The following is a 144,179-nucleotide window of genomic DNA, read 5'->3' on the forward strand; positions in this document are numbered from 1 at the left end:
GCCACAGGCAGAACAGTTGAAACTGGAGCAGCAGCATGACTAGGTGGACCGGGGACAGCAAGAAGTCATCTGTCCAGGTAGTCCTGAGGCATGGTCCTTGGGCTCAGGTCCTCTGAGAGAAGAAAAAGAGAGAATTAGAGGGAGCATACTTAAATTCACAGGACACTGGATAAGACAAGAGAAATACTCCAGATATAACAGACTGACCCTAGCCCCCCCCCCGACACAAACTATTGCAGCATAATTAGTGGATGCTGAGACTGGAGGGGTCGGGAGACACTGTGGCCCCGTCCGACTACACCTCCGGACAGGGCCAACCAGACAGGATATAACCCCACCCACTTTGCCAAAGCACAGCCCCCACACCACTAGAGGGATATCTTCAACCACCAACTTACTACTCTGAGACAAGGCTGAGTATAGCCCACGAAGATCTGCCCCACGGCACGAACCTGAGGGGGGCGTCAACCCGGACAGGAAGATCACGTCAGAGACTCAACCCACTCAAGTGACGCTCCCCTCCTAGAGACAGCATGGTAGAGCACCAGTAAGCCAGTGATTCAGCCCATGTAATAGGGTTAGAGGCAGAGAATCCCAGTGGAGAGAGGAACCAGCCAGGCAGAGACAGCAAGGGGGGTTCGTTGCTCCCGTGCCTTTCCGTTCACCTTCACACCCCTGGGCCAGACTACACTCGATAGGACCTACTGAAGAGATGAGTCTTCAATAAACATTTAAAAGGTCGAGACCGAATCTGCGCCTCTCACATGAATAGGCAGACCATTCCATAAAAATGGAGCTCTATAGGGGAAAGCCCTGCCTCCAGCTGTTTGCTTAGAAATTCTAGGGACAATAAGGAGGCCTGTCCCTTGCCTTGTGACTATATCGAACGTGTAGGTATGTATGGCAGGACCAAATCAGAAAGATAGGAGCAAGCCCATGTAATGCTTTGTAGGTTAGCAGTAAAACCTTAAATCAGCCCTAGCCTTTACAGGAAGCCAGTGTAGAGAGGCTAGCACTACAGTAATATGATCTAATGTTTTAGTTCTAGTCAAGATTCTAGCAGCCGTGTTTAACACTAACTGAAGTTTTATTTAGTTCTTTATCCGGGTAGCCAGAAAGTAGAGCATTGCAGTAGTCTAATCTAGAAGTGACAAAAGCATGGATACATTTTTCTGCATAATTTTTGGACAGAAAGTTTCTGATTTTTGCAATGTTAAGTAGATGGGAAAAAAAGCTGTCCTTGAAACAGTCTTGATATGTTCGTCAAAAGAGAGATCAGGGTCCAGAGTAACGCCGAGGACCTTCACAGTTTTATTTGAGACGACTGTACAACCATCAAGATGAATTGTCAGATCCAACAGAAGATCTCTTTGTTTCTTGGAACCTAGTATCAAAAATACATTTTCGATTGTGCTTATTCTCAATTAAGTTGGAAAAATATGATGATTGAGCAGCAGTGAGGGCTCTTCGATACTGCACGGTACTGTCTTTCCAGGCTAATTGGAAGATTTCCAGTGTGGTGTAGTGCCATTTCCGTTCCAATTTTCTGGCAGCTTGCTTCAGGGCTTGGGTATTTTCTGTATACCTGGAAGCTACTTTCTTATGACAAATGTTTTTGTTTTTTACGGGTGCGACTGCATCTAGGGTATTACGCAAGGTTAAATGAAGTTCCTCAGTTAGGTGGTTAACCGATTGTTGTACTCCGATATCCTTGGGTAGGTGGAGGGAGTCGGGAAGGGCATCTAGGAATCTTTGGGTTGTCCGAGATTTTATAGCACTGCTTTTGATGATCCTTGGTTGGGGTCTGAGCAGGTTATTTGTTGCAATTGCAAATGTAATAAAATGGTGGTCCGATAGTCCAGGATTATGAGGAAAAATATTAAGATCCACAATATTTATTCCACGGGACAAAACTATGTCCAGATTATGACTGTGGCAGTGAGTAGCTCCGGAGACATGTTGGACAAAACCCACTTAGTCGATGATGACTCCGAAAGCCTTTTGGAGTGGGTCTGTGAATATTAAAGTCACCAAAAATTTGAATAATATCTGCCATGACTACAAGGTCCGATAGGAATTCAGGGAACACTGTATATGGCCCAGGAGGCCTGTAAACAGTAGCTATAAAAAGTGATTGAATAGGCTGCATAGATTTCATGACTAGAAGCTACATTTTTGTAAATTGAAATTTGTTATAGTAAATGTTAGCAACACCTCTGCCTTTGCGGGATGCGCAGGGGATATGGTCACAAGTGTAACCAGGAGGAGAGGCCTCATTTAACACAGTAAATGAAATCAGGCTTAAGCCATGTTTCAGTCAGGCCAATCGCATCAAGATTATGATCAGTTCATTGACTATAATTGCCTTGGAAGTGAGGGATCTAAAATTAAGTAGCCCTTTTTTGAGATATCACAATCTCTTTCAATAATGACAGGAATGGAGGTCTTTATTCCAGTGAGATTGCTAAAGCGAACACCGCCATATTTAGTTCTGCCCAACCTAGATTGAGGCACAGACACGGTAGCAATGGGGATATGACTACAGACTGTGCTAGTGGCAGACTCCACTAAACTAACCCTATCTCATCAATCGTTCAGCCAAACGCCATAACAAAAGTAGGGAGCATATACATGCCTACATCAGATTTAAGCTTCTGGGAAAAAGCTGCATTGATTATGTAATGGACGTAGGACTGCGTATTCAAACGGTGCAACACAACGAGAAAGTAAGAAGAAACAGAGACTGTATCAAGCTGCTTATCGACACATTTTTGGGCATTGTTAGGGTTGCGTCAATCGAATCTGGTATCAGGATAAATATGACAATGAGTCACTGATTGTATACTATGTACTTTTTATTAGCTAAGCAATAAGTGGTAAATGCGATTTTCGTATATACGGGCTCTCTGTCCCACCTTGCAGGGCAAACAGAGAACTGGCCAACACCCTAAAGGTATCTTCTTTAATACTCTGACAGAAGTAGTTCCTGCTTCCGAGCTGGCCTGTCAGAGTAGAGGTCAAGTGTGGTTTAAACTTACTCAACCTATCGTTGATTGTTGGCGCACGAGCTGGTTCCAGCCCCCGGGTGCTCCAGTTGATAGATTTTACTGTTGCTGTGTAGAGTATCTATGCGCTCATACCCTAGATACTGTTATCACATATCTGGTTTCTGTTATTGCTAAGTTTGAGTTCTAACAAAAGACGATCTGTGGTTTGCTACACTACGTTCTGTATGTGTCCCCCACAACTCATTGCACAGTTCCTGTCATGTTATTCTGTATTTTTCCATCACGAGAAAGGCCCATGGCCCTGAAACTGTTAACAATGTCTCAAGTCAGCTATGTTGCATAACACATACACCCACGCAAGCCAACAGCAAATAATATTCCATCACATATTATATGGTAATGGGCTTTTAATGTGTAACACAGAACCTCACAGCATGCAATAATTGGCTGTTTAGAGAACAGGAAGAGAGGGAAAGTTCCGCTAACAAGAGAAACTACTTGCAGAGGTAATTGCACGTTACGATACTTTACCTGCTTCACATATGGAACATTCGACTGTATTTTCTGAGATGTCGTAATCCATTCAAAATATGTTGATAGCTTCCATCGCATAATACCTTAAGTGTGATTAAAGAGAGAGGTTGACGCGGCGCATTTGTTTTATGCTCGCTCAAGTAGGCTTTCCACTTTCCTTCTGTATTTATTTAGCAAAGGTGATAACACAATCACTCCGGACAGACAAGCAATAACTCATTACATAAATGTTGCAGCAGCCTAGGCTGCACCTAAACAGAGATTGGATATGCTGTATGGGATGATAGTGATGACATGCGAATTAATGTTATTAGGCCTACAGTTGCATAAGCCCTGTGAGTTCTATTGTCTATCAGTGGTTGTGTCTGTGTCTGGGTAGAGGAAATCCCCCTCTTAATCTAGTCTAAATATACACTACTGTTCAGAAATTCGGGGTGACTTAGAAATGTCCTTGTTTTTGAAAGAAGGCCAGCATCCCTGGGTCGCCTCTTCACTGTTGAGTTGAAACCGGTGTTTTGCGGGTACTATTTACTGAATCTGCCAGTTGAGGACTTGAGGCGTCTGTTTCTCAAACTAGACACTAATGTACTTGTCCTCTTAATCAGTTGTGCACCGGGGCCTCCCACTCTTTTCTATTCTGGTTAGAGCCAGTTTGCGCTGTTCTGTGAAGGGAGTAGTACCCATCACTGTTGAGATCTTCAGTTTCTTGGCAATTTCTTGCATGGAATAGCCTGCATTTCTCAGAACAAGAATAGACTGACGAGTTTCAGGAGAAAGTTATTTGTTTCTAGCCATTTTGAGCCTGTAATCGAACCCACAAATGCTGATGATCCAGATACTCAAATCAAATCAAATTTTATTTGTCACATACACATGGTTAGCAGATGTTAATGCGAGTGTAGCGAAATGCTTGTGCTTCTAGTTCCGACAATGCAGTAATAACCAACAAGTAATCTAACTAACAATTCCAAAACTACTGTCTTATACACAGTGTAAGGGGATAAAGAATATGTACATAAAGATATATGAATGAGTGATGGTACGGAGCAGCATAGGCAAGATACAGTAGATGGTATCGAGTACAGTATATACATATGAGATGAGTATGTAAACAAAGTGGCATAGTTAAAGTGGCTAGTGATACATGTATTACATAAGGATGCAGTAGATGATATAGAGTACAGTATATACGTATGCATATGAGATGAATAATGTAGGGTATGTAACATTATATAAGGTAGCATTGTTTAAAGTGGCTAGTGATATATTTTACATAATTTCCCATCAATTCCCATTATTAAAGTGGCTGGAGTTGAGTCAGTGTCAGTGTGTTGGCAGCAGCCACTCAATGTTAGTGGTGGCTGTTTAACAGTCTGATGGCCTTGAGATAGAAGCTGTTTTTCAGTCTCTCGGTCCCAGCTTTGATGCACCTGTACTGACCTCGCCTTCTGGATGATAGCGGGGTGAACAGGCAGTGGCTCGGGTGGTTGTTGTCCTTGATGATCTTTATGGCCTTCCTGTAACATCGGGTGGTGTAGGTGTCCTGGAGGGCAGGTAGTTTGCCCCCGGTGATGCGTTGTGCAGACCTCACTACCCTCTGGAGAGCCTTACGGTTGTGGGCGGAGCAGTTGCCGTACCAGGCGGTGATACAGCCCGCCAGGATGCTCTCGATTGTGCATCTGTAGAAGTTTGTGAGTGCTTTTGGTGACAAGACGAATTTCTTCAGACTCCTGAGGTTGAAGAGGCGCTGCTGCGCCTTCTTCACGATGCTGTCTGTGTGAGTGGACCAATTCAGTTTGTCTGTGATGTGTATGCCGAGAAACTTAAAACTTGCTACCCTCTCCACTACTGTTCCATCGATGTGGATAGGGGGGTGTTCCCTCAAGTCCACAATCATCTACTTAGTTTTGTTGACGTTGAGTGTGAGGTTATTTTCCTGACACCACACTCCGAGGGCCCTCACCTCCTCCTTGTAGGCCGTCTCGTCGTTGTTGGTAATCAAGCCTACCACTATTGTGTCGTCCACAAACTTGATGATTGAGTTGGAGGCGTGCGTGGCCACGCAGTCGTGGGTGAACAGGGAGTACAGGAGAGGGCCAGCTGGTCTGCGCATGCTCTGAGGGCGCGGCTGGGGATGCCGTCTGGGCCTGCAGCCTTGCGAGGGTTAACACGTTTAAATGTCTTACCTCGGCTAGTCTAAAGAAGGCCAGTTGTTGCTTTTTTAATCATTACAACAGTTTTCAGCTGTGCTAACATAGCCTTTTAAAATGATAAACTTAGATTAGCTAACAGAACGTACCATTGGAACACAGGAGTGACGTTTGCTGATAATGGGCCTCTCAACGCCTATGTAGAAATTCCATTTTTTTTATTTTTAAATCAGCCAGTTCCAGCTACAATAGTCATTTACAATATTAACAATGTCTACACTGTATTTCTGATCAATTTGATGTTATTTTCATGGACAAAAAAATGTACATTTCTTTCAAAAACAAGGCCATTTCTAAGTGGCCCTAAACTTTTGAACGGTAGTGTAATTCATATGAACAAGTACAAGGTTGCTGCAGTTTGTCATGGTTTTTAAAAGCATGTGACCTGATTAGAAAAAAATGGTCCCATCATAACCCATGAAACCTTTTTACCACGTATTAATCACTGTCATACCTTATAGGGTCCAGAGTTTTCCTGGTTAGGTTACCAGATAAGGAAAAACTCTAGGTCCCGGGGGGAAAAAATTGCAACACCCCTCTGGGACCTATGGTGCCACCAGTCTGCTTGAAGTTGTAAGGTATGTGGATGATCGGGGCTTTATTCAGGAACGTTTCTTGGGCTACTTTGATTTGTCATGTGGGCGAGATGCGCAGTCTGTGTTTGACTTTGTGAATTCTGAGATGTCTGAGTTTAACTTCATGGAGAAACTCGTTGCCCAAACCTAAGATGGTGCAGCTGTAATGGAATGTATCTGCTATTTGTATTTACATCTAAGTCCCCTCCTGTTACCTGATTTAAGAAGTGACTACCATTGTCAACTCCTGACATGAACTGAAGCCACATCTCATTCTCATCCACTGGTACATTGAATGTTTCCTCTCCAAGCACTGTGAGTACCCCTATCAATTTTCTCATTACTGTATGTAGAGTCACTCACATACGAGCACAATCCCATTATTACACATCAATGATTTTACTCCTGGCTTGGACTAACTCATTAGCTCTTTTGTTTAACTGTGTAGTGTTATTGTTTTTTGTCTTCCTCGTCAAATCCTGTCCTGCCCTCAGTGGAAGAGTTGAGCTATTCTCCAACACCATCCATCCATGATGAGCCGGTCCTGCACTGAAGCCTGTGAACATCTCAACCCCTGTCCTGCACTGAAGTCAAGCCTCTGAACACCTCAACTCATGCCTTATACCCTCTTTCAATCACTGCTGTGATTGTACTATACATTTCTTAATTACATGCTTTAGGTTTGTAAGATTCTGGGTTAAACTTGGAACATTGTTATACTCAGAAGTATAGTATCTAAGGAGTGAAAGAGACTGTTTTTTAAATCCGTGAGATATACCTGCTGGAACGTGTGCTACGGGTGGGTGTTGTTATCGTGACCAGTGAACTGAGATAAGGCGGAGCTTTACCTAGCATAGACTTATAGATGACCTGGAGCCAGTGGGTCTGTCGACGAATATGTAGCGAGGGCCAGCCGACTAGAGCATACAGGTCGCAGTGGTGGGTGGTATCAGGTGATTTGGTAACTAAACGGATGGCACTGTGATAAAGTGCATCCAGTTTGCTGAGTAGAGTGTTGGAAGCTATTTTGTAGATGACATCGCCAAAGTCGAGGATCGGTAGGATAGTCAGTTTTACTAGGGTAATTTTGGCGGCGTGAGTGAAGGAGGCTTTGTTGCGAAATAGAAATCCGATTCTAGATTTGATTTTGGATTGGAGATGTTTAATATGAGTCTGGAAGGAGAGTTTACAGTCTAGCCAGACACCTAGGTATTTATAGTTGTCCACATATTCTAGGTCGAAACCAGGGTGGTGATGCTAGTCGGGCGGGCGGGTGCGGGCAGCGAACGGTTGAAAAGCATGCATTTGGTTTTACTAGCGTTTAAGAGCAGTTGGAGACCACGGAAGGAGTGTTGTGTGGCATTGAAGCTTGTTTGGAGGTTAGTTAGCACAGTATCCAAGAAAGGGCCAGAAGTATACAGAATGGTGTCGTCTGCGTAGAGGTGGATCAGGAAATCGCCCGCAGCAAGAGCGACATCATTGATATATACAGAGAAAAGAGTCGGCCCGAGAATTGAACCCTGTGGTACCCCCATAGAGACTGCCAGGGGTCTGGACAACATGCCCTCCGATTTGACACACTGAACTCTGTCTGCAAAGTAGTTGGTGAACCAGGCGAGGCAGTCATTAGAAAAACCAAGGCTATTGAGTCTGCCGATAAGAATACGGTGATTGACTGAGTCGAAAGCCTTGGCCAGGTTGATGAAGACGGATGCACAGTACTGTCTTTTATTGATGGCGGTTATGATATCGTTTAGTACCTTGAGCGTGGCTGAGGTGCACCCATGACTGGCTCGGAAGCCGGATTGCAAAGCGGAGAAGGTACAGTGGGATTCGAAATGGTCAGTGATCTGTTTATTAACTTGTCTTTTGAAGACTTTAGATCGGCAGGGCAGGATGGATATAGGTCTGTAACAGTTTGGGTCTATGGTGTCACCGCCTTTGAAGAGGGGGATAACCGCGCGGCAGCTTTCCAATCGCTGAGATCCTGATTGAAAACAGAGGAGGTGTATTTGGAGGGCAAGGGCATATATACTTGTGGTGGTTGAAAAGGTTTTTGTCTGAATTCAGCTGAATTAACTTGGTTAAGCTTTCATAAATGTCCATTGAGTTTTTTACTCTGAGAATTAGAACATAACAGGTTAAAAGTCTGACATTTAAAAAAAAAAAAAAAATAGCTTTGATGTCTCTGTGCGTTCCACGTCTATACCGTGGTTCTCACATCCTCCTCAATTTTTCAAGTCACAAGCCTCCACCGATATGCAGGTATCTTAGCCAGCCAGCTAAAGTTGGTTATTTTAGCCAGATAACTAGCCATAGCTTGCAAACCACCACGGTCTACATAGCTAAGTAGTAAGAACAACTAGTCTAGCATAGGCAGGAACCCACATAAAAGCAAGCAGATATAAATTAGAGAGAGATTAAATTTACCGATTGACGGTTGAGTTAGCTACCAAAGAAGAGCCAAGGAGAGGCCTTTAGAGGGAGAGTCAGCTAATCCAATAGTGATATAGTGTGGTAAATCCACATTGAATAGCCGGTTTATCTCCATCACTGCTGACACTTGCGATGTACTGGTAGGTCGGTAGGAAACAGATTGCAGGCTTCACATTCACACTCGGCACAGCACCTGGTTTCTGTCTCATTCCGAATCTTGCATTCCACTGCTTAAACTAAGCCTTTGAAGTCCTCCGGGGTGAAATGAGCACCGCATACAGTAGAAGTGCTCGCTTCAACCGGACAAACCGATCCCATGTCAAAGCTAGCTTCTCGTTTTTGGGTCACAAATGACTCGTAACCCAGTCCTTGCACTAGCTACGGACGATGGAAAACTACTACAAACGCTCGACTACCACGCACAGGAGAAGAGGATATGCAGTTTTTCCGCATGAATTTATATAGTTACTTCTTTGTGGATGTACATAGTAGCTCGCCAACACTTGGTATTGAATTAAATGTTAGCCAGATTGAGCTGGCTAGGTAGTGCCGGTTCTCCATATGACGCTGACAATAGTGCATTTTGGGTTGCTCCGAAAGATATCTGAAAATAATCATAAATATTTCAAAACATAACTATTTTTGGAGTTATAAGTAACCACACCATGACTAAATCTGACCACACTACGTTGTTACTTTGAGTAAACTCATGCTTCCTACCCTTTAAAGACAAAGATTCATTTTTCATTGTTGTCAGCAGAAAAGATCCAAAGATACATTTGGAATAATGAGAGTAACAGATTTCAGTGTTGGATATTCCTGGGTAGAATATTGCATCCAGACATTTTGTCATAAGCCTAAAAAGTCTGTTTCGTACTGTGTAGGATAGAACATTTCATAAATGGGAGATGGAAGACATGGTTGTATTTTGCTCCACCTCGGGTATGGGGCATCTCAAAAACTAAAGCCCTTTTTGAGAATAGCTCGTAGACAGGGTATAGGCCAGTTTGGTCCACCATACAAACAGGCTGCTCAGAGCCCTATACTACAAATGTAGTTTGAGGAGTTAGCGAGGTAACTTTGGTCAACTCGGAATAATATGTACAACGAAAATGGCTTAGCTTTTAGCCAGGTACATTTCTATGGTAATGAATACTTCAGAACGAACCCTGGTCTGGTTTTCCAAGAGCATCTTAAGGCTAATGTTACGGAGTCTAGTTGATAGGTAATCGACTAGCCGGACTGGTCCCCGGACTCCAGTTGTAGCCATTCGTACAATGCACAAACAAGGCTATTGAACCTGACATTGGTGTCTGTCATTATTCCTTTATCTAACATATCATACTGAAACATGGTATCAGAAGTGGCTCGGAAAACACACGTTTGTTATTTTTGTAGCTAAGTACAGTATAGGCGCAGTTACGTTCCATATGCGAACACACGCCGTTTCCTACTCACAACACTGATCAACTCGTTGTTAGCTGCCTAGCTAGCATCACTACCTACGTCGATGACTGAAGGCAAAGAAATCTCATATTCCATTGCTATGGCAGCGAACATTCCGCCACCAAATCCCATGGTTCTCACAGGGGACTGGAATACTAATTGGGACAACTTCAGGGATGAATTCGAGGACTATGCGCTGGCGACCGGTCTACATGAGAAACCCAACGAGGTACAAGCGGCAACTCTGAGGAGTTTAATGGGCAGCGAATGCAGGCATATCTACCGGCACAATCTCACCCTCACAGCACGTCAACAGTGTGATGCAAAGGCTATATTGGATGCATTGGAGAATTACTTCAAACCCGTGTAGAGGACTGCTAATTCTTATGTAGGTGACATTACATTGCTATAGCTGAGACAACGTATTTTCATAGTAAAACATGTTAGGCCCCATATAGGATATCTCTCACACACACACTCACTTAAATCATCCACAACACTGTCACAACAGGATACTCCTAGCCACAGGTGCTAGCCGTCAGTTCGGCCACAACTCCCCTGAAGATAGGGACGCACACACATTACACACGGACTCTTGAGGACAGGACAGGGACGCATACGCTCTTACACACTGACCCCAGAAGACAGGGACGACGCACATACAGTACACACATAGCTGCCGAGGACACCCAGATAAGACACCCACAGATTGGCAGAAAGCCTAGACTTAGAGACAAACTAGCACACACACATAATCTCCCTCCCTGCCGAACATTGTGTGACTGAAGATAGCGCACACACCAGATCTCCTTTTCAGCTGAACATGGTGTGACGACCAAGAACAGGCATGGCAGGATTCTACGATGACGGACAGACAACTGAGCCAATGCCGGATGACTACACCCCAGCCTGATCCAATCCGAAGATCCGATCTCCTAGAAATCAACCTACTTTCTGTTCTGTATATGAAGCTTGTACTCACTGTTAGCAGGGTTCCTTCTGCTAGTCTCTGATGAGCTAGCAGAGGGGCCCGTATATACGCTGTACCAGATATCTTTACTCTGAATAAACCTGTCGCTTGTCATATAATTGACCACCTTGTCCGAATCGATCCTTGACCGACTCGCCCTATCTACATATCCCATTATCAACACCCGCCAGAAACGTAATTTATGAGCGGTTCGTTTTCGGAAGCTGTAAACAGGAAGAGGGTGAGTCAGTACACAACTTTGTAACCCGTTTGAGAGAGAAATCCGCCACTTGTGAATACGGGGGATTGAAAGATGAATTGATTCGTGACAAAATAGTGCTGGGAATTGAAAATGAGGATACACGCCGGCGTCTACTGAGAGAGAGAGAGAGACTTAACATTAGTAACTGCCATTGAAATGTGCCGCACTGCTGAAGTCACTGACATGAGAATGAGAGCAATGGAAATCGAAACCCCACGCTCCGACGTTGATACCGTTCACGCTGTTGCTAAGCAGACATTCAGACTAAACCAATCGAGGCAGAGCAATTCACCACGAACGGTGAACACAGAGAGCCCCGTAGCATGTAAATACTGTGGGAATACACACACACGTGGCAAAGAGCACTGCCCTGCCTACGGAAAACCATGCAGAGCTTGTGGAACTAATAATCATTTTGCAAAAGTGTGTCTCAAAAGCAAAAGAAGGGTGAGTGAGGGCAAGATTCACTGTGTTGATGATGTCATTCAATGTTCAGAGCTGAAAAGTGAAAGTGACATTTACATGCATGAATCCATTGGGGCTGTACACTCAAGAGGGAAGAAATGGTTTGTGACACTACGATTACACAACAAGCAACAACAATGTCAACTGGATTCTGGTGCTACATGCAACGTAATGAGCTACAAAGACTAAATCAATCTGGCACCTGACACACATCTATTGCCCAGCGATACTAGACTAAAGCTCTACTCAGGAGAGCTAATGAGCTCTATGGGCACCTTTGAGACTGAATGTGTTATTCGGGGACGCAAACACAAGCTGGAGTTTGAGATTGTAAAAACCAGTCAACATCCTCTCCTCTCAGGCTCTACATGCGAACGCCTGGGACTGATGCAGTTCACTGTACCAAATGACCTGCACATTGTGGATCATGTCCAGCATGGACCCCTGTCCAAAGAACAACTACTTAGCAGATATGACGATGTATTCAACATGCCCGTTGAATCTGTGCCTGGGGAGGTACACTTTGAAGTGGATGAGAGCATCACTCCAGTCCAGTGTGCTCCTTGCAATGTGCCCATTGCAATGAAAGTGGCTGTGAAGGCCCAGCTGGACAAGTATGAGGCCGATGGCCACATGACATCTGTGACTGAACCAACTGACTGGATCAGCAATATGGTCATAGTGAAAAAAACAGAGAAGCTGAGGGTCTGCATCGACCCAAAGCATCTGAACCAAGCACTGAAACGATCCCACTACATCATGCCGACACTAGAGGATGTCCTCTATAAGCTTCCCAAGGCCAGGATTTTCACCTTGGTGGATGCCCGAGATGCATTCCTTCAATGCAAGCTGGATGAAGAAAGCAGCCTCATGACTACCTTCTGGACCCCCTGGGGTCGGTAACGCTGGCTCAAGCTCCCGTTTGGTGTCTCGGTGGCGCCTGAGATATACCAACGTAAGCAGCACGAGTTACTGGCTGGGCTCAAGGGCATCAAACCCATTGCAGATGATGTCCTGATCGTAGGCTGTGGTGACACAGACGAAGAAGCAGTACGCGACCACGATGTGAAGCTCCTGGCACTGATGGAGCGCTGCCGATCAGTTAAGCTTCGCCTTGGCCTGAAGAAGCTGCAGTTCAAGGTGAAAGACGTCCACTTCCATTCCCACATTCTCTCGGCAAAAGGCCTGAAGCCGGACCCAGACAAGGTCAGAGCGATCCTCGACATGCCAAACCCGTCTGATGCAAAAGGAGTACAGCGTCTCATCGGCTTTGCAAACTATCTTGCAAAGTTCATGCCACACCTATCAGCAGTCTGTGAGCCTCTGCGCCGGTTGCTGGACAAAGACACACCATGGCACTGGCTACCCAAGCACGAGGCCGCAGTGCAGGAGATGAAATCTCTGGCTTCATCCATGCCAGTGTTGCGCTACTACGACGTCATGAAGCCTGTCACAATCCAGAGCGCCTCCAGCCAAAGGGGACTTGGATGCTGCCTTATGCAGGAAGGCCAGCCCGTTGCGTTTGCCTCGAGAGGCGCTCACCCCCACCGAACAAACCTATGCACAAATTGAGAAAGAGTGCCTCAGCATCGTCTTCTCCTGCCAGCGATTCCATCACTACTTATATGGGCGAGACCTGGTCATCGCTGAAACTGACCACAAACCACTCATTGCCATATTCAGTAAACCTCTCCTCAACGCGCCCAAGAGGCTTCAAAGCATGCTCCTGACTCTGCAAAACTACAGCCTGAAGGTCATTTACAAGCCAGGACCAGAGATGTACATCAGCGACACACTGAGCAGGGCAACAACACAATGTACAGGCAGAGGCACTGTCTATCAGCGGCAGGCCATCTGTTCGCTACAGCAGGAACAACAAGATGTTCAACAGATCAATCAGGCAGACTACTTAAACGTCACAGATCACCGCCTAGCCCAGATAAGGCAACACACTGACAAGGACGAACGCCTACAGTCACTGAAGTCCATGGCTCTCGCAGGTTGGCCATACCTGAAAGAGGAGACACCTTTCACAGTGAGAGAATACTGGACCTTTCGAGATGAGATCATTGTGCAAAATGGCGTCTTGTTCAGAGGTCAGAAGGTCATTATTCCCAAATCACTACGTCCAGAGATGCTTACCCGCATACACTCCAGTCACGTTGGAGGTGATGCATGCTACCGCCAGGCTCGTGAAACATTACACTGGCCAAACATGCAAGCAGAAATTAAAGACTTTGTCAGCAACTGTACCACATGCAACGAGTACGCTCATGAACAGCAAAAGGAAACCATGATGTCACACGAACTGCCCACAAGGGCCTGGCAAATCGTCAGCATGGACTTATTCAGCCACAGACAAAAGGACTATCTTCTCATCGTTGATCACTACTCTGACTTTTGGGAAATTGAACTGCTCCCTGACTTGTCTGCAGAGACGGTCATAAAGCGCTGCAAGGCGCAGTTTGCAAGGCAAGGTCAGCCTGACAAGGTAATCACGGACAATGGCCCACAATTCACTGCACAGTTCAAGCGTTTCGCCTCAGAATAGGAGTTTGACCACGTGACCTCCTCTCCAAGACACCCAAAAGCAAATGGCAAGGCAGAATCAGCTGTCAAGATTGCAAAAAGCCTGTTAAGCAGGGCCTTGCGCGACAGCAACGACCCATGGAAAGCGATCTTACAGTGGAGGAACACACCCACTGAAAACATGGACAGCAGCCCAGCACAACGCCTTCTGTCCAGACGTCTGAAGACTACCATCCCCGTAGCTAACAAGCTACTTGAGCCCTGCATCATGGTTGGCGTCACGGACAAACTGCGTCACAGAAAGCAGCTCGCTAAGTGCTTCTACGACCGGACTGCTTGGGACCTACCAGAGCTGGAGGTGGGTGAAACGATAAGGATGAAACCGCTGCCGGGAGACCACACAGGACTTTGGAGGCTGGGCACATGCCTGCAGAGAGTTGCACCACGTTCTTACCTGGTGGATGTTGGTGGCTCCCTCTATCGTCGCAATCGGGTGGATCTTCCCGTAGCAGAGCAGACAAACCAGAACACACCATACACTCACCTATATGAGCTGGATCACAGTCCAGGCCTAAGGGTAAGGGGTGCAGAATTGAGACATGGGCCAACTGAAGGTGAGGCTTCTACCCCACCAAGCTCTCCAGCTCGTGCCCCTAATCCTACCCCTGTCGGCTGTGCAAGCCACCGGACAGGCTTACTCTGTAAGCAAGGGACTGTTAACTTGCCCTCGGTTAATTAAAATCTATATTTGTTCTTAAATAATTAAATTGAAATTAAAAAAGGAAGATGACAACTGAAGTAAAAAATAAATGTAATGATTTGTCTATTGTTATGACCTGACTGTTAAGAATGTAATGTTATGCCTTTATGTTTGCACTTTCTATTGAAAAGGATGTTACAGAGTCTAGTTGATAGGTAATCGACTAGCCGGACTGTTCCCCGGACTCCAGTTGTAGCCATTCGTACAATGCACAAACAAGGCTATTGAACCTGACATTGGTGTCTGTCGTTATTCCTTTATCTAACATATCATACTGAAACAGTATGTGCATCGTTAGAACCTTCGTAGGCGACCCGGTAAATCTCTGCGCTGTTTCCAAAACCATCGTTATTAACGTTGCATTTCAAAATTATTGTAATCTAACGTCTTAGATCTTAGACCAATTTGTAACTTTAATGGATTACAGAGTTAATGTTTACACTTAATTCATTGAGCTTTATCTACAGATATTTTCGTTAGAGTTATTTACATATGTAATTGTATTAGAATTCGTGTGTTGGAGATTGAGAGAACCACATACATATTTATGTTGTATTGGTTGGTATTGGATTACGCTATTGACTACAAGTTCCAGAATGCCTTGCGACAGGAGGTAGCGAGAGAACGCGCCAGTTATGTACAAGTGATTATCCTGATTTTCGATAGCAACTTAATGTTATTGTTTTGTAGAATCTAAAGTTGTTAAATGTAACGTGAACAAGTTGTATTACTAAAATAAGCTTTAATTTCAAACCCGACGTCCTGAGTCATTACTTTGAAGGTGGCTGTTCTACGAGTGGTCTATAGAATAACTAAGTGCGTCCTTCGATGCTTTTTGCCCTCCCGCTTCACTTTATACACAGATCTCAGCTAAACATAGAATCACGTGGTGTAGCTCTGTGACAAAAGTTGACTACTATTACAAAGTTGCCAATGTCTTTGCAATTTATACAAACAAGCGACGTATACAAACGATTCAAATCAAATCCGAGATGACTGCATAAAAAAGCAGGCTATAGGACTATACATGCAATCAATTGTTCTATTTTGCTATTTGCTAACGTGCGCCAAATCGGCGATTTAATGCATTTTGATTGGGTAAGCATTAGAAAAGCAGCGTCAATATTTGCAGCCGTAGGTGGTCAAATTTCTCTAGGAGCTTATCCGTCATCAGTATTGCGAAATAGTCCTAATGTTAAAGTAAGATTTGAATTGAGAAAGCTGATCCGAGCACAGCGCTTAATTTCTTTCCGCCCAATCAGTATCGACACATGCTCCAACGATGCACTTAGTGACCATTCTCTCTGCTTGGTGTTTTGGGAAACGGATGTTACATTATTCGGAAAGATGCATCGTTAAAACACTCGTAAAGCTAAATTCCATCACTATCGGCAAAATAACTACATTTATCTTGAATGAGGTGTCTGAGCCGCGAGTTGAGGACCAATGAAATCAGAATCCCTCCCTTTCACAAAGATTTCGTCATCATCAACTTCACAGGAAAACAACGAATTTAAATATTTTATTAATCAAATGTGTTAAAATATAGTAATGTTAAAATACATAATCACATCAAATGTATTTGAAACTTCACGCACAGTAACTTTTGTATGACTTAATACAATTATTTTATCGATAGGAGTGGGGGAAAATATGCTTTTGCATTGATAAGCACACCAAATTAATAAAATAAAGACAGCACTTCTAAAAGCCTATTTCACACTCTAGCCTATTGAATTGGCAAGATAACTTTGCTTTCATTTTGATTTCGGCACTAAATGAAAATTAGGCAGAGACTTCCCCAAGGATTTGATGTTTCAGCATTGTCTAAATAAAGAGTTTAGCGTTGGAGTAGCCATGAGCAACATGCACGTGCAGTTACAAACCTGCTAGAGTTAGCGGCAGGCAGATGAGCAATATCCAATGTCATAGTATTGTAATGACCTGACTAGATCATAAATGAACAATTGTCCAGACAGAGACTTGAGTTTGCGAATTGACGGTTTATTGAACCAACTTTACACAGGCTACTGTTTGGGCCGTAGCACACGCCAAATAGATGACAGATAACCCACAAGCCAATCGTGACCTTCTCTTGTGAAGCCCAGACGTAAGAGAGAGAGAACAAAGGCTGAACCTGGTCTTAACTTCCAATGCCCAACCCCCCTCCACGCCACTCCGCCAACCACCAGGATGCCCGGCATCAGAACATTCCAGGCATTCCCGTGATTGGCAGATAGCAGGTTGATTGACATGTCGGACCCCGCGAACACCGGGTACTGGTCAGTACAACACAACCACCTCCTAGCCTAGCACATAACACACAGCTGTCTGTGCGGGTCGCTACACAGCCCCCCCACCACAAAGTCCCTCGTCCCCGAGGGAACAAACAAAGTCTCTGAAGCGACCCGGAGGTCTCCTTTGCCTGCGTGGCCGTGATGGTCGCAGAGTGCCCCTCTGGGAACCAGGGGATGAAGGCAGGGATATGGGGGACAAGGAAGCGGGAACGGGTAATACAGTCCGTGGTTCTGGGGAACCACGCGGTGACACAGGGGGGGAGACAGGAGGAGTGGGCTGTCTGGAGCCTTGTCTGCGGCACCTGAGGGTGGGTGACTGGAGAATGTCATTGCCAGAGAGGGGAATTGTGGGGGTTCCTGGGGTTTGGGGAGAAGAGGCCCCTCTGTATGGGGCTAACCTGTCCCGGTGCAGTGCCACCTTTCTCCCCCTGGGAGGAAGCTGCACCCGGTACACAACCTCCCCTACCCTCTCCAGGACACTGCAGGGTCCCACCCAGTGACTGTCCAACTTGGGGCATCTGCCTTTTTCCTTAGGGGCTGTAGACCCAGACCAGCTCCCCAGCCACAAAGTGCCTTCCCGGGTGTGCACGTCATAGTTCCTTTTCTGCCTCACACCTGCATTCACCAGCTGCTCTCTGGCGAAGGTGTGGGCTGTCTCCAGGCGGTCCTGGAGTCTCCGGGCATACTCCGGCCCCGGAGGAACATGAGGGCTATCCAGGGGCCGACCAAACGCCATCTCCGCAGGGGTGCGGATCTCTCCCCAGCATGAGGAGGGCAGGCGTGCAGGAGGTGGAGTCTTGGACAGCGGAGCGGCATGCCATGAGGACCATAGGCAGGTGCTTGTCCCAGTCACGCTGGTGTTTGGAAGAGACGATGGCCAGCTGCTGTCCAAGCGTTTTGTTGAAGCGCTCCACAAGGCCATCACTTTGAGGATGGAGAGGAGTAGTGCGGGTCTTGTGCATACCCAGCCTCTCACACATGGTGGCGAACACACGGGACTCAAAGTTTCTGCCTTGGTCGCTGTGGATGGACTCTGCAGCTCCAAACCTGCTGAACATCCCCGCTGTCAGGGCGTCGACGATGGTCTCTGCCTCCTGGTCAGGCAGAGCATAGGCCTCGGGCCATTTTGTGAAATAGTCCATGGCCGTGAGCACCCAGCGGTTTCCACTGTCTGTGGTGGGGAACGGCCCAACTACATCCACTCCCACCCTCTCCATGGGAGCCCCCACTGGGAACTGTTGGAGCTGAGCATGAGAGCGGCCTGGGGGGGCCCTTTCTCGCTGTGCAGTTGTCACAGCGGCGACAAAAGTCCTCCACATCCCTCTTGTGCTGCCCCCAGTAGAAGTCCTGACGGAGACGGCGCAGTGTTTTTGTGACCCCAAAGTGTCCAGTCCCCACCCCCCCATGAGTACTCTGGAGCACAGCCTTCCGCAATGCTTTTGGGACCACCACCTGCCACCTCTCCTCTCCCGTAGCTGACTCCTTCCATGCCCGCTGTAGCACGCCATCAGCCAGCCGCAGTCTCTCAAACTTCGACCACAACCCTTTGGTCGCGAGTGAGAGCGCTGTCACCTCTTCCCATGGTGGCCTCACCTGCGCCTCTACCCACTGTAGCACTGGCTGTAGGTCGGTGTCCCGTCCCTGCTGCTGCCTCCATTCAGCCACGTCGACAGTCTGCAGCTCACAGCAGACAGGCCCGCTCGCCCGACACACTGTGGCACAGACACCCTCCTCTGCCCGCAGCTCTCTCTCCCGTCCCTCTCTCCGTTCACAGTGGCGGCAGCAGTCTGCAGTACAGGGCCGACGGGACATGGCGTCGGCGTTGGAGTGGCGTGCCCCTGCCCTGTGCACCACCGTGAAGTCATACGGCTGAAGCTCCTCCAACCAGCGTGCCACCTGCCCCTCTGGCTCTCTGAAAGACATGAGCCACTGGAGAGCAGAGTGGTCAGTCCTTACAGTAAAGGGCAGACCACCCAGGTAGTACTTGAAGTGTTTGACGGAAGCCACAACAGCCAAGAGCTCCCGCCGGGTGACACAGTAGCGGCGCTCATGTTTGTCAAATGTTTTGCTGAAGTACGCCACCACTCTCTCTCCCCCTCTGGCCCCACCTGGGCCAGCACCCCACCCATGCCCACATTGCTCGCGTCTGTGTCCAGGATAAAGGGCAAGGTGAGGTCAGGGGCGAGCACGGGGCCTCGATCAGTGCACGTTTGAGGGTGTTGAACGCCTCCTCACACTCCACTGTCCAAGTGAAAGCCTTGTCCTTCGGCAGCAGGCGGTTCAGTGGAGCAGCAATGCTTGAGAAGCCCCGTACAAACCTCCTGTAGTACGAGGCCAGGCCCAGGAAGCTCTTCAGCTGACGCTGGTCGGTGGGGGTGGGCCAGTCTCTGACAGCCCCTACCTTGTCCTCCATGGTGCTGATCCCCTCCTTCCCCACTCGGTGGCCCAAGAAGGACACCTCTCTCCTCATGAAGTGGCACTTCTCGGGGTGGAGCATCAGACCTGCCGCAGCCACCCTCTCCAGCACACGCCGTAGCGCCCCCAGGGCTGACTGGAAGGAGCTGCCATGGGCCAGGATGTCATCGAGGTATACCAGACCCTGCAGTCGGGGGATGCCATCCAGCACCCTGTCCATCAAACGCTCAAAAGTAGCTGGAGCGTTGCACAGGCCAAAGCACAGGACCTTGAACTGCCAGTGTCCTCTGTTAGTGGAGAACGCAGTTTTGGCTCTGGCCTCTGGGGAGAGGGGCACCTGCCAGTAGCCGCTGCGGAGGTCTAGTGAGGAGAACCAGGAGGACCCCCTAACCAGGTCCAGCGACTCATCGATACGTGGTATGGGGTATGAGTCCTTCCTGGTTACCTCATTCAGCCGCCTGTAGTCCGCACAGAACCTCAGCTTGCCCCCTTCTTCGGAACCATGACGACTGGCGCGCCCAGGGGCTGTCTGAGGGCTCAATGAAGTCTGCCCGCTGCATCTCCAACACAGCCTTGTCTGCCGCCTCCTGGCGTGCCAGCGGGATACGGCGGGGACGCATCTTGATGGGTCGAGCATCACCTGTGTCGATCTCATGCTGCACCAGATGGGTCTGACCCACCTCTTCCTCACTCAACGCAAAGCTGTCTCTGAATTCAAACAGCAACTGCCACAACCGTCCCTGCTGCTCGGGGTCAAGACCAACACAGTTCCTCCCCCATATCTCCCTCACTGCAGACAGTGTCCTCTCCTCTCCCATCTGGGGTAGCTGGGCTGGGGGTGCGGCCCGGGCTCACAGAGGGCTGTGTCATGGAGGTAGCTGGGGAATGTAACACACCGCCGTAGGTGACAGGGGGACTGGGGAAAAGTCACACACAGCTGTGGGGGAGGGGCGCAGCCATGAGTCTCTGCTGCTTTAACTGTTGGAGTAAAGGGTTTGTTGGGTTGAGTGAATGTGACATTAGGGGGGCCATGGTGACTTCCGTCCCTCCCTGGAAGCTCAGTGTGCCCCTATTTAGGTCTAACTGGCAGCCTGTGCTCCTAAGAAAGTCCAACCCCAGGATACAAGGGTCCTGCACAGCCGCCATCCACACAGGATGACGCACAGTCCTGCCCCTACTGTCAGAGTCATTATTCCCTTCCCTTTCATGGGTGCCAGCTCACCTGTGACTGTGCGGAGCTGCACAGTTGTAGGCTCACACTGAGTCCAACCTGGCACAATATCTGGCCTCACCAGGGTTACTGTGGACCCAGTGTCCACCAGGGCGGAGCAGGGCACCCCTCCACAGTGACAGGGACATGACAAAAGTCCCCAACACAGGTCCGGCCCACCACAACAACAGGCTCCATCCGCTTGCCCTCGTCTGCTTCTGGGGAAGTGGAGCCTTGCTTCCCCGTCTGTGCCGGTGGGCTCCTCCTGAAGATGATGGTGGTTGGGATAGAAAGCCAGGGGTCCGCACTACCCGGTCTATGCGGACCCCGAGCCGTTCCCTGAGCTCTGGGGACATGGGGCAATCTCGGCGCAGATGGCCTGGCTGGCCACAACCCCAGCAGACCCTGGGACCAGGGCTTGTGTTTCGTGCCCCCTGTAGCGACACAGCCCGAATGAGTTCTGTCATTTCGGCCACCCAAGCAGGCTTTTCCGGCTCCGGGCTGCTCTGCCCCCCAGCTCGCACAGAGGGTGTGTCTCCCTGCACCCCCACCAAAGCCCCAGCTGAAGCCCCAGCCCACACCAGCTCCCTCTCCAAAGCCATCTCCAAGGCTGTCTGCAATGACTCAGGATGAGCCAGCTGGGTCTGTATGCGCAGCTCCGTAGGGGAGAGCGCCTGTATGAACTGGTCCCGTGCTAGCTCGCTCTGCACGGAGGGGGGCATGTGAGCATATGCCCGCCGAGAGAGGCTCTCAATGTCATTAGCTAGCACCCGTAGAGGCTCTCCAGGCTGCCTGCGTCTATTCCTCAGTTCGGAGCGCAGTAGCCCGGGCTGTACACACTGTCCATAGCGCCTCCTCAGTGCTCCCACTAGAGCACCATAATCATGCCTGTCCTCGGGCTAATCAATATCAAACAGGCCAGAGCTTCATCCGTGAGGCATAAAGCCAACTGCAGTGCCCTTTCTTCATCCGACCACCCCTAAAATGAGCTAACAGTTCAAACTGAGCATGAAAAGCTTCCCAATCCGCCTTACCGGAATACTTCGGGTCTTAACAGATACGGACGCAGCCGGGAACTGGGCGCCGCCATGTTTGTTTACATCCTGAGCCCCAGATTCCTCGTCACCCCGCGTCGACGCCGCCACTTCGGTCCGCCCACCAGAATCCGCGCGAAATACACTCGACGAAGCACTCATGCCCGCTTCAGCGGCCATCACTCTAACGTCCTCCCTCAAGCGGCCTCTGCGCTCCGACGCCCTGGCGATCTCCTCAGACAGAACCCCGACGTCCATTCACACGCACCTCCTTGGCCATAATCGTCCCCCTACCTCCACCTTCACTTTCGGATTCCCTCGAAGCATTTTCAATCCCCGTTCTCACCTACGGTAGCTAGCCACATAAGTCAGCTAGCTAGCTGGCTAACTTGTATCAACATTTTTACTTCTGACACCAATGTAATGACCTGACTAGATCATAAATGAACAATTGTCCAGACAGAGGCTTGAGTTTGCGAATTGACGGTTTATTGAACCAACTTTACACAGGCTACTGTTTGGGCCGTAGCACACGCCAAATAGATGACAGATAACCCACAAGCCAATCGTGACCTTCTCTTGTGAAGCCCAGACGTAAGAGAGAGAGAACAAAGGCTGAACCTGGTCTTAACTTCCAATGCCCAACCCCCCTCCACGCCACTCCGCCAACCACCAGGATGCCCGGCATCAGAACATTCCAGGCATTCCCGTGATTGGCAGATAGCAGGTTGATTGACATGTCGGACCCCGCGAACACCGGGTACTGGTCAGTACAACACAACCACCTCCTAGCCTAGCACATAACACACAGCTGTCTGTGCGGGTCGCTACAGTATGGATGAATGAGCTTGAATTGGATGCGAAGTGAAGCTAGCTAGCTTTAGAAAACTGAGTAGATCTAGCTTGCTTCGTAGGATACCCCTCTCGTCCTGCATCTTCTGGTGACCTATTGAAAACAGTACAAGAATGATAGAGCAAATTATGATGTATGTCTTTTTTTGTTTTGATGACAAAACAAAGTAGCCTACACACTTGTGGAAGTTTGTCGCTTTCGGGGTCCAGCTTCAGATCCAACTGACAGGCTTTCGGGGTCCAGCTTCAGCTCCAACTGACAGACTTTCGGGGTCCAGCTTCAGATCCAACTGACAGGCTTTCGGGGTCCAGCTCCAACTGACAGGCTTTCGGGGTCCAGCTCCAACTGACAGGCTTTCGGGGTCCAGATCCAACTGACAGGCTTTCGGGTTCCAGCTTCAGATCCAACTGACAGGCTTTCGGGGTCCAGCTTCAGATCCAACTGACAGGCTTTCGGGGTCCAGCTCCAACTGACAGGCTTTCGGGGTCCAGCTCCAACTGACAGGCTTTCGGGGTCCAGCTCCAACTGACAGGCTTTCGGGGTCCAGCTCCAATTGACAGGCTTTCGGGGTCCAGCTCCAACTGACAGGCTTTCGGGGTCCAGCTCCAACTGACAGGCTTTCGGGGTCCAGCTCCAACTGACAGGCTTTCAGGGTCCAGCTCCAACTGACAGGCTTTCAGGGTCCAGCTCCAACTGACAGGTTGAATACCATGTGCCTTTTTGTTGTTGTTGACGATTCTATCAGCCAATCAGGGCCTGTATCCACAAATCATCTCAGAAAAGGTCCTAGGAATCCTGTTAAACCTTGTTTTAAGAAGAAGAAGAAAAATTCACCTCAGAGTTGGTTATAGGATGATGTTAAGACACTGCTCAGACAAACTGAGCCAGGAGTAAAATCAACTCTTAAAAGTTTATATCAGCTGATAATCACGACAGTTTGAGGTAACGCAAAGGAAAGCTAGTGACGCTCATAGACATTGTTGCAAATGATGGGGAATAACCAATCGCGATGAGGCATCGCCAGCTGTGAACATTACATCATGCTTCAGACAACTACGGTGAACGTGACTATATCAAATGTTGCAATGGTAAAACTTTTGATATAATTTTCACCTGACAAGATCACTTTGCCTACTCTTAATTCTTGCCTAATATGATGACATATCTGTGATAATGCCTTAAATCATCTTTACTTGACAGGAAGTAGTGAAGCTGTGTGTAATGTAATGTTAACCCTTTTTTACCAAGTATTCTAAAATCCATTTAATCAAAGTGAGGGTATCAGATTTACAGAAAATGTAAAGTGTTACCATAGTGAGACGTTTTTCTACGTGATCATGTATTGTTTTGTGCAATAAAAGTACTGTACTTGACGTTGAGTGTATGACCATTTCGTTGAAATTGGCATGTTTTAACATCAGACCCAGCTCTGCCAGCTGAATTTAAGAACCCACCACTTATTGTATATAGGAGAGGTCGCAATTTACGTGACAGATTGGTCCATGCCAACTGCCAGCCACAATAGAAATTGAGCCAGGTTATTTTACTCCCTCTTCTGTATGGTAGTTATAAATGCAGAGGTTGCACACAGTGCAACAATATGAAGTTTGAATATTTCTGCCATCCACGTACAAAAAAACGGGTCCAAATAAATTACATTATTACGCGCTCCACCACCCATGTTATCTATAATTAAATGTCCATGTGGGCTGTGTTATGTAGGTAAAACCTCTCGTTCTCTCAAAGAGAATTAGTGAACGTAAAAGTTCTATCAGGAGTAACAACCTGGATTATCCAGTCGCAGTACATTTTAATGACATTTCTACCTTTTTAGATTTTGTGGCATAGAGAAAGTCAAGATATCATACGGGAGGTGATATACATAATACCCTGAGCAAAAAATAATGTTTTTGGATTTTCACCCTCCAGACATTATTCCCTAAAGGTCTTAATAATGAAATGCCCATGTATGTGGTTTTAAATGTGAACTTGATAGGTCATGTACTCATTGTGGTTTTAGTATTGTTTAATACATTTTATGTACACACTTTATAATACTTATGAAATGCACATTGTTATATTTGGTAACACTTGCTTATTTTCCCGACTCCAATACCCATTCGATGCATTGGTGGAGCAGTGTCTACATAAGGGTGCAGGTTGTAAACACTCAAAAAATCTCTGATGAAGGCCTTGAGGCCGATACTTAAAGCTTAATAAAGAGCAGTGATACTAGCAGGAGCAGTGTGCGGGTTTCTTCTATTTTTTTATTTATTTTTTTATCTTGAAATTAAATACAAAATGTAATATGTGCTGACTGACTTTGTTGTTTTTGTACCATTGAGTCAAGATATTTATAACAAACTCAAATGGCTCCATATTATTAGGTACTTGAATCAGTGTTAAGAGACGGGCTTGGCTGTGGTTAGCATTTTATTATAGCATGTTATGTTTGTGTGTACAGCAAATAGGTTATTTAAACCTTTATGCTTTTCTGTGCAATCTTTGTTATAAGTCTACAGTCCTTGGTGGACTGAACAACCTCAGCTTTGGTGGTCATCACCGAGACAGAGGTTCCAGTCAGGGATCCAGTCTGCAGCCCAGACCCTTCTTTTCACATTCTCAGTGCAGGGATGAAGCAGGACCTGGGGCTTAGAGATAGACCCTCCTGTTCCTATGATACAAACACCACAGTATCCACGATGAACAGACCAGGTCAACCTGGGCTGCAGCCTTCACAGAGAGTTGTGGGAGACTCCCCTGGTGGGAGTCTAACAGGAAGTCTGTCTTCTCCTTCAGGGTCTCGTCTAATGCCTGGTGACGGTTCATAGAAGACCTGGGTCTAGCCTTCCTCAGCTACCTCAGGTTTACCCCACCAATACAGACATGGTCAGGATGGGTATTCACCACAAGAGGTACCTAGCCTATAACACAACACACAATGCCAACAACACCGAAACAATGGCTAGAGGTCAAGGAGGGAGCTCAAGAACTAACCACATTGGTGGTATCTCCTGCTTCTACTTCCCAGGGGTGTCATTGGGTCACAACGTGGAAGGCCGAGCATTAGGATGGACGCTGACAAGCCGTACGCATGGAAAGCGCATTGCTGAAACAAACTATGTGAAGAAGCACTCCGTTCACACCAAGGAGAGGCCCTTCAAGTGTAAACTATATGACAAGCGCTTCTCTTTCCTGAGTAACCTTATCAGACATAGGAGTGTCCACAATGGGGAGAAATCTTAGAAGTGTGGTTTTAGATGTACACTTGGGATATCTGGGAACCATTCTTTAGCGCTGACATATTATAGTTATGTGAAGTGTCTTGAGGTAAGAGGGCAATTAACCACATACCCCTCATTAACTCTTTGTTAACTTATCATTTGAAACAGGCTTGAGTAAATACCTGTTTTTAGAGAGACAGTAAACCTTTACCTTACTGTTATGTTCTACTCTAGCCAACACACTGTTCTTTTGTAAAGAAGTCTGTTCTCAGCTTGAAATATATTGTTCATCAGGTTTGGTACGTTACTTTCTAAGTGTAATCTGTTAGTTACTTGTCCAAATTTGTATTCAGTAATGTAACTTTTGGATTATGTGGTGGATATTATAAAATAAGGATTTGCTGGATTCCAAGTCGAAGTAAGATTCTTTATTTTTCTGAGCTCAGGAGAATAACAGAGTTACACAGCGCAGTCAGTCCGAATTAGGAAGCATTGGGTGATAAGCACATATCTTAATAGTTTCCTGTTCTTGGGCAGGACTTTCAGTTCTCCTTTTATCTATACGAGGACACAGAAGCAAGCTGGTTTGTAACACAGAACTATAATCAGAACAGGAGATTATAATATGACAGTTTTACAAGGTTAGTCAAATACTCAGTTATGTGGACACAACTAATTAATATTTCCCATTACAATTACCCAAACTCAGTAACGTAATATGATTACTTTGGTAATTTTGGATTACTTTCCCCTTAACAGGCATTAGAAGAAGACAAAATGGATCAATCAAACGCGTTTGGTGTCATCAGTGGTCTCTGACTTGTGGTCAGAATCACTCAGATGGAACAAACTTAAACTTGCACCTGTTTTCAATGCTGAATTGAATTTCAATGAGAAAACAGAATGAATTCAACCACACATTTGTTTCATTACAAAAACTGTAGGGTGAAGTCACAAAAAATATTGCATGTAACAGTTACATGACCTACAGCATGGTCAAGCAAGGTAATGTTTCCGACATTTTTGGACTGATAAACAACTATTGATATAGGACCGCAGTGAGTTACCGCAAAGGAAACAGGAGCACCCTCCATTATTCCAGCACCATTTCAACATAATCTTATCACCTATGCTTAGTCTAATACAGTGACAGTGTAATACAGTGACAGTGTAATACAGTGACAACTAAACAATAATACCAACAACAATTTATGAATACACGCCACTTCACCATCCATGAATGAATACACGCCACTAAATGCGTGTGTTAGTGAGAACATGTAATTAGTTACTCCCCAACACTGCTGAACATAGGAGATGTCATGTATAATTTCATAAACTGTGCCGTATTTCAAAGAACAGCCCCCAACCCTTTCATTTAACCACACCCTTTGAGCTATGACGCCAACCAATGAGATATTTTCTTTTCCGTGTAAACGGAAGAACAATTTCCACGTTTGGGTTTTAATTTATCTAGTCGTTTATTAACACCCTAGATATCAAAATGAATCTTAACTGCACATAATCACATACTTACATCAGGTAGTATTTCATTCTCGTTGTAGACAGGACTTGGTTGATATTTTATAGTTAACGCTAACAATGGCTAACTGTATGTTTTTTCACACTCAAATAGCCTCCACCATGGAGGTGCTAGCAAATGCAGCCGTGGCAGAGATCTGTAAACTCGTAGACGACGACTATGCAGTGTTTCGTTTGGAAATAACTAAAAGCCAAAAAGAAAACAGAGCAATGCGGAGGAAACTACAGCTACTAGAACTGAAGGTGGCACGGGAGCGCTCCGAGAGGACAACGCGAAAGCGCGTCCTCGACATTCGTCCCAGTAGTGTCAAGATCCTCGACCGATACAGAGGAATGGCAAGAGGTACATTTTCCAGAATGTCGAGTTTATTTTTTACAGAGACAGTGCACATTAATCATCGTTTCAGTAAAAGTGCCGGTTTTGGTCAGACGGCTAATTATAATACAGATATGAAATTAGCAATGAGCACATGCAAAGCCACACGTAGCACAAAAAGCAACAAAACACAATAAATAAAAGCAACAAACCGTGTTTACACACCTCACAAGCTACAGACAAAAGATAATATGGAAAGCGGCAATACACAGCCAGGGATTGTGTTCACAAGTCTGATTGTCTTTTAGCCATGTCTCTATTTTTTTGTGATGGTGCAGTTATGTGTTTCTGATGGCAGTATGTTCCAGACATGGGAAGGTCTCACAGAGAAAGCAGTTTGACTAAATGTGCTTTTCCTTAAGGGAACTAACTATACTGTCACTTCTCATGGGAGACCTTGTGGCTGCTAACATGGGTTTGGGTTTTCTGTTTCACAAAAGTACTAAGTTGAGGGGGGGGCCAGGCCGGTTAGGATCTTGAATACAAGACATGCGTTGGTGTGTTGCACAAGCGTTTCTCAGATCTGAGGATGTAACAGGGATGATGTCTATCAAGCACTTTGAGAGCCTGTTTGTAGACAGACTGAATGGGTTTTTAATGTTGTACAGCAAGCTTGGGCCCAACTTGTCAAGCAGTATGTTAAGTAGGGGAGTAGCATAACATTGAAGTACAGTTTTGCTGCCTCTGTAGTGAAATCATTTCTAATGTATTGGAAATTAGCTAGGTTCCACTGCGCATGTGTTTAGATATCTTGCCCAGAATCAATGGTGGAAAAATTACTCAATTGTCATACTAGAGTAAAAGTAAAGATACCTCGATAGAAAAGTATTCAAATTAAAGTGTAAAATACTGCTTGAGCAAAAGTCTAAAAGTATCTGTTTTTTTAAATGCAAAATGCATCATACCGGCTGTGTTTGAAATCAAGTTTGAAATCTTGATTTCTGACAGTCCCAAAATGTTTTGCATATATCAACAATGGACTAATGAAACAAATACCAAAATATAGTTTTGGTTGGAGTTTTCCATGAAGTACAGTAATGGAAAAAGGTACTCAATATTCATACTTAAATACTATACATGAAATTCCTTATATTAAGCAAACCAGAGAGCATGATTTGTATTTTTTTTACAGACAGATAGGGCAAACTACAACACTCAGACATAATTTACAAACTCAGTATTTGGGTTTAGTGAGTCCGCCAGATCAGAAGCAGTAGGAATGACATTGCGTTATATTGATAGGTGCGTGAATTGTACCATAATTCTGTCTGCCTGAGTATTTTTACTTAAGTACTTCACACCACTGCCCAGAATTGGTTCTTGGTCAGTTTTTGGATAGTGTGCCATACTTCCCCTAATTACTTAGCTATCTTGAAAAACATTTTTATTTTACCAGGCAGGTCAATGAATAACAAATTATTCTTGCATACACAATATCATATTCTAACCAGATTCTGGATTTACTTAATTTCCTATTGTCATACTCAATTAAAATAATGTGATGCATGGAACATGATATGCTATCGATTGATTGATTGATGAGAATTATTACCTGATATCCAGTGCCGGATTACCGAACGGGCATGCACAAGCTCTATTTTCATGTAATCTGACCAAAGCACCGGTTCCAATCCAAGTGCCAGTGCCATTTAGCAAACTCCAGGCGTTTACATATGTTGGATGACATGAAAATAGAGCTCTTTGGCCAGGCACACCAGTGGTGGGCTTGGTGTTGAAATGAGGATGCATGGAGCAGAAAATAACCCCATACCTACTGTAATATATGGTGGTGGGTCTTTGATGTTATGGGGTAATTTTGCTTCCACTGGTCCTGGGGCCCTTGTTAAGGTCAATGGCATCATGAACTTTACCCATAACCAGGACTTTTTAGCCAAAAACCTGGTTGCCTCGAACATGGCCGCAAGTGAATCTTCCAGCAAGACTATAACCCAAAGAACACATCAAAATCCACAAAGAAATCACAAAGAATTATAAAATTAATATTTTGCATTTTCCATCACAGTCTCCGGACTTGAAACCCATTGAAAACCTTTGGTTTGAATTTAAGTTGGCAGTCCATAAGCGCAGACAAAGGATATCATGGATCTGGAAGTATTCTGTATGGAGGAATGGTCTATGATCCCTCTCAATGTGTTCTCCAATTCATAAAACATTTTAGAAAAAGGCTATGCGCCGTTATCCTCGCAAGGTAGGGTATTGAAAGGAATTGAAAACGGGTGTACATTTTGTTATGACTTGTTAAACAAAACCTCTCTCTGAGCAATTGTAAGAAAATTATAAAATTTCCCCCTTTATTAAATTGCTCAGTATTTATCAAGTCCAGCCCTGCTTACATCCTTGCCAATTGTAGACAGTGTCAATAGTGTACAATATATCATTGCGCATTGACAGTAGCTAACTTAACCACCCCTTTCCCCCCAATCACTCTCTTAGATGGAGGACATCTCACTGGAGGCCACAGGAGCTTTGTGAAGCCAGCAGAACATGTCTCGTGGAGAGATGACCAACCCATAGCTGTAGATGAGGGGAGTGGAACCTCAACCCAGCATGTTATTGTGATAGAGGTTAGTGTCATAGTGTAACATAAGAAATTACACTACATCAAATGTGGCCTGTTTATTTCAGAAAGGCTCCCCTCAGCTATTCACTTGCTTACATGTACATTCTTATTTATCTGCCAAAGGGGAGCTTGTGACGACAACATTGTTAACCAACTCATGTACTGATAATAACCTCCTCTCTTCTTGTCAGTCTGCAGATGCAAAGGCTGCAGGTTATGGAGGATCATCTCTGGTCAAGCAGGAGAGGACTGAAGGAGAGGAGGACCCACGACACAGCAGAGACATCCAGACTGGAGAAGAGGCTGGCGTAGTGCCCCCTGTAGCCACAAAGATAATCGCCACCTCACCCCAGCCCAGGACCCGATGCAGCATCACGGAGTTCAGTGGAAAACCAAACGCCATCCTCAAGTCAGAGACAGACACAGAGACTTTAACACACAGGCTTTTACACACAGGATCTGACCACAGATTAGACACAGAGAGACTGCAGCTGGGACCCCTGGGCCGTCCTCCTGCTCCCGGCTCAGAGTATTTACTTTATGGTAATCCAAACCCAAGGACAGTTCATGCCCATCGGGACGCAGGTGACGTGTTAGAGACTGGCAATGATCCGTCTTGTTCTTACACTATAGAGATGGACCCTGGCAACATGCCCTTGGGTTTAGAGACACAGACTGATCTGTCTAGAGGGGACTGGAACCAGTACAGTAGTAGTGTGTACTCTGAAGGGTGCCTAGATAAGAAAGGGGAGGTTATAGTCGTAGATGAGGTGACTGTGAAAGTGGAGGGTGACGCTCCTCTGACATGGAATGTAGACACGACTCACTTAGGAGAAGGACACTCACAAGGCAGAGATTTATTAGATTACAGGGAAAGTTTAGAGACAAATCCTTATGTTTCGACCCACTCCCCTTTACAGAAGCTCAGGCGTCGCGACCCAGTGTCCATGTCGATGGGGCTTTCCGATCAGGTATTAAACTCAAACAACAGGGCTAGAGCCGAGACTCAGGGAGGGGGAGCCACATCAGGCAATAGTAAAGATAAACCTTTCCTCTGCAAGCTCTGTAACAAAAGCTTCAGCTGCCTCCAGAAGGTGGAGATCCACCAGAGGGTCCACACAGGGGTGAAACCCTTCAGCTGTACCCAGTGTCACATGTGCTTCGCCCAGGCTGGTGACCTGAAGAGGCATCACAGGGTCCACACAGGGGAGAAACCGTTCAGCTGCCACCTGTGCCCGGCCAGTTTCTCACACTCGTCGAACCTGAAGAGGCACCTGAAGGTCCACACAGGAGAGAGGCCGTTTGCCTGTACGCACTGCGGGAAGAGGTTCTCAGAGAGGAGATACCTCAGGATACACCAGCAGAAAAAACATTCCACTGTATAGCATAGAAAGTAACCATTCCACTTGATAGCTTCTGATGTTTAGATCAAACCCTGCATTAAAGACAATATTCATTTTCATTGTTGTCAGCGGAAAAGATCCACAGATGCATGTGGAATAACGAGAGTAAATGATTTCAGATTGTTTAATATTCCTGGGTAGAATATTGCATCCAGACATTGTGTGATATATATTGTGTTTGTACTGTGTAGGCTATTTGATGTTCACAAATGCCTGTTTCATTACTTCCATTCAACTACTTAATTATATTCAAGACTTTTAATGAGAAAATTAATGCAGTTTATCAAGTTCATGCAGATGTTTTGCTGAGACGTGTATGTGTGGTTTTCATATGGTGTATTTGAAACGTGTTTTATTTAGTTAACACAAAATGGGACTTCATTCTGACTTTCTTCATTCTGACTTTCATTGAATCTCTTTTTAGTATACATCACATTTGATCTCACCCTTTTCTGCATACACCAGAGAGCGCTTTATAACCAATACAGGGACAGAAAGTAGCCTATGAATGGGAGGCTAGGAGCCATTTACAGTGCCTTCAGAAAGTATTCACACCCCTTGACTTTTTCCACATTTTGTTCTGTTACTGCCTGAATTTAAAATATATATTTTTGTCACTGGCCTACACACAATACCCCATAATGTCAAAGAGGATTTATATTTTTGTGGAAATGTAATAAATGAATGTAATAGAAAATATGTCTTGAGTCAATAATATTCAACCCCTTTGTAATGGCAAGCCTACATAAGTTCAGGAGTAAAAATGTGCATACTAAGTCACATAATGGGTTGCATGGACTCACTCTGTGTGCAATAGTTGTCTTTAACATTATTTTTCAATGACTACCTCATCTCTGTATCACACACATACAGATAATATGGTCCCTCAGTCGAGCAGTAAATTTTCAACCAGAAAAAACAGGGAGGTTTTCCAATGCCTCGCAAAGATTGCATATTGGTAGATAACAAAAAAAAATGGATAAATAAAAAAGCAGACATTGAATATCCCTTTGAACATGGTGATGTTATTAATTACACTTTGGATGGTGTAGAAATACACCCAGTCACTAAAAATATACATGCATGGATTTCACCATGAGGCCAATAGTGACTTTAAAACAGTTACAGAATTTAATGGCTGTGATAGGAGGTGTGGAAACCTCAAAGACTCGCTGCCAACAGGTGCTTCTACAAAGTGTTGACTCAGGGGGGTGAATACTTATGTAAATGAGATATTTCTGTATTTCATTTTCAATAAATTAGAGAGCAATTCTAAGAACATGCTTTGACTTTGTCATTATGGGGTATTTTGTGTAGATTGGTGAGAAACATTATTTTTTAACCATTTTGAATTCAGGCTGTAACACAACAGCATGTGGAATAAGTCATGGGGTATAAATACTTTCTTAAGGCACTGTACATATTTTGAGTCCTCCACCAATACGGCGGTCGTGGACATATTTTAGGACTTCCAGAGGACCATCAACCTTTTGAGTTTGCTGACTTTTCATACACTGACTGTGTATTGAGTGAGCGACAGGGAGAATAAGCAAGAGAGAAGGGGGAGAAACTTTACATGACTCACCAAGGGAGTTCTGTTGAATCAGGACACAAGGGCTTTGCATCTGAAAAAAAGGCTAGTTAAAAGGATTTTATTTTCTTTACAAGCGTATATTATATTATTAGAAGCAGTACTATATCAATTGGATCGACTTACACTAAGATAATGCAATCATGGGCAGATGAATAGCCACCGTGCTTCTACACCTGCATTGCTTGCTGTTTGGGGTTTTAGGCTGGGTTTCTGTACAGCACTTTGAGATATCAGTTGATGTAAGAAGGGCTTTATAAATACATTTGATTTGAATAGCATGTCTCTTTGGGAATCCAATCTCAGTGAGACCTGATGCAGAGAAAACACGTTAATGGTCATCAGCACAAGCCTAGCTCTTACCAAGCTGGTTAGTAGGGATCAATACACATTGAAGATCAGGGATTCAAAGTGGGGGAAAAAAAACATTTTGCACACAACTTGCCAATCCCTAACCTAGATAGACTGTCCAAACAGGAAATCCTTTGTTATTCCTATTACCCCCATAATGTCAAGCTTGATTAACAACCCCTCCTTCCACATCATATCATATGCCTTCTCCACATCAAAAAAAGACAGCTACAACAGTCTCCTTGTTCACATGAGCCATCCTGACATCTGCTTTTAAGCAGAGTACTGGGTCCATAGTTTCCCTTCCCTTCTTGAACCCACTCTGATGTGGCGATATGATAGCTTGTTGGCCTCGTTGGATCCTTCCCTGGCTTCCGGATTGGTAACACTACTGCTTCCTTCCAACTACCTGGTAGTTTCCCCTCCTCTCACACTGTGTTGTACAACACCAAAACCTTACCCAGTGCCTCATCATTAAGATGGGACAACATAACATAGCACACCTCATCTTTCCCAGGTGAAGTCAACCCAGCCTTACCTACTGCCCTTTTCACCTCTGCTATGGTAAATGGTTCATTCAACGCATCATTTACATCCTCCCTCCTATCCAGCACTCCAGGATGCTCCTCTCTCCCTCCTCCTCTGCTAAATTTGCCACGCTAAGTGGAAACTCCTCCCACTACAACTCGGGAACGCATGCAGTTTATTTGGCTACAGATTAAATAAATGATGATGAACTTCACAGGGTGGTGAATGTGCAAGATGCTCCTTTCCAATAAATATCGAGGGTCTTATTCTGGTGACATGATGATTGATTCCTGGCCGCCGTTTGACAAGATTATATCGCTCTTATCCATAATAATCTCATGATGTAGATAGCCTACCTCCACTGTATGTGCGAGCTGTGCTAAAAGCAGTGGGCACATTTGCTATATAACGCAGCAGTTGTGACAAAACCATCAATAGAGTTGAAAATGTGATGGAAACCCATTTAACTTTTATACATTTTTATTAGGTACATGGGAATTTAACAGCAAAAGTGATTTGTATGTGCACTACGTCATCATGCACAGACTTTTATCTGCAAAAAGTCTGTTTGATGGAAACATATCTGCAGCGGGGAAATGCGCGTATTGTTTTGTGCAGATTTTGGAATATTCGTAATGAAAATCTGTCGGAAATTGAATGGAAACCTACCTAATGTCTAGGAGTGTGCAGTGATACATAACATATTTTGGAATGCTGTTCCTTTCATTCAAGTTGTACAAACGATATCATCTCATTTCCACTTCAATCTTCCTATTCCTATCCATTATTTAAACGTACAGGCTGCAAGTAAAATAAGGACTTTCTGGTCTCATGTCTTGTAGACTGGTGTTGGGAGGACCACTGGCAGAAGTCTTAAAGTGAGATCACCCTGTGTATCAGGAGAGACGAATGTTTAGTGAATAACTTGATTGTTTCAGGCAAACGATGAATGAGCATCTGACGCACCACCAGCAAGGTCTTTTCAAACTAGACTTGCACTTCAAAGAAGATCTTGGGCCTGCTTCTATCGGTTGGCGAAGCAAAGTTTTTGGGCCTTGAAGATCGCTACTACTTATGAATACCGAGGTAAAATCAAGTTGGATATTCGCGCTTTCAAACCTCAATAGCTTTTAAGCCATTTGAGCCACAGACTCCAAATACTTGTCATGATGTTGGAAAAATTGCGCACAACATTGCACAGGTCTTATTTTCACGATTTGGACATTGATTCGCTTTCCAAAGCTACTAATCTTGTGGAAATGTGAGCAAAATGTTGTATTCCTAGTTGAATTAGTTAGGGAGCATAAACAAAGTACAAACTTTTGTTTACATTCGAATTTCAATAGCTCCTTGGTCATGTGACCTACTTGACTCAAACAAGGTTCATAGTGTCCACTGACTTACCTTTTGATATTGCACACCCTTTGGTTTGTTCATTTTCATCTCAGACGTTTTTACATTCATTTTTCAAACTTTCTAATTTCAGTAGCTCCTTGGTCATGGGACCTACTGACTTCAAACAAGGATCAGAATGTCCACTCAGTGGGCCTACACATTGCACACCCTTTGGTTTGTTAATTTTCATCTCGCACGTTTTTACATGAACCATAAAGGTAAAGGGCAAACTACAAGAGTCATGTTATAAATTGTCCAAAGCAGGGATGGAGAGTAAGCTAGTGAGGTAGGCTGCAGTGGGTTTGCTGGTCAATACATGTACTGAACATGTAACCACAGCAATGGTGGCCAGAAAATCAATGAATAAAAATGGAATATTGACAAATTAAAAATAAATTGTAGACATTTAATATTTTCCAACATGTCAACAGACACTTTACTTCAAATAAGTACGAAACATTTCACAGTATTAACTTTCTCTTTATCCCTGGTTGATGTACATTTCAGAGCCTCTTCAGTGTGGATGGGGTATAGCATACATTTTCAACAACAAAGACAGCACTTCCTATTTGTGTTGTTCACTTTTGTCTTCATTCCTAGGCACAGCACATGGAACCACTGTTTGCATGCAAAACATTCAATCTAAAGCAAAACAAAGCCTAACACGTTATAAATAATATCAAATATCAATGCAGTATGACAAATGAGTCATCCATTGTGTTATATCATAAAGTGTCTTACATGCCATCACTGTTGTCAAAAGATTATAAACATGTTAAATAAAGTTACTAGTCCATCTTTGGGCCACATCTAGGTTCTTTATCAGTGGCACACGTGAAGCAGTTGGCTTTGTTGAACTCTGAAATCATAGGCATGAACTGAACATATGGCTGTCCCACCCAACCACAGAAAAATAAAGAATTTACATTTACTTTGAATTAAATGTCATTACATACCAGACATTCTAAGTATATCATCAGCCATTTCTTTTCGCAGTTGCTCCTTGTGTTTTTGTGAAGGTTCTATATCGATTTGGGATGTTGGGGAAGTTCTGTGCATCTTCCTTGGCCATCTACACCAAAAAATAAAATAGAGTTTTTGACCTAATTGTCACATAACGTTATTTCCCCTCCTTTCCACTTTATGTCCACCCAGTCGTCTTTTCCATGGCAAGATCTTCTAATTTTGAAGTATTCTCTTTTTTATGTAAACATAATGGAATTATGATTAGTTATAGGCAAATGAATACACAGGCCAAAACTGTATGCTGATTTCCTTATCACTATGATCTAGTAGAGGTAATTTCCTTTATGCCCCATTCTACACACAGCCTAAATGATAGGGACTGAACCATTTACAGGAGAACAATAAAAGTAGCATGTAGGATCCAACCCTATCACAGTGAATAAATGTAGAGTGTTTGTAGACTTTAAGAAAAAATATTAAGTGACAGTTTCATCAGTACATGCTTAAAGAAAGTCATATCACAAAGATCACAGATGACAGTAGCCTCCAACACTCTACTCAACAAATTGGATGCAGTCTATCACAGTGCCATACGATTTGTCACCAAAAGCCCCATATACTACCCACCACTGCGACCTGCACCCTCTTGTTGGCTGGCCCTCGCTTCATACTCGTCGCCAAACCCACTGGCTCCAGGTCATCTACAAGTCTCTGCTAGGTAAAGCCTCGTCTTATCTCAGCTCACTGGTCACCATAGCAGCACCCACCCGTAGCACGCACTCCAGCAGGTATATCTCACTGGTCACCCCCAAAGCCAATTCTCCCTTTGGCCGCCTCTCCTTCCAGTTCTCTGCTGCCAATGACTGGAACGAACTGCAAAAATCACTGAAGCTGGAGACTCATATCTCCCTCACTTGCTTTAAGCACCAGCTGTCAGAGCAGCTCACAGATCACTGCGCCTGTACATAGCCCATCTGTAAATAGCCCATCCAACTACCTCATCACCATACTGTATTTATTTATTTATCTTGCTCCTTTGCACCCCAGTATCTCTACTTGCACATTCATCTTCTGCACATCTACCATTCCAGTCTTTAATTGCTATATTGTAATTACTTTGCCACCATGGCCTATTTATTGCCTTATACCTCCCTTGTCCTACCTAAATTGCACATACTGTATATAGACTTTTTCTACTGTATTATTGACTGTATGTTTGTTTATTCCATGTGCAACTCTGTGTTGTTGTATGTGTTGAACTGCTTTACTTTATCTTGGCCAGGTCGCAGTTGCAAATGAGAACTTGTTCTCAACTAGCCTACCTGGTTAAATAAAGGTTCAATTAAATTTTAAAAATCAATAAAACAGTGCCCATCAAGTCTGACAATAGAGAATTAATTTTAAGCACCAACGTGTCTTAAAGTGTGTTTGTCAAAATAATATCTGAAAATGTCAGTTGTTGAACATAATGCTTCTATTTGCAATAGCAATTTATGATATGTGCAGTTTATTCCATGTATCAACACTACATGTAGGATGGACATAAGACATTCCCACATACAGTATACACATACATACAGGCATTTTTCAGCTATGATTTTACCACTCAGAATCCAGAATGGATATGACAATGGGGCCATCACAGGATGTAATACACCCTTACAACAATCTACTTTTTGATCTTCTTGACTTCTTATCTGGTAAACTGCTACCGTGTGTCAAGAAAAGAGACCCAATTTGGGGTTAGTGTACTCCAGTAAAAAAGGTCTGGTTTAGATTAAAACTATTCCCCTGTGTCCCCATAGGGGCTTGAGAGACTAGTCAGTGGTAGAATTGAGTTGGCACTTTATTGGCCCAAACACCCACAGACCCACAAGGTTGAGGTTACTCAAGGACAGTAATTAGTAACTATTTATTTTGTTTGCATTGACGCATTGTGTCTTCTGATTGTCCAAGAATAGAATCCAAAGTGTTAGGAAATATTTGTTCCCATAAATACAAAGGAGGATGTCTGTCCTCATACCTCTGGCACTTTAGTCAGACTGCCAGAGCGTGTAAAAACTTTATGATGGGGCCGGCAACAGAGTTCCCATTGACTAAGCACTACGGAGACCAATCAGGAGAGAATACATACAGGTCAAGGGTGCCAATTGAAAGTCAAGGGGTGTGTCTATGCCTTTTGGATTACTCTCTCTTTACAGAGAACCCCTGTGGTTCAAGTCAAGAGCTTTCAGTCTGCTCTGTGCATGCCTGAAAGTGACAGAGCCAGCAGCTAAGAGAGTTTTTCACAGTATGTCATAAAAAATTATTACACGTATGAATGTATGTAAAATGCGAATATGTATTAGATCCAGTACAGTGGAATAACTATAGTCCACTGACTATATAAGGGTAGTCAGTGGACATTCTGAACCTTGTTTGAAGTTAGTAGGTCACATGACCAAGGAGCTATTGAAATTTGAAAGTTTGCAAAATTAATGTAAAAACGTGTGAGATGAAAATGGACAAACTAAAGGGTGTGCAATGTGTAGGCCCACTGAGTGAACATTGTGAGCCCTGTTTGAAGTCAATAGGTCATATGACCAAAGAGTTATTGACATTCAAAAATGTCGGCAAAAAAAGTGTGGGCTTTTAGTGGTGTATACCTTTTGTGGGTTAGATGGTGGTGCAATTTATTTTCTCAATTTCCCCTTATTTTTCTTGACAAAATGTGCAATTCACACTCCGACCTGTGAAAGGCAACAATAACCAACACAGCGTCCAGTCTACCGGAAACTCACACGAAGAAGAAGTAAAGAGAAAGTGAACAGTGACTAAGAACAATTTCCATTTTAGCGTTTTCATTGTTATTTGGACGTTTAATACCACCCTGGAACTCAATAGATGACTCATTTAATTGCACAGCACCACATACTTGCAGCGTGTAGTGTTTAATACGCGCTGGAGACTGGACTTGTTTGATAGATGTTTTCTAGGTAACGCTAACAATGGCTAACTGTATGGTTTTTCACACTCAAATGGCCTCCATCATGGAGGTGCTAGCGAATGCAGCTGTAGCAGAGATCTGTAAACTCGTAGACGACGACTATGCAGTGTTTCGTTTGGAAATAACTCAAAGCCAGAAAGAAAACAGGGGATTGCGGAGGAAACTACAGCTACTGGAAATCAAAGTGGCACGGGAGCGCGCAGAGAGGACAATGAGAGAGCGCGTCCTCGCCAGTCGTCCCAGTAGTGTCAAGATCCTCGACCGACACAGAGGAATGGCAAGAGGTACATTTTTGCAGTGTGTTGTGAACATTATTATATTGCACACTGCATTATTATATTGCAGTGTACATACAGCCTTTACCCATGGATCTTGGGTCCATGAAAGGAGGTATCAGCCTACTCAGTGACACCCACAAATTACAATTCTGAAGAGTTTGTAGACATATTTGCGTCGTAGTTCTTATTGTGGAACTGTGGGAAATCACCTCATCTTTCAGCGTGGCGCACAATTGGCCCAGCGTCATCCGGGTTAGAGTTTAGCCGGGGTAGGCTGTCATTGTAAATAAGAATTTGTTCTTAACTGACTTGACCTAGTTAAATAAAGGTTAAATAAATATTGTGCCTATTTAATATTCACATTGCAATGTACATCCTTACTTATGGATCTTGGGTTCATAAAATGGGGTATTAGCCTACTCAATGACACCTACAGAACACAACTGTGAATAGTTTAAACAAATATTAGCATTGTGGAACTTATAACTGTGGGAAATCACCTCATTATACAGCCTATTCCGTACCAAGATCATAGGTATAAGGGTGCACATTGCAAAATGCTTTTCAATACAATAGACTGAATAGCGATGTGATTTCCCACAGTTAAACACAATAAGAGCTACGCCGCTAATATTTGTGTAAACGTTTCAGAATTGTAATCTGTGGTTGTCACTGAGTAGGCTGATACCTATGGATCTTGAGTCCATGAAATGGGGTAAGGCTGTACAGTGCATATAAGTACGCCTTCAATGCAATTATGAAGTCTACATCCACAGTGCGATTAACATATTTTGTTGCGTTAAACTAAATTGTCTTTTGTTGAATTTATAATACATTCCAACCTTGTTTAGAATGATCTAGTCCAATTGTGGCATGATTCCACTATTTATATCCTTTTGCATCAATGGGGGACTTTCAGTTTGAAGGCGAACAACCACTATTGTTGCTAATGTTGTTCATGATACACACACATTTTTCAGAAGGCCAAGGCTGTGCAGCCTGTCGCCATTCATATATAGCGCACTGCCTCTTCCCTGTTCCCTTCTGCATGTGTTACCTAGAATTGGGTCTTGGTCACTTTTTGGATAGTATGCAATAAATCCCCTGATTACTTAACTATCTTGCAATGACACAATATCATATTCTAACCAGATTCTTGATTACTGCATTTCCTATTATTTCCTCAATGAAAACAATGTGATGCAAGTAACAATACATTGATCAATACAATGCATATAAAAAAGTTATGAAAAGTGTTACCTTGCCAATTTTAGACAGTATCAATAGAGAACAATATATCGTTGATCATTGACAGTTCCTAACCACCTCTTTCCCCCCCAATCACTCTCTCTCAGGTGAAGGACATCTCACTGGAGGCTACAGGAGCTCTGTGAAGCCAGCAGGACACAATACATGGAGAGATGACCAACCAATCACTGTTGATGAGGGGAGTGGAACCTCAACCCAGCACGTTATCATGCTAGAGGTTTGTGTAATAGTGGTGCATTAAAAATTACGGTTAATTTGACTAACATTTGGCAAGTTTATTTCATAAAGGCTCCCCTTAGCTATTCACTTGCTTACATGTACATACTTATTTATCTGCCATAGGGGAGCTTGTGAGACTTCCCTATGACATTGTTATTCAATTCAACCCATGTACCGGTAATAACCTCCTCTCTTCTTGTGTCAGTCTGCAGAGGCTGCAGGTCCTGGAGTCAAGCAGGAGAGGTCTGAAGGAGAGGAGGACACACAGCACAGCAGAGACATCCAGGCTGGAGCGCCCCCTGTAAGCACAGAGGAACCCACCACTGTCCCAGCACAGCCCAAAACCCGACGCAGCATCACGGAGGTCAGTGGAGCGCAGAACGCCGTCCTCAAGTCAGAGATCGACACCAAGACTTTAACTGTGACACACAGGCTCTTACACACAGGTTCTGACCACATATCAGACCCAGAGAGACTTGGGCGGGGGAGACTGGGCTGTCCTCCTGCTCCCGGTTCTGACTACTTACCGGTATTTCACCAGAGGATGGTTCATTGCCGTGGGGATGGGGATGGTGATGATGACGCGATAGACACTGGTGGTGATGATCCGTCTTGTTCTTACACGGAGATGGACCCTGGCAACATGCCCTTGGGTTTAGAGACACAGACTGATCTGTCTAGAGGGGACTGGAACCAGTACAGTAGTAGTGTATACTCTGAAGGGTGCCTAGATGAGAAAGAGGAGGTTATAGTGGTAGATGAGGTGGCTGTGAAAGTAGAGGGCGTCATTCCTCCCACATGGAATGCAGATAGTTCCATAGGAAACAGACACTCACAAGGCAGAGATTTCTTAGATTACAGGGAAAGCTTAGAGACAAATCCAAATGTTGAGACCCACTCCCCTTCACACGCATTCAGGGATCGCGACCCAGTATCCACGTCGATGGGACCTTCCGATTCACACGCCCGCGTCCCTTTTGATCAGGTATTGAACTCAAAGGACCAAAGGGCCAAGGCTCGGGGAGGGGGAGCAACATCAGGCAATAGTAAAGAGAAACGGTTCCTCTGCATGTTCTGTAATAAAGGCTTCAGCTGCTCCCAGAATGTGGAGATCCACCAGAGAGTCCACACGGGTGAGAAACCTTACAGCTGCCCCCAGTGTCACATGCGCTTCGCCCAGTCTGGCAGCCTGAAGCGGCACCAAAGGGTCCACACAGGGGAGAAACCCTACAGCTGCCCCCAGTGTGAGAAGAGGTTCTCTCGCCAACACCTGCTGAAGACGCACCTGAAGGTTCACACAGGAGAGAGGCCGTACGCCTGTACGCACTGCGGGAAGAGGTTCTCAGAGAGGAGCTCCCTCCGGATACACCAGCAGAAAAATCATTCCACTCTATAACATAGAAAGTTTGTTTAGATCAAACCCTGCAATAAATATAGACTCAGCGACATGACTTAGATGCACAAAGTAAACAGCGGTAGTGGGTCAATTTCTACAACAACTAAGAGCGTTGATGCACAAGGCTAAACTTCTCTGATGTTTTGGTCCTGCACCTTGTAGCAGCGTGAAGCGAACCCGTGTACATGTGCAGATACTCTTTGTGACTGTGTGAGACCATCACGCTCATCACAATATCTGTGGTTCTGCTCGTGGCAACCACATAACAAGTCTTCCTTTTAAAGACAGCTTAATTTTCATTGTTGTCAGAATAACAGATTTCAGTGTTGAATATTCCTGGGTAGAATATTGCAGTCAGGCATTGTGTGATACACATATAATTACAGTGACTTCAGAAAGTATTAACACCACTTTACTTTTTCCACATTTTGTTGTGTCACTGGCCTACACACAATACCCCATAATGTGAAAGTGGAATTATGTTTTTAGACATTTTTACAAATGAATAAAAAATTCAAAGCTGAAATGTATTGAGTCAATAAGCATTCAACCCCTTTGTTATGGATAGCCTAAATAAGTTCAGTAGTAAAAATGTGTCACATAAGTTGCATAGTCTTTAACATGAATTTGAATGACTTCCTCGTCTCTGTCACATACAGATAATTGTCAGGTCCCTCAGTCGAGCAGTGAATTTCAAACACAGATTCAACCACAAAGACCAGGAAGGTTTTCCAATGCCTCACAAAGAAGGGCACATATTGGTAAATGGGTCAAATAAAAATAAAAGCAGGCATTGAATATCCCTTTGAGCATGGGGAAGTTATAAATTACACTTTGGATGGTGTATCAATACACCCAGTCACTAAAAATATACAGGCATCCTTCCTCACTCAGTTGCCGGAGAGGAATGAAACCACTCGGCGTCTTCACCATGAGGCCAATGGTGACTTTGAAACAGTTACAGCGTTTAATGGCTATAGGAGAAAACTGAGGATGGATGAAAGGCATTGTATTTACTCCACAATACTAACCTAATTGACAGAGTGAAAAGAAGGAAGCCTGTACATACAAATATTCCCAAACATGCATCATGTTTGCAAATGGGCACTAAAGTAAAACTGCAAGAAATGTGGCTAAGAAATTAACTTTGTCCTGAATACAAAGCGTTATGTTTGGGGCAAATACAAAACAACCCATAACTGAGTACCACACTACATATTTTCAAGCATGGTGGTGGCTGCATCATGTTATGGGTGTGCTTGTCATCGGCAAGGAATTAGTTTTTTATCATAAAAAGAAACAGAATAGAGCTAAGAAAAGGCAAAATCCTAGAGGAAAACCTGGGTCAGTCTGCAACAGACACTGGGAAATTAATTCACCTTGCAGCAGGATAACAACCTTAAACACAAGGCCAAATATATGCGGGCGTTGCATACCAAGACGACATTGAATGTTCCTGAGTGGCCTAGTTACAGTTTTGACTTCAATCTGCTAGAAAATCGATGGTAAGACTTGAAAATGTCTCTGTCTAATGATCAACAACCAATTGGACAGAGCATGAAGAGCATGTTTTAAGGATAATGTGAAAATATTGTACAATCCAGGTGTGCAATGCTCTCAGTGACATACCCAGAAAGAATCAAAGCTGTAATCATTGCCAAAGGTGATTCTAAAATGTTTTGACTCGGGTTGAATACTTATCTAATCAAGATATATTTGTGTTTTTTTTATTTGAAAACATTCCTGAGACACTTTTAATGAGAAAATGAATACAGTTCATCAAGTTCATGCAGATTTGTTGTTGACTTGTGTGTGTGGTTTTCATATGGTGTATTTAACTTGTTTCTGTTTAATAAACACAAAATGGGACTTTTCATTCTAAGACTTTCATTGAGACTCGCTTTAGTATATATTACATCTGATCTCACCTTATTCTGCATACACCCACCAGTGCTTTATAACCAATATACACTTACTAAATATACCTACACATACCCACACACTAACAAACACCTACTGTCCACGTCATTATAGTTTAGACAGGTTTGTCTGATGATGACTTTTGACTTATCATAGCTGACTAATTTTTACCCACAACATCATATTTATGTCCACCATGATGGGTTTAACAATAATGAAGTCATTCTGTAACTACAGCAAAGCACTCAAATGTAGTGGGGATGGGTAAACACTCCATGTTGAAAGTGTATATGTGTGTACGTACCTGAGGGAGTGTATGTCTGTGTAATCTGTTTCACCTGTCACTTCCAGGAGGAGGAGGGTCCAGAGGTGCTGCTGGTGAAGGAGGAGGGTTGGGGGAACCCTGAGGGGACCATGGTCATAGAGGACAACCAGACTACACCACCTTCTGAAACCACAGAGGAACCAGCTGAGCAGCACAGGACCACACACAGTCTCCCTGAGGTGAGCCCACAGTGAACTACTGTCTCTCAGAGTAGGAGTACTGATCTAGGATCAGTTTAGCCTTTTAGATTATATGGAAAGATCCTAGATCAGCACTCCTACTCTGAGATTCTTTTGTGGATACGGGCCCAGATATTGATTAATGTCTTAATTGTCTTAAGTGTGGGACCATGCATTTAAATTATCTAAGCATTTTTATTTATTTTTATATAAAATTTATTTGGCTAGGGAAGTTAGTTAAGAACAAATTCTTATTTTACAATGACAGCCTACCCCAGCCAAACCCTCCCCTAACGATGCTGGGCCAATTGTGCGCCACTCTATGGGACTTCTGATCACGGCCAGTTAGTTGTGATACAGCCTGGGATCGAACCAGGGTCTGTAGTGACACCTCTAACACTGCATCTCAGTGCCTTAGACTGCTGCGCCACTCGGAAACCATTAGAGTGTCAAGTAATCAAATCAACTAACACTTTTGCATAGTATCAAATTAACTTGCATAGTACTCATAGCAATCCCTCATTACCCAATCAGAAGATGCTCCATAGCAGGGTGCTCATATCAGATTTCTTGATCCAACATCCTCTCACTGTATCTTACAGCCAGTAGACATGGAGGATGGGAAGCCTGATCTGCTGCTGGTCAAAGAGGAGACAATAGAGGACGGACGAGAGAGCACTGACCTGCTGAGTGGACTAAAGATGGGGGAGCAAGGTAAGGGAGAAATACATATAGCCTACATACAGTAATAGATCTTCAATGGGAATGAATAGTGATGCACCTGGCTATAGTGTTTTCTTCATTCATAAAATTAAATCAATACAACTTATGTTTACATACAAAAACGCATAATGTCTTAACTTTACCAGGTGATTGACCAGGTAAAGACACTCCATACGTAGAGATCTCTCTGTCATGCTTTGTAAACCCTCTTCCTACAGGTGGTTGGCTGGAGGCTAACAGAGGAGACTGGGCAGCCATCATGGATACCCAGACGGGTGCAGCCAAGGGCACAGGGGACAACATCACTGATCAGGCCAGGACCAGAGATGACATATTGGAGGTCAGTGGATGTGACACTGTCCTCAATTCTGGGCTGGGGAACAACACTGTTAACCACAACCAGAAACATACAGTCGAACAAAAAACAACGACCAAACTTAGTCGACAAGACAGGCTGAGACCAGGGCGAGGTGTAGATTTGTTCTGCGGGGACATGTCCATATACGGCTGGAGAGAACAGACAGACTCTGCTCGCGATGCTGTTTCATGCTCCTATAGTTGTGATTCAGTGAGACTGAGAATTACTGTCAGGTTAACCCCCTAACAGGTGCTGCCTTCGGCCTGCCTTCTATAGGATCTAGCAACTGGAACATGGACCCTGCTACAACACAGACACTCCCTGGCCTTCGTCCTCCTCACACTCTCCTTATGTTAAACCAGACCTCAGACAATGCCAATGCCTCAACACTAAATGGCTACACAAGCCCATTGACAGTAGTAGCAATGCTATCAGTAGATCCGGTGGCAAAGAGAAGCGCTTCCCTGGTTCGTTCTGTGGGAAAGCCTTCAGTTTCCCCAAACAGGTGGAGATCCACCAGAGGATGCACACAGGGGAGAAAGAATTTGGCTGCCAGCTGTGTGAGAAAAGGTTCTCCTACTAGCACCACCTGAAGAGGCATCTGAAGGTCCACACAGGAGAGAGGCCATTCACCTGTACGCACTGCAGGAAGAGGTTCTCAGAGAGGAGCTCATTCTGGATTTGTCAGCAGAAAATGTGTAGAGTATAGTGACATGTAATATTAGTTAGTTTTTAGTTAATTCTGTTGGTTTTAGATGTACAGTTGAAGTCAGAAGTTTACATACATCTTAGCCAAATACATTTAAACTCAGTTTTTTCACAATTCCTGACATTTAATCCTACATTACCTGTCTTAGGTCAATTAGGATCACCACTTTATTTTAAGAATGTGAAATGTCAGAATAATAGTAGAGAATTTTTTTCTTTCATCACATTCCCAGTGGGTCAGAAGTTTACATACACTCAATTAGTATTTGGTAGCATTGCCTTTAAATTGTTTAACTTGTTCAAACGTTTCGGGTAGTCTTCCACAAGCTTCCCACAATAAGTTGGGTGAATTTTGGCCCATTCCTCCTGACAGAGCTGGTGTAACTGAGTCAGGTTTGTAGGCCTCCTTGCTCGCACACGCTTTTTCAGTTCTGCCCACACATTTTCTATGGGGTTGAGGTCAGGGCTTTGTGATGGCCATTCCAATACCTTGACTTTGTTGTCCTTAAGCCATTTTGCCACCTTTGGAAGTATGCATGGGGTCATTGTCAATTTGGAAGACCCATTGACGACCAAGCTTTAACTTCCTGACTGATGTCTTGAGATGTTGCTTCAAAATATCCACATAATTTTCCTTCCACATAAAGCCATCTATTTTGTGAAGTGAATATTTGTTTCATCAGACCAGAGGACATTTCTCCAAAAAGTACAATCTTCATCCCCATGTGCAGTTGCAAACTGTAGTCTGGCTTTTTTAGGGTGGTTTTGGAGCAGTGGCTTCTTCCTTGCTGAGCGGCCTTTCAGGTTATTTCGATATAGGACTCGTTTTACAGTGGATATAGATACTTTTGTACCTGTTTCCTCCAGCATCTTCACAAGGTCCTTTGCTGTTGTTCTGGGATTGATTTGCACTTTTCGCACCAAAGTACGTTCATCTCTAGGAGACAGAACACGTCTCCTTCCTGAGCGGTATGACGGCTGCGTGGTCCCATGGTGTTTATACTTGCGTACTATTGTTTGTACAGATGAACGTGGTACCTTCAGGTGTTTGGAAATTGCTCCCAAGAATGAAACAGACTTGTGGTTGTGGAGGTCTTGCCTGATTTCTTTAGATTTTCCCATAATGTTAAGCAAAGAGGCACTGAGTTTGAAGGTAGTCCTTGAAATACATCCACAGTTACACCTCCAATTGACTCAAATGATGTCAATTAGCCTGTCAGAAACTTCTAAAGCCGTGACATCATTTTCTGGAATTTTCCAAGCTGTTTAAAGGCAGTCAACTTAGTGTATGTAAACTTCTGACCCACTGGAATTGTGATACAGTGAATTATAAGTGAAATAATCTGTCTGTAAACAATTGTTGGAAAAATGACTTGTGTCATGCACCAAGTAGATGTCCTATCCGACTTGCCAAAACTATAGTTTGTTAACAAGAAATTTATGGAGTGGTTGAAAAACAAGTTTTAATGACTCCAACCTAAGTGTATGTAAACTTCCAACTTCAACTGTATATTCTTCACTGATGAAGAGTGACAACTTTGTCCCTTTTTAGGTTGATACTGGTGTTTTAAAGTGAGATAAGGATGGTGCCGTAATTCATGTTTACTTGACAAGTAGTGAAGCTGTATGAAATGTAAATGTTGAACCTTTTCCAAAGTATCTTAACATTAAATCGAGGGTACCATATTTACAGAAAAGGTCAAGTGTTACCATAGTGAGAAAAGTTATTGTACCTGTCACATGTATTGTTTGTGCAATAAAATGACTGAAATTCATGTTTTGTGATTGTATGACCATTTTGTTTAAATTAAATACAAAATTGACTCTCTGCTGACTGACCTGGTTATTTTTGTATCATTGCAGGGACTGAGTTGCTCTTATCTCAGTCGAACCAAAACATTATACTTAATTCTTTAACTAACACACAAGGACATTTTTTATAATAAACTCCAATGGCTCCATATTGTTAGGTACTTGAATCACAGTGTTTTATAATATCATGTCATGTTTCTATATGTACAGCAAAGAGTTTCTTACATGCTTTTCTGTACAATCTTTGTTTGCAGTCTGCAGTCCATGAAGACCTGCTTATATCCAGTGTTACTGGTGGGAGAGAGTGGACCTCTGAAGCAACTGATCACATACCCTGGCCCCGGATCAGAACCATGGATCAGGAGCCTTCAGTCTTCCTTCCCGAGTTGGAACAAGGACCCAACCAAGAAGGACAGAGACTCCTCCACCACCACACAGAACACAACCAGTGGACAAGTGGATTAAACAACCTCAGTCCTGGAGGTCATCAGAGAGACCGAGGCTCCAGTCAGGGATCCAGTCTGCAGCCCAGACCCTTTTCTTCACAGTCTCAGTGCGGGGATGAAACCGGGCCTTGGGCTGATAGAGATAGACCCTCCTGTTCCTATGATACAAACACCACAGTATCCATGATGAACAGAGCAGGTTACCCTGGGTTTCAGCCTTCACAGAGAGTGACAGGAGACCAGAGTCTAACAGGAAGTCTGTCTTCTCCTTCAGGGTCTTATCTAATGCCTCGTGACTGGGTTCATAGAAGGCCTGAACCTGTGTCTAGTCTTCCTCAGTTACCTCCTGGTTATCCCACCAATACAGACAGGGTCAGGATGGGCGTTCACAACAAGAGGTACCTAGCCTATACCACAGAACACAATTCCAACAACACCCCAACAATGGCTAGAGGTCAAGGAAGGAGTTCAAAGATTAACCACCTGAGGGTGGTGGCTCCTGCTTCTACCTCCTCTGGTGTCATTGGGTCACAACGTGGGAGGCCGAGCATTAAGGCGGACGCCGACAAGCTGTACATCTGCCCAACGTGTGGGAAGCGCTTTGCTAAAGCAAACTATGTGAAGGAGCACCAGACCATTCACACCAAGGAGAGGCCCTTCAAGTGTAAGCTGTGTTACAAGAGCTTCTCCTTCCTGAGTAACCTTATCAGACATAGGAGTGTCCACAATGGAGAGAAGCCCTTCAGCTGTACCCAGTGTCACATGCGCTTTGCCCATGCTGGCAACCTGAAGAGGCACCAGAAGGTCCACACGGTAGAAAGTCAACAGCTGACCCCAGTGTGAGAAGAGGTTCTCTCACCAGCACCAGCTGAAGATGCACTTGAAGGTCCACACAGGAGAAAGGCCATTCACATGTACACACTGCAAGATGTTCTCAGAGAGGAGCTACCTCAGGATACACCACTTACAGGAGCAATTAGGGTTAAGTGCCTTGATCAAGGTCTCATCAACAGATTTCTCACCTAGTCGTCATGGAGACTTGAACCAGTGACTTTTGTTCTTAACTGCTAGGCTACCTGCTACTTGACATATAGTAGGGAAGATATGGACCAAACTTGTTTTTGCGTGGATTCCGAGACGCAGTTAGCTTTTAACAGCTAGGAAACACCGCTAACCAAACAACAGTGCTAGGTGGCTGTACTACAAAAACACCGGTCGTCGTCGTGGGAAAGACGCATTGTTAAAAACTTTTTGTAAACAACTGGTTCTGAGGGGAATCGACGAGTATCAACAGCTTTACGCTATGGAGGAACAACATACTCCATGGAAAGATCCAGCTACCTCACAAAATCCCCCCCCCCCCCCCAAAAGACATTAATCTACAGACCGACGATTTTACTTACCGTTTAAGTAGAGGCTAGTGCTCTGGCTGGAATCCATGCAACACTGGAAAAGTTGTATGAGGAAGTAGCAGGGCTGAGGGGGAGTTTGGAGTTTAGCCAGAGTAAAATGTTGATGCTCCAAGGAGAGAACAAGACACTCACAGCCAAGGTAAAAATCCACAATTCCAACATGGATTGTCAATTTAGGAAAATCAGAGTGATGAGGGAGTCGCTCCTAGACCTACAAAGTCATAGCATGCGTGAAAATCTAATATTTTCTCGGATTCCTGAGGACGCATCCAATAATCCAGAGGGCGTGATCAGATAATTCATGCAGTCCGCCTTGAAACTTCCTCTAGAGACTGTAAACAAGGTGTCTTTCCACCGAGTACACAGACTTGGTGCTCAGAGTGACAAGACCAAGGGTCCCTGACAGATCATCGGAAAATGTGAACACTACCAACAAAAGGAGCTGATCAAAAGCAGAGGGAGGGAGGTTAAAGGGACCAAATTCGGTCTTATTGACCAATTTCCATGTGAGACAAACGAACGTCGCAAGAGGCTGTATCCTGTACAGAGGCAACAGAGGGAGAGGGGTAAGCGTGCCTTTCTCATTGTGGACAATCTCTTTATAGATGGACAGCTATTCGAGACAGCTCTTCGAGACAGCTCCATAACACCATGGCTGTATTAAATTCTACAGGGACTTCAGGTTACAAAAAAAAGAAAGTATGGGAACTGTAAAAATATCTTAGCACTGTAAAGTGGATATGAACACACGTGCTCACTTACACATACGGACTTATACATACACACTTGATCTCGCTCTCTTCTCTCACTCTTCTCTTTTCTCCCACTCTCCCTCTATTGTCAAACTGTTCTATAATTTAATGCTTCTTGTTTGGCTATCTTTTCTATATCTTTGTCTACACGTTTACAACAAGCAAGGGGAAGATATCAGAATAGGATCATTGGGGAATAATAACATATTGTACGGGATACATTTGTACTGTAGTGAAGCTGTCTATAGTAATGCAAGGTCTCTTTCAAAATCATGTGAAACGTCAATTGCTATGGAAATGCTGGGATGTGTTTTCAATGATGTTAAAGGTAATTATGATACAATATGGATTGCAATTATCATCATGAATATTGTTAGGTTCTAATTCTCAGAGTAAAAAACTCAATGGACATTTATGAAAGCTTAACCAAGTTTATTCTGCTCAAAGGGTCAGTACAGCTGCATCAGACAAAAACATTTTCCACCACCACAAGTATATATACTCCAATTTAGGCACTCCCCCCTTCTCACCAATCCTTACATATTTTATGGTTAGACAGGAAGACGAAGTGATAGGATAACAAACCATTGTTTCTCCCTTAAGGGAATCTGACCTGACCTCAACCTCCTTGACACCTTATCCAAAGATCTCTACCCTTCTCCCCTAACACATTCCAAAGCCATCTGGCTCCTACAGATGACAATTAACTTCTGATGTAAAAATCAGTCTCTTTCAATCCTTAAGATACTATACTTCTGAGTATAACAATGTTCCAAGTTTAACCCAGAATCAAACAATATTAAGGCTATACGCACTACATGTTACACACATAGACAACCATGCAAATTGGCAGGGTTATTTATTTGGACATCACACATTATAGTTTTAATCTTATACAGACATTGTACACACACTCACTAAATCACATCAAATATTATACATCAACCTACTCAGATTTACTACACACATAATAACTTGTCTCAATTTTCTAACATCTGTGGCATTGGCTCACAGGCAAACAGGCAACTGAATAAAACACATTTCTAGAACCTGATTCTTGAATTCTAAATATCAGACTTGAAAGCTCTAATTTTGACCGTCATAATAACTCTGATGGCAGTAACTTTACAAGCACTAATTATGGTAAATTTAGACTGAGTATAATATATAGTTATGGTAAGGGGTGAAATAAGTATAGCCAGTTATAATTGTAACAGATAATAAAAAAAGATCAGTCTTTACATGGCTAAAAAAAGGAATATAACATATACTATTTACAGGAAACTCACTCTACATCCTTAGATGAAGTTGCGTGGAAAAAGGAATGTGGTGGTGAAATAATATTCTGTCATTGACAAAGGAACTCAAAAGGTGTGATGATATTAATTAACAAATTAATCAGGAATGATTCTCAAGGAAGGTGGATCTTTTTGAATATGAAAGTGGACAAAAAAGAGATTTGGCTCATTAATCTATATAGTCCAAATCAGGATGATCCATACTTCTTTGAAAATATTTATACCAATTTATTTAATTTACAGGCAACAAATGATCAAATCATTATGGCGGGAGCCTATAATACAGTATTAAGTACCTCAATGGACCGTAAAGGAAATCACTCTACAAACTATCATCACCGTGCCCTTAAAGAAATGACAAATATTATGGACACATTAGAAATGGTGGATATTTGGAGACTAAAAAATCCCGACCTAGTGAGATATACATGGAGGAGACTTAATCAAGCTAGTCGTCAAGACTACTTTCTTGTCTCTTTCACTCTTGCATCAAAGGTTAAAAAAGTTTTAACAGGAGACGATCGGATCATCATCTAATTGGCCTTCACATAACTCTTATAGAATTTCCACGTGGATGGGGATATTGTTTACTGGAGGACAACTTCTTTTTAACTAAGACAAAATCATTTCTAACTTAATTTTTCCAGTCAAAGGTAAGTGAAGCAAATCCCCTTACTGTTTGGGATACCTTTAAAATGTACCTTCAGAGGTCATTCAATATTCATCAATAATAAAAAGGCAGTTTCAACAAGGACTAACAAGGGAAATACATGAACTAATAGTACAGGTAGATAGCAATAAAAACGATACTACAGAGATACAAAATAAGTTAAGAGAAAAAACAAAGAGATCTAGAGGGACTTATTCAAGAACGATCTAATGTAATCTATTACAAAAATAAGAAGTTAAACAAGGGTGTCTGCTGTCACCATATCTATTCGTTATGGCCATCGAAATGCTAGCTATTAACTTAATACTGCCCCCAGCCATAACGAGTAGCTTGGATGAATAAGGTGGCCAGAGTAAACTGTCTGCTACTCAGGCCCAGTTGCTAATATATGCATATTATTAGGTAGATTTGGATAGAAAACACTCTGAAGTTTCTAAAACTGTTTGAATGATGTCTGTGAGTATAACAGAACTCATATGGCAGGCAAAAACCTGAGAAAGAAATCCAACCAGGAAGTGGGAAATCTGAGGTTTTTAGTTTTTCAACTCATTCCCTATTGAATGCACAGTGTCTATGGAGTCAAATTGCACATCCTAAGGCTTCCACTAGATGTCAACAGTCTTTAGAACCTTGTTTAATGCTTCTACTGTGAAGTGGGGGCGAATGAGAGGGGAATGAGTCAGAGGTCTGGCAGAGAGCCACGAGCTGGCCACGCGCTTTCACGTGAGAGTTAGCTTGAGTTCCATTGCATTTCTGAAGACAAAAGAATTCTCATGTTGGAACATTATTGAAGATTTATGTTAAAAACATCCTAAAGATTGATTCTATACATCGTTTGACATGTTTCTACGGACTGTAACGGAACTTTTTGACTTTTCGTCTGCTCCTAGTGATCGCGCGTCATGAATTTGGATTACTGTGCTAAACTAACAAAAAGGAGGTATTTTGACAGAAATGATGGACATTATCGAACAAAACTAACATTTATTGTGGAACCGGGATTCCTGGGAGTGCATTCTGATGAAGATCATCAAAGGTAAGTTAATATTTATAATGCTATTTCTGACTTCTGTTGACTACACAACATGGCGGATATCTGTTTGGGATTGTTTTGGTCTCTGAGCGCTGTACTCAGATTATAGCATGGTGTGCTTTTTCGGTAAAGGTTTTTGAAATCTGACACAGCGGTTGCATTAAGGAGAAGTGTATCTATAATTCCGTGCATAATAGTTGTATGTTTATTATGAGTATTTCTGTAAATTTGTGACTCTCTGCAAAATGACCGGATGTTTTGGAACTACTGAACATAACGCGCCAATGTATACTGAGATTTTTTAAATATAAATATGAATTTTATTGAACAAAACATACATGTATTGTGTAACATGAAGTCCTATGAGTGTCATCTGATGAAGATCATCAAAGGTTCGTGATTAATCTCTCTATTTCTGTTTTTGTGACTCCTCTCTTTGGCTGGAAAAATGGCTGTGTTTTTCTGTGACTTGGCTCTGACCTAACATAATCGTTTGGTTTGCTTTCACTGTAAAGACTTTTTGAAATCGGGCACTGTGGTGGGATTAACAAGAAGTGTATCTTTAAAATGGTGTAAAATACTTGTATGTTTGAGGAATTTTAATTACGGGATTTCTGTTGTTTTGAATTTGGCGCCCTGCACTTTCACTGGCTGTTGTCCTATCAATCCTGTTAGCGGGATCTCAGCCCAAAGAGGTAATCATACACAATAACAACAGAGGATCAGAAATCCAAGGCTTAAAAACATGTATGCCGATGACTGAAGTTTTATATTAAGTCCACAAGCTAGATCCCTGCAATGTTTAATTGAAGATCTAGATAACTTTTCTGGACTCTCTGGACTAAAATTTAATTAAGATAAGTGAACAATATTACTTTTTGGATATTTAAAAAATACAACTTTTACATTACCCTGCAGTTCACCTATAAAATGGGCTGATGTTTGTAGTGGAAATATATTGAGTCAAATATTTGCACAGATACAGGAACTTGTAGATTCAGTTAGACTTTATTACAAAGTAACAAAGCCGAGCAATTCCATGGAAAAAGCTCAATTCTCATATCATAGAGCCCTGCCTTTATAGTATTTAGTCTTTGCATAACGTATATAATCACCTCCCTCTATATGAAAATAGCTTCCCTTGACCTTTCTCAACCATTATCTTTCCATCTGAGTTATTGCTTGTTAACGCCCACATCGGATAGCTGTATAGGTGATAATGCTCTTCAAAGTGGACAGCCTAGATGCTGCTAATATTGGAAATGTAATCATAGTCATGAGTTTAGCCCACCCGTCGAAGTAGACATACTTGGTATTCATATCACAAAAGATATAAATAAGCTCTCCACAATGAATTTCAATAGAAAACTTGTAAAAATAGACAAGATCCTGCAACCATGGAAAAATTGCCCTGATTTAACTTCTTAGTCATCTCAGCTTACTCGCTTACTTATGGCGCTGCCTACTCCTGATGATTTGTTTTTCAAATCATATAAGCAAAACATATTTAGCTTTATCTGGGATGCTAAACCAGACAAAATAAAGCGTACCTATCTATATAATGAATATGAATTGGGTGAGTTGAGATTATTAAATATAAAAGCACTAAACCTCTCTCTAAAAGCTTCACTTATTCACAAGTTGTATTTGAACCCTAAGTGGTTCGCAAGTAGATTACTAAGAAAAGCTCATTCATTGTTTAAAAATGGCCTTTGCCGATTGACATTCAAAGTATCTCTTTTTCAAACAAGCATTGCAGAGCTAGCTACAATTTCATCCCCTGAAACGATAGAACAAATATTATGGCTTAACTAAAATGTGCTGGTTGACAAAATACCTCTATTTATGGGAAAGATGTTTGAAAATTGTATTTTGTTCTTAAATTATATTGTAAATTGGAATGGTAGAGTTGTGTCTTTCATGGAGTTATCAGAATTGTATGGGAAGGTCTGCTCAATCCAAAAGTACAACCAATTGATTACAGCATTACCCCAAAAATGGAGGAGGCAGGTGGCAGCGGGAGGAGGTAGGGAACTGGTCTGTCTGCCCAATATAAAGGATCAAAAGTATACCAGTTTAATATGAGAACCAGTATGTTGACAACTGTGCCATACAGATTGCAAAATAGTTCCATGGTACAGGGTTTATGAGTTGATATATAAAACAACGCAAGATTCAAGACTTCGTGCTTTTCAGCTAAAATTATTATATAGAATTCTCGCCACCAACAAAAATGTTGAATATTTGGGGAATAAAATCATTGAAGCTCTGCAGATTTTGTTGTGATGATACAGAATCAATAGACTATTAATTTTGGCATTGCCACTCAGGTAGCCTGTTTCTGATCTCAGGTTCAGGAATGGCTAAAAATGCATAGCATTGATCAAAATTTACCCTAGAAATAGTACTGTTAATAGGTCTGGAGAGACCGGGTCAATCAATTATTAATACTCCTAGTAAAAGTATTTATCTTCAACTCACAATCTGTGGATTCTATTTGATTAGATAGATTGAAATTGGACGGTAAACATCACAGCATAGTTGAAAGATTTACAGTGGGGAGAACAAGTATTTGATACACTGCCGATTTGGCAGGTTTTCCTACTTACAAAGCATGTAGAGGTCTGTAAACCTGAAGGATCTGGAGAAGGTCTGTATGGAGGAGTGGGCCAAAATCCCTGCTGCAGTGTGTGCAAACCTGGTCAAGAACTACAGGAAACGTATGATCTCTGTAATTTCAAACAGTTTCTGTACCAAATATTAAGTTCTGCTTTTCTGATGTATCAAATACTTATGTCATGCAATAAAATGCAAATGAATTACTTAAAAATCATACAATGTGATTTTCTGGATTTTTGTTTTAGATTCCGTCTCTCACAGTTGAAGTGTACCTATGATAAAAATTACAGACCTCTACATGCTTTGTAAGTAGGAAAACCTGCAAAATCGGCAGTGTATCAAAAACTTGTTCTCCCCACTGTATGTTGCGTAGAAATCCGAAGAGTGTGGCCAGCAGAGATAGGTGGGATGGGCTGAGGTAAGTTGAGGGTTGGGATGTGGAATTGGGGACAAGTGGGAGTGGAGTTGCTGGGCGGGAGATAGTTTTTATACTTCCTCTTTGACCATCATTCTAAGCTTGAATGACACTGAGGGGCAGTGTTTTTACAGCTAATGCCGGTTTGCCTGAGGCTGATGCCGTGCAGGTATTTGTACACATCCACACTCTTATTCAAATACACACACACTATTTACACACAAGTAAATAGTGCCAGACATGCACTCAAACATATACAGTTGTCCTTGATGTTCTTTTATTTTTTTGCATTGTTGTTTTCTGTTCTCTTTTTTTTCTCATGAGTTCATTTTCTTGGTTGTTGATGCATATATATAGGTTGGGGAATGGAATTATTATTATTTTATTATTTTCCTTTTCCTTCTTTTTTTTCCTGGAGGGTTGACTGTGGGAGGGGTCTCGGACGGTTGAGGGACAGCTATGGGCAACTGTGGGGGGGATCTTGGAGGGTTCGAGTCGCCGTTTTTTTTTGGCCTTGAGGGAGATCTGTCGAAATGCCCTTGAGCAGGGCGTGACCCTGGATGCTTCTGTGTGTCGCTCTGAATGGGAGTCTGTTGGATGACTGGTGTGGTGTAGTTGTTGAGCGGCTTCACTGCAAGTATATTGGATATTCAAAAAAAAAAAAAGAGAAAAATTGAATATATAAATATTTGGACGAGCAAAGTCAGAGCGACAGACAAAGATATAGTAGAATGTGATATAATACAGTAATGCAAAATATGCAAACATTATTATAGTAACTTGTGTTCCATTATTAAAGTGGCCAGTGATTTCAAATCTATGTATATAGGGCAGCAGCCTCTCTGTGCTAGTGATGGCTATTTAACTGTCTAAAGGCCTTGAGATAGAAGCTGTTTTTCAGTCTCTCGGTCCCAGCTTTGATGCAGCTGTACTGACCTCGCCTTCTGGGATGGTAGCAGGGTGAACAGGCAGTGGTTCGGGTGTTTGTTGTCCTTGATGATCTTTTTGGCCTTCCTGTGACATTGGGTGCTGTAGGTGTCCTGGAGGGCAAGTAGTTGACCACCGGGGATGCTTTGTGCAGACCGCACCAACCTCTGGAGAACACTGCAGTTGTGGGCGGTGCGGTTTCCGTACCAGGCGGTGATACAGCCCGACAGGATGCTCTCAATTGTGCATCTGTAAAAGTTTGCGCTGTTGCGCCTTCTTCACCACACTGTCTATGTGGGTGGACCATTTGACAGTTTGTCAGTGATGTGTACGATGAGGAACTTTCCACCTTCTCCACTGCGGTCCCGTTGATGTGGATAGGGGGGTGCTCTCTCCGCTGTTTCCTGAAGTTCACAATCGGCTTCTTTGTTTTATTGACGTTGAGTGAGAGGTGATTTTCCTGGCACCACACTCCCATTGCCCTCACATCCTCCCTGTAGGCTGTTTCGGCATTGTTGGTAATCAGGCCTACTTCTGTTGTGTCGTCTGCAAACTTGATTGAGTTGGAGGCGTGCATGGCCATGCAATCATGGGTGAACAGGGAGTATAGGAGGGGGCTGAGCACGCATCCTTGTGGGGCCCCAGTGTTGAGTATCAGCGAAGTGGAGGTGTTATTTCCTACCTTCACCACCTGGTGGGCGGCCCGGTAGGGAGTCCAGGACCCAATTGCACAGGGTGGGGTTCAGACCCAGGGCCTTGAGCTTAATGATGAGCTTGGAGGGTACTATGGTGTTGAATGCTGAGCTATAGTCAATGAACAGCATTCTTACATAGGTATTCCTTTTGCCCAGATGAAATGGGGCAGTGTGCAGTGTGAAGGCGATTGCATCATCTGTGGATCTATTGGGGCGGTAAGCAAGTTGAAGTGGATCTAGGGTGTCTGGTAAGGTGGAGGTGATATGATCCTTGACTTGTTTCCCAAAGCACTTTATGATGATAGAAGTGAGTGCCAAGGGGCGATAGTCATTTAGTTCAGTTACCTTTGCTTTCTTGGGTACAGGAACAATGGTAGACATTTGGGGACAACAGACTGAGATGGGGAGAGATTGAATATGTCCGTAAACACTGCAGCCAGCTGGTCTGTGCATGCTCTGAGGACGCGGCTAGGGATGCTGTCTGGGCCGGCAGCCTTGCGAGGGTTAACACGCTTAAATGTCTTACTCACGTTGGCCACGAAGGAGAGCCCACTGTCCTTGGTAGCGGGCTGCGTCAGTGGCACTGTGTTATCCTCAAAGCGGGCGAGGTGTTTAGCTTGTCCGGATGCAAGACGTCTGTGACCGCGACGTGGCTGGTTTTTCTTTTGTAGTCCGTGATTGTCTGTAGACCCTGCCACATACGTCTCGTGTCTGAGCTGTTGAATGGTGACTCCACTTTGTCTCTGTACTGACGTTTTGCCAGTTTGAATGTCTTACGGAGGGAATAACTACATTTTTTTGTATTTGGCCATATTCCCAGTCACCTTGCCATGGCTAAATGCAATGGTTCACGCTTTCAGTTTTACGCAAATGCTGCCATCTATCCACAGTTTCTGGTTAGGGTAGGTTTTAATAGTCACAGTGGGTCCAACATTTCCTATACACTTCCTGAGAATCGGCTTCCTATTTCGCAACAAAGCATCCTTCACACATGCTGCCAAACATACCCTCGTAAAACTGACCATCCTACCGATCCTCGACTTCAGCGATGTCATTTACAAATTAGCCTCCAACACTCTACTCAGCAAATTGGATGCAGTCTATCACAGTGCCATCCGTTTTGTCACCAAAGCCCCATATACTACCCACCACTGCTACCTGTATGCTCTCGTTCGCTGGCCCTTGCTTCATACTTGTCACCAAACCCACAGGCTCCAGGTCATCTATAAGTCTTTGCTAGGTAAGGCCCCGTCTAATCTCAGCTCACTGGTCACCATAGCAGCACCCACCCGTAGCACGCGCTCCAGCAGGTATATCTCACTGGTCACCCCCAAAGCCAATTCTTCCTTTGGCCGCCTCTCCTTCCAGTTCTCTGCTGCCAATGACTGGAATGAACTGAAAAAATCTCTGAAGCTGGAGACTCATATCTCCCTCACTAGCTTCCTGTTTGAGTTTCTGCCTATAGGAAGGGAGGAGCAAAATTGAGTTTATTAGATTTGCCGAGGGCCTTGTAGGTATCCTGGAAGTTGGAGTTGCAGTGGTTGAGTGTTTTAGCAGCGCGAGTACTACAGTCAATGTGTTGATAGAACTTCAGTAACATTTTGCTACAATAAATGTGGCCTCAGGATATGTTGTTTCCAGTTTCCATTAAGTCCAGTGAAGTTCTTTGAGGGCCGTTGTGGTATCGGCTTGAGAGGGAATATACACGGCTGTGAATATAACCGAAGATAATTGTCTTGGGAGGTAATACGGTTGGCATTTGATTTAGGTATTCTAGGTTGATGAACAAAAGGACTTGAGTTCCTGTATGTTATCACAATCACACCATGAGTCATGAAACATACACCCCCACCCTTCTTCCCAAAGAGATATTTATTCCTGTCTGCGTGATGAACTGAGAACCCAACTGGCTTTACGGACTCGGATAGTATATCCCGAGAGAGCCTTGTTTCTGTGAAACAGGGTATGTTACAATCCCTGATGTCTCTCTGGAATGAAATCCTCACCCTGAGCTCATCAACTTTATTATCCAGAGACTGAACATTAGCGAGTAACATACTCAGAAGTGGTGGGTGGTGTATGCGCCTCCTGAGTCGGACCAGAAGTCCACTCCGAGCACCTCTTTTCTGCCTGGCGGTGTTTTGGATCAGCCTCTGGAATCAGTTCAATCGCCTTGGGGTGTACAAACAAAGGATCCGATTCGGGAAAGTCGTATTCCTGGTCATAATTCTGATAATGCTGGTGAGTTACCGCCGCTCTGATTTCCAAAAGTTCTTCCCAGCAGTATGTAATAACAAAACATTTCCTGGGCTAATAATGTAAGAAATAACACAAACTAAATACTGCAAAGTTTTCTAAAAGCTAGAAGCACAGCAGCCCTATCCGCCAGCGACATTTTCCGCGTCATACCCCTCAGGGATCGACCCTTGTTGTGCTTTGCTCTCCAGAGCAGGGCACCGTTCAAAAGAGTGATCAATGGGGTAGCATTGAGTGTAGAGGTTGATCAAATAAATAAAAAATATTCCTGGTGTTTGATGCCCAGTTTGGTGAGACATAGACCTGGTGGCAATGGCAAGACTGAGAATAATCTGTCTTATTGAGCTTTGACACAGAGTTTCTCCCTGGTAAGGTAATATTTGTTATTTTGTGAGGGCCTAGGTTCTGAACCTGGCCTAGGTTTCGGACATGTTGCAGCAGTGTGATCCCACAATGTGATATATGTGCAGGATGGCATAGTCAGAGGGAGTTTAAAGTTGGGATAGAGAATGCCTGGGGACCAGAATTTTTTTAAATACACCGTCTGGAACAAGACAGTGTTTCATTCTGGAAATGGTCCTATACAAGCCGAAATGTTGAATAAAATTATATTTGAACTTACTCTTTCAATTTTCCGTGGTCCTTCGAGACAAAATATTCACAGGAAAGTATTATTTACCTGACTTGTTAGAGTGGTACTGAAGTAGACATTTCTATCACATTTGCAAAAACATGTAAACACCTGCAAGACTTTGGTTAGTATGCATGGTTTGCGTGTGTGCCGACGGTTATGAGAAAAACATATTGATTGCCACACACATAGACCCGTGTTTTGAAGTTGGTTTAATAATACTTTCCTGTGGACAACCGGCAGAGTAAGTTAAAATATAATTTTATTCAACACTCGTTGTCTGCATAATTTAGTGACTAGGATTGAGAAAGCACTGTGTGTCAACTATGTGGGCGCCCAAGATGTACTCTTAAAAAGTCTAAATCGATTCTCAATTGCGATGCGGTTCTAGAAACAAAGCCCTTTACTTTAATACCACATCAAAATAGTTTCACAAATGCAAATTATACACTTACTGTTTTAACTGTCTTTATTAGAGTTGCAAAATACAATATTATTCAGTTACAAGTTTCTGGCAGCCTCCTTCCGTTACACACAGGGGTTTCAAAGCATGTTAGATAGCTAATTAGCACAGGAGGTCCTTCTGTCTTCCGTAAACATGTGCTGTAACATGGAGATATGGGCTGCGTTTCAAACTCATAAAAGACTTACCCTCGCCTTATGCTCCTGGGGGAATCCCCGCAGCCATCTTTGCCGTTGGTCCAAATTATTAGTCAAGCAAGGGAAGTTGGCAACGTAAGCCCCTCAGCCCTCGTTTTTGATAGAGTTTGCGAGTGTACAACTATGTTCACTCCGGGCCTGAAACGCCCCATAATTCAATTCACGATGATTGTACACCCACTAAGAAAAGTCTGCCAAAACTTAAAACCAACATTAATATGGAGAAGTCAACATACAAGTTGTCTTGTTTTGCACACTTTGTACAAAATAATAAAATGCAGTACTACAGGATATTTCTAAACGTAGCTCTTTATTAGCTAGCTATAACTGGCATGTTCACGTATCGCCAACCAGGATCAAACTGACCATGACCTAACCATTTGGGTGGTCTTAACCAATCATAGCACAGTATGATATGGTGGTAAACTGCATCCAATTACAATTCAGTATGTTTACACATATGAATATTCCACAAGTGTAAGTAAAAAATAATGCAAATAAGTTTGAAATTGTCCTACTAATGCACTTAAGGGCTCAAATACCTATCATATCAGTAATTATGTTTTGTTTGGTTAGCTTTTGGAAACGTTAACTTGCGCACATAACTTTCCCTGAAATCACATATATTGTAATTTTCGATTTACCTGATATAACGTCTTAGGATGGCTAACATTCGATGTCTACGGATGCATTGTCTTCTAGCCAATATATGAAATGCAATCATAATTGACTTTAGCGCATATAAGGCACACACAACAGTTACCATGATGACTGAAAACACAACGGTGGGATGAATGAGTGACAAATTTCCAGGCAAGAGGGGCCCATTTAAAATTAATTAATTCTTCCCTCGCCCCTTTCCCTGCAAATGTCAACTCGTCAGACGTCACGATACAACATCAGAAGTGTCCACTTAATTTGAGGGCTGAGGGGAGAGCGTGTGTATTTGAAGTGTTTGGAATGCAGCCATTGACGTGTGGGAACACTAATCCTAACCCTATAAAGGCCTGTTTTAACCTTGTATTATTTTTGCTGATATGAAACTTGCATTCCTTATGTTTCCAAAACCGTACCGCAAGCGATACGTGTTGACGTTTAGAGCTAACATCAATTCTATCATTAATAGGCGGTAGTTAACGTCTATGAATGGGGTAGGGCACCCATACAGCTGGGGATACGAGGTGCTCTGTGAGAGAGACGAGTTTGAGTGGGGCAGAAAGTTTCCTATGCTGAGGCAGTGAAGAGAGTAGAGGATAGCCCAAGGGTAAGTGATTTGACTGGGAGCCCCCAGTGAGTAGGCCTGAAGAGAGCAATCCAGGATGAGTTTTAGTGAGGTAGTATTTATTGCTCTTATTGCTATGGTTATTAATTGTCTGCACTGATGGAGCGTAAATCCCATAAAATAGATGTGGTAGTGGCAGCAGCTGTTGGCCTGGAGTAGGATCTGGTAGGGCTGAAGTATTGGTTTATTGTTGTATATGTGTAGAGTTAGATAGTGGTGCGATTTATTTTCCACCCATCTTTTCTGTGGCATAATGTGCAATTCATACTCCGACCTGTAAAAGACAGCAAGACAGTGTCAATTCTGCCTGCCGGAAACTCACAGGAAGAAGTAAACTTATGCTAGGACAAAATTTGAATATTTACCTTACTGAGTCGTTGGAATAAAGTTATTTATTATTGTCTATTCTATTCTAACACACTGTTATTTGTAAGCAAGTCTGCTTTGAGCTTGAAAGATACTGATCAGAGGAGATTTTATGTGTAATGTAATAAGGAGTACCGTAATTCAAAGGTCAGCGCGCATTCCCTTTTCATTTAACCACACCCTTTAAGCTATGACGCCAACAAATAAGATTCCTTTCTCTTCTGTGTAAACGGAAGTGAACAGGTGACTTAGAACCATTTTCAAGCTAACGTTTTTATTGTTATTATTTGGACGTTTATTAACGCAATGGAACCTTAAAATATGATCCATTTAACTGCACAGCATCACATACTTACCTCATGTAGTCTTTAATTCGCGTTGGAGATAGGACTTGATATATGTTATCTAGGTAATGCTAGCTAGCTGCAAAAGTTAGCAAACAATGGCTAACTGTATGGTTTTTCACACTCAAATAGCCTCCATCATGGAGGTGCTAGCGAATGCAGCAGTGGCAGAGATCTGTAAAATCGTAGACGACGACTATGCAGTGATTCGTTTGGAAATTTCTCAAAGCCAGAAAGAAAACAGGGGATTGCGGAGGAAGCTACAGCTATTGGAACTAAAGGTGTCACGGGAGCGCGCAGAGAGGACAATTCGAGAGCGCGTCCTCGCCAGTCGTCCCAGTAGTGTCAAGATCCTCGACCGATACAGAGGAATGGAAAGAGGTACATTTTGCAGGGGCCTGTCGCCCCGTTTCCCTCATGTGTTCAGATGTGTTACCCAGAATTGAGTCTTGATCAGTTTTTGGATAGTATGCAACTTCCCCTGATTACTTAGAATAAAAACGTTTTTGCAAGATAGCTATCTTATTTTACCTGGCACATCAATTAAGAACAAATTCTTCTTGCACAAAGACACTATCATATTATAACCAAATTATTGAATTTCCTATTGTTATACTTAATATTTTTGGGGGGATACATTGAATATAATCCATCAATAAATTGTATATCAAAAAGTTATGAATAAGTGTTACCTTACATCCTTGCCAATTGTAGACAGTGACAATAGTGTACAATATACCGTTGAGCATTGACAGTACATAACTTAACCACCTCTTTTCCCACAATCACTCTCAGGTGAAGGACATCTTACTGGAGGCCACAGGGGCTTTGTGAAGCCAGCAGGACACAACTCGTGGAGAGATGACCAACCCATATCTATAGATGAGGGTTGTGGAACCTCAACCCAGCATGTTATCGTAATAGAGGTTGGTGTCATAGTGTAACATAAAAAATGACAGTACGTCAAATGTGACTCGTTTATTTCAGAAAGGCTCCCCTCAGCTATTCATTTGTACATCCTTATTTATCTGCCACAGGGGAGCTTGTGAGACTTCCCTACAACATTGTTATCCAATTCAACTCATGTACCGACAATAACTTCCTCTCTTCTTGTGTCAGTCTGCAGATGCAGAGGCTGCAGGTCCTGGAGAATCGTCTCTCGTCAAGCAGGAGAGGACTGAAGGAGATGACCCACGACACAGCAGAGACATCCAGACTGGCGTAGTGGCTGGAGTGGTGCCCCCTTTAGCCACGGAGGACCCTGCTGCCCCGCCCCAGCCTAAGAACCGATGCAGCATCATGGAGGTCAGTGGAACGCTGAACGCCGTCCTCGAGTCAGAGACAGAAAGCGAGAATTTAATTGTGACACACAGGCTCTTACACACAGGACCTGACCACAGATCAGACCCAGAGAGACTGGAGTTGGGACCACTGGGGTGTGCTCCTGCTCCCGGCTCAGAGTATTTGTTTTACGGTATTACGAGCCCGAGGATGGTTCATTCCCATCGGGACTCAGGTTATGTGTTAGAGACTGGCAATGATCTGTCTTGTTCTTCCACTACAGAGATGGACCCTGGCAACATGCCCTTGGGTTTAGAGACACAGACTGATCTGTCTAGAGGGGACTGGAACCAGTACAGTAGTATACACTCTGAAGGGTGCCTAGATAAGAATGGGGAGGATCTAGTGGTAGATGACGTGAAAGTGGAGGGCGACGGGCCTCTGACATGGAATATCGATGAGACTCACTTAGATGAAGGACACTCACAAGGCAGATATTTCTTAGATTACAGGGAAAGCTTAGAGACAAATCCAAATGTCGCGACCCACTCCCAGCCTTTCAGCTGCCCCCGGTGTCATATGTGCTTTGCCCAGGCTGGCAACCTGAAGATGCACCTGAAGGTCCACACGGAAGAGAGGCCGTTTTCCTGTTTGCACTGCGGGAAGAGGTTCTCAGAAAGGAGCTACCTCAAGATACACCTGCAGAAAAAAAAAACATTTCACTCGATAGCTTCTGATTTTCTTTCTTGTCAGCAGAAAAGATCCACAGATGCATTCGGAATAATGAGACTAACAGATTTCAGTGTTGAATATTACTGGGTAGAATATTGCATTCAGATATTGTGTGATATACAACGCATATATAAGCCTAAAAAGTCTGTTACATATTGTGTTTGTACTTTGTAGGCTGTTTGGTGTTCAGAAATGCCTGTTTCATTACCTCCATTCAACTACTTAATTTCTTATCATATTATAGACATTTTATGGAGAAAATTCAGGTTCCTGATGATTGTTTTGTGAAGACATTACATTTAAAATTTAGTCATTTAGCAGATGCTCTTATCCAGAGCAACTCATCATAGCATCATAGTTTACCTCAATAAAGTAGTTATCAATAATATCTGTGCAAGTAGGAAAATACTATTTGTATTTATTTATTTTAATGGGGGGGGGGGGTTGTTTTACAATCAGATGAAAACATGACGTGTTGTGTTCATGCCACATTAAAAGGTAGACTAATACATTTTTTACAGTTAAACTACATGTCATTACTATAAAACTCACAATAGAAGCTTTAAAGCAATCATATGGACTGCTCATTATTTCTTTTTTTAAAATGTATTAACATTAGTCTTCTCTGCTATTTTTTAACGTCATGCCCCCTCTGTCCTTGACTTTTCCTAAATAAGTCTATAATACACACTTTCAGAATCTTAATAGCACAAACAGAACTGGTGTTAGAATGTTTTAGGAGGGCATGTCATTTTGTTTTTCCAAGTTGCCCCTTCTCCCCACAATAGGGCCTTCTCCGATAGTTGAAGATGCCATGCCCAGTTGATAATCATGCCGATAATTCTCGAAGCTGAAACTAAACTATACCGAAACTAAATTCACACACATAATAACAGATTAAATAAATGAAGTAGGCTAAAGTATGATGGGTTGATGAGCAAGGGGAAGCAAACAATGCATAAATATGTAATCAACAATTGTTGATGAAGGACAGGGCGGGCCATTCTATTTTATTGATCTATTCTAATAAAAAACTGGTATGTACTCTTTCACTCTATTCTGGCCCACTTGGAGTACACAGTGAGAGCGTGTGTAATTTACAATGGCAAGAAGGCCAAGATGAATGGATGCACTCGTTAGCGTTGCTACAAAATCTGAATAAAAACGACTCCGATTTTGGGGAAGAATGAATCATGATCACATCTCTGATGAGTGTTCTTCTGATTCTGAGCATCAACCTGAACCTACTCCTCTGAGTCCTAAGCACAAAATAATACATAATTGTGCGCGCTGAGCAGGTGCCAGTGGCACCACCAAACGATATGGTGAGACAGGAAAGCGGATGGCACCATTCGGGATAGAACAAGCCAGTGACAATTCTACAGGCCATTATCAAAAGCAAGAAACAAATTCAGCAACGCAATCCACAGCTTTCATTGTTTAGGCTATGTGTACATGCTCCAACTGATAATTTACTTTTTGACTGTCATATCAACAATTATGTTCATTATGCCATTATTGCTATTTTGATGATTTTCACTTGACATTTAGGCTATTTTCGTCATTTGACCATGCATCTTGGCTGTTGGTGTAATTACTTTTATTTTGTTATAAATCTACCGGGTTCCAACACCTATGCTTTCTGTTTCATAGTTGTAACTAAGCAACTCCACAAATACAATTTATTGAACACTTGAATTATTATTGTTATTATTATTTACATATATCCACATAGCACGTCCCCAAAAAAACGTGCTCCCTTATGAAAAAATCAAATGCCTGTCCAACGGATTCGTTCTGGCGCTCGCCCTGGTTTACAGTGCCTTGTATTCATCCGCCTTGGCGTTTTTCATATTTTGTTGCATTACAACCTGTAATTTAAATTGATTTTTATTTGGATTTCATGTAATGGTCATACACAAAATAGTCCAAATTGGTGAAGTGAAATGAAAAAAATTACTTGTTTAAAAAAATTATACAAAGTAAACAACAGAAAGGTGGTGGTGCATATGTATTCACCCCCTTTGCTATGAAGCCCCTAAATATGATCTGGTGCAACCATTTACCTTCAGAAGTCACATAACTAGTTAAATAAAGTCCACCTGTGTGCAATCTGTCACATGATCTGTCACATGATCTCAGATCTCATATATACACCTGTTCTGTAAGGCCCCAGAGTCTGCAACACCACGAAGCAAGTGGCACCACCAAGCAAGTGACACCATAAAGACCAAGGAGCTCTCCAAACAGGTCAGGGACAAAGTTGTGGAGAAGTACAGATCAGGGTTGGGTTATAAAAAAATATCCGAAACATTGAACATACCACCATTAAATCCATTATTAAAAACTAGAAAGAATATGGCACCACAACAAACCAACCAAGAGAGGGCCGCCCACCAAAATTCACGGAGCAGGCAATGAGTGCATTAATCAGAGGCAACAAAGAGACCAAAGATAACCTTGAAGGCGCTGCAAAGCGCCACAGCGGAGATTGGAGTATCTGTCCATAGGACCACTTTAAGCCGCACACTCCACAGAGCTAGGCTTTACGGAAGTGTGGCCAGAAAAAGCCATTGCTTAAAGAAAAAATAAGCAAACACATTTGGTGTTCACCAAAAGGCATGTGGGAGACTCTCCAAACATATGGAAGAAGGTACTCGGGGTGTTGAGTGCTTTTTGGCCATCAAGGAAAACGCTATGTCTGGCGCAACCCCAACACCTCTCATCACCCCGAGAATACCATCCCAACAGTGATACATGGTGGTGGCAGCATCATGCTGTGGGGATGTTTTTCATTGGCAAGGACTGGGAAACTGGTCCGAATTGAAGAAATGATGGACACAGGGAAATTCTTGAGGGAAACCTGTTTGTCTTCCAGAGATTTGAGACTGGGACGGAGGTTCACCTTCCAGCAGGACAATGACCAGAAGCATACTGCTAAAGCAACACTTGAGTGATTTAAGGGGAAAATTTAAATGTCTTGGAATGGCCTAATCAAAGCCCAGACCTCAATCCAATTGAGAATCTGTGGTATGACTTAAAGATTGCTGTATACCAGCGGAACTCATCCAACTTGAAGGAGCTGGAGCAGTTTTGCCTTGAAGAATGGGCAAAATCCCAGTGGCTAGATGTGCCAAGCTTATAGAGACATACCCCAAGAGACTTGCAGCTTTAATTGCTGCAAAAGGTGTCTCTACAAAGTACTGACATTGGGGGGGTGAATAGTTCTTTCTTTTTTTTGTATTATTCCTTGTTTTACAAGAAAAAATATTTTGCATCTTCAAAGTGGTAGGTATGTTGTGTAAATCAAATGATACAAACCCACAAAAATCTATTTTAATTACAGGTTGTAAGGCAACAAAATAGTAAAAATGCCAAGGGGGTGAATACTTTCGCAAGCCACTGTATCTGTGTGTGCGTGTGTACATTATGTATCTGATGAAGTGTATGTCTATTTAATCAGTATCACCTCTCTTCCAGGAAGAGGGTCCAGAGGTGCTGCTGCTGAAGGAGGAGGGGTGTGAGGAGGGTCTGAGGAACCCTGAGGGGACCATGGTCATGGAGGACAACCAGACTCCACCTCCTCCTGAACCCACAGACGAACCAGCTGAGCAGCACAGGACCACACACAGTCTCACTGAGGTGAGCCCACTGAACTACTGTCTGTATGGTATTAGGTCAGGGCCCATATCCACAAAGCTTCTCCGAGTAGGAGTGCTGATCTAGGGTCAGTTTAGCCTTTTAGATCATAATGAATAAGACTATATAGACAGGTGTGGACCTAATCGTCAGCACTCTTACTCTGAGATGCGTGTGTCTAAACTGTGGGACCATGCCTTTTAATGGTCAAACCATTAGTGTCAAGTAATCAAAATAACTAACATGTTTTTTATTTAAAATGTATTTCATCAGGGAGTCATACTGAGACCAAGGTCTATTTTACAGATGAGCCCTGAATTAAACATTTAAGAAAATACACACAAAACATAAATCCAAAATGAAACCAGAATGAAAAACAGTCATAAAAAACAAACACATTAATCAGTAATAAGGTCCTCAATTAGCCTTCTGAATTGCATTAGAGGCACCAAAACATCAAATGTAACAACATTTGGAAGATTGTTCCACAAAGAAGGTGCAAGAACCTAACTTAGTAGATACCAAAGGAATTCCCTGAGTTTGCCAACCCTGACACCGGGTGTGGTAACTCATAAGTCTAAAGTTTAGCAATAATGTTAGGTACAGTGGGAGTATTTGTAAAAAGGCTTTATAAATGAAAATATAGCAATGTATCAACCTACGTGACATCAAAAAGGGCCAACCAACCTTCTGATAGTGATTGCGTTGATGAGTACTAAATCTGTCGCCCGTAATAAAGCACTATGATAACAGCATCTAACATCTTTAATGAAGTGGCAGCTGCGTTCATATAGATGATGTCGCCATAGACTGAATAATTTGCTGTCTACTATTTAGTGAGAGGCATGACCTATTTCTTTAGAAGCCTATTTTTATTCTCGGCTTCTTAAATAACTCATCCATGTCCTTTTTAAATACCAGCTTTTCAGCTATAAAGATGCCCAGACTTTTGTAGGCAGGGACACGATCAATATGGACACTGTCCAAAGTACATATGCTGTGAGTTATTTTTATGCGCTCTAGAGAACAACATATGCTTAGTTTTACCTGCATTCAATACTAATTTCAGGTCAATAAAGTTTTTCGGTAATACGATGAAGACCGACTATAGTTTAGATAAAGCCTGGTCAATCGTGGGGGCAAACAGCATAAACAACAGTATCATCTGCATGCAAGTGCAGGTTACAATCTTTTGTAACCTGCAACAATATTGTTAATGTAAAAAGTAAAATTGTACAGGGCCCAGAATTGACCCCTGTGAGATACCTTTGGTTTTTTCCAGAAAACTGGGTTTAACACCACCTGCAGATACACATAGAATTCAATCTGTCAAGTCATTTTTAAACCAGTTATACTGAACAAAAATATAAAAGCAACATGTAAAGTGTTGGTCCCATTTTTCATGAGCTAAAAGTTCCCAGAAATTCTCCATGCACACAAAAAGCTTATTTCACTCAAATGTTGTGCACAAATTTGTTTACATCCGTGTTAGTGAGAATTTCTCTTATTGCCAAGATAATCCATCCACCTGACAGGTGTGGCATATCAAGAAGCTGATTAAACAGCATGATCATTACACAGGTACAACTTGTGTTCGGGACAATAAAAGGCCACTCTAAAATGTGCAGTTTTGTCACACAACACAATGCCACAGATGTCTCAAGTTTTGAGGGAGTGTACAATTGGCATGCTGACTGCATGAATGTCCATCAGAGCTGTTGCCAGAGAATTTAATGTTAATTTCTCGACCGCCTCCAACGTCGTTATAGATTATTTGTCAGTATTCAGTACTCAGACTAGAAGTGGTAGGCCGCAAAAGCTCACAGAACAGACTGCCGAGTGCTGAAGTGCGTAACACGTAAAAATCGTCAGTCCTCGGTTGAACTACCGACGTCCAAACTACCTCTGGAAGCAACGTCATCACAATAGCTGTTCGTCGGGAGCTTCATGAAATGGGTTTCCATGGCCAAGCAGCCGCACACAAGCCTAAGATCACCATGCGCAATGCCAAGCGTTGGCGTAAAGCTCGCCTTCATTGCACTCTGGAGCAGTGGAAACGCGTTCCCTGGTGTGATTAATCACGCTTCACCATCTGGCAGTCTGACGAATCTGGGTTTTGTCGATGCCAGGAGAACGCTACCTGCCCCAATGCATAGTGCCAACTGTAAAGTCTGACGGAAGAGGAATAATAGTTTGGGGCTGTTTTTCATGGTTGGGGCTAGGCCCTTTAGTTCCAGTGAAGTGAAATCTTAATGCTACAGCTTACAATGACATTCGCCAATTCTGTTCTTCCAACTATGTAGCAACAGTTTGGAGAAGGCCCTTCCCTGTTTCAGCATGACACTGCCCCCTGGGCACAAAGCAAGTTTCATACAGAAAAGGTTTGTTGAGATCGGTGTGGAAGAACTTGACTGGTCTGCACAGAGCCCTAACCTCAACCCCATCGAACACCTTTGGGATGAATTGGAATGCCGACTGCGAATCAGGCCTAATTGCCCAACGTCGCTAATGTTCTTGTGGCTGAATGGAAGAATGTCCCCACAGCAATGCTCTAACATCTAGTGGAAATCCTTCCCAGAAGAGTGGAGGCTGTTATAGCGGCAACGGGGGGGACCAACTCCATATTAATGCCTATGATTTTGGAATGCGATGTTCGACGAGCAGGTGTTCACATGCTTTTGCTCATGTTGATGGTGTTGCTCGAGATGATGAAATGTCCCTATAAGCAAGTCATCTAGCACATAACAGGTAGTAAATTGGTGAAATTTAAACAAAGACTCACTAGAAGTTGATTGGTTAACCGTCGAGTCAGCTAGAGTCTGGCAGAGGGATGAGCAGTCGATTGACTGTCCAGTCAAAATTAAACCACAGTTTAACTCAAATAAAAAGCCTGCCGAGGTAAAATGATGATTAAAAGCATCACTTATCCCACTCTTCTCAGTTAAGATGCCAGAGTTAGACAGAACTTGCTTAGGCAGGGAAGAAGAGGAATTTCTACACTTCGGTGCATTTACCGAGCTACATTTCAGGGTCTGAATACTTATGTAAATAAGGTATTTCTGTTTTTTTAATTTTAATAAATTTGCAAAGATTTCTAAAGCCCTGTTTTTGCTTTGTCATTATGGGATATTGTGTGTAGATTGCTGAGGATTGAAAAAAAATCTATTTTAAAATAAGGCTTTAAAGTAGCAAAATGTGGAAAAGGTCAAGGGGTCTGAATACTTTCCGAAGGCTCAGTACTCTTTAACTTCATTGGGAAAGGGGGCAGCATTTTCACTTTTGGATGAAAAGCGTGCCCAGAGTAAACTGCCTCCTACTCAGTCCCAGATGCTAATATATGCATATTATTAGTAGATGTGGATAGAAAACACTCTAAAGTTTCTAAAACTGTTTGAATAATGTCTGTGAGTATAACAGAACTCATATGGCAGGCGAAAACCTGAGAATAATCCAACCAGGATGTGGGAAATTTGAGGTTTGTAGTTTTTCAAAGCTTGGCCTATCGAATACACAGTGTCTATGGGGTCAAATTGCACTTCCTAAGGCTTCCACTAGATGTCAACCGTCTTTAGAAACTTGTTTGAGGCTTCTATTATAAAGGAGGGGGGAATGAGGGCTCTTTGAGTCAGTGGTCTGACAGCGTGTCACAGGCTCATGACGCACGGTCACGAGAGAGTTAGCTCTCGTTCCATTGCTTTTCTACAGACAATGGAATTCTCCGGTTGGAACATTATTGAACATGTATGATAAAAACATCCTAAAGATTGATTCTATACATCGTTCGATATGTTTCTACGACCAGTAATCTAACTTTTTGGAATTTTCGTCCGACCTTTCCGCTGGAAGTTGCATGAGCGTTTCGATTTGTTTACCAAACGCCCTAACAAAAGGAGGTATATGGACATAAATTATTAACTTTATCGAACAAATCAAACATTTATTGTGAAACCGGGATTCCTGGGAGTGCATTCTGATGAAGATCATCAAAGGTAAATGAATATTTATAATGCTATTTCTGACTAATGTTGACTGCGCAACATGGAGGATATTTATTTTGGCTGGTTTGGACTCTGAGCTCCGAACTCAGATTATTGCATGGTATGCTTTTTCCGTAAAGTTTATTTGAAATCTGACACAGCGGTTGCATTAAGGAGAAGTTTATCTAAAGGTCCATGCATAACACTTGTATTTTCCTCAACATTTATATTGAGTATTTCTGTAAATTGATGTGGCTCTCTGCAAAATCACTGCATGTTTTGGAACTACTGAACATAACATGTCAATGTAAAATTCGATTTTTGGATAGAAATATGCACTTTATCGAACAAAACATACATGTATTGTGTAACATGAAGTCCTATGAGTGTCATCAAAGGTTAGTGATTAATTTTTATATCTATTTCTGCTTTTTGTGACTCCTCTCTTTGACTGGAAAAATGGCTGTGTTTTTCTTTGACTTGGTGGTGACCTAACATAATCGTTTGTGGAGCTTTCGCTTTAAAGCAGTTTTGAAATAAGACACTGTGGCTGAATTAATTAATGTACAACAACCAATTGGACAGAGCTTGTAGAATTTTGGAAAGAATAATGGGCAAATGTTGCACATTTCAGGTGTGGAAAGGTCTTAGAGACTTAACCAGACAGATTCAGAGCTGTACTCGATGGTGCAAAATTTTGACTCGGGTGTGAATACTTATGTAAAATAGATATTTCTGTATTTCATTTTCAATAAATGTACAAAAATATCTAAGAACAGGTTTTCACTTTGTCATTATGAGGTATTGTGTATGTGTGTGTATATGGGTGAGATAAAACATCTATTTATTCCATTTTGAATGCAGGCTTCAATGTCTTTTTCAGAGACAGACCATTTAACCATTTAACCATGTTTCCGAGAGAACCAGAATGTCAGGACACTCGTTATGTATCCAAATGACAATTGTGCCCATTTTTTATCATACTACGCACATTTAGGTGCATTACCCCCTACGAGATTTAGAGGGGGTATTCAGCTCATCCACTTAAGGGTTAACAGGCATAGGATAATCTGCAGCTATTTGCTGAGTAAACTGAGGCATTGCCAGGTCCTTGGCCATCCACGTAAGAGCAGAGTAGACTGAGCGTTCGACAGATCTCCTTCAAGTTGCTGGAGCGGGAACTGGGTGAGCAGTGTTGGCAGAGCTCAGTCCACCCGGATAAAGCTCTCATAGTATCAAATTACCTAACATGTTTGCATAGTACTTATAGCGACCCATCAGAATATGCTCCATAGCAGGGTGCTCATATCAGATTTCTTGATCCAACATCCTCTCACTCTGTGTCTCTTACAGTCAGTAGACATGGAGGATGGGAAGCCTGATCTGCTGCTGGTCAAAGAAGAGACAATGAAGGACGGACCAGAGAGCATTGACCTGCGGAGTGGACTAAAGATGGGGGAGCAAGGTAAGGAAGAAATACATATAGCCTAAATACAGTAATAGATCTTCAAATGGAATAGTAATGCATATTATTCATTCTTGATTTTCTTCATTGATAAAATGAAATCAATACAACTTATGTTTACATACTAAAGCGCACATTATAATGTATGAACTTGACCCGGTAATTGACTCAAACTCCATTGGTCTATGAGTTCTTTGCCATGTTTGTAAAGTCTATTTTGTAACCTCTTCCTGCAGGTGGTTGGCTGGAGGCAAACAGAGGAGACTGGGTGGCCATCTTGGATTCCCCAACTCTGACCGGTGCAGCAAAGGGCCCAGGGGACAACGTCACTGAACAGGCCAGGACCAGAAGCGACATAGTGGAGGTCAGTGGATTGGACAGCGTCCTTAACTCTGGGCTGGGGAACAAAACTGTTAACCAGAAACAGACAGTTGAACACAAAACAGCAACCGAACTAAGTCTCCATGACAACAGACTGGCTGAGACCAGAGTGAGGCGTAGATTTGGTCTGCGGGGACGGGGAGGTGTCTGTATGAGAACAGCCACAGACTCGGCTAGCAATGCTCCATCCTGCTCCAAAAGTTTTGATTCAGACAGACTGATGGCGCCTCAGGTTAACCCCCTAACAGGTGCTGCCTTCAGCCTGCCTTCTATAGGATCTATCAACTGGAACATGGACCCTGCGACAACACAGACACTCCCTGGCCTTCATCCTCCTCACAATCTCCTAATGTTAAACCAGACCTCAGACAATTCTAATGCCGCAACACTAAATGGCAACATAAGACCATTCACAAATGACAGTAGAAGTAATGGTATCAGTAGATCCGGTGGCAAAGAGAAGCGCTTCCCATGTTCGTTCTGTGGGAAAGCCTTCAGTTTCCCCAAACAGGTGGAGATCCACCAGAGGATGCATACGGGGGAGAAATTGTTGGGCTGCCACCTGTACTGGGCCCGTTTTTCTGACTCGTACCACATGAAGAGGCACCAGAGGGTCCACACAGGGGAGAAACCTTTCAGCTTCCCCCAATGTGAGAAGAGGTTTTCTCACCAGTTGAAGATGCACCTGATGGTCCACACGGGAGAGAGGCCGTTCGCCTTTACACACAGCTAGAAGAGGTTCTCAGAGAGGAGCTACCTCAGGATACACCAGCAGAAAATGCACACAGTCCATGTATAGTGACATGTAACGTAGTACTAGTTAGTTAGTTTGTAGTTAATTCTGTTGGTTTAGGATGTAGTAGGGAACTGGATGAGATGAACTGAGGAAAGAATGAGTATGATGAGGCAGAGTAGATGTCTATAAAAATGCTTAATTATTGAAAAGTGTTTTCATGTAATGTTGAACCTTTTCCAAAGTATCCCCCAACCCAACCCGGTTATATCCCTATACCCCCATTGACGGTGGTTAATATTTTAGAATATCTTGTCATGTTTCTGTGTGTACAGCAAAAAGTTTGTTATATAAACCATTATGATTTCTCTTCTATTTGTTTTTTCAGTCTGCAGTCAATGAGGACTTGTTGATATCCAGTGTTGCAGGTGGGAGAGACTGGACCTCTGAGGTGGCTGGTCACAAACCCTGGCCCCGGATCAGGATCATGGATCAGGAGCCGCCACTCTTCCTTCCTGAGTCGGATCCGCGACAGAGAATCCACCACCACACAGAACACAACCAGTGGACAGGTGGACTGAACAATCACAGTCCTGGTGGTCATCAGAGAGACCGAGGCTCCAGTCAGGGATCCAGTCTGCAGCCCAGACCCTTCTCTTCACAATCTCAGTGCAGGGATGAAGCAGGGCCTGGGGCTGATAGAGATGGACCCTCCTGTTCCTATGATACAAACACTGCAGTATCCATGATGAACAGAGCAGGTCACCCTGAGCTTCAGCCTTCAGAGAGAGTGGTGGGAGACTCCCCTGATGGGAATCTAACAGGACATATGTCTTCTCTTTCAGGGTCTCGTCTAATGCCTAGTGACTGGGTTCATAAAAGGCCTGGACCTGGGTCTAGTCTTCCTCAGCTACCTCATCGTTACCCTACCAACACAACACACAATTCCAACAACACCCAAACAATGGCTAGAGGTCAAGGAGAGAGCTCAAACACTAACCACATGAGGGTGGTGGCTCCTACTTCTACCTCCTCTGGTGTCATTGGGTCACAATGTGGGAGGCTGAGTATTAGGACGGATGCCGACAAGCCATACGCCTGCCCCACATGTGGGAAGCGCTTCGCTCAGGCGAATTATGTGAAGATGCATCAGACTGTTCACACCAAGGAGAAGCCCTTCAAGTGCAAACTATGTTACAAGAGCTTCTCCTTCCTGACTAACCTTACCAGACATAGGAGTGTCCACAATGGGGAGAAATCATAGCAGTGTGGTTTTAGATGTACACAGAGGATATCTGGGAACTATTCTTTAGCTGACATATTATCGCTATCTTGTGAAGTGTCTTGGGGTAAGTCCCTCAGTTCAGTGGCGACCCCAGACATTTTTCATAGGGGTGGCCAGATGGGGCCACTGAAAATATTGGGTGGCAGACCAAAACCAAAAGCCTTAACTGAATTTCAGGAATTCTATTATGCTGTTGTAGTATATAGGCAAGTTGAAAACAATGTCAAAATGAGAGTTAAAGAATCGCATACGGATATACTTTGGTTTCTTATTTTACAGTTAATGTTACTATTTATCTGATGTGCATAGACTAATACCGGTACAATTAACATTTTGAGTTCCACAACAATCCTGTTTTAATGTGTCATGTATCTGTATATACATGTGTTTAGGCGATTCATTGTTCGTCAAATAGGCTTGTTGTCCTTTTCCTTAAAAAGACAAATATAAAGCTTTAATTTGAAGGAGTACATTGATTGTAAGGAACAATACATTTACTGGGAACAAGCCTACTCGAGTTTAAAAACACCACACAGAGGCCTCCAATTATATTTAATACAGCTTTATTTGGCTGTTGCTGTGTCTTTTTGTAAACGAAAATATTATATATGTCCCAAAATGAAAAACAAAAGCATAATCACGGACAACAATATACATTTTACTATAGCCTACTCACAACCTATTCATATCCCTGCTTTATTAGGCTACATTCTTTTCAGTACAGCTTTATTCGCCTGTTGCTGTGTCTTTTGGCAAACACTTCCACAAAATCATCAAGATTTATGGCACTAGCCCTTCTTGACTCTACACTTAATCAAGACTGTCTTGAGAAATACAATGAGTGACGAGGGATTGAGCAATTTGGGGGTGTTAACTTTAGCACAGAAAAACGGCGCTCACATGCTGATTCAAGGCTTGTATCCCTTGCATTATGACCAATTGTCTTCAGAAAATCTTCTCTTCACCTCAGAGAGAAGCACATCAACAATTGGAATGAATGAACCTGCCCGAAATGACTCCTTATCTGTGTTAACCTGTCTTTGAACTATTGGAGTAGAAATGTAATACCCGTGATATGCCCAAGTTGAATTGTGGGGACTGTAAAATATCTGACAGATGTTTTATCTCACCAAAAACATTGGTGAATGTTAAGGAATAAGGAGGCCAACAAACTTTAGATATATTTGGGCTAATAGACCTCTTGCCTCTACAGCTCTGTCACCATTTCTCTCTTCAGATATTTCTTTCAGTAGACGTATGATGGCTGGCAGTCTGTCCCTCACGGTCTTGCAAGCATTGTACCTACATGCCCACCGTGTCTCTATCAACTGTTGTAACTCTCTCGGGGCCCCCTGAAACATCTCCCTTTGTACCTCTAGCCACCTTTGGTGCACATATGACCCTGACACAAGGACATACAGTTTCTGCAAAATAGAAAAGAAACAATAGGCTTCAGGGATGCATTTTACACTGTCAACTAATACTACATTTAAGCAATGTGCATTTCAGTGAACATAAAAAGCTAATGGGGCCTCTGTTTTAATGCGTGCTTGCACACCTGTGTCCTTTCCACTCATGACAGAGGCACCATCATATGCTTGCCCTACTAGGTGGTTTCTGTAGTCAAGGCCATACTTCTGCAGTATTTGTACAATTTTCTGTGAAAGTGCTGTAGCATCCTGGCGCTCTGCTGCTTCAAAGGTGAGGAAACTTTCACATATTGACCCATTGTAATAGTATCGAATTACAAAGGACATCGGTTCCTTCTTGCTAATGTCTTTGGTCTCGTCAACCATAATCCTGAAAGCCTCACTTTGTGCAACTTCACTAATTATTGAGGTGTGTACCATTTCAGCCAGGCAAGCAATTATTTCGTTTTGTGTACTATGCCCAGAGTATGTTGCATTTCTTTGACTTGTCATTTTTCTTTTGACTGTGTGATCATGCTTGGCTAGCAGTTCCATAGCAGAGAGGAAATGTCATTTTTATTCTGACCTGCCGTTTCTTTATGTGCTCTCTGTGCAACGTTTTGCGTAGCTGTGAGGAGCAGGGTTTCTCCCAACAGTTTTAATGTACTCTCTATTTCCCCTCACTAATTTATTAGATTCTGCATTTAAGGAGGCTGAGAGGGAGCGTTTGCTTGCAGTCGGCTTTTCATATTCTGCCCTTGCAGAGTATGTGATTCTAATTCAAATTTTCATCTTTGTAAGTAGCTTTTTTCAAATTTATTAACCACTCTTCAGATGTAAACACTGAATCACCTGAGGGGGAGACTGAAGTGCCGGCAAGCATAGCAGTAGGGAGAGTCTTTACTCAGAGTATTCTAGTCATTTATGCGTACTGTACCACTCTTTCATGAAGCCTCGTCTTCTATCCCCCTGAAGGGTCCGAGGGAAAAACTACAGATGTGACTGTTTGGGCCCCTCTGCTCTTGACTGGGATATATCTAGGATGAAACGAGGCAAAATCAGTTATTCTGATTTTAAAATAACAATAATAATATGAATAGCTAGCCCCTCTCCATAGTAATTGCCGTTTACATTTGTAATATCGGCCAATAGACAATTCTATTCAGACTATTCAAACTCAACTACCAATAAACATGAATCAGAAGGCTTAATGGGATTATGTCATGACTCATAACTCAACGTAAACACGCTATAACCATACATTTATCCAGCCAACGTTACTCTCTAGCCACCCATTTCATTATCAGGGGCACTGTCACACCGTCATAACTTCACCTGTTGGTCCAGGAACGGGTTGATAGCGCTAGCTGAGTCCTGCCTCGTTTGGTTGTCAACCGCTGACTGTTGTTGATGCCTGTTCCGTACTTTCGTGCCATGCTGCTGTCTGTCAATGCAAATCAAACTGTATTTGTCACATGCGCCGAATACAACAAGTGTAGACCTTACTGTAAAATGCTTACTTACAAGCCCTTAACCAACAGTGCAGTTCAAGAAGAGTTAAGAAAATATTTACGAAATACACTTTTTTTTTAATATTAAAAAAAGTAACACAATAAGAATAACAATAACGAGGCTACAGTTGAAGTTGGAAGTTTACATACACCTTAGCCAAATACATTTCAACTCAGTTTTTCACAATTTCTGACATTTAATCCTAGTAAAAATTCCCTGTCTTAGGTCAGTTAGGATCACCACTTTTTATTTTCAGAATGTGAAATGTCAGAATAATAGTAGAGAGAATTATTTATTTCAGATGTTAATTCTGTCATCACATTCCCAGTGGGTCAGAAGTTTACATACACTCAATTAGTATTTGGTAGCATTGTCTTTAAATTGTTTAACTTGGGTCAAATGTTTCGGGTAGCCTTCCACAAGCTTCCACAAGTTAGGTGAATTTTGGCCCATTCCTCCTGACAAAGCTAGTGTAACTTAGTCAGGTTTTTAGGCCTCATTGCTCACACACGCTTTTTCAGTTCTGCCCACACATTTTCTATGGGATTGAGGTCAGGGCTTTGTGATGGCCACTCCAATACCTTGACTTTGTTGTCCTTAAGCCATTTTCCCATGATGTCAAGCAAAGAGGCACTGAGTTTGAAGGTTGGCCTTGAAATACATCCACAGGTACACCTCCAATTGACTCAAATGATTAGTCAATTAGCCTATCAGAAGCCTCTAAAGCCATGACATCATTTTCTGGAATTTTCCAAGCTGTCTAAAGGCACAGTCAACTTAGTGTATGTAAACTTCTGACCCACTTGAATTGTGATACAGTGAATTAAGTGAAATAATCTGTCTGTAAACAATTGTTTGAAAAATTACTTGTGTCATGCACAAAGTAGATGTCCTAACCGACTTGCCAAAACTATAGTTTGTTAATTAACAAGACATTTGTGGAGTGGTTGAAAAACAAGTTTTAATGACTCCAACCTAAGTGTATGTAAACTTCCAACTTCAACTGTATATACAGGGGGTACTGGTACCGAGTCAGTGTGCGGGGGTACAGGGTATTTGAGGTAATTTGTACATGTAGGTAGGTGTGAAGTGACAATGTATAGATAAAACAGCGAGTAGCAGCAGTGTACAAAAGGGGGGGGGGGGGGGTCAATGTAAATAGTCCGGTGGCGATTTTATTAATTGTTCAACAGTCTTATGGCTTGGGGGTAGAAGCTGTTGAGGAGCCTTTTGGTCCTAGACTTGACGCTCCAGTACCACTTGACGTGCGGTAGCAGAGAAAGTCTATAACTTGTGGGACTGGAGTCTCTGACAATTTTATGGGCTTTCCTCTGACACCGCCTATTATATAGGTCCTGGATGGCAAGAAGCTAGGCCCCAGTGATGTACTGGGCCGTATGCACTACCCCTGTAGCGCCTTATGGTCAGAGGCTGAGCAGTTGCCATACAAGGCGGTGATGCAACCGGTCAGGATGCTCTCAATGTGCAGCTGTAGAACCTTTTGAGGATCTGGGGACCGTGCCAAATCCTTTCAGTTCTTCTGAGGGGGGAAAGGTTTTGTCAAGCCCTCTTCACAACTATCTTGGTATGTTTGGACCATGATAGTTTGTTGGTGATGTGGACACCAAGGAACTTGAAACTCTTGACCCAATCCACTACAGCCCCGTCAATGTTAATATGGGCCTATTCGGCCCACTTTTTCCTGTAGTCCACGATCAGCTCCATTGTCTTGCTCACATTGAGGGAGAGGTTGTTGTCCTGGCACCACAATGTCAGTTCTCTGACCTTGTCCCTGTAGGCCGTCACATCGTTGTCGTGATCAGGCCTACCACTGTTGTGTCGTCAGCAAACTTAATGACAATGTTGAAGTTGTGTTTGGCCACGCAGTCGTGGGTGAACAGGGAGTACTGGAGGGGACTAAGTACACACCCCTGAGGGGCCCCAATGTTAAGGATCAGCATAGCAGACGTGTTGTTGCCTACTCTTACCACCTGGGGTGGCGGCCCTTCAGGAATTCCAGGATTCAGTTGCAGAGGGAGGTTTTTAGTCCCAGAGTCCTTAGCTTTGTGGGCACTTTGGTGTTGAATGCTGAGCTGTAGTCAATGAACAGCATTCTCACATAGGTGTTCATTTTGTCCAGGTGGGAAAGGGCAGTGTGGAGTGCGATTGTGTCATCTGTGGATCTTTTGGGGCGGTATGCGAATTGGAGTGGGTCTAGGGTGTCCGGGAGGATGCTGTTGATGTGAGCCATGACCAGCCTTTCAAAGCACTTCATGGCTACCGACATGAGTGCTACGGGGTGGTAATCATTTAGGCAGGTTACATTCCCTTCCTTGGACACAGAAACTATGGTGGTCTGCTTGAAACATGTAGGTATTACAGACTGTCAGGGAAAGGTTGAAAATGTCAGTGAAGACACTTGACAGTTGGTCCGCGCATGCTTTGAGTACACGTCCTGGTAATCTGTCTGGCCCAGCGGGCTTTGTGAATGTTGACCTGTTTAAAGGATTTGTTCACATCGGCTACCATGAGCATTATCACACAGTCATCCAGAACAGTAGGTCACTGATGTTGCCTGTGCCTGTTTGTCACTGTCATGTTCTGTCATGCTCTCTCGCTGCCTCTGCCTGTTCATTGGCTTGATCAGTGATGTTATCATCATCTTCGACTTTATCCTCATTAACGTTAACCCTCTGCTGCTGCATCTCCCCTGTCCTACTTTTCTTCTTAAAGAAAGAAGAGATATCTGTGGACTTTCTCTTCATTGTCTGCAAATTGTCATAGCTACAGTGACTAACGTAAGCTAGCTAGCTATTTCGACACCATCAAAAAAACGAGCCGTTTACTGAATACGTACATGTTTTTACTCTACGTAGTATTGTATGACTTACTTACTGGTTAGCAGTCTGGTGGTCTCAACTCAACAGGCCAGCTAGGCTACCTTCCGATGATGCCACCAGAGACACGAGGCTGAGCTCAGCTGCTGCTGTCCATGAGGCAGACTGTCATCTGGCAGTGCACGGTGCAGTAGCAGGCCGGGGGAGAAGTGACGCAGTGACGGACGGTCAAAAGCGACTGACTGGCTGGCTATGCATTTGTTGTTTTCTTTCACATGAACTATTCAGAAAAATATACATTATTGATTTAAATGAATAGTATCTAATGTAAAATGTCAGAAGCATATTATGCGACTCTTCATGTTATTGAAGAGCAACACATTTCCCCTCTAAATTTGTTTTTGCTTATGTTCTATTCATAACAAATATAACGACCCTCCCAAAATTATTTGGCATAATCAGGTGGTACCTGTTCCTTTATGTACTATAATTAGGTGATCAAATCTGTTAATAAATTAGAATGAATGTTGTCCTTTTGATATGTTGATTTTGTAATTCCTTGTTCATCGTTTAGAATTCAAATTGGCCTTAGTTTCCTTGTCTTATAGTGCTTTGAGCTTGAAAGATACTTTGAATAGGAGTTTTGATGTGTAATGTAATAAGCAGTACTGTACTTTAAAGCCCCCATGCAGTCTTTTGAATTGTATTTTTAAATCATTGTGGTTGTTTATTTCATGAAATGACCTCAAAATATATGTATTATTTATTTATTTCCCTGAACCTCTCTTTGCCATTGAAATGCTCAGGAGTAAATCAATGTTTATTCAATTACTGTGACTGCATCCTTGTTGATTTAAATAAAACTTTCCATACGTTTGCCCATGGAAGAAGTGGTCAGAAAGTGACTTTTTTTTAACCTGAATGACAACAAATTGAATGTACAATCACTGCAGAACAAACTGGATGAGCTCCGTTCAAGACTATTCTATCAACGGGACCTGAAGAACTTAAATATTCTGTTTCTCGGAAACTTGGCTGAACAAGGACATGGATAATATACATCTGCCTGTTTTTTTTTCTGTGCATCAGCAGGACAGAACGGCCGTGTCGGGTAAGCTCAAGGGGGGTTGTGTGTCTTGTTAACAACAGCTGGTGGGCAACCTTTAATATTAATGAAGTCTCCAAGGTTCTGCTTGCCTGAGTTAGAATATCTCATGATAAGCTATAGACCATACTATTTACCATGCTGGCATTAAGACAGGACTCAATGAGCTGTATAGGGCCATAAGCAAAGAAGGAAATACTCATCCAGAGGTGGCGCTCCTAGTGGCCGGTGATTTAATACAAGTAAAACTAAATGCATGCTCTTCAACCGATCGCTACCTGCACCTACCCGCCTGTCCAACATCACTACTCTGGACGGCTCTGACTTAGAATACGTGGACAACTACAAATACTTAGGTGTCTGGTTAGACTGTAAACTCTCCTTCCAGACCCATATCAAACATCTCCAATCCAAAGTTAAATCTAGAATTGGCTTCCTATTTCGCAACAAAGCATCCTTCACTCATGCTGCCAAACATACCCTTGTAAAACTGACCATCCTACCAATCCTCGACTTTGGCGATGTCATTTACAAAATAGCCTCCAATACCCTACTCAACAAATTGGATGCAGTCTATCACAGTGAAATCCGTTTTGTCACCAAAGCCCCATATACTACCCACCATTGCGACCTGTACGCTCTCGTTGGCTGGCCCTCGCTTCATACTCGTCGCCAAACCCACTGGATTCATGTCATCTACAAGACCCTGCTAGGTAAAGTCCCCCCTTATCTCAGCTCGCTGGTCACCATAGCATCTCCCACCTGTAGCACACGCTCCAGCAGGTATATCTCTCTAGTCACCCCCAAAACCAATTCTTTCTTTGGCCGCCTCTCCTTCCAGTTCTCTGCTGCCAATGACTGGAACGAACTACAAAAATCTCTGAAACTGGAAACACTTATCTCCCTCACTAGCTTTAAGCATCAACTGTCAGAGCAGCTCACAGATTACTGCACCTGTACATAGCCCACCTATAATTTAGCCCAAACAACTACCTCTTTCCCAACTGTATTTAATTCATTTATTTATTTTGCTCCTTTGCACCCCATTATTTTTATTTCTACTTTGCACATTCTTCCATTGCAAAACTACCATTCCAGTGTTTTACTTGCTATATTGTATTTACTTTGCCACCATGGCCTTTTTTGCCTTTACCTCCCTTCTCACCTCATTTGCTCACATTGTATATAGACTTGTTTATACTGTATTATTGACTGTATGTTTGTTTTACTCCATGTGTAACTCTGTGTCGTTGTATCTGTTGAACTGCTTTGCTTTATCTTGGCCAGGTCGCAATTGTAAATGAGAACTTGTTCTCAACTTGCCTACCTGGTTAAATAAAGGTGAAATAAATAAATACATTTAAAAAAAATTGAGCACAGGAAAACTGAAATCCGTCTTACCTCATTTCCACCAGCATGTCACCTGTGCAAATAGAGGCAAACACTCTAGATCACTATCTCCACACACAGGCATGCATCCAAAGATCTCCCTTGTCCTTCATTTGGCAAATCTGACCATAACTCTATTCTCCTGATTCCTGCTTACAAGCAAAAACTCAAACAGGAAGTACCAGTGACACGCTCAATATGGGTCAATATGTAGACCTCCACAAGTCTGGTTCATCCTTGGGAACAATTTCCAAATGCCTGAAGGTACCACGTTCATCTGTACAAACAATAGTATGCAAGTATAAACACCCTGGGACCACGCAGCCGTCATACCGCTCAGGAAGGAGATGCGTTCTGTCTCCTAGAGAAGAACATACTAAAAAAAAGTGCAAATCAATCCCAGAACAACAGTAAAAGATCTTGTGAAGATGCTGGAGGAAACCGCTACAAAAGTATCTATATCAAAATAACCTGAAAGGCCGCTCAGCAAGGAAGAAGCCACTGCTCCAAAACCGCAATAGAAAAGCCAGACTACGGTTTGCAATTGCACATGGGGACAAAGATCGTACTTTTTGGAGAAATGTCCTCCGGTCTGATGAAACAAAAATAGAACTGTTTGGCCATAATGACCATCGTTATGTTTGTAGGAAAAAGAGGGAGGCTTGCAAGCCGAAGAACACCATCCCAACCGTGAAGCAGGGGGGTGGCAGCATCATGTAGTGGGGGTGCTTTGCTGCAGGAGGGCCTGGTGCACTTCACAAAATATATGGCATCATGAGGAAAGAAAATTATGTGGATATATTGAAGCAACATCTCAAGACATCAGTCAGGAAGTTATAGCTTGGTCGCCAATGGGTCTTCCAAATGGACAATGACCCAAATCTCTAGTCAGGTCGGCACCGAGCTCAGACAGTCTGTGTTTTAAAATACCATAAAGACATATTGTTTTACCCTAATTCTGACTAGAACTACACATTTATTGATTATGATTTTATACATTCTAATCAATTCCATACAATTATATATTTCAGGGCGGAATATTCTAATCATTCAATTAACAGATAATTCTCAACTAACAGAACCCAGTTTATAATATAATGTGCATAACTATAGATAAATCCGACAGGAGAGTTTGAGTGATGGAAGTTGGACAGTGGATCTCAAAGTCCCTGAGCAAGAAACACTTGGACAAACTTTTTAAAAAACTAATGTTAGGCTATTTTCTGGCAAATATGCCATCATTATGTGCCAGATGTTAAGACTACAAACCTTTATAAATTGCCCATTTGCGAGATTGACTTGTCATTTCAATAGGCTACAGACTAAAATCTGGATTCATGATCGTAATGACATTTTTTCATGGTTCACTTAGATAGATGCAGGTAGCCTATAGCCCCTGATAGGCCTACGACTTCAAAATGTAGGAATGATTTAGCAGCTTGCTTAGTTCAAACTAACAGACTAATTTATTCAACATGAATAGTTTGGCAATTTCGAGGTAAGAAGTGCTTTTGTTTTCCAATAGCCTTATCAAATTTAAGGTATGACCCAGATGCAGACAGTGTTGAAGAAACAAAAGTTTATTTCTAATACAGAGGCAGGCAAACGACAGGTCAAAGGCAGGCAGGGGTCAATAGTCCAGAGAGGTGGGGCAAGGTACAGAACAGCAGGCAGGCTCAGGGTCAGTGCAGGCAGAACGGTCAAAACCGGGAAGGACTAGAAAACAGGAGCAAGAAACAGGCAGGAGCAGGGGAACAAACGCTGGTAGGTTTCACGAACAAATTAACTGGCAACAGACAAACAGAACACAAGTATAAATACACAGGGGATGATGGGGAATCTGGGCGACACCTGGAGGGGGGTGGAGACAAGCACAAAGACAGATGTGACAAGCCTGCTGGAATAGGCTACTGAGGATGGGGTTGTAATTTCAATCACTAAAATAAATATGAATAATATGTCAGCAAGACAAAGGAGCTGATCGTGGACTACAGAAAATGGAGGGGCGAGCATATTGACGGGTCTTCAAGTTCCTCCTTATCCACATCACTAAGGATCTATCATGGGCATGACAACGCCTCTTCCCCCTCAGGAACCGGAAATGATTTGGCATCAAGTTTAGAGCATCTTCACTGGCTGCATCATCGCTTGGTATGGCAACTGCTTAGCATCCAAACAACAAGGCGCTACAGAGGGTATTGCGTACATAGAAATACTCCAGCCACCCAAGTCAGACTGTTCTCTCTGCAACCGCACGGCAAGCGGTACCGATGCTGGGACCAACCGGACCCTGAACAGCTTTTACCCCCAAGCCATAAGACTGCTAAATAGTCTGGGTAGCTATTTAGTTAACTATTTAACTATCTGCATTTGGCCCTTTTTGGCACTAACTTGTTTTTGCTCATCACATACGCTGCTGCTACTGTTGACTATCTGTCACTTTATTTCTACTTATGTACAGTACCAGTCCAAAAATTGGACACACCTACTCATTCAAGGGTGTTTCTTTTATTTGTACTATTTCCTAAATTGTAGAATAATAGTGAAGACATCAAAACTATGAAATAACACATAGGGAATCATGTAACCAAAAAAGCGTTAAACAAATCAAAATATTTTTTAGATTCTTCAAAGTAGACACCCTTTGTCTTGATGACAACTTTGCACACTCTTGGCATTCTCTCAAACAGCTTAATGAGGTAGTCACCTGTAATGCATTTCAATTAACAGGTGTGCCTTGTTAAAAGTTTCCTTCTTAATGGATTTGAGCCAATCAGTTGTGTTGTGACAAGGTAGGGGTGGTATACAGGAGATAGCCCTATTTGGTAAAATACCAAGTCCATATTATGGCAAGAACAGCTCAAATAAGAAAAGACAGCATCATTACATGAAGGTCAGTCAATCCAGAAAATGTCAAGAACTTTGAAAGTTTCCTCAAGTGCAGTCACAAAAACCATAAAGCGCTACGATGAAACTGACTCTCATGACAACCGCCACAGGAAAGAAAGACCCAGAGTTACCTCTGCTGCAGAGTATAAATGAATTAGATTTAACTGCACCTCAGATTGCAGCCCAAATAAATGCTTCACAGAGTTAAAGTAACAGACACAGCTCCACTGTTCAGAGGAGACTGCGTGAATCAGGCCTTCATGGTCAAATTGCTGCAAAGAAACCGCTACTAAAGGGCACCAATAATAAGAAGAGACTTTCTTGGGCAAAGAAACACGAGCAATGGACATTAAACCGCTGGAAATCTGTCCTTTGGTCTGATGAGTCTAAATTTTAGATTTTTGGTTCCAACCGCCGTGTCTGTGAGACGCAGAGTAAGTGAACAGATGACCTCCGCATGTGTGGTTCCCACCGTGAAGCATGGAGGTGGTGTTCAATTAACTTTTAACAAGGCACACCTGTTAATTGAAATGCATTCCAGGTGACTACCTCATGAACTGGTTGAGAGAATGCCAAGAGTGTGTAAAGTTGTCAAGACAAAGGATGGCTACTTTGAAGAAACCACATATTATATATTTTGATTTGTTTAATATTTTTTGGGTTACTACAAGATTCCATATGTGTTATTTCATAGTGTTGTCTTCACTATTATTCTACAATGCAGACAATAGTGCAAATGAAGGAAAAGCCTGGAATGAGTAGGTGTGTCCACACTTTTGACTGGTACTGTATGTTTAGTGGAGTCTTTGCCTATTATCTTAGTGTTCATTGCTCCATAGTGTGTATTTGAGTTACTAAACTACAAAAATCGAATCCTCATCTGATAGAGAAGCTTCAAAAACTTTATTGCTCAAGGTTTTCTACACAACTTGTACCAGTGTGATTTATCCAGTGTTTCCTGACCCTGAGTTCTCTCTGGAACATTTCTGCTCTATTTTTATTATCTTTGCTGACAACACACCCCTTTTAAAATAGCAGTGTTAAAGACAGATCAAATCATTGGTATACCCCAGAGCTTTCGGAGTTCATTCAACTGAGAAACCAGGCCTGGTCCAAAGCAAGGCAAACTGACTCTGTAGTTGATTGGCAATCTTTCAGACAATTTAGAAACATATGTACTATTTTGATTAAGAAAGCTAAATCAAGCTACTTTATAAGCCCTCTCTGACTATGGAGGTAAACCAATTATGCAAATTCCTCTCCTCTGCCTAAGCACGTTTTGTCAGACTGGCATCATTACTGAAATAATTGTAATACGTGATGCATTTTATTTCGGCAGGCTATTTATTTGCTAGAAATGGTGGTTTAAATAACTTTGGTCAGTCAGTTTGTTGCTCTTCTCACTCCTAGCCTCAAGCTGACTTCACGGTTAACCCGTCAACTACAGGTGAATCTGTATATTCATAACTACCTGTTAGTGGTGATTTTAGCATGTAAATCTTGGTGGGGTAAAAAAATATATATATTGTTTTAGATGCATGCTATCAAAGCCACTACACAACACATTAATTGCACTATAACAGTGACACACAGTGCCCACAAACTGTTAGGGCCTACAAAAAGCTATCCCAACAAGCAGAGTCCCAACAGCAGTCCCAACACCTTACTACTGCTACACCTGGCTATCAGTTGAGCCTTGTCTGGCAGCGAAACAGTTAATTCAGCCTCATTTACTGCCTTTTAGAAAAAAATACAGTGGGGAGAACAAGTATTTGACACACTGCCGATTTAGCAGGTTTTCCTACTTTATTTCACCTTTATTTAACCAGGTAGGCTAGTTGAGAACAAGTTCTCATTTGCAACTGCGACCTGGCATGCAAAGCATGTAGAGGTCTGTAATTTTTATCATAGGTACACTTCAACTGTGAGAGACGGAATCTAAAACAAAAATCCCAAAAATCACATTGTATGATTTTAAGTAATTAATTAGCATTTTATTGCATGACATAAGTATTTGATCACCTACCAACCAGTAAGAACCAGTAAGAGTTTTTCTTTAAGAAGCCCTCCTGTTCTCCACTCATTACCTGTATTAACTGCACCTGTTTGAACTCGTTACCTGAATAAAAGACACCTGTCCACACACTCAATCAAACAGACTCCAACCTCTCCACAATGGCCAAGACCAGAGAGCTGTGTAAGGATATCAGGGATAAAATTGTAGACCTGCACAAGGCTGGGATGGGCTACAGGACAATAGGCAAGCAGCTTGGTGAGAAGGCAACAACTGTTGGCGCAATTATTAGAAAATGGAAGAAGTTCAAGATGACGGTCAATCACCCTCAGTCTGGGGCTCTATGCAAGATCTCACCTCGTGGGGCATCAATGATCATGAGGAAGGTGAGGGATCAGCCCAGAACTACACGGCAGGACCTGGTCAATGACCTGAAGAGAGCTGGGACCACAGTCTCAAAGAAAACCATTAGTAACACATTACGCCGTCATGGATTAAAATCCTGCAGCGCATGCAAGGTCCCCCTGCTCAAGCCAGCGCATGTCCAGGCCCGTCTGAAGTTTGCCAATGACCACCTGGATGATCCAGAGGAGGAATGGGAGAAGGTCATGTGGTCTGATGAGACAAAAATAGAGCTTTTTGTCTAAACTCCACTCGCCGTGTTTGGAGGAAGAAGAAGGATGAGTTCAACCCCAAGAACATCATCCCAACCGTGAAGCATGGAGGTGGAAACATAAATTCTTTGGAGATGCTTTTCTGCAAAGGGGACAGGACGACTGCACCGTATTGAGGGGAGGATGGATGGGGCCATGTATCGCGAGACCTTGGCCAACAACCTCCTTCCCTCAGTAAGAGCATTGAAGATGGGTCGTGGCTGGGTCTTCCAGCATGACAACGACCCGAAACACACAGCCAGGGCAACTAAGGAGTGGCTCCGTAAGAAGCATCTCAAGGTCCTGGAGTGGCCTAGCCAGTCTCCAGACCTGAACCCAATAGAAAATCTTTGGAGGGAGCTGATAATCCGTATTGCCCAGCGACAGCCCCGAAACCTGAAGGATCTGGAGAAGGTCTGTATGGAGGAGTGGGCCAAAATCCCTGCTGCAGTGTGTGTAAACCTGGTCAAGAACTACAGTAAAGGTATGATCTTTGTATTTGCAAACAAAGGTCTCTGTACCAAATATTAAGTTATGCTTTTCTGATGTATCAAATACTTATGGCATGCAATAAAATGCAAATGAATTACTTAAAAATCATACAATGTGATTTTCTGGATTTTTGTTTTAGATTCCGTCTCTTTCAGTTGAAGTGTACCTATGATAAAAAATTACAGACCTCTACGTGCTTTGTAAGTAGGAAAACCTGCAAAATCGGCAGTGCATCAAATACTTGTTCTCCCCACTATATATAAGGTCCCACAGTTGACAGTGCATGTCAGAACAAAAACCAAGCCATGAGGTCGAAGGAATTGTCCGTAGAGCTCCGAGACAGGAATGTGTCGAGGCACAGATCTGAGATAGGGTACCAAATAATGTCTGTAGCATTGAAGGTCCCCAAGAAGACAGTGGCCTCCATCATTCTTAAATGGAAGAAGTTTGGAAGGGGTCTGAATACTTTCCGAATGCCCTGTAGGGTGTGGCAAAGTTAGCTGAAAGAGACATACCGTAATTGCTGGACTATTAAGCGCACCTGAATATAAACCGCACCCACGGAATTATTAAAAAACATGTATTTTGTACATAAATAAGCCGCACATGTCTATAAGCCGCAGATGCCTACCGGTACATTGAAATAAATGAACTTTACACAGCCTTTAAACGAAACACGGCTTGTAACAAAAATAAATAGGCTTTAACGAAACACGGCTTGTAACAAAAATTAAAACAGTAGCCTACCAAGAAAGTCATTGGTCACTATCCTCCTCCTCCTGTGCACTGAAACCACTGAAGTCATCTCCTTCGGTGTCGGAGTTGAATAGCCTCAGAATTGCTTCATCCGATGTTGGATCGTTTTCATTGTCGCTCTCGTCACTTTCATCCGGAGGCAAATACCCCGCTGAGCTCATGCTGCCCCTTCAACACGCAGCAGTCCAGCCTTTCGAAACCCGTTGATGATAGTGGATTTTTTGACAATGCTCCACGCTGTCAGGACCCACTGGCAGACTTGAACATAAGATGCTCTTCGCCTGCGGCCCGTTTTAGTGAAGGATTTCTCCCCACTTGTCATCCAAGCCTCCCACTGAACAAGGAGTGCCACCTTAAATGCACGATTTACACTGATGTCGAGTGGCTGCAAATACTTTGGGCCATCTGCTTTTCTTCCCTCTGAAAGCTTTTGTTGTCTTTCTGCACTGAGTCAGTTCCTCACGCTGCTGTTTCCAACGTCTTATCATCGACTCATTAAGGCCAAGCTCCCATGCAGCAGCTCTATTTCCTTTTCCAACAGCCAGATTTATCGCCTTCAACTTGAAAGCTGCATCATATGCATTTCTCTGTGTCTTTGCCATGATGAGGGTGACAAAATTACTACCGTAATCAGAATGATGGGAAGTTTGAGCGCGCTTTGTAAATCAAATGTATCCCATTTATTTCAGAAAGGCTCCCCTCAGCTATTCACTTGCCATAGGGGATTTTTTGAGACTTCCCTACGACATTGTTATCCAATTCTACTCATGTACCGATAATAACCTCCCCTCTTCTTGTGTCAGGATGCAGAGGCTGCAGGTCCTGGGGTCAAACTGGAGAGGTCTGAAGGAGAGGACACATGGGACAGCAGAGACATCCAGACTGGAGCTCCCCCTGTAGCCACGGAGGACCGTACTACTGTCTCAGCACAGCCCAGGACACGAGGCAGCATCACGGAGGTCAGTGGAACGCCGAACGCCGTTCTCAAGTCAGAGAGAGACACCAAGACTTTAACTGTAATACACAGGCTCTAACAAACAGGATCTGACCACATATCAGACCCAGAGAGACTGGCCCTGGGGTGACTGGGCTGTCCTCCTGCTCCTACCTCTGGGTATTTACTGGTATTTCAACAAAGCCAGAGGACAGTTTACTCCCGTGGAGATGTTGATGGTGACGCGTTAGACACTGGCGGTGATGATCCGTCTTGTTCTTACCCTTCAGAGATGGACCCTGACAACATGCCCTTGGGTTTAGACACAGACTGATCTGTCTAGAGGGGACTGGAACCGGTACATTAGTAGTGTATACTCTGAAGGGTGCCAAGACAAGAAATGGGAGGTTATGGTTGTAAATTAATTGACTGTGAAAGTGGAGGGCGACACTCCTCCCAAATGGAATGCAGATTGTCACCTAGGAGACGGACACTCACAGGGCAGAGATTTCTTAGATTACAGGGAAATCATAGAGACAAATCCAAATGTTGCGACCCACTGCCCTTTACACGCGTTCAGAGATCGCGACCCAGTGTCCACGTCGATGGGGCCTTCGGATTCACACGGCCATGTCCTTTTCGATCAGGTATTAAACTCAAATGACAGGGCAAGAGCTCAGGCTTGAGGAAAGGGATCAGAATCTGTCAATAGTAAAGAAAACCGGTTCCTCTGCATGTTCTGTAACAAAGGCTTGAGCTGCCCCCAGAAGGTGGAGATCCACCAGAGGGCCACACAGGAGAGAAACCCTACAGCTGCCCCCAGTGTGATAAGAGGTTCTACCGTCAGTACCAGCTGAAGATTCACCTGAAGGTCCACACGGGAGAAAGGCCATTCACCTGTACGCATTGTGGGAAGAGATTCTCAGAGAGGAGATACCTCAGGATACACCAGCAGAAAAAACATTCCCCTCTATAACATAGAAAGTAACCATTCCACTCAATTGCTTCTGACGTTAACATCAAACCCTGCATTAAAGGTAAACTTAGCAAGATGATGTAGATGCACAAAGTAAACAGCAGTAGTTGGTAAATTTCCACAACAACTGAGATCGTTGAAGTGCAAGGCCCAGACATTTTGGTATATCTAAGGCAAATATTAGCCTGACATTCAGAAGCTTAGCTTCAACCTCAAGTTGAGGAGTCAAAGAAATTGGACTTTGTTTGGGAAGTAATCTTATACAATGTGTGACTCGCTATCAATTGATCAATTTACTTTCTGTCAAATATAATATGTATAATTACATTTAATGTTCATATAAATTATTATGATAAAACATTTGGTAGCGGTATAACATTTGGGGAAATCGGGTCTAGACTTTATTTTCTTTTTTCATTATTATTATTATTATTATTATCATTAAATAGCCTAGCTAAAAGATGTAATGAGTCTTGTTAAACTACGTAGAATTGCAGGAAATGAGCTTCAAAACAAAATTCCTAGGTCCCTCAAATGAAACAAAATCAAGATACACCTGTTTTCGCTTTGTCATTATGGGGTATTGTGTGTAGATTGTTGAGGAAAAATATTAATTGAATCCATTTTAAAATAAGGCTGTAACATAACAAAATCTGGAAAAGGGAAGGGGTCTGAATACTTTCCGAATAGTTTTTCTGCGAAGGGATAGAATCATTAGATGACTTGTTTTGGTATTGCCCATATGTAGCTTTTGGTCGCAGGTTCAGGAATGGCTGAAGAATTGCTACATTTACCTGGTACAAACTCTGCAAATAGCACTGCTGGGTGATTTGAAAAGTCAGTCAATCAATCCAAAATACAATAATACTCTTAGCAAAAACGTTCATTATTAATTGACAATAATTGTAAAACTATGAATTTAGCGTGCTGCCTTTTCAGCGGAATGTTGTCGAGGGGTTCCCGCTAGCGGAAAGCCTGCGCTAGAAAGGTTAAGAAGTTTTAAGAAAAATAAGTGTTAAGTAAAAAATAGAAAATAAAATTAATTATTTGTTAAACAGCAGCAGTAAAATAACAATAGCGTTATGACATTCTGGCATTTCAAGTATACTCGGTTTTCGAAACGTCGCATACTATTAAACTTTCATTTTTTCGTATACTCAAACTGCTTACTATTTAGGGGACAAATATGGGTATACGGAAACGGGCCATGTCTTTCAATGATCAAACCATGAATGACTGTCAAATAATAAAATATAATCAATTAATACGTTTGCATAGTATCAAATCAACTAAAATGTTTGAATAGTACTCGTAGCGAATTTCTTAATCCAACATCCTCTCATTCTGTATCTCTTACAGACAGTAGACATGGAGGATGGGAAGCCTGATCTGCTGCTGGTCAAAGAGGAGACAATAGAAGACAAACCAGAGAGCATTGATCTGCTGAGTGGACTAAAGATGGGGGAGCAAAGTAAGGGAGAAATACATATAGCCTACATACAGTAATATCAGGATGTTGGAATGGACATAAACTTAACAACCAAATTCTATGGGGTGAAATTGGTGTGGAGGGTCCATGGGTGGAGTTTGACAGTTAATTTGGATTACTCATGTCCAAATTATTGTTAGAAAAAAGTTGGGTCCAAATCGGATGTTAGGTGTTATATTTATTGAACAATATATGAATCCTATAAATTAAAATGGCCAATTTTGGGTGCAATCAATTACCTTAATTTCTCAGAGATTAAATTATATTTCAAGCAAATAATGTTGCAGGAATGCTAATCTTATCTGTTTCAAACAACAACAAAAATTTCAGGACAATCTGAGATGGTGGGTGTCGAAATCCTCTTGAAGTGGAACAACCCTAAAGCAGCCTTACCAGGAGTCCACCCGCACATTCCGAAACTCAAATTAACTGCATCACATGCAAAAATGAGTCTGAACAATTGGCTGACAGTGCTAGTTCCTGACACTTTTCACAACTTGCGACTTAAGTTCAAATCCCCAATGGGGTCATACTTTTTCCTTTGACATGTTTACATTCATTGTGGTATTGTGTTGAAATGAAAAGTGCAGTCATCACCTTAAAAATTAAGAATTAGTTTCATAAGGAGCTAGGCCTTTCTTCAATCTTCTACACAAACGTACTGCTAGGACCTAAACATATCTTTAGTATATGAGGCTGCGTGGTTGTGTACTCTTGCCTACATGTCGGATAGGGCTACAACATTTTTTTATGTGTTTTTAGAAATATCTAGCTTACCTTGTCTCACGTGTAACAAAGTATAAATTGACTGGTCTGGGTAGGTTCACCAAGTGTCCAGTGAAGGTACAGCTTCTCCAGGAATCCACTGACGTGAAGCCTAACCTTCTTCTGGCTTCACAACTTATAGTCACTTAGACCAAAATGCTTGCTATAAAACAGGCTTAATACAGGAATATTTGTCGCTACAATTTTTATTTATACCTTTATTTAACTAGGCAAGTCAGTTAAGAACAAATTCTTATTTTCAATGAGAGCCTAGGAACAGTGGGTTTACTGCCTGTTCAGGGGCAGAACGACAGATTCGTACCTTGTCAGCTCGGGGGTTTGAACTTGCAACCTTCCAGTTACTAGTCCAACGCGCTAACCAATGAACATAGGCGAAGTTACTTACATGTACACTTGTACAAGGTTTTATATGCATTTTGATAATCGGCTATTTCACTTGATGGCCAGCAGTGGATGGTTCTCTCTTTTTAAAAATAATCTTGCCCCGAATGGGATTTGAACTCACAGCCACCATATACCAACATCTGGAGTAGATCACTTTAGTGTATGACACCACTACTCTGCTTAGACCATGGGTAACAAATTCAACCACGCAGTTGGCCAAATTGACCTATTGAGCAAATGCGAATGGATGGCGGCTCTACCGTTTAAGGTCTCTGATGGGTTGATTTGTTATTTTGTTACCGGATATAATTATATGCTCAGCTGGCCGTCCACAGCGTTGTGGCTAATTTGGCCAGGTTGCCCTATGAGAAAAGCTAGCAGCTAGCCATTTTAGACTGATGGATTAAACAATGGTCTAAGCAAACGTTCACAAGTACGTTCCCCATATGTAGAGTTGTCTCTGCTATGTTTTTAAACATCTATTTTCTAACCTCTTCCTGCAGGTGGTTGGCTGGATGCTAACAGAGGAGACTGGGCAGACATCTTGGATTCCCAGACCCAGATGGATGCAGCCAAGGCTCCGGGGGATGACATCATTGAGCAGGCCAATACCAGAGGTGACATGGCTGAGGTCAGTGGATGGGAATCCATTTGGGAGTTGTTGTTTTTTTATCAGTTGAAGATGCACCTGAAGGTCCACACGGGAGAGAGGCTGTTTTCCTGTATGCACTGCGGGAAGAGGTTCTCAGAGAGGAGCTTCTGGATGTAGTAGGAAACTGGATGAGGTGAACTGGTGAAAGAATGAGTATGAGGCAGAGAAGATGATATGGTGATGTTTGGTGTGATGGTTGTGGTAGCAGAATCAGAATTATTTAGGTAACATTGATAAATAAGATATTTTATTAATTTTCATAAGTATGCTTATGTGGAAAAAGTTACTTGGGCCCAGAGAGGGGAGAGGTCGGGTTAGTCTTATCTGTGAATGTGTCTGTAACTATTCCTAAACCATGTGAAGGGATGGTGTGATTAATGGGGAACCAGTTAGGTGGCTCCACAATGTCTATGTGCCAATCACTCTTCTCTCTGTAAGCTTGTCCAGGAGGGGTTGTAATTTTTTATGGGAGTATCTAGAAATGGATATATGCCATTGGATGAGGTAATGTTTTGTTTCTAAGTGGTACCAAGAACGAGATAAGAACTTCGGTTTGGGAGACCAAACTGAAGGATAATTTATAGCTAATGCTGGCTAGCTATAGGATACTCCTTTTTCCAAGTGAAAGGTTCTTTGTGTAATGTCCCTAAGATCTGTTATTTGTCATGTGAGTTTAGATGGGTGTGTCTTTGCTATAAAGGATTTCAGTTGCCATTATGTTGACACTCTCAGATAATTAATTTATAGACACTGAATTGATCTGAGAGTCACAGGGCTATGGTGAAGCTCATACAATTAAAGATGGACTTTATGATAACTCTGACTTGTGTGTGGTTTGCTCTCTCATGATTTGGTAATACAGGACATTTCCACGACATTGTGTCTGTAAATATGCTTCACTGATGAAGAGTGACAACCATATCATGTTGTTTTATAATGAGGAAATGATAGTGCCTTAATTCATGTTTACTTGACAGGAAGTAGCGAAAGCTGTGTGTAATGTTGAACATTCTCTAAAATATTCAAAAATTAATTTTATCGAAGCGAGGGTACCAGATTTAAAGACAAGGTAAAGTGTTACCATAGTGAGAAGTTATTATATTTGTCACATATCACTTTGTGCAATAAAAGTACTGTACTTCACATTATGTGGTAAAAATCTGTCGTTCTGCCCCTGAAGAAGGCAGTTAACCCACTGTTCTTAGGCTGTCATTGTAAATAATAATTTGTTCTTTAACTGACTTACCTAGTTAAATAAAGGTTTAAAAAAAGTGAGTGCATGACCATTTGGTTTAAATGAAATACCAAATCGATTCTGTGCTGACTGACTTTCAAAAAATGTATTTCAGGAAGAGTTTCCCTTATCTCAGTCAAATCAAAACATACTGATTTCTTTAATGAACACATAAGGACATTCTTTTTAACAATATACTCCAATGGCTCCATATTGTTACCTACTTGAATCACAGTGTTAGAGATGGGCTTGACTGTGGTTGACTGTGGTTAACATTTATAATATCATGTCATGTTTCACAGCAAAGAGTTTCTTGTATAAACTTGGTATGGTTTTCTGTACAATCGTTGTTTGCAGTCTGCAGTTCATGAGGACCTGCTGATATCCGGTGCTGCTGGCAAGGGAGAGTGGACCTCTGAAACTTCTGGTCACAAACTCTGGCCCCGGATCAGAACCTTGGATCAGGAGCCATCGCTCTTCCTTCCCGAGTCAGAACCAGGACGGAACCACGAGGGACAGAGACTCCACCACCACACAGAACACAACCAGTGGGCAGGTGGACTGAACAACCTCAGTTCTGGTGTTCATCAGAGAGACAGAGGCTCCAATCAGGGATCCAGTCTGCAGCCCAGACCCTTCTCTTCACAGTCTCAGTGCAGGGATGGAGCAGGGCCTAGGGCTGATAGGAACAGGAGGGTCTGTCTCTATGATACAAACACCACAGTATCCATGATGAACAGAGCAGGTCACCCTGGGCTTCAGCCTTCACAGAGAGTGGTGGGAGACCCACCTAGTGGGAGTCTAATGGGAAGTATTTCTCCTTCAAGATCTCCTCTAATGCCTGGTGACTGGGTTCATAGAAAGCCTGGACCTGGGTCTAGCCTTTCTCAACTTTCTCATGGTTACCCCACCAATACAGACATGGTCAGGATGGGCGTTCACCATGAGAGATACCTAGCCTATAACACTGCAGACAATCCCAACAACACCGAAACAATGGCTAGAGGCCAAGGAGGGAGCTCAAAGACTAACCACCTGAGGGTGGCTCCTGCTTCTACCTCCTCTGGTATCATTGTGTCACAACGTGGGAGGCCTAGCATTAGGTCGGACGCCGAATAGCCATACGCCTGCCCCACGTGTGGGAAGTGCTTCAGTAAGACTAAATATATCAAGCAGCACCAAACAGTTCACACCAAAGAGAGGCCCTTCAAGTGCCAACTATGTTACAAGAGCTTCTCCTTCTAGAGTAAACTTATCAAACATCGGAGTGTCCACAACAGGGAGAAGTCGTAGCAGTGGCTTGAGGTGTGTGCTGGGGATATCTGGGAACCATTCTTTAGTTTAGCTGACATATTATGGTTATCATGTGTGTCTTAGTAATCCACAAAAAAACTCTATAATTCCCTCAGTTGAGCATCTTGGTACGCTCACATTCTCACATGATACAGACTTGTTGTTTGGTGTGCTGGCACAATAAATCCATTTGAATTGACTCACTTTTTTGACAGCATCCCTTATGATTTAAACAGAACTTTCTGTACATATTTGCCCATGGAAGAAGTTGTCAGAAAGTGACACCAATGTTGCAGCCTGGACACTATTTGACATTATCTGAGTTTTGAGACACCGTCAGTTGAGACGCAACATGCTCTTGAATACAGGGTGGGTGTCATTTCAATCATAGAAATATAACTCATAGAACGGACCTATTCCTTCAGACCACGGCAATTGACATTTTTACTTCTAATTACTACCACAACTATGACCTTCGGTCCACCCACCGTTTAATGTCAATTTAAATGGTCATGTCATGTCTATTCTATTATCTATATTTCAATAGGTTTCCTATGGAGGATTGGCAGTATAATTTGAAACAACAGATATTCCCATTCACGTCAACATTCTCTGATGTGTGGACCTCCAACCATCTTTGAGGTACCATTTGAAAGTTAGCATTTTAGTACATTTATCATCCAAAACATGACACCACCCTGTATTCAAGAGCATGTTGTGTCTCAACTGACGGCGGGCACAACACAAAAACCTTAGATCATGTAAAATAGGCTAAAATGAAAATATGAAAAAGATATGATTACCGGTTTAGATAATTTACTTTTTATTAATACTTAATTTTAAAATACAAAAAATCTCAAAAAATTATAAAATAGTTTGACAACCCTGTTTGTAAGCTTTTAAATACCAATCTCAACCGTCTATCTTTTCCAGTGATGAAAATATGTAATTCTCATGGTATGATGGGGTATGCAAAATGGGTCAACTTTGAGCACCTTTATTGCTTGAATGTTTTGGTATTCAGATCCAAAAAGTTACTTGAATTCAAATGGATTTACCGATAGCTGAAACACTCATTGAAGTGTAACACCATATTTCCCCTCTGAATTTGGTTTTGGCTATGTTCTATTCATAACAAATATAATGTCCCTCTTTGGTTGACACCTTTAGCACACCTTTCCCCAACATTGCTTGGCATAATCAGGTAAAACCTTTTCCTTTATGTACAAAAAAAATTGGTGATCATATTTGTTCATAAATGAGAAATCATGTTGTTATTGGGTTACAGTGGAGAACAAGAAAGGAAACAAGAGAAGTAGTGGTTGTGGTGGAAAAGTTGTGGTGGAAAAGAAAACTCCTAGACTCGTTTTTAGTCGGAGTGAGGGTTTTGAACTAATGGATACTGGGAGATCCGTTTGAAGTCTCGATAAATGTCATGCATGAGGCGTTGGGTGAAGTGGTGTCAGTAAAGGTCTCATTTTTGTTGTTGTGTGTAAATGGAGCAGAAGAAGCGTGCATTAGGCCTCAAGATATGAGTGGAATGTTTTGTGTATGGATCTTCAAAGCAGAGCGCCTATCAAGGGGGTTATCTCTGGGGTGGCGCATAAAGTACGTGCAGATGTAATACCTGAGGAAGTAGGAGGAGTGGTTGGTGCACTTTGACCCGTATGGTAGATGGAGCGAAGAAATTCACTTCATCCATACTTTTGTTTACAGCAGAGGCATTGCAATAAATCCAGGTAAAGAATGTTTTACCCTCACAGGCCCCTGAGCCTGTTTAGTAGGGCTGTAACTTGAATTGGAATGTGGCTGAAGGAGTGCGATGGGTTTTTTCAGGGCGGACTGGGACAAAGAATTTGGGCCTGGCATTTTATCCACATCAGCCCACATCACCGAGCGCCACCAACTAATTTTCCCCTGGCGTCACTAACTTTTACAGCTGGTAGCACCAGCCCATGATATGGTCGAACCCAAATAATGAGTTATCTAATCAAGTCATTCATAGGGCAAAAAAAACAACATTTCCCCAATTCTCATTTCCAAAATCTGGTCACCTTAATTGACAATATTGCAAATATAGCACATCAAAATATCATGAAATCATACATAAAACGTCCAAGCAGGAATATATGAGTTCCTGATATGACTCGATATCACTTTTGCTATGGCAATAGCAGCTAGAAGCAGGAAAACAATGTGCAGACAGTGGCGGATTTGGGTATAGGCAACATGGGCAGGCATCTTGCCGGGGGAGGCACGGGGCACCCGCACATTTGCACGTCACGTCAATGATATCATGTCACCGTGTGGGACTATGGGTCAATTAACCTTGTCGGAGTGGGCACCCTGATTCTAGTTTGTGAGCTAGGCAGGCTACTGCCTGGGAAGGTCTCCCACTCAGAAGTACGAGATGGGGATTGGGTTGGGGAAGGTTGACCTCAGGTCTCCCCACTGGAAGCCCGAGGTAGGGGGAGCAGGTGAATCTATCAAATAGTGCACCTCTAACTTTGTACAGTACTAAGCAATTAATAAAATCAGTCACACTATGAAATGCTACCAAATAAACCACAATTCATTCATAATACTGTGAATATATAGTTTTATTTAAATTATTTTTTAATATTTTTATTTCACCTTTATTTAACCAGGTAGGCCAGTTGAGAACAAGTTCTCATTTACAACTGCGACCTGTCCAAGATAAAGCAAAGCAGTGCGACACAAACAACAACACAGAGTTACACATGGAATAAACAAACGTACAGTCAATAACACAATAGAAAAAAGTATATATACAGTGTGTGCAAATGGCATGAGGTGGTAAGGCAATAAATAGGCCATAGTAGCGAAGTAATTACAATTTAGCAAATTAACACTGGAGTGATAGATGTGCAGATGATGATGAACAAGTAGAAATACTGGTGTGCAAAAAAGTAAATAAAAACAATATGGGAATGAGGTAGGTAGATTGGATGGGCTATTTACAGATGGGCTGTGTACAGCTGCAGCGATCGGTTAGCTGCTCAGATAGCTGATGTTTAAAGTGAGTGAGGGAGATATGTCACAGACATATTGTTGAAATTTTTCCGGGTTTGTGTGAAATCGTTCATATAAAGCCAGTTTGCACACCCAAGGTGAATTGGTTTAGTCGTAACTCTTGGTTGACAGTGTTAGGGGATGGGTAATGTATTGACACTCCAGTGACAAATCAACACATTTGTTTCTATTTGTCTTTGTTACTTTTTGATATGAGTCTTATTTTTGTATATTGATATAGTTTTAAATGTTATGATTTATTTATTTGTGTTGTTCCAACTGTCTGAATAAAAATGACAGTTAGTGCAGAATGGTGGGGGGGGGGGTTCGCCCAGGGAGCCACACAAGCTAGAACGGCCACTGTGTGCAGATAACTGTTGGTCAATAGGGTGTTTATTTGAAATACCACATTTAGGCTGCATTGGCAAATTAGCTTGGTTATACTGTATCTGTGCGCTGACGATTAATTTGATACATTATAGTTTATTTCCTCAGACCTTATTTCCTTATCCTTTCCCCATTCAGTTTTCCCACAAGGCTGGCTGAAAGAACCAGAGTTAATTTATTTCCGGGTTTTAGGACTACACGCTGGCGTGCTCTTGATTTTTAATTTGAGCAAATCTAAGCGATATCCGACTCAATCACCATCATCAGTCCAAACTCTCGCGGTAAATCTCGTCCGCAGCTCCATCTAGTCACAACCGTTTCACAACGGTACCAAGTTTGACATTTATTAACACCATGGAACTGAAACATATGACTAATTTAACAGCACAGCATCAGGTACTTACACCGGGCAGTATTTAATTCGCATTGGAGACGGGACTTGGTTGATAGATGTATCTAGGTAACGCTAATTAGCTGCTAACAATGGCTAACTGTATGGGTTTTCACACTCAAATAGCCTCCATCTTGGAGGTGCTAGCGAATGCAGCAGTGGCAGAGATCTGTAAACTCGTAGACGACGACTATGCGGTGTTTCGTTTAGAAATAACTCAAAGCCAGAAAGAAAACAGGGCATTGCGGAGGAAACTACTAGAACTGAAGGTGTCACGGGAGCGCGCAGAGAGGACAATACGAGAGCGCGTTCTCGCCAGCCGTCCCAGTAGTGTCAAGATCCTTGACCGATACAGAGGAATGGCAAGAGGTACATTTTGCAGAAGTCTGAGGCTGCGCGGCCTGTCGCAGTTAACATAAAATTGTATTAGTCACATACACGTGTTTAAATGTTATTGCGGGTGCAGCGAAATGCTTGCATATAGCTCATTGTATGTCGCCCTGTTCCCCTCTGCACGTGTTCAGATGTGTTACCCAGAATTGGGTCTTAGTCAGTTTTTGGATAGTATGATTACTTAGTGTCTTTGCAATATGGCTATCATATTCTAAACAAAATCTTGATTTACTGCATTTCCTATTATTTACTCAATGAAAACAATGTGATCCATGAAATCAATAAATAGTATATCAAGAAGTTATAAGTGTTACCTTACATCCTTGCCAATTGTAGATGGTGTCAACATAACCACGGGAAGTAGGGGTGCTGCAACTCCCCCTGATATACAGAAGATAATACCCCCTAACCTAAACACCTCTTTTCCCCCAGTCACACACTCAGGTGAAGGACATCTCACTGGAGGCCACAGGAGCATTGTGAAGCCATTGGGACACGATACATGGAAAGATGAACAACCAATCACTGTTGATGAGGACAGTAAAACCTCAACCCAGAAAGTTATCGTGATAGAGGTTAGTGTAATAGTGTTGCATAAAATATGCTATTTGTAAATCAAATGTAGCCCTTTTATTTCAGAAAGGCTCCTCTCAGCTATTCACTTGCTTACATGTACATCCTTATTTATCTGCCATTGGGGACCTTGTGAGACTTCCCTACGACATTGTGTACAGTTACATGCACACAATAATGTGATTTATTAACTCTAGTGAAGTGAGTTTGGATCAACTGAATGTATGCATCTTAGAAGTAGTTTTCAAACTTTACAAGTCCCAATTCCGAATCAAATATGCTTCCCAAAAATAACATGATAGAATGTTTATTTTGATTGGCGATTTTCTACATTTATCAGAGTGCCAAAAGATGTCCATGTAAACAGAACTATTATGGAAATGTTTTTTCTTGCAAAGCATGTCAACGTTTTGATTGAACTATTATATTAATCTGACTATCCACAGAGGGAGGCTCGTTCGGCTAGTGTTAGTATATGCGCAGATCAAATACACCGCTGGAACACCGATTTTAAGGTGTTTACATGTCCTAATAATTCAAACGATTTCTCAGAAAACCAGGTATTTTAATCGGCGTATGCTTACTTCGATTTTGACCTTAAGGCGATTAAGATAAGCAGAGTAAGGTGTTTCCATAACTATTGCATAATCTGCCTACTGCCATAATCAGTTTAATATATATTTTTTACTGTGCATGTAAACATACTCTTTGTTATCCAATTTAACTCATGTACCGATAACCTCCTCTCTTGTGTCAGTCTACAGATGCAGAGGCTGCAGGTCCTGAGGTCAAGCAGGAGAGGTCTGAAGGAGAGGAGAACCCGCAGCACAGCAGAGACATCCAGACTGGAGCAACTGTAGCAACCCATGTAGCCACGGAGGACCCCACCACCACCCCAGCACAATCCAGGACTCGATGCAACATCATGGAGGTCAGTGGAACACTGAACTCCGTCCTCAATTCCGAGACAGACACCAAGACTTTAACTGTAACACACAGGCTCTTACACACAGGTTCTGACCACAGATCAGACCCAGAGAGACTTGGGCTGTGGAGACTGGGCTGTCCTGCTCCCGGCTCAGACTATGTACCGGTATTTCACCAGAACGAGAGGATGGTTCATTCCCGTGAGGATGGTGATGTGTTAGACACTGGCGGTGAGGATACGCTTTCTTCTTACTCTACAGAGATGGACCCAGGCAACATGCCCTTGGGTTTAAAGACACAGACTGATCTGTCTAGAGGGGACTGGAACCAGTACAGTAGTAGTGTATACTCTGAAGGGTGCCAAGATAAGAAGGTGGAGGGTCTGGTCGTAAATGATGTGAAAGTGGAGGGCGACGTTTCTCCCACATGGAATGCAGATAGTCACCTAGGAAACAGACACTCACAGGGAAGATATTGCTTAGATTACAGGGAAAGCTTAGGGACAAATTCAAATGTCGCGACCCACTCGCCTTTATACACGTTCGGAGACTGTGACACAGTGTCCACGATGATGGGGCCTTCCGATTCACACAGCCGCGTCCTTTTCGATCAGGTATTGCACTCAAACGACAGGGCTAGAGCCCAGGCTCCAGGAGGGGGAACAACATCAGGCAATAGTAAAGAGAAACGGTTCCTCTGCATGTTCTGTAACAAAGGTTTCAGCAGCCCTCAGAGTGTGGATATCCACCAGAGGGTCCACAGAGGGGTGAAACCCTTCAGCTGTACCCAGTGTCATATGCGCTTCACCCAGTCTAGTGACCTGAAGAGGCATCAGAGGGTCCATACAGGGGAGAAACCCTACAGCTGCCCCCAGTGTCACATGCGCTTTACCCAGGCTGGCAGCCTGAAGAGGCACCTGAAGGTCCACACGGGAGAAAGGCCTTTTGCCTGTCCGCACTGTGGGAAGAGGTTCTCAGAGAGGAGATACCTTAGGATACACCAGCAGAAAAACCATTCCACTCTATAAACTAGAAACCATTCCATGTTATAGCTTATTACGTTTAGATCAAACCCTGCATTAAAGACAAAGATTACTTTTCATTGTTGTCAGCAGAAAAGATCCACAGATTAATTTGGAGTAGCGAAAGTAATACATTTCATTGTTGAATATTCCTGGTTTGAATATTGCATCTGACAACTTGAATGAGGATGGTAACAGACTATATTGCCACTCCTATTTGCTATCTCTTCAATCTAAGCTTACAGGAAAGTAAGTGCCCTCAGGCCTGGAGGGAAGCAAAGTAATTCTGCTACCCAAGAATAGCAAAGCACCCTTTACAAACTCTAACAGCCGACCAATCAACCAGCTACCAACCCTTAGTAAACTTTTGGGAAAAAAATTGTGTTTTACCAGATACAATGCTATTTCACAATAAGCAAATTAACAACTGACTTTCAGCATGCTTATAGGGAAGGGCACTCAACATGTACTGCACTTACGCAATGATCATTGGCTGGAAGAAATTGATAATAAGAAGCTTGTGGGAGATGTTTTGTTAGACTTCAGTACAGATTTTGGCATTATCGATCATAATTTGATGCTGGAAAAATGCATGTTATGCCTTTACATGCTCTGCTAATTTGTGGATTGAGAGTTACATGTCTAAAAGAACACAGAGGGTGTTCTTGAATGGAAGCCTTCAACATAATCCAGGTAGTCGGGCATTTCTCAGGGCAGTTGTCTCTGCCCCTTTTTTTTGGTCTTTAATAATGAGCTGGAACTGAGTAAAGCCAAAAATAAAATAAAAATGTGTCTTACTGCTTTCACAGATTTATGGTATTTTGCTTGTAAATTTTATTTTAAATAGGGCAATGTTTATATGTTTATATGACCCCCTTACAAACAGGCACATTTTTACCACATTCTTGCCTGCAATCCAGGGCGGCAGGGTAGCCTAGTGGTTAGAGCGTTGGACTAGTAACCGGAAGGTTGCGAGTTCAAACCCCCGAGCTGTCGTTCTGCCCCTGAACAGGCAGTTAATTGAAAATAAGAATGTGTTCTTAACTGACTTGCCTAAAGGTAAAAAAAAAAAAAAAAAAAAAAAAACGCCTTTCATACCTCCTGTGGGCCTTTATTTGAATAAATCCATTGAATATACACGATCAAAAAATAAATACATTAGACTAATCAAATGTATTTTCAAAGGAATAGAATGGGCTTAGCAGAGTTTAATTATGTTACGTACAAATGAATTAAGTCAATAGTTCATCAAACTCACCCCATTCAGTCAACACACATTTTATAGTAAGAATAAAATACAAATAATATATTTCCTACACAACCGCTGTTGTGATATTCTGAAACAGAGCCCAAGCCCATGCTTTTTTGATCCACCTTTCATCTATTTCCTACTCTCGCTCCACTTTGTTAGGGAGCAGGAGTAGGGTCTTATCTTCATCATGATACTGATAGAAAATAAAAGTTGACTTCATATTTCACAATTTCCGCAGGCTTTTGGAGTTGCCTATACGCGATCGAGCAAAATAATAGGTCTACACTTGAATTAGACTACATTATTGAATGCTATGGGTTTCTGATTTGCTCAGCCAGAAACCAAATAGCCTGAGACAAGTCTGTAAAGTCAGTCTTTTGGTCGAGAGTAGGCGTAGGCTACTAAGCAACTGCTAGTGAAGAGCAAAATAATCCACTTGTTACACTGCATAGGCCTATATTACATGCTGCCATTTTCAAATAAATGAGCCAACTATACAACATGATCATGAGCAGCACACACCTCAACTTCGCTACCATGATCATGAGCAGCTCTCACCTCAACATAGCTAACATTTCCCCAGTCTAATTGTAGCCTAACCAATATCCAAACGGAGGTTCAATGAAAACAAAAATCTGACATTGATTTATCAAGACGAGTCCCAACGCTTGTCTCAAAGCAGCACGAGGGTGCAGTCCCAATCAAAATGGTGCTGAAATTATGATTTAGTCGATCGCGTGGGTAGGCTATTGCTTCAGATTTATTACCACCGATTGGATGACTTTGGGAGTTTCATCAAGCAACAATTTGATACGTGCCTTCAATTGCATTAGCCTACTTTATTCCATAATTTTTTTTGTCATTCAGTGATATTTATTCTCACAGCAATTCTTTATGGATCCACCCAGTTGTAGTTTAAGAAAACAGTGCACACTTAGTGGTGGGATATGCGAAGTGATGGGCGAAGTGACATGCCTCAAAGTTTAGAAACTGGTGGGATGATGGTTACAGGACTGTGCAAAGCAACCATCAAGAATTGAAGAGCGTAATGCATGTCAATCATACTACGCGGTGTCAATCATACTACGCGGTAGGCAGCGCTTTACCAAATTGATTACTAGGTAGTTAGGTAGAAATACAAGTTTAGGATTTGATACTGGCAATACCTTTTGAGATATTAAGAGAAAGGAGGAAAAAAAGTTGGCTGTATGGTGAATAAAAGATGCATGCATGCTGATGACTGAACATTATACATGTCAGCTACCACAGCAAGTGAAATCACTGCACCACTTAAAGAACTGCAGTCAGTTTTAGAATGGGTGGCAAGCAATAAGCTAGTATTAAATATTTAAAAAATAAAAGCAATGTATTTGGGACAAACCATTCACTTGGCAGCAGCTAATGGGGATCACCAATAAATACACATACATTGTGATATACATTCAGTGTAGAAAACATTAGGAACACTTTCCTACTATAGAGTTACACCCCCTTTTCCTCTCAGAACCGCTTCAATTTGTCGAGGCACGGACACGTCAAAAGCGTTCAACAGGGATGCTGACTCAAGTTGGCTGCATTTGTCTTACCATACCCCGTTTGTTCAAAGGCCCTTAAATATTTTGTCTTGCATATTCACCCTCTGAATGGCGCGCGCACACACACAAACACACAATCCATGTCTCAATTACCTCCAGGCTTAAAATCCACATCTACACTGATCTGAAGTGATTTTAACAGGTGACTTCAGTAGGGGGATCATGGCTTTCACCTGGTCAGTCTATGCCATAGACAGAGCAGGTGTTCCTAATGACTTGTACACTGTGTATAAGCCACATGCCTAAAGTCTGTTACATGTTGTTTCTACTGTATAGGCTCTATGATGTTCAAATGCCTATTTCGTTACTTTCATTTAACTACTTAATTCCCCACCAAGACACCTTTAATGAGAATTTATGCCGTTTATCGTGTGTGTGTGGTTTTCATATGGTTTATTTAAAACTTATGTTCAATAAAACACAAAATGGGACTTTTCATACTAAGACTTTCATTCACTCTTTAGTATACATCTCACCCTGTTATGCAACCGCAACCAACAGGACTTTATCACCAATATACACTTACTAAATATACCTACACATACCCACACACTAACAAACACCTACTGTACACGTCAAAATAGTTTAGTCACATTTGTCTGACTTTTGACTTATCATAACTGCCTTCTCTTTACCCACAACATCATATTTATGTCCATGATGAGTTGAACAATGAAGTCATTCTGTAACTACAGTATAGGACTCAAACGTATTGGGGATGGGTAAATGTTACGCCCCTGAAAACAGGGGAGAAATAATCACGAGAGTGATACGGTGTTGTATTCTCAAGTCAACATTTAGTTCAATGAGAAAAGACCGCGAATTTCCCCAGGAATATGGGTGGAGACCAGAGCAATCGATCTCCGGCTCATAGATTAAGAGCATTTCGTAGATCACCGATTAACACTTTTAGGCACTACAAAATAAAGTAATCAATATAACGTTTACACATTACTCTCACAATTCGTACCCTTTGACAGATTTGAACTTTAACACAATTATATGAATGTTATCAATCTCTATCAACTAACACTGAATGCATCTTTTTAGCCTTAGATGTTCTAAGATCCTCACATACTATGAATTTACTAATACTTTTTAATGTATAACAGGCTATGAATATTTCCTTTAACCTGTCACACTCTCCCCGACAAAATAAATGTTGTCCCAACATTACCAACATTGTCTTCTTCAACAGTTCGTATGCACTGGACCTAGAAAATCCTCTTCTGTAAGGTAGTACTTGAGCAGAGGTCAAGGGTCACAGTTCAAATATAACTAACAAGTTATATTCACAGTCCATATCTGTTGACCAGCTATATAACATCAGCAGTATTTTCTCATACTATTGATCAACAGTCCATCAATTTTAAATGATCTATATGCATAGTCTGCAAATTGTCTCTTTTGACAGTCTGTGAAATCAGATAGTAGTCCATGGTCAAACATGTCAACTCTGTAGCCTCATGTTTGCTGAAGCCCATACATGTAAGGTGGCTGAAAGTAACATTGCTGTAGTGATGGCAGCCATGGAACCAGTCCTGGTGCAGAGTAGACAGGGAACAACTGTGGCTGTGGCTGTATACTGTAGCAGGAAGGGATACCAAGCTGATCATAGGTGATACGTCTTGGAGGGTGTCTCTCTCTTTGTGGCAGCTGGTAGGCTGATTCCTCAGGTTCAGCAGCATCAGTATATGAAGGAAAGGCACTTGGTGGACGATCATCAGGCACATTTTCAGCAGGCAGGTCTTTAACTGTTGTTGTCTCCTCCAGCCGCTTTTCAACAAGAGGCTGTGCTGGTAGCGTATCAGGGACTTGCACTGCAACTGTCTGTTTCACTGTTGAGGGCCTGTGTTCCCACTCTCTCGCTGGTTCAGCATTCCTCTCCTCAGGTACTGTAGGAGATGTGGGAACCGGTAGCGGCTCATGATGAAGGTCATATTCATCCCCACTATCTTCATCAGAATCTAGAGTCTGTGATGCAGGCTGGTGTCTCCTCGTTTTCTGACTTTTGTCCACTTTGGTCATTTCTGGTTGTGTCTCAAAAGGTAAGTGGTCACAGGACATGAGCAGATTTCTGTGCAGGACCCTGGAGCGTCCCCTACCCTTTTCTGGTCTCAATTCATAAATCGGCAGGTCTGAACCCATTTGTCTCACCACTGTGTGAATTGTATCTTCCCAATAGTTACGGAGTTTTCCTGGTCCTCCTCTTGGTGTCAGGTTTTTAATCAGAACTCGCTCGCCAGGCTGTAGCACTGAACTCCTAACTTTAGTGTCATAGTACTTCTTACTTCTTTCAGCGGCTTTCTGAGCATTTTCATTTGCAATGGCGTATGCTTCTTCCATCCCTCGTTTCCAGTTCTCCACGTATTCTCGCTGGTTACTGGAACCTGCCTCTGTGCACAATCCAAAGAGCATATCAACTGGAAGCCTGGGTGATCTCCCAAACAGAAGATAAAATGGTGAATAGCCAGTCACTTCGCAACGGGTGCAGTTATAGGCATAAACCAGTTTGTTCAGAGACTCCTTCCAATTTGACTTTTGTGTCTCAGTTAGTGTCTTTAACATTTGCAACAATGTTCTGTTCATGCGTTCCGCTTGACCGTTTCCCATCGGGTGATAGGGTGTTGTCCTGGACCCCGCCATGCCACTGAGTTTCTTTAACTGATGGAACAACTGATTTTCAAATTCTCCCCCTTGGTCATGGTGGATGCGGGACGGGAACCCAAACTTCAGGGCAAAATCATTGAAGATGAGATTTGCAGCAGTTTTACCTGACTTTGATGTGGTGGCGTAGGCTTGAGTGAAACGTGTAAAATGATCAACAATCACGAGGATGTACTCATATCCCCCTTTGCATCTGTCGAGATGAAGGAAGTCTATACATACCAGTTCAAATGGCTGTGTTGTCACAATGTTTGTCAGAGGAGCTCTTGTTGCATGGGCTGGCCTTTTCTGCTTGACACAGCTACAAGTTTTAGTCACATAGTGCTCGATGTCAGATTGCATATATGGCCAGAAGAAGCGGTCACGTACTAGTGATACAGTGCGGTCAGTACCTTGGTGTCCCATGTTATTGTGCAACTCTTCCATCACTTTACCTTTGTACTGCTCTGGTAGAACTAACTGCTTGCGGGCTGTAGTGATTCTGTACAAAATGCCATCACTGTCTATTGTCAATTTGTCCCATTCTCTGAATAGGCATTTTGTCTTTGGACTGAATTTCTTTTGCTCTTTAACTGGCGGTTTGGAACCCGACAGTTTGAAATTGAGCACAGGATGGATGACCGGATCAGATTCTTGTCCTTCTCTTATCCCATCTTTTGGGATCGAGCTGGTTGTTGCAGTGGTTGTCTCACCTTCAGCTGATACTGACATCGATGCAGCTGAAAATGACCAAGGTACAACAGCCTCTTTCTGTACCTCAACTGCTTGTATCGTGGCGGCAATGGTGTCTGGTGGAAGCTCCTCAGAACATTCTCTCATCAGTGACTCTACATCCAGTGGCATCCTTGACAAAGCATCTGCATCACCCTTCTCTCTGCCTGGCCTGTACTTTATTGTAAAGTGGAAATCAGCCAAGTCTGCAACCCACCTGGAAGTGGTTGCGTTCAGTTTTGCAGTAGACAGAATGTAGCAGAGCGGGTTGTTATCGCTGTATACAGTGAAGGTCGGAGCATAGTACAAATAGTCATGGAACTTATCAGTGATTGCCCATTTTAGAGCTAAAAATTCTAGCTTGCTCGAGTGGTAGTGATAGTTCTTTTCAGCTGCTGTTAAGGTTCGAGAGCCATAAGCAATGACCCTAAGCTTCCCCTCTTGCTTTTGATAAAGAACTGCTCCCAAGCCTTGGTGTGACGCATCAGTGTGTACAACAAATGGCTGAGTGAAATCAGGGAAACCTAAAACTGGTGGGTGAAGCAAACACTCAATCAGCTGTTCAAGTGCCTGTTGATGCTGGTCAGTCCACAGGATTGGCTTGTTTGAGGGCACCACATGACTTACTTTCTTTGTTTTTGTTTTCCGTGGGTGGTCAGGTAATTTCTCTGAATCTGCTTTCAGGAGGTCATACAGGCAGCTGGCACTCCTAGAAAAGTCTTTGATGTACTGTCTGTAGTAAGTGAGTAAACCAAGCATTTTTCTGAGCTGGCCCACAGTCTCTGGTCTGATTTCTTTCAATGCTCTTACTGCTTCAAAATCGGCTGGGTCAACTCGGCTGCCCTCTGCAGACACTATTCTGCCCAAATAACAGACCTGGGGTTTAAAGAGATCACACTTACTTGGTTTGAGTTTAATGCCATACTCTCTGAGACGCTGCAAAACTTTTCGCACATCATTCACATGGCTGTTGAATGTTTTACTGAAAACTAGCGTGTCGTCCAGATAAGGAATGCAGATGTTATCCCGGAGCCCTTCCAAACACTCCTCCATACACCGCTGAAAAGCTGCAGGAGCGTTCATGAGGCCGAATGGCATACGTATCCACTCATAGAGTCCCCATGGTGTCACAAATGCTGTCAGTGGTCTGCTTTCTTCAGAGATGAACCCCTGGTGATACGCTTTCCCCTGATCTAAGAGGGAGAACCAGGAATTACCACCTAAACTGTCCATGATGTCTTGGACCCGAGGGATGGGCTGGCGGTCGGGATGTGTCTTTCTGTTCAGGTCTCTGTAATCTATACACAACCGGAGGGTCCCGTCCTTCTTACGAACGCACACGACAGGTGAAGAATATGAAGAGTTTGACTTCCTAACCCAGTCCTGGACTATGAGGTCATAAATGTAACCCTTCATCTCCTGATAGTGGCCTGGGCACTGACATGTATGTGTGCTTTACTGGTTCAGAGTCCTTTAGAGAAATAGTCATTTTCAATCGTTCAATGCAGCCAATGTCATTGTCTGATCTGGAGAAGGAGTGACACTCCTCTCTAAGCATTTGCCTAACAACCTCTCTCTGTTCTTCGGTTAGGTGAGTTAAATCTACTGGTGGATCCCACTGTTCAGTAGCAGTACATGGGGTTCGAACGCTGGTGTGATTCACTGTGGCTGGGGTGACAGTTTTTTCAAAGACTTGGGCAGGTAACACAGTCATAATGGTTTGTACTGTACCGATTATTGTGCGTCCTAGCAGGGCAATGTCGTGGTCAGTGGGGTTAGAGACATCAAGCAGGATAACTGGAAAAACACCTTTCCTGACTCTGACTAGTGTGTCAAAGAACTCAAGGTCGTCTGGCCACTGCGGGTTCAGGTCTGGCTGGAAAAGCATTGTCATGTCATCTTTGAAAGGCTGGGAAGCTACACGGCACTCAATCTGAATGCTACTGTGTTTTGGTACAGCAACCTTCTCTTTCTTGGTTTTCACTGCGTATTCATCTGTCTGTTCTGCACTAACAGCCTGTATAAAAGCTCTCACCTTGTTTCTTTTGAGGCTTGGGAAAGCTGTTTTTACTGTACTGTACCGTTTAGTCTTTTCGGTCATTGTCAGGATGTGCTCGATAACATTGAAACCTATGATGGGATGAGATAGGTGACAGCCTTTCATTACCAGCACTGGGATGATCAGTTCCTTTGTTTGGTCAGTTTCAGAGGCTAGCCGAAAAGTTGTTTCAATCCATCCCAGGTATGGCATTTCAGTCCCATTTGCTGCAGGCAACCTTAGATCATCAGGTGAGTCCAGGATTTCTGAAACATCTCTCAGCCTTGCGTTTGGGAGAGATTCCTCTTTCCATCGTTCATCAATGACCGATACCTGAGAGCCTGTGTCCCATAGAGCTTGGAGGTGGTGGCGATTCAGGTGACACTCAATAAGGCACTGTCTGCCGACTAGCGAGGTGACCTTACGGGGGTGGCAACCTTGAGCTAGGGATGGTAAGGAGTGGGCATTTTCCTCTGTGCAGGAAAACCTTTCACTGGTAGAGTCACTTTTCAGGTGAGTGCATTTTTCCTTATGTTTAGTCCAATGTTGGTTTTGACATACTTTGGAACAGTACAGTGTCTCTTTACATGATGAACATTGTTTCAGGTTCTCAAATGACTCTCATCTGGCACAATTTGCACATTTCTGGGACTTTTTGGTAGCTACGGTTAACACTCGTCCCTCAGCGGTAACCCGTTTCCGTTTAAAGGGGCCTCCCTTGATGGTCTGGCTCCCCGGATTTTACATCCAGCTTGAAAATGTTCTCCACTCCCACATCGGAAGCAGTGTGTGCAGCGTGCATCTGTTCTGGCCTGCTGGCAGACAAAACACCTCCTTGGAGCTTGAGCAGAGTGGTTGGTATACCGGTTAGGTGCATATTGATGCTATGCAGGGTCAAGTGCTTGGGACCGACTGTAGTTGCTGTAATACTGCTGCTGGGAAACAGGTGGCTGGGGGTCCCTATCTGGCCTCCTAACTGGGGGTGGGGCATAGGCACAAGGCTGTGACTGAAAAAGGCTGCTGTAATGTCTCCTTAATCTGAGCAATCTCTGCACTGAGACCTTTTAGAGAAGCTACACCTGTCTTAAGTTCAGCTAACTCTGTTAACAGTTCTGCGGGTATCGTAGCTTTGGCTTCCTTCACAGGACACTTTGCAGATGGCATATCCTCTAACTGGACTACACTTACAGTTGTAGCAGGCTGTGGGGCATTAAACCGCTTTTTGTTTCGTCTTTCTCTCTCATTAGCACAAGCAATGTTAAGCTTCTCTAGCAAAACCTCATCTGATGTTTCGCTCTCTAGCAGGAGAGGCTGCATGTCTATCCTGATACTGTCACTCTGGAGACCCGTAAGGACTGTGTGAAAACACATGCTCTGGACTAGAGAAGGGTCATACTTAAGCCCTGATTCTGACTCCTGGGATGCAAACAGTACTTTTTGCCTCAAATCTAAAACGCGCATCAGGAAGCTTTGAGGGGTCTCCTTGCTATGCTGTGCTTCTGAAGCTAGCTGTTTGTAAAGCTCTGTTGCACTCTTCTCTTGGAAGTGGGAACGCAGGATACATCTAAGTGTGGGAAGAGTTAGCTGGGGTTTATCTTCCATGTTGCTGCGTAGCTGTGAGCCTGGAGAAATAGCCCTGACTACTGCGTCTACTATTTCTACCTCAGGATATCCTCTGTTAAGTCCATTTTCAATCTGATGGGCAAGGCTGGAAAAAATCAGTTTTTCTTTCTGGCCCGGGTTCACCTATCTGACCAGAAATTTTAAACTCTTTGCGCAAGTATGAGCTGGGCTGTGCATTGGGTGAGAGCGGCACGCTCCCCTGAAGATTGGCATGGTGTTGGGGCTGACGCAGAGAATCACTGGCTTTGGCTGCAGTAATCTGCTCAGTTCCCACCCCTTGTTGTGGGGTTACAGTTCTCAGTTCCTCTATTCTGTGATGTGTTCCAGCTGGTTCAATATCATGGTCAATTTGCCCTGTTTTGTTATCTCTGCCACTGATCATCTCTGTCATTTCGTCTTTAAGTAGCAACAATTCCGACATGCCGCCATCTTCTAACTCTGCGACTTCCTCTCTTCCAAGGAACATCATAATGCGAGTCATTAATGATATGCGGGATTTATCTTTAACATCTCTTCTCTGTTCGCCTGATATTTCAAGGAAATCACATATCTCTAGTAATTTGTCTTTAGTCAGGGTGTGCAATTCTCCTACTACCTCTTCCTGTAGTTCTTCCAAGGCGCTTGTCATGTTGACAGAACAGGAGGAACTTTTACTGTGCAGGAGTTGACTCTGAATTAGATGGTCCTTACTGTCTCTGATGGTCGATCAATGGCATCAGTTGACACGTACTTTAACCACTAACTTCCAACTTCCCTCGAACAGCAACACTTTCCTCACTGCAGCCTGCCTGAGTTGTTATGTGGAGTTTCAGCTGGCTCGGAATTCAGCGACCAGGGTGTGGAAACTGGACATCTGAGCAGCTATCTCAGCGGAGCCTCCAAAAATGTTACGCCCCTGAAAACAGGGGAGAAATAATCACGAGAGTGATACGGTGTTGTATTCTCAAGTCAACATTTAGTTCAATGAGAAAAGACCGCGAATTTCCCCAGGAATATGGGTGGAGACCAGAGCAATCGATGTCCGGCTCATAGATTAAGAGCATTTCGTAGATCACCGATTAACACTTTTAGGCACTACAAAATAAAGTAATCAATATAACGTTTACACATTACTCTCACAATTCGTACCCTTTGACAGATTTGAACTTTAACACAATTATATGAATGTTATCAATCTCTATCAACTAATACTGAATGCATCTTTTTAGCCTTAGATGTTCTAAGATCCTCACATACTATGAATTTACTAATACTTTTTAATGTATAACAGGCTATGAATATTTCCTTTAACCTGTCACATAAACACGTTGGGGCCGTACTTGTGAACATTAAAAGTTGACGTTAAAGGTGAAGTTTAAGTATCAGCAAATTCAAATCCTTGACGTAGTAGCATGTAATCAAAGGCTACATGTTCGCTGTTCCCATTACATGCACATGTAGCCCTATGATAACCTCACCAGTTGGACGTGTTCCAATACATGTTCATGGAACAGTCCTTAACAGAAGTATAAAATCCTGTACTGATAATCAAAAACTACACGTGTATTTAACTGACTGGTCAAATTGCCCTCTGTGTAGAGTGCCTAGCTCCACAATCTGCAAGGGTTCGAATCTCACATTAGTCCCCCCTTTGAAATGTAGAATTATATTTGTGTTAGTGTGTTGAAGGGATGTAGCCAACAGCTTGACAATTAAGAATGACCATCTTTCTTCAGCCTTGCAGACAAACACTGCCACTGCCTAATAATCATATTGCATAGGCTATATTACATAGACATGTACACCTAAATGTAGCCCTACAACGTTTTATATGCATTTTTATAATAAGCTACTTCGTCACGTGTGTTATTTGACTTGAATGAGCATTACACAGTATAATAGAGTAGGATTACAGGTTACACTCCGCGTTGCGTTATGCCATAGAACAGCCCTTAGCCGTGGTATATTGGCCATATACCACACTCCCTCGGGCCTTATTGCTTAATTATATAGACGTGTAGGCCTACACTTACATATAGAATGTTATATATGCATGATTATAATCATCCACTTCGTCACGTGTGTGGACCAGGAGTGAACAATATTTGCCCGTAACAAAAATGTTTGAAGCAAGGGGTTCTCGAACCCGCGGACAATGAACAGTCGTTTACGAGTAAACAGCTTTAGCTCTGTCACCTGAAAAGCAATGATGGCTACCGTACATGACAGCTATTTGACAAGTCCATAAGGCTCCCTACAACGTTTTTTTTTTTTTTTTACTATGTACGACAAACTTAAATGTTGTATAGACCTACATATTTTTCCCGTAAGAGCACATGGATGTATGAGAAAGGTATTAAGCAAAAACGTGGGATTTTGTCATATATACGAAAACGTAAGTATCCTAGTCAAGGGTGCGATGATCATGCAATATTGACACAGGCCAAGTGAAGAGGAACAAAAGTAAACCTTGGAGTTTGAAATGTATCCCTATGGTGGCCAAGTTGACCTATTTTAAGAAATGCCATTGGTTTGTGGAGAAAAAGTTCAAGATCGTTGATAAGCTAATACAGAACGTGTTACCGGAAATAATCACGGCCACCTGGTGAGGTTTGCATAGGGCTAAATGTGCAAGCGTATGTAATGGGAACAGCTAACGTGTAGCCTTTGATCACTACCACTACGTCAACCATGTTAATAGGGTGAGGCTTAACCCCTTACACTCGTGGGAATTGGCCTATATTAAACTTGTCAAACTCATTCCATGGGGGGCCGAGTGTCTGCGGGGTTTGTACTCGATTGATGAATTAAGGTCACTAATAAGTAAGGATCCATTTGGAGATTATGAGAAATTTGACTAAAGGTGAGGACAAAGCTAAAGTTAATCTGACACAAGACTGAATCCAAACATTAACTGTTGATTAGTGTTTTATTTATTTTTTACATTTACTGCCATTTTTGCTGCATTTGTTAATAACGAAATCTTAAAATACTCTGAATACATTCAGTAACGAAGAATATTCCCGGAAAAAGTTGGGAAAGAGTAACATGAAACAAAAAAAATGACAAGGGTTTGAGTGGGAGGTCTAACTGGTATCTCCAAGTGGCCACACCCACCTCTCCAAAATGTGCGCAGTTCCTACGTTATTTCAATGCACTTTTATGACTCAAAGAATAATCAACTATTGGGAGCTATTTTGAGCTCTACTAGCTGTGCTGTTGAGGAACTAGACCAAGTTGTTTTCTTTGGAACACAGCCCTGCATCCACGCCATCACACAATTACGGTTGTTCACCCATTCTAGAAACGGTCCATTTAAATCACAATCTGCTCAGGTGGGCATAATTTGAAAGCATGTTCTATTGCCAACATGGCTAGCTAAGTAACAAAATACGATCTTACAGTTTTTGGCTTGCACAAGGCAATTCAGAGAAGCAGATCATACATTTGGTGCGCACAGAATAGTCACAAGTGCATTCAGATGCGTGTTCCCCGCTAAATGTATTCTGTTCAAAATCACATTATTGGTCGCATACACATTTAGCAGATGTTATTGCTGGTCAGAAGAACCCAGGGTATGATGCCATGTCATCTTGTAACAGTACATCAAGCCAGAAACGTTGACGATGTATATATTACATGAGTTTTATGATATGCAAATGTGAAGTGCAATTAGCGGGAGTGGTGGGGTCAACTTCTTGCCGCACATGGTGTTCAAGGTCAGAACCGTTGTCAGTCAAAACCATTACTGCTCTGTGAAGGGTCGACCCTGATCTCTGACGTCATGTATTGCGTGTTACTGTATAGCATTCCAGTTTAGGCGCTTGTCAGTCAAAATCTGCTATTTTTAACCCTGCATATGGGTAAGCGTGTAAAGAGCTACATTTAACTTGTTCTAATGTTTGCAAGTATGGCCACCACATATTGAAAGTGTTTATTATTTGTGTGTACGTACCTGAGGGAGTGTATGTCTGTGTAATCTGTATCTCACCTCTCATCCAGGAGGAGGGTCCAGAGGTGCTGCTGGTGAAGGAGGAGGGTTGTGAGGAGGGTCTGGGGAACCCTGAGGGGACCATGGTCATGGAGGACAACCAGACTACACCTCTTCCTGAACCCACAGAGGAACCAGCTGAGCAGCACAGGACCACACACAGTCTCACTGAGGTGAGCCCACTGTAAACTGTCTGAATGGTATTAGGTCTGGGCCCGTATCCACAAAGCCTTAAAGAACATGAGTGCTGATCTAGGATCAGTTTACCCTTTTAGATCATAATGAATAAGATTATATGGAGAGATCCTAGAACAGCACTCCTACTCTGAGACTCTTTGTGGATACTGGCCCTGGGCTTGAGTAATTTTGCCATTCAAAGACATGATGGCAATGATAAAACCATGAAAGAATATGAATAATCAAATCAACTGACATATTTGCATATTACTCATTGCCCAATCAGAAGATGTTCCATAGCAGGGTGCTCATATCAGATTTCTTGATCCAACATCTTCTCATCTCTTACAGTCAGTAGACATGGAAGATGGGAAGCCGGATCTGCTGCTGGTCAAAGAGGAGACAATAGAAGATGAACCAGAGAGCATTGATCTGCTGAGTGGACTAAAGATGGGGGAGCAAGGTAAGAAGTACATATAGCCTACATACTAAGTTTATTATAGTTTTGTGTTTTTATTTATATTAGTTTTAAGATTTATTTGAAATTCAGTTTAGTTTTCAGAACTGATTTACTCACTTTGAAGTTTTATAAAAACATTTATTTAGTTTTTATATGTTTTTGTTTTAGGGACAGAAAGTAGCCTGTGTGTGGGAGGCTCGGAGCCATTTATCATTTCTGTTTTTGGGGATGTCACTTCTTGCCACTGTGGGGCAGTAATGCATATGGTGATGGGTCAGGTCATTAGGTTAGGTTTAAAGGTAGACTCAGTGAGATGACAGATGCACCAAGTAAACAGTAGTAGTGGGTCAATTCCCTCAATGACGAGGAGCTTTGGAGAGGGAGGCTAAACTTCAACGCTGTTTTCGTCCCGTAGCTACCAAGTTGTAGCAGCATGAAGCGCATCCATGCGCAGATGGTCTGTGTGACTGTGAGAGCAAAATCTTGCAACACCTGTATAGGCTTTTTTACATACCAGCATACCAGCTTTTGGTATACTGCTATACCATATGATGTGGTTAGCTGATATGTATAATACCCATCTAGGTGTTGTAAGATCTGGCATGTGTTGTGTCTTTACTGTCATTAAATGAAGACTTTTAGTTTTTAATCAAGATTTTCCTAATAACTTTTCAGATATTTTATATCTGATCAATTAGTCTTCGAATTGGTGAATTATTTACTTTACCTCACATCAGTCTCATTCCAAACGTCGTAAATTGTTGGTTATCTGCACGAACCCAGTCTTCACTATGAGTCATCCATAAATGATTTCAGACAATTGATGTATTTATTAACTAAGTAATTCCCAGAAATGCATAAACAAACAGTTGATAGTTACAAGGAAATGATAACGGAGTTTCCCTAGTGGGCTAAACCGGCTTGGTGTACAAAAGGGAAGTGGGGGTCGACTGAGAAGACAACAGTTGATAATTTATACATTTTGAAATGCTAATATTTTGCACACTCATTCAGGAACAATTGCAATCAATATATAGATTTACGCTCAGTGTGTCGTCGGGATCTGTTGAAAAGTTAGTTTCTGTTGGAGATCTCTCTCTCTCTCTCAGAATGGATGTTTCGGCGGTTGTCGTTCTTCGCGTTCAATGATACCGAATTCCTAGCTGCAGACTAGTAATTAATATCAAAGACTTGTTCTTATTCTGTCGGTATCGATAGTCTAAGAGTTTAACCACGTGGTATGGTTAAAAGATTCAGCAATCGTCTCAAACCTTGGCCCTCTCTTTAGAGGTAAGCTGGTCTGCAACCTTTGTCCTCTCGTGATTGAGAGAAAACATGGTCTGTTGAGACATTCTCAAAGTTGGGGTTTTATTCGGGAGTTGCAGAAAAGGGCCTGTCCCAGGATGCTCGACCCTAACTGGGCTCATGGACGGTCCTCTGATTTAGTTAAACTCAAAGGGAATTGGAGTTTCCTTCATTAAACAGCCCAAAATCACATTACACAATTTTACAAACAGTATCATCCTCACTCATTCATCTTATACAACAATTAGATGTAAACCTCATATCTGAGGCTATTATATAAACAGCATTATGGTAATGTTGCCGCACCGTCTCCCATGAGCTTCCCCAAGTTGTAACAAACGGACCAGTTTGTAGCTGGATTCTTCACCGATCTTTTATACCTTCTCCGGAACATAAATGTTGTTCGGACCTCAAGTTCTGTGAGGTGGAAGAAATTCCTTTGTTCTCTATGAAAATTCACTCGGTCTCTATACTGTGGCCATGAGGAGATTATCTCCTCAGGAATTTACGACCTCTCTCTGACCACAGCAGCCTGTGTGTAGGAGGCAGGGAGAGGGGGATGGGGCTTGCTGTACCCAAAGAGGGCAACGTCATGACACGTGTCAGCAACGTCTGAGCAGAGGAACACTACAGATATCTAGTGCCCGTCGGAGCAGAGGAACACTACCGACATGTTACAGCAATCTAGTGCACGACTGCACAGTCTGACGTGGTACGCAACCATTGGTTGATGCATGTAACATCTGAGCAGGGGAACGCAAATAATATCTGCGGAGCTGCTCATGCCAACGTCATCTTGCTGAGTCTACCTTTAAATTAAAGTAAATCTCAATGTGACCCGCCAGATTCAGAAGCTTAAAGTCCATTAGGAAAAAGCCTAAACTCTTAGATTTTAGCACAATTGTTTTGTTGAAAAAACTACAACTGAACATAATTCATAATAGATTTTAGTTTGTTTTGGAGTCAAAGATAAGTTTGTTTTATCAAATGGGTTTCTTAATTATAATCAGTTTACTAAATAGTTTGATTCGTTTGTTTTAGTTTACTTTAATAACCTTGTATATACAGTGCATCCGGAAAGTATTCAGACCCCTTGACTTTCGCCACATTGTTACGTTAGCCTTATTCTAAAAATAAAAAAGTTTTAATTAAAAATTCAATCTACACACAATACCCAATATTGACAAAGCAAAAACAGGTTTAGACATTTTTGCACATGTATTGACAAAAAACACCTGGAAATATTACATTTACATACAGTATCAGTCAAAAGTTTGAACACACCTACTAATTCCAAGGTTTTACTTGTATTATTTTCTACATTGTAGAACAATAGTGAAGACATCAAAACTATGAAATAACATTGTGTTAAACCAATCAAAATATTTTATAATTTGAGATTCTTCAAAGTAGCTTTTGCCTTGATGACAGCTTTGCACACTCTTGGCATTCTCTCAACCAGCTTCATGAGGTGGAATGGAACGCATTTCAATTAACAGGCCTTGTTAAAAGTTCATTTGTGGAATTTCTTTCCTTCTTAACCTCTTCAGTCGACCCTCTACTTTTTTGAACATTTTGTTAAAAATCGCGCAACATTTCAGCGCCCTGCTACTCATGCCAGGAATATAGTACGTTCATATGGTTAGAATGTGTGGATAGGAAACCCTCGGACTTTTTTAAAACTGGTTAAATCACGACTGTGGCTATTACATAACGTGCGTTACATCGGAAAGCGCAGGAAAACCTGATCACAGAAAATGGAAATAAATATCCTTGCGCCACTTCCAGCAATTGTTAACAGTGAGCCGAATTAGATAAGACCGAGCATTCAACTCCCACAGCATCCCCATGTTGTCTAGAGTCTTGTGAATTGAATCATCTTTGATTCTTGGTTGAACCGAAAGAGGGGCACCACTTACCTCCGGTCTCCGCCCAGATCATTCCGGAAGAGCTCTCTCCTGAAATTTTTTCCAAGACGACAGCTAATGATTTCTACATCGCCTATGGATGATTTTTATCGCTTATTAACGTTTACTAATACCTAAAGTAGCATTACAAACGTATTTCGAAGTGTTTTGTGAAAGTTTATCGTCTACTTTTTGAATTTTAAAAAATGACGTTACGTTGTGAAATCGCTGTTTTTTTCGTTTATCACACAGTCTACATATAACGATATCTTGGCTTTATATGGCCCGATTTAATCGAAATAAAGACCCAATAGTGTTTATGGGACATCTAGGAGTGCCAACAAAGAAGATGGTGAAAGGTAATGACTGTTTTCTATTTTATTGTGCGGTTTGTGTAACGCCGAAATGCTAATTATTTTGTTTACGTCCCCTGCTGTGCTTTTCTGTTGTAGTGTATTGGTGCATGCTATCAGATAATAGCTTCTCATGCTGTCGCCGAAAAGCATTTTAAAAATCTGACTTGTTGCCTGGATTCACAACGAGTGTAGCTTTAATTTGATACCCTGCATGTGTATTTTAATGAACTTTTGAGTTTTAACTAATACTATTAGCATTTAGCGTAGCGCATTTGCATTTCCAGAGCTCTAGTTGGGACGCAAACGTCCCAAGTAGAGGCAAGAGGTTAATGCATTTGAGCCAATCAGTTGTGTTGTGACAAGGTAGGGGTGGTATACAGAAGATAGCCGTATTTGGTAAAAGGCTAACTCCTTAATTTGGCAAAAACAGCTCAAATAAGCAAAGAGAAACGACAGTCCATCATTACTTTAAGACATGAAGGTCAGTCAATACGGAAAATGAAAGAATTTTGAAAGGTTCTTCAAGTGCAGTCGCAAAATCCATCAAGCGCTATGATGAAACTGGCTCTCATGAGGACCGCCACAGGAAAGGAAGACCCAGAGTTACCTCTACTGCAGACAAGTTCATTAGTTACTAGCCTCAGAAATCGGCAATTAACTGCACTTCAGATTGCAGCCAAACTAAAACAAACAACATCAATTGCTTGAATTAGGCCTTCGTCAAATTTCTGCAAAGAAAACACTACTAAAGGACACCAATAAGAAGAACAGACATGTTTGGGCCAAGAAACACAAGAACTGGACATTAGACCGGTGTAAATCTGTCATTTGGTCTGCTGAGTCCAAATTCTTTGTGACGCAGAGTAGGTGAACGGATGTTCTCTGCATGTGTGGTTCCCACCGTGAAGCATGGAGGAGGTGGTGTGATGGTGTGGGGGTGCTTTGCTGGTGATACTGTCAATGATTTATTTAGAATTCAAGGCACACTTAACCAGCATGGCTACCACAGCATTCTGCAGTGATACACGATCCAATCTGGTTTGAGCTTAGTGGGACTATCATTTATTTTTCAACAGGACAATGACCCAACACACCTCCAGGCTGTGTAAGGGCTATTTGACTAAGAAGGAGAGTGCTGCATCAGATGACCCGACCTTAACCCAATTAACTTCTTTGGGGTAGGGGGCAATATTTTCACATCCGGATGAAAAGCATGCCCAGAGTAAACTGCCTGCTACTCAGGCCCAGAAGCTAGGATATGCATATTATTAGTAGACTTGGATAGAAAACACTCTGAAGTTTCTAAAACTGTTTGAATGATGTCTGTGAGTATCACATAACTCATATGGCAGGCGAAAACCTGAGAAGAATCCAACAAGGAAGTGGGAAATCTGAGGTTTGTAGTTTTTCAAGTGATTGCCTATCCAATATACAGTGTAAATGGGGTCAGATTGCACTTCCTAAGGCTTCCACTAGAAGTCAACAGTCTTTAGAATGAGCGAATAAGAGCTGTTTCAACCAGGGGTCTGGCTGAAAGCCTCGAGTTGTTGATCGCGTGCGGCCGTTAGCTCCATTCCCTTTCCTTTCTAATGACAAAGGAATTGTCCGGTTGGAATATTATTCTAGATTTATGATAAAAAACATCCTAAAGATTGATTATATATATCTTTTGACATGTTTCTACGAACGTTAATGGAACTTTTTTGACTTTGTCTGGACTTAGCCTTGTGCATTTGGATTAGTGAACTAAACGCGCGAACAAAAAGGAGATATTTGGACATAAAGATGAACTTTATCGAACAAAACAAACATTTATTGTGGAACTGGGTTTCCTGGGAGTGCATTCCGATGAAGATCAAAGGTAAGTGAATATTTATAACGCTATTTCTGGCTTTTGTTGACTCCACAACATGGCGGGTATCTGTATGGTTTGTTTTGGTGGCTGAGCACTGTACTAGATTATCGCATGGTGTGCTTTTGCCGTAAAGCTTTTTTGAAATCTGACACAGCGGTTGCATTAAGGAGAAGTTTATCTTTAAGAAGGTTTGAGATGAGTTGGACCGCAGAGTGAAGGAAAAGCAGCCAACAGGTGCTCAGCATATGTGGAAACTCCTTCAAGACCGTTGGAAAAGCATTCCAGGTGAAGCTGGTTGAGAGAATGCCAAAATATATAGTTCTCCCAAATATTTTTGATTCTTCTAAACAGGTTTTTGGTTACTATGATTCCATATGTGTTATTTCATAGTTTGTCTTCACTATTATTCTACAATGTAAAAATAAAGAAAAACCCTGGAATGAGTAGGTGTGTCCAAACGTTTGATTGGTACTGTAAGTATTCAGTACTTAGGTGATGGACCTTAGGCAGTGATTACAGCCTCAAGTATTCTTCTGTGTGACACTACAAGCTTGGCACACCTGTATTTGGGTAGTTTCTCCCATTCTTCTCTGCAGATCCTCAAGCTCTGTCAGGTTGGATGGGGAGCGTCGCTGCACAGCTATTTACAGGTCTCTGAGATGTTAGATTAGGTTCAAGTCCGGGCTCTGGCTGGGCCACTCAAGGACATTCAGAGACTTGTCCCGAAGCCACTCCTGTGTTGTCTTGGCTGTGTGCTTAGGGTCGTTGTCCTTGGTTTCATCAGACCAGAGAATCTCGTTTCTTATGGTCTGAGAGTCCTTTAGGTGCCTTTTGGCAAACTTCAAGCGGGCCGTCTTGTGCCTTACTGAGGAGTGTCTTCCGTCTGGCCACTCTACCATAAAGGCCTGATTGGTGGAGTGTTGCAGAGATGGTTGTCCTTCTGGAAGGTTCTCCCATCTCCACAGAGGAACTCTGGAGCACTGTCAGTGACCATCAGGTTCTTGGTCACCTCCCTGACCAAGGCCCTTCTCCCCGGATTGTTCAGTTTGACTGGACGGCCAGCTCTAAGAAGTTTTTGGTAGTTTTTAACCACAGGTGGAATCCAATCTAGTTGTAGAAACATCAAGGATGATCAATGGAAACAGGATGCACCGGAGCTCAATTTTGAGTGTCATAGCAAAGGGTCTGAATACTTATGTAAATAAGGTGTCTTTTTATTTTTTTTAAACAACAGTTTTGGCTTTGTCATTATGGGGTCTTGTGTGTAGATTGACGAGTTAAAACATTTATTTAAACAATTTTAGAATAAGGTTGTAACGTAAAAATGTGGAAAAGGGGAAGTGGTCTGAAAACTTTCCGAATGCACTGTAATAACCAGTAATAGATCTAAAATGGGAATAGTGATGCACCTGGATATAGTGAAATTAAATCAATACAACTTATGTTTACATACAAAAACACACTGAATGAAATTGACAAGGTAATTGACAAAAAAATCCATATGTAAAGTTCTCTGCCATGTTTGTAAAGTTATTTTTTTAAACTTCTTCCTTAAGGTAGTTGGCTGGAGGCTAACAGAGGAGACTGGGTGGCCATCTTGGACTCCCAGATCCAGATGGGTGCAGCCAAGTGCCCAGGGGACATCACCACCGAGCAGGCCAGGACCAAAGGCGACTTAGTGGAGGCCAGGGGATGGAACAGCATCCTCAACTCTGGGCTGGGGAACAACACTGTTAACCACAACCAGAAACAGACAATTGAATGCAAAACAACCAAACCTAGTCTCCAAGACAACAGACTGGCGGAGACCAGAGCGAGGCGTCGATTTGGTCTACGGGGATGGGGAGGTGTTGGTATGCGGTGGGAGAGATCAGACACAGACCCGGCTAGCGATGGTCCATCCTGCTCCTATAGTTGTGATTCAGAGAGACTGATGGGGCCTCAGGTTAACTCCCTAACAGGTGCTGCCTTCAGCCTGCCTTCTATAGGATCTATCAACTGGAACATGGACCCTGCGACAACACAGACACTCCCTGGCCTTCGGCCTCACACTCTCCTAATGTTAAACCAGACCTCAGACAATGCCAGTGCCTCAACACTAAATGGCTACACAAGCCCATTGACAAATGAGAGTAGCAGAGACGGAATCAGCAAAGGTGGCAGGGCCAAAGAGAAGCGCTTCCCGTGTTCGTTCTGTGGGAAAGCCTTCAGTTTCCCCAAACAGGTGGAGATCCACCAGAGGATGCACACGGGGGAGAAACCATTTAGCTGCCACCTGTGCCGGGCCAGTTTCTCGGACTCGTCAAACCTGAAGAGGCACCAGAGGGTCCACACAGGGGAGAAACCCTACAGCTGCCCCCAGTGTGAGAAGAGGTTCTCCCACCAGCACCAACTAAAGATGCACCTGAAGGTCCACACGGGAGAGAGGCCATTTGCCTGTACGCACTGTGGGAAGAGGTTCTCAGAAAGGAGCTACCTTAGGATACACCAGAAGAAAATGCACATGGCCCATGTATAGTGGTGACATGTAATGTAGTACTAGTTAGTATGTTTGTAGTCAATTCTGTTGTTTTTGGATTTAGTTGGGAACTGGATGAGGTGAACTGAGGAAAGAATGAGTATGATGATAGTGGCTTGTGAAAGTATTCACCCCCTTGGCATTTTTACTATTTTGTTACCTTACAACCTAGAATTAAAATGTATTTTTTGGGGGGGGGTTTGTGTCATTTGATTTACACAACATGCCTACCACTTTGAAGATGCAAAATATTTTTTCTTGTGAAACAAACAAGACAAAAAAACTGAACGTGAGCGTGCATAACTATTCACCCCACCCGTCCCCCAAAAGTCGATACTTTGTAGAGCTACCTTTTGTAACAACAGCTGCAAGTCTCTTGGGATATGTCTCTATAAGCTTGGCACATCTAGTCACTGGGATTCCCATTCTTCAAGGCAAAACTGCTCCAGCTCCTTCAAGTTGAATGGGTTCCTCTGTTGTACAGCAATCTTTAAGTCATACCACAGATTCTCAATTGGACTGAGGTCTGGGCTTTGACTAGGCCATTCGAAGACATTTAAATGTTTATCCTTAAACCACTCGAGTGTTGCTTTAGCAGTATGCTTGGGGTCATTGTCCTGCTGGAAGGTGAACCTCCTTCCCAGTCTCAAATCTCTGGAAGACAAACAGGTTTCCTTCAAGAATTTCCCTGTATTTATCACCATCCATCATTCCTTCAATTCTGACCAGTTTCCCAGTCCCTACCGATGAAAAACATCCCCACAGCATGACGCTGCCACCACCATGCATCACTGTGGGGATGGTGTTCTCGAGGTGATGAGAGGTGTTGGGTTTGTGCCAGACAGCATTTTCCTTGATGGCCAAAAAGCTCAATTTTCGTCTCATCTGACCAGTGTACCTTCTTCCATATGTTTGGGGAGTCTCCCACATGCCTTTTGGCGAACACCAAATGTGTTTGCTTATTTTTTTCTTTAAGCAATGGCTTTTTTCTGGCCACTCTTCCGTAAAGCCCAGTTCTGTGGAGTGTACGGCTTAAAGTGGTCCTATGGCCAGATACTCCAATCTTCGCTGCGGAGCTTTGCAGTTCCTTCAGGGTTATCTTTGGTCTCTTTGTTGCTTCTCTGATTAATGCCCTCCTTGCCTGGTCTGTCAGTTTTGGTCGGTGACATATTCTTTCCATTTTTTAAAGTTTCAGATTTTTTTTATAACCCAACCCTGATCTGTACTTCTCCACAATTTTGCCCCTGACCTGTTTGGCGAGCTCCTTGGTCTTCATGGTGCCGCTTGCTTGATGGTGCCCCTTGCTTAGTGGTGTTACAGACTCTGGGGCCTTTCAGAACAGGTGTATATATATATACTGATCATGTGACACTTAAATAAAGTCCACCTGTGTGCAATCTAACAAATTATAGGCTTTATAGCAAAGAAAAGTGGTGCGTGCATATTTTTTTTCGCTCAACCAATTTGGACTATTTCGTGTATGTCCATTACATGAAGTCGAACTAAAAATCTATTTAAATTACAGGTTGTAATGCAACAAAATTGGAAAAACACCAAGGGGGATGAATGTGACGGTGTCTGTAAAAATGCTTCAACCTTGTCCTGTTTGATGCTGGGGTTTTATGAGGAAATGATAGGCCCTTAATGAATGTTTACTTGAGATGAAGTAGTAAAGATGTGTGTAATGTGATGAACATTTTCCAAAGTATTCTAAAATTAATTTTATCAAAGCAAGGGTACCAGATTTACAGAAAAGGTAAAGTGTTACCATATTGAGAAAAGTTAGTCTACTGGTCACATACTATTTTGTGCAATAAAAGTTCTGTACTTTACGTTGTGAGTGTATGACCATTTTGTTGAAATTAAATACATTTAATCTGTGCTGACTGGCTTGTTTTTTTTGTATCATTGCAGGGACTGAGTTTCCCTCATCTCAGTGGAACCAAAACATTATACTTCATTCTTGAATCATTAAGTAAGTTGAGCCAAAGGGGTAAGTTCAGCAACTCGTTTCTAGGTAACCATACAATCATTTGACCAAATAGGTCATAATTTCATGGAGTCTGAAGGAAGAAACCACATGGAAAAAGTCCAAAAAACACATTGTCAAATGAGTGTGTTAGAGGTTTCAAAATGCTTGTATCTTAACCAAAATGTATAATTTTAAGATTGTTCTATACATAATTTGGGATCTCTATAAGATTGAGGTCATAAACATAGAATAAAAGTGCATCCATGCAACTGTATAGGCTAATATAGTCAAAATGTTTGCCTTGGGGAAGTTGATCCAATGGAAGTGATTTATTCCCCAGTGTAATGCAAGGCATCATCACTGATATGAGGTTACAACAGGGCCTAGGGTAAAAGTGTTTTAAAAAAGTTCCAAGTGCACCCTTTGAGCTATGACGCCAACCAATACGATCCCTTCTCTTCAGTGTCAGAAGTGGCGCTAGTTAGCTTGACCAGCCGGCACTGGGAAGAAGAATGGCGAATGGCAAGATGACGCCAGGCAGAAATTAGGGCGATAGTCTGTCTGCGAAATACGTGCAACGTACTTTCTCTTATGAGTCAAATACAGGAGACATAATTACATGTTCCTCTCCTGAAAACCATGAGATGGAGTCGGATAGTGAAAGCTTAGAAATGAAACCTGACAAAGGTGAAGAAAAAGAACCTGAAGACTTCTGAGCCTCACCCCAATAATCAGGGAAATGCCTGAGATGGCTCTGGCCCAGTGGGAGTAGGATTTATGGAGACAGTGGATTCGTGCCTTTTGGCCAACCAATTTGTGGTATCAGAAGGAGCGGGCACTCCACATCTCGAGCATCGGGACAAGAGCTGTGTCTTGCTTTGCTATCTGGAGCAGAGCACCGGTGAAAGAAGTGATAATTGGGGTGGATTTAAGTGTTGAGGTGGAACAACTGAAGTTGAGGATCCACGGTGTCTGTGATGCACGCTGTTTGGTGCAATGCAAACCCGGGGGCGAGTGCGAGATTGAGGAGACCCTGTTTATCCTTTTGAGTTTTGATATTGAGTGTTTACCTGATAAAGCCATGCTAGGACATGTCAGGTATCCCATAAGAGCTTTTGTTCAGAACCAACTACAGTGTTTCAGGTGCCAAGTGTATGCTCATGTTGCAGCAGTATGTAGGAGGGACATTATTAGGTGTGAGAAGTGTACAGGAGGGAATGGGACAAAGGAGTGGGTAGTTTTGTTGGAAAAGGTGGTGTGTTTCAATTGTGAAGGTGCGCATGTTGCTGGGGATCAGAAAGGTCATGTGCAAGTGAGACAATTTGAGGTTGCCAGGGTTACAGTGCAGAAAGTGTCTCATGCTGAGGCAGTGAGGAAAGTAGATGTTGATGGGGGAAAAAGTGAGGCCGGGAAAGGGAGCCTGAGAGGATCCCTGTGACTAGTAGGCCAGTACAGAGTGACCTGGACAATTTGAGCTTTAGTAAGGTTGGCTTCTTGTCGTTTATTGCTATGGTCATTAACTGTACCACACAGATGGAGAAGAAATCCAAGAAGATAGGTTAAGTAATAGCAGCAGCAGAAAAGTTTTTGGGTGTCAGAGTGTTTTGAGAGAAGGGGTTCCAGCCTCCCAGGCCAACAGCCTGTAGTGGGATATATCTAGGGTTAGATGGTGGTGCAATTTCTTTTTCCCCCATTTGTGTGACCAAAATGTGCAATTCGCTCTCCGACCTGGGAAAGGCAGCAAAACGTCTAGTCTGCCGGAAAACTACACGAAGAAGAGCAATTAAACGGAAGTGAACAGTGATCAAGTACAATTTTTACATTAGCGTTTATGTTGTTGTTATTCAGACGTTTATTAACACACTGCACAGCATCACATACTTACCCCAGGTAGTCTTATATTCGCGTTGGAGACAGGACAGGTTGATGTTATCTAGGTAAAGCTAGGTTCTAACAATGGCTAACTGTATGGTTTTTCACACTCAAATAGCCTCCATCATGGAGGTGTTAGCGAATGCAGCCGTGGCAGAGGTCTGTAAACTCGTAGACGATGACTATGCAGTGTTTCGTTTGGAAATAACTCAAAGACATAAAGAAAACAGGGCATTGCAGAGGAAACTACAGCTACTTGAACTGAAGGTATCACGGGACCGCGCAGACAAGATGATGCGAGAGCGCATTCTCGCCAGTCGTCCCAGAAGTGTCAAGATCCTCGACCGATACAGAGGAACCGCAAGAGGTACATTAGGGGCTATTTATGTGTGGGAAATTCCGTAATTATATGTGGGGATTTTAATACGACTAGGGAACCAAATGAGCTGGTATCTCAGTCAAATTCATACATTTAAATAGAAATATTGAAATTTGAACAAAAACTATAAAGTGATATCTGATTAAATATGGTGGTGAAGACGCATTCCGCAACCTGAACCCTGCAGAAACAAGGATGTTTAAAAATATATATATGCTCAGTGCACAGAATGTACATTACCAGTCAAAAGTTTGGACATACTGAATCAAGGGTTTTTTACTATTTTTTTTAAATTTAAATTTCTCCTAAAATGACATACCCAAATCTAACTGCCAGTAGCTCAGGACCTGAAGCAAGGATATGCATATTCTTGATCCCATTTGAAAGGAAACACTTTGAAGTTTGTGGAAATTTGAAATTAATGTAGCAACACATTAGATATTGTAAAATATAATAATACATGTACCATCATCTTTGAAATGCAAGAGAAAGGCCATAATGTGTTATCAAGGGGCAAAGTAACACATTTTTTAAATTGAGAGACAAGCTTAACGTTTTCTTTACTGAACATCATTTTCACTTGTCTGACCGGTTGCATGATGACACAAACAACTGGATTCGTTATCCCTTTCATGCCCTGCCTCCAGTCTACTTACCGATATCTGAACAAGAGAGCCTAATTGAAATTGCAAAAAGCGGTTCTGTGAAAATTTAATCAGAAGCCACTGACAGATTTCTGGATTGGGCTGCACTTAGAGTATCCTGCCTTGGCAAATCATGCTGTTAAAACACTGATGCCCTTTGCAACCACGTACCTATGTGAGAGTGGATTCTCGGCACTCACTAGCATGAAAACTAAATACAGGCACAGACTGTGTGTAGAAAATGATTTAAGACTGAGACTCTCCAATACAACCCACCATTGCAGAGTTATGTGCATCCTTTCCAGCACTCCCTTCTCATTAACCTATGGTGAGTTATTCACAATTTTTGATTCATAAATAAGGTTTTATATGTAAGATGGCTAAATAAAGAGTCAAATGGATTGATTATTATTATTTGTGCCCTGGTCCTATAAGAGCTCTTTGTCACTTCCCATGAGCTGGGTTGTGACAACTCACACTCATTGTTATGTTTAATAAATGTATCGTATAGTGTGTGTGTGGCAGGCTTACAATGATGACAAAAAAACAACATTTGAGTGTGCGCTGACCCTGGTGCTAGAGGGGGTACGCAGCTGGAGGTTGAATGTTTGAAGGGTACGGGACTATAAAAAGTTTGGGAACCACTGCTGTAGAGGTTTAAAGAAATCAAAATATATTTTATATTTGAGATTCTTCAAAGTAGCCACCCTTTGCCTTGATGACAGCTTTGCAAACTCTTGGCATTCTCTCAACCAGCTTCATGAGGTACCTGGAATAAATGTCTATTAACAGGTGTGCCTTGTTAAAAGTTAATTTGTGGAATTTCTTTCCTTCTTAATGCGTTTGAGCCAATCAGTTGTGTTGTGACAAGGTAGGGGTGGTATACAGAAGATAGCCCAATTTGGTAAAAGACCAAGTCCATATAATGGCAAGAACAGATCAAATAAGCAAAGAGAAATGACAGTTCATCATTACTTTAAGACATGAATGTTAGTAAGTCTGGAAAATTTCAAGAACTTTGAAGATTTCTTCAAGTGCAGTCGCAAAATCCATCAAGCGCTATGATGAAACTGGCTCTCATGAGAACCGCCACAGGAAAAGAAGACCCAGTTACCTCTGCTGCAGAGGATACGTTCATTAGTGTTAACTTCACCTCAGATTGCAGCCCAAATAAATGCTTCACAAAGCTCAAGTAACAGACACATCTCAACATCAACTGCTCAGAGGAGACTGTGAATCAGGCTTTCATGGTCGAATTGCTGCAAAGAAACTGCAAAGAAACTACTACTAAAGGACACCCATAAGAAGAAGAGACTTGCTTGGGCCAAGAAACGCAAGCAATGGACATTAGACAGGTTGAAATCTGTTCTTTGGTCTGAAGTCCAAATGAACGGATGATCTCCATGTGTGGTTCCCACAGTGAAGCATGGGGACAATGTCTGTGATTTATTTACAATTCAAGGCACACTTAACCAGCATGGCTACCACAGCATTCTGCAGCGATACGCCATCCCATCTGGTTTGCGCTTAGTGGGACTATCATTTTGTTTTTCAACAGAACAATGACCCAACACAGCCTGTGTAAGCACTATTTGACCACGAAGGAGAGTGATGGCGTGCTGCATCAGATGCCCTGGCCTCCACAATTACCCGACCTCAACTCAATTAAGATGGTTTGGAATGAGTAGGACCGCAGAGTGAAGGAAAAGCAGCCAACAAATGCTGAGCATATGTGGGAACTCCTTCAAGACTGTTGGAAAAGCATTCCAGGTGAAGCTGGTTGAGAGAATGCCAAGAGTGTGCAAAGCTGTCATCAAGGCAAAGGGTGGCTACTTCCAAAGAATATAAAATACGAAATATTTTGTTTTATTTAACACTTTTTGGTTTACTACATGATTCCATATGTGTTATATCATAGTTTTGATGTCTTCACTATTATTCTACAATGTAGAAAATAGTAAAAATAAGAATGAGAATGAGTAGGTGTGTCCAATCTTTTGACTGGTACTGTATGTATAAATCCCAAGTCTTTCACGGTGTCTTCGATACTCACGTGGATGACATTACAAAAGATTTATGGTGGACAATAATATACATTGTGAACAGTAAAATTTGGAAGGCAAGGTGCATTATGACTGAAATAACGGTTTGTTCAATAAAAAAAAATACAAATCAAAACGGAACTAAAAGGAAGAAATAAGATGGACTCTGCCACGGACACTATTAAATCTGCAAATCACGTTATGTAATTATGAACTAAAATGTATTGATGTGAAACTAGAATTGTTTTCATGTGAACTATTTATGATTTGTAAAATGTTCACTTCAATGAAGATACTTTTTTAAGAAAAAAAGCTAAAGGTACATTTTGCAGAAGGTTGTCCTTTCCCCTCTGTGCATATGTGACTTTACATTTTTTAACCAGAATTGCATCTTGGTCAGTTTTGGGATTGTATGTAATAATTCCCCTGGTTATTTAGCCATCTTGCACAAAGACACTATCATATTCTAGCCAGGTTCTTGATTTACTGCATTTCCTAATATTTACTAATTGAAAACAATGTGATGCATGGGACATAATCTACTGATCTATAAATAGTGTATCTAGAAGTTATTTGAATTGTTACCTTACATCCTTGCCAATTGTAGACAGACAAAACTGTCAATAGTGTACAATATCGCTTTGAGCATTGACAGTACCTAATCACCTCTTTTCCACCAATCACTCTCTCAGGTGAAGGACATCTCACTGGAGGCCACAGGAGCTTTGTGAAGTCAGCGGAACACAACACATGGAGAGATGACCAACCAATCACTGTTGATGAGGGGAGTGGAACCTCTAACCAGCACTTTATCATGATAGAGGTTAGTGTTATAGTATTACATAAAAATTACAGTAGATCAAATGTGGCCAGTATATTTCAGAAAGACTCCCCTCAGCTGTTCACTTGCTTACAAGTACATCCTAATGTATCTGCCATAGGGGAGCTTCTTAGACTTCCCTATGACATTGTTATCCAATTCATCTCATGTACCGGTAATAATCTCCTCTATTCTTGTGTCAGGATGCAGAGGCTGCAGGTCCTGGGGTCAAGCTGGAGAGGTCTCAAGAAGTGGAGGACCCACAGCACAGCAGAGACATCCATACTGGAACGGCTGGAGCTCCCCCTGTAGCCACGGAGGACCCCACCACCGCCCCAGTGCCACCCATTACCCGACGAAACATCACGGAGGTCAGTGGAACGCTGAACGCCGTCCTCAAGTCCGAGACAGATACAGAGACTTTGACAGGGCTGGACCGACTGTGCTGTCCTCCTGCTCCCCGCTCAGAGTATTTACTTTACGGCAACACGAGCCCGAGGACGGTTCTGTCCCATCAGGACTCAGGTGACACATTACAGACTGGCAATGATCCGTCCTGTTCATACTCTACAGAGATGACACCTAGTGACATGCCTGCCGGCTTAGATACACAGACTAATCCATTGAGAGAGGACTGGAACCGGTACAGTAGTAGTGTATACTCTGAAGGGTCCCTAGATAAGAAAGGGGAGGGTCTGGTCGTAGATGAGGTGACTGTGAAAGTGGAGAGCGACACTCCTCTGACATGGAATGCAGACGAGACTCACTTAGGAGTAAGACACTCGCAGGGCAACACCAGTGACTTCTTAGTCTACAGGGAAAGCTTACAGACAAATCCAAATGTCACAACCCACTCCCCTTTATACCCGCTCAGGGATAACAACCCAGTGTCCACGTCAATGGTACCTTCCGATTCACACGGCCGCGTCCTTTTCGATCAGGTATTGAACTCAAATGACAGGGCTAGAGCTCAGGCTCGGGGAAGAGGAGCCACATCAGCCAATAGTAAAGAGAAACGGTTCCTCTGCATGTTCTGTAACAAAGGCTTCAGCCGCCCCCAGAAGGTAGAGATCCACCAGAGGATCCACACAGGGGAGAAGCCCTACAGCTGTACCCAGTGTCATATGCGCTTCGCCCAGGCTTGCAACCTGAAGAGGCATCAAAGGGTCCACACAGGGGAGAAATCCTATAGCTGCCCCCAGTGTGAAAAGAGTTTCTCCCACCAGCACCAGCTGAAGATGCACCTGAAGGCCCACACGGGAGAGAGGCCGTTCCCCTGTGTGTAGGGCTGTTACGGTGACCGTAATACCGCCAGACTGGTGGTCACGAGTCATGACTGTAGTCAAATTCCACGTGACCGTTGAGTCATAGTAACAGGGCTACTCAAACTGTACTCTGTAAATGAATGGTGCTGATGGGTGTTAGTAGCCTGCCAAACTTTGTTAACGGCCATCAAGACGCTAATGGCCTGGTACTCAACGCTCTATTGTCCCTCAAATTACTCTGACATCAATGCATTTGAAAATCTTATCAAACACTTCATGATTGAATTTGAATAATCTGCAGGGGTGGAAATAGCAGGAATACGTGTCTATTGACCATGACATTCAATTTTGAGTTCCACATTTTATATTGAAATAGACTTGCTGCTATTACCCGAAACGTCTCATCCATCCTCCAAATCACGCTCTCTCTCTCTCTGCACAGAGTGATTTGAGGGACAATAGAGTGTCGAGTACCAGGCCATTAGCGTCTTGATGGCCGTTAGCAAGTTTGGTAGGCTACCAACGCCCATCAGCACCATTCATTTACAGAGCGCAGTTTGAGTAGCCCAGTTACCATAACCCAACAGTCACGTGGCATTTGACTACAGTCATTCAATTTCAAGTTCCACATTTTTATATTGACATAGACTTGCTGTTATTATCCGAAACGTCTCCTCAAAACCACGCTCTCTCTCTCTCTGCGTTCCATGTTGCAATTGTGGGAAAATCACAGTTTTGAAAGCAAATAGGTCTACTGTTGTGACTGTTGGAGAGAGGAGGGTCTCAGCTTTCTTTATTTTTATTTTGCACTTGTTACCCCTTTTTCTCCCCAATTTCGTGAGACCTAATTGGTAGTTACAGTCTTGTCCCATCGCTGCAACTCCCGTACGGACTTGGACGAGGCGAAGGTCAAGAGTCTGGTAGGCTATGGCTTTGAGATCTAGTTTATACGGGGCGAAGTAATTGCATAGGCCTATAGATATCATTGGGTATGCTGAAAAGTTTTCAGGACATTACATTAACTGTTAACTAACTACATGAACTGTTAGATTAGTAAATTACACAGCTAACTATCAGCATATTATATTTAGTTTTCTAGCTAATGCATTTTGAGTTTCCACTTCCTCAGAATTAGCCCAAATCCACTTTTTATATATATATATATATATATATATATATATATATATATATATATATCCCTACTGTTGGTGCGTGCAAATGCGAGTCATTTCAACTGAACATTGTGGTTCCATTTTAATGAAGAATGAAATCAAATAAATCTTATTCAAAACGAATTAATGATGCGTGTCAGGAGCTGGTCATTTTTCCAACACACCTATTATAGCATTTACATTTACATTTACATTTAAGTCATTTAGCAGACGCTCTTATCCAGAGCGACTTACAAATTGGTGCGTTCACCTTAAGACATCCAGTGGAACAGCCACTTTACAATAGTGCATCTAAATCTTTTAAGGGGGTGAGAAGGATTACTTTATCCTATCCTAGGTATTCCTGAAAGAGGTGGGGTTTCAGGTGTCTCCGGAAGGTGGTGATTGACTCCGCTGTCCTGGCGTCGTGAGGGAGTTTGTTCCACCATTGGGGGGCCAGAGCAGTGAACAGTTTTGACTGGGCTGCGCGGGAACTGTACTTCCTCAGTGGTAGGGAGGCGAGCAGGCCAGAGGTGGATGAACGCAGTGCCCTTGTTTGGGTGTAGGGCCTGATCAGAGCCTGGAGGTACTGAGGTGCCGTTCCCCTCACAGCTCCGTAGGCAAGCACCATGGTCTTGTAGCGGATGCGAGCTTCAACTGGAAGCCAGTGGAGAGAGCGGAGGAGCGGGGTGACGTGACGTGATAGCGTTCGTGTTTCATCGACACTGTCGAGTGCATACGGATGGCATGCACATGCAGCTGATAATGGCCCATTCTAAATCTAAACTAATTTCACACATACAGTGGGGCAAAAAAGTATTTAGTCAGCCACCAATTGTGCAAGTTCTCCCACTTAAAAAGATGAGAGAGGCCTGTAATTTTAATCATAGGTACACTTCAACTATGACAAACAAAATGAGAAAAAAATCCAGAAAATCACATTGTAGGATTTTTAATGAATTTATTTGCAAATTATGGTGGAAAATAAGTGGTCAGATGGTCAGATGAAACCAAAATATAACTTTTTGGTAAAAACTCAACTCGTTGTGTTTGGAGGACAAAGAATACTGAGTTGCATCCAAAGAACACCATACCTACTGTGAAGCATGGGGGTGGAAACATCATGCTTTGGGGCTGTTTTTCTACAAAGGGACCAGGACGACTGATCCGTGTAAAGGAAAGAATGAATGGGGCCATGTATCGTGAGATTTTGAGTGAAAACCTCCTTCCATCAGCAAGGGCATTGAAGATGAAACGTGGCCGGGTCTTTCAGCATGACAATGATCCCAAACACACCGCCCGGGCAATGAAGGAGTGGCTTAGTAAGAAGCATTTCAAGGTCCTGGAGTGGCCTAGCCAGTCTCCAGATCTCAACCCCATAGAAAATCTTTGGAGGGAGTTGAATGTCCGTGTTGCCCAGCAACAGCCCCAAAACATCACTGCTCTAGAGGAGATCTGCATGGAGGAATGGGCCAAAATACCAGCAACAGTGTGTGAAAACCTTGTGAAGACTTACAAAAAATGTTTGACCTCTGTCATTGCCAACAAAGGGTATATAACAAAGTATTGAGATAAACTTTTGTTATTGACCAAATACTTATTTTCCAACAATTTGCAAATAAATTAATTTAAAATCCTACAATGTGATTTTCTGGATTTTTTTTCTTCTCATTTTGTCTGTCATAGTTGAAGTGTACCTATGATGAAAATTACAGGCCTCTCTCATCTTTTTAAGTGGGAGAACTTGCACAATTGGTGGCTGACTAAATACTTTATTGCCCCACTGTATATTATTTAGTATAAAGACCTTATTAAATTGAGAATAGTGTGATGAAAGGGAATATTAATGAACAGCGTGTGCAGTCTAGGCATGAAATAGAGCACATGCCTGTTTTGCAACTTTTTAAAATCATCAATAGTTGCATCATGCAGCCCATATGTTTTGATTTCTAAGACATTCTAAGGTTTGTCTCACAACTAAAGTAGCCACATAACGTTTCAAATGCTCACTTTTTACACTCGACACAAAATAGCTGCTCCATTGCGCACTCGCTCAGCAATCGTTAAGAGGGAAATACCCTTTCCATTTTATCAATCAGTGTTCACTTATATTCTTGTAACTATAAAATCATATGATGTAAAATAATTGTACAGGAATTAAGCGTATCTTTTCTGCTATTGGCATGGCAGACCCAGATCGGTAACATACATTAGGCCGACTCAACATGAAATTCTGTTCTTCTGAAATAAATGTTCTTCATATCATAATGTTTCTTAACACCAGCTATTGTGATGGTGTATATTAAATGGATTTATAATACTTATTTGAATTGTAGATGGTCCAAAGGCGCGCATCAGCGGCTTGTATGCGTGGAAACCCGGAGATGCCAACCGTGTTTATGTTAATACAAGGTCAATAACCTTGAGACCGGTGGTCATTTTGTATGACAGTTAATGGCTGACACATTTTCATGACCGCCACAGCTCTAAGTGTACACACTGCAGGAAGAGGTTCTGAGAGGAGCTACCTCAGGATACACCAGCAGAAATAACATTCCAATCTATAACATAGAAACCATTCCACTCGATATCTTCTGATGTTTAGATCAAACCCTGCATTAAAGACAAAGATTCATTTTCATTGTTGTCAGCAGAAAAGATCCACAGATGCATGTGGACTAACGAGAGTAAGTGATTTCAGTGTTGAATATTACTAGGTAGAATATTGCAGTCAGACATAAAATATATGTTACATATTGTGATTGTACTGTGTAGGCTATATTATGTTCACAAATGCCTGTTTCATTACTTCTATTCAACTACCTTCTTTTTTTCCCAAGACACCTTTTTAATGAGAAAATTAATGCAGTTTATCAAGTCCATGGACATGTTTTGTTAAGGCATGTGTGGTTTTCATATGGCATATATAAAACTTTGTTTAATAAAAACAAAATGGACTTTTCATTAACTTTAATTGGGACTCTCTTTTTAGTATGAATCACATCTGATCTCACCCTATTCTACATACACCCAACAGTGCTTTATAACCAATATACACTTAGTGCCTACGTACAGTACCTAGAGAAAGTATTCACAACCTTTAACTTTTCCATTTTTGTTTTGTTACAAAGTGGGATTCAAATGGATTTAATTGTAATTTTTTGTCAACAATTATTTTATCATGAAAAATAAAACACTATCTTGATTAGATAAGTATTCAATCCCCTGAGTCTATACAGGTTATAATCACCTTTGGCAGTAATTACAACTGTGAATCTTTTGAGTAAGTCTGTAATAGCTTTCCACACCTGAATTGTGCAACATTTGCCCATTTATTATCAAACAAAAATCTTCCATCTCTGTCAAATTTGTTGTTGATCATTGCTAGACAACCATTTTCAGGTCTTGGCATAGATTTTCAAGTAGATTTAAGGCAAAACTAGCTTGGCCACTCAGGAACATTTGCGGTCTTCTTGGTAAGCAACTGTGTAGATTTGGCCTTGTGTTTTAGGTTATTGTCCTGCTGAAAGATGAATTCCTCCTAGTATCTGGTGGAAAGCAAACTGAACCAGGTTTTCCTCTAGAATTTTTCCTGTGCTTAGCTCCATTCTGTTTATTTTCTATCCTGAAAAACTCCC

General features: G+C 42.6%; 5 protein-coding genes and 2 long non-coding RNA genes across 9 annotated transcripts in view; 5 read left to right on the top strand and 2 right to left on the bottom strand.

The window, feature by feature from the left end:
• Nucleotides 1-22,618: 22,618 nt before the first annotated feature.
• Nucleotides 22,619-27,852, bottom strand: LOC115145727 (uncharacterized). 2 transcript variants are annotated; one of them, XR_003866033.2, is made up of 3 exons: nt 27,766-27,852; nt 23,184-23,808; nt 22,619-23,097 (listed from the first exon to the last, which is right to left on the bottom strand). It is a non-coding gene; the product is annotated as an uncharacterized LOC115145727 (long non-coding RNA). The 2 variants fall into 2 exon arrangements; XR_010459698.1 differs by having other exon boundaries at nt 22,619-23,808.
• LOC115145708 (myoneurin-like) lies at nt 27,831-33,333 on the top strand. Its single transcript, XM_029687233.2, has 3 exons — nt 27,831-28,113; nt 30,601-30,731; nt 30,919-33,333. The coding sequence occupies exons 1-3, from the start codon at nt 27,831-27,833 to the stop codon at nt 32,110-32,112; spliced, it is 1,608 nt and encodes a 535-aa protein (XP_029543093.2). The 3' UTR covers nt 32,113-33,333.
• A 6,388-nt stretch (nt 33,334-39,721) lies between these two features.
• Nucleotides 39,722-50,534, top strand: LOC115145655 (uncharacterized). Its single transcript, XM_029687178.2, has 7 exons — nt 39,722-40,231; nt 41,581-41,711; nt 41,919-42,077; nt 45,381-45,533; nt 46,136-46,247; nt 46,475-46,596; nt 49,389-50,534. Exons 1-7 carry the CDS (start codon nt 39,949-39,951, stop codon nt 50,421-50,423), a joined length of 1,995 nt encoding a protein of 664 aa, XP_029543038.2. The 5' UTR covers nt 39,722-39,948; the 3' UTR covers nt 50,424-50,534.
• Nucleotides 50,535-64,429: 13,895 nt separating this feature from the next.
• On the top strand, nt 64,430-78,903 carry LOC115146725 (uncharacterized). The gene is made up of 7 exons (XM_065003951.1): nt 64,430-65,321; nt 65,736-65,866; nt 66,060-66,245; nt 70,434-70,595; nt 75,923-76,034; nt 76,271-76,398; nt 77,537-78,903. The coding sequence occupies exons 1-7, from the start codon at nt 65,039-65,041 to the stop codon at nt 78,410-78,412; spliced, it is 1,878 nt and encodes a 625-aa protein (XP_064860023.1). The 5' UTR covers nt 64,430-65,038; the 3' UTR covers nt 78,413-78,903.
• LOC115145729 (uncharacterized) lies at nt 66,163-84,380 on the bottom strand. Of its 2 annotated transcripts, XR_010459699.1 has the most exons (5): nt 84,250-84,380; nt 81,178-81,286; nt 80,780-80,879; nt 66,709-66,920; nt 66,163-66,269 (listed from the first exon to the last, which is right to left on the bottom strand). It is a non-coding gene; the product is annotated as an uncharacterized LOC115145729 (long non-coding RNA). The 2 variants fall into 2 exon arrangements; XR_003866034.2 differs by having other exon boundaries at nt 66,163-66,920.
• Nucleotides 84,381-104,936: 20,556 nt separating this feature from the next.
• On the top strand, nt 104,937-132,278 carry LOC115146726 (zinc finger protein 777-like). The gene is made up of 6 exons (XM_029688784.2): nt 104,937-105,417; nt 105,874-106,016; nt 106,772-106,945; nt 121,830-121,991; nt 122,347-122,458; nt 129,435-132,278. Exons 1-6 carry the CDS (start codon nt 105,141-105,143, stop codon nt 130,394-130,396), a joined length of 1,830 nt encoding a protein of 609 aa, XP_029544644.2. The 5' UTR covers nt 104,937-105,140; the 3' UTR covers nt 130,397-132,278.
• Nucleotides 132,279-133,456: 1,178 nt separating this feature from the next.
• LOC115145649 (zinc finger E-box-binding homeobox protein zag-1-like) overlaps nt 133,457-144,179 on the top strand; it is a 14,246-nt gene continuing 3,523 nt past the window's right edge. Inside the window, exons 1-3 of the mRNA XM_065003977.1 lie at nt 133,457-134,607; nt 137,998-138,128; nt 138,329-138,496. Coding sequence (XP_064860049.1) covers nt 134,325-134,607; nt 137,998-138,128; nt 138,329-138,496 — 582 coding nt within the window. The 5' untranslated portion in view covers nt 133,457-134,324. The remainder of the gene's footprint in view (nt 134,608-137,997; nt 138,129-138,328; nt 138,497-144,179) is intronic.

The sequence above is a fragment of the Oncorhynchus nerka genome, linkage group LG18, assembly GCF_034236695.1.
Source record: "Oncorhynchus nerka isolate Pitt River linkage group LG18, Oner_Uvic_2.0, whole genome shotgun sequence".
NCBI lineage: Eukaryota > Metazoa > Chordata > Actinopteri > Salmoniformes > Salmonidae > Oncorhynchus > Oncorhynchus nerka.

Bases quoted from the DNA above. Each gene is read 5' to 3' on its own strand.
- LOC115145708 (XM_029687233.2), top strand. From the start codon at position 27,831: ATGGCTAACTGTATGTTTTTTCACACTCAAATAGCCTCCACCATGGAG. The intron at 28,114-30,600 runs GTACATTTTCCA...TCACTCTCTTAG, and splicing joins ATACAGAGGAATGGCAAGAG to ATGGAGGACATCTCACTGGA. The intron at 30,732-30,918 runs GTTAGTGTCATA...TCTTCTTGTCAG, and splicing joins AGCATGTTATTGTGATAGAG to TCTGCAGATGCAAAGGCTGC.
- LOC115145655 (XM_029687178.2), top strand. From the start codon at position 39,949: ATGGCTAACTGTATGGTTTTTCACACTCAAATGGCCTCCATCATGGAG. The intron at 40,232-41,580 runs GTACATTTTTGC...ACTCTCTCTCAG, and splicing joins ACACAGAGGAATGGCAAGAG to GTGAAGGACATCTCACTGGA. The intron at 46,248-46,474 runs GTAAGGGAGAAA...CTCTTCCTACAG, and splicing joins ACTAAAGATGGGGGAGCAAG to GTGGTTGGCTGGAGGCTAAC.
- LOC115146725 (XM_065003951.1), top strand. From the start codon at position 65,039: ATGGCTAACTGTATGGTTTTTCACACTCAAATAGCCTCCATCATGGAG. The intron at 66,246-70,433 runs GTCAGTGGAACG...CCTCTCTTCCAG, and splicing joins ACCGATGCAGCATCATGGAG to GAAGAGGGTCCAGAGGTGCT. The intron at 76,035-76,270 runs GTAAGGAAGAAA...CTCTTCCTGCAG, and splicing joins ACTAAAGATGGGGGAGCAAG to GTGGTTGGCTGGAGGCAAAC.
- LOC115146726 (XM_029688784.2), top strand. From the start codon at position 105,141: ATGGCTAACTGTATGGGTTTTCACACTCAAATAGCCTCCATCTTGGAG. The intron at 106,017-106,771 runs GTTAGTGTAATA...CTCTTGTGTCAG, and splicing joins AGAAAGTTATCGTGATAGAG to TCTACAGATGCAGAGGCTGC. The intron at 106,946-121,829 runs GTCAGTGGAACA...CCTCTCATCCAG, and splicing joins CTCGATGCAACATCATGGAG to GAGGAGGGTCCAGAGGTGCT.